Consider the following 102423-nt stretch of genomic DNA (forward strand, 5'->3'; position numbering starts at 1 on the left):
CCATTAGGGCAGTTTCCAATTCTCTGAGACTGGCTGGAGGAGGCAAACGTTCAGAAACAGCATGCCCGAGGGCATTCCAAACATTTTCAATGGAATTAAGGTCGGGGGAATATGCTGGCCACTCCTCACTTTCCAGGTACTCGTCAACAATGCTGGCTCGATGGGGACGGGAATTATAGTCTATAAGGAGGAAATCAGGACCAACTGCTGCAGCGTAGAGTCTCACAATAGGGTCTAGGGATTCATCCCGATAGCATGTAGCCATCACAGAATGGCCTTTTAAAGATGTGCAGCTCGGTGCGATATCCCATTGAAATTCCAGCCCACACCATAACGCTACCAGCTCTGAATGCATGGTGTATGATGATGTTCTTAGCCTGATTGTGTGTGCCTCGTTCTCTCCAGACCCTTACACCCTTATCATCTGATTCTATTGCAAATCTGCTTGGACTGCAACACAAACACATGGTACTCGGGCATACAATTCCTTCATGTGGAGCCTTTGGCACACAGTACTGGCAGATATTGTCTTACCAAGTGCCGCTGCAACAATGGATGTAACGGTTGTGGAGGTCGCTCGTAGATTCCGCTTGGCTACTATAGCAATATATCGATCATCAGAGGGGGTGGTAAACCTTGGACGACCGGGCACAGGTCTCCGGACAACTGTTTGACTTGTTTGGAATTGTTTCCATAATCGAGAAATTACCGAATGATCAACGTCAAAGAAAATAGCGACATCTTTGATTGACTGTCCTGTTTCAATGCGTCCGACAGCATGACAGCCCTCACTATCTGTTATTCATCTTCTTTCAGCCATAGAACATGAATATTATCAAAAATGATCCTACAAAAGTTATATACAGTTTGTATCCACTTTTAAATGCACCTCAAACCCTTCAGAATGCTGGCATCTTCAACGAAAGTGTGATGATTCTTGCACGAAATCCTCGCTTTTATGCTATTTCAAGAGCACAGATTAAGCACCTAGGTACAGATGATTTACTCTCTACATTCAAATTCAAATACGCTTTTGAAAATTTGCATTACGTGCTTAATTTTTGGAAGGCAGTGTATATAAAAATAAAAATCACACGAAAAATTCAGTACAGTCTTTCATTTCACATAACTTTGAAGTTCTCAATTAAAAATGCATACAAAAATATTATGCAAATGACTAAGTGAGATTCACACTAGAACGTAAGTTAGTTAATTCATTGGTACAGGTGTCCTCTTTTCTTGATTGTTTCATGGAAAAATACATGTACAAAAATATCAGTCCTGATATTACAGACATCCCCACCGACATGAAAAAGCAAGTTCCAGGATATGTTGAAATTGTTGCTGCAAAAACCCATGAGTAGATTGGACGAAATATGATACGAACCAAAGCTTCTATCACATTGTGGATAGCACTCACCTTTCCTGGAAGTAAAGCAGTTCTTCATTAATATATAGTGGAACTCTGATTTTACATTTTCTCACATTAATACATTCAATCTTGATGGTCCAACACACCAAAATGTTATAAAATGTTAAAAGATTTTACATTATTTCAGCTTGGTCTCCTGAAAAACATTAAATCAAGGAAAGTTTATCATGAAAAATGCAACTAGTTTCAATACTGTTTCTTCTCTACAAAAAGGAGCCCTTGGAGAGCTACACAAATAAATGCAACGCTTCACGCCAAAGTATGTATGCACAATGAATGCATTCTTAGAGACTCCTCTTCCCTGCTATCGTTCTTGTCCACCTTCTGCCAGCTAGCGACCTGCAGAATATGTTTTGTGGTTGCCTTCTTGACACTTGACAGGAAAAGTGGGATGCGGTAACGGGAAACAAGCTTCACGCTAGATTTATTTATTCTAATTTTCCAAGCCAGCCCCCTGGCAACGTCAGGGTTCTGGGTTTGAATCCTAGCCTGGGCATGGATGTTTGTGAGTGTTCATTCATCAACTTTATCATATCATCCATCACTCATCCCATCACAAATTAGCCAAAAAGTGGCACAAAAGCGAAGTAAAATAAAGCAAATCAATCAATTTAATTTTCTAATGTTATCTTGAAAAAAAAAAAGCCAAAAAAACACAAAATTAAATTTATTTAATTTAAATTTGAATCACACATCATCTTACCTATTTCATCAAATGAAACCATCTTTGAAACTAGAGATCTTGTGAGAGGGAACATGCCAGCATGCATGATATCCAGAGTTGCACCTGGAAAAAAATGTATGATACGGTATATTCTTTTCTTAAGAACTGAAATATGCATTTTGGGTACAATCTTCCCAAATATTGAGCTAGAATTATGAAAAAGTACCTAAAAATACAATATTTGTTTTTCAAATAGCTTCAATTCCTGTGCAAATGAGAGAAATAAAAAATACAATATTTATTAATTATGAATATATAATATGTCTGTCTGACTGTATTTATATGAAAACTAACATTACTCTTATTATCCAAGACATCATAACCTTTAAGCAGCATTTTATATATTAATCCATGTGTGAACTAGGCATAGCCTGTTAGTTTTGAAAGAACTGGCAATTAATAGATGTCATAGAAACGAAGAATATTGGTGATGAGAAGACACACTCACTGTAAGACTGACAACATCTAAAGGCTTATTTAGAAGACGTAAGCGAGTACTAGAAAGATTTCCGCGAAACTTACTTGTAAATGTTCTATTAATTTTGGTGGCCTCTGCCACCATCATCCACTTGGGATACTCGATGCTTCACTGTTGGGTTGACTTCCGGGTCCTGTTGTTTCCTCGCTTGCTGCTAGGCTAGTAACAAGTACGTTTCGCGAAATTTTTTTTAGTACTCGCTTACGTCTTCTAATTTTCAACCGCGTTTTTTATTCCTTCTAACATGAATTACCTACATACATGTGATTTGGAAATGTTTGTCTCCTGAGCTATACTTTTTTGTTTTAGGTAGGGTGACTAACCATACTAATTTATCTGAGACTGTCACACATTTCAATTGTTTGAATTGTTGTTTCTTATCTCCACTTGATACAAAGATAGGCTAATTGGGACTGAACCTACAGTTAAAAGTGAGTTCCAAACCACTGTGCAATGTGACTCCTAGATTACAAGGCAATGTCAAACATTTGACTGTAAGTCTTTGGTCCAGCCTACACCCTTACAGAAATTTTGACATCCAGAGAGTTTCTCTGCAGTTATGCATTGTAAACCAATAGGTGTTACAGACATCTTAATTTTTGATGCAGCACTTATTTTAGATGAATTTTACAAAATTATGGATTGACACAATTAGTCTGATTTATCTTTTGATAAACTGGACTAAAAGTCAAATTTAGAGTTAAAAATCTATATTTCGAGGTCAAAGAATGTAAAAAAAAAAAGCCTTTTAATTTGAATCACAATACATACAATATGTTTAACTTAAATTTTGACCAAGCTGGTTTCGCAATTTGCCAAAAGTGGAAGAAAAGCAAAGTAAAATACACCAAATAATAATAAAAAGATCCAGCTGTGAATGTCTTCAATTTTCAAAATGAAGCTTTATGGAACATTAGCAATTTAATGTTGGATTGGTAAAAATATTGATTCAGTAGGGGTACATTTTATGTTTTCACCAGTACCAGCAAAAGATAAAGGGGTGTGGAAGTAGGGTATATATTTATAAGTAGTAGCAGTACAAAAAAACAGACTTACCAACATACATAAGCCACGGCCAATGGCTTGAACCATAAGTAAATGCAGCCAAAATGCGGCTTCCAGCTCCCAAGGCACCAAGAATTTCATCCCTCACCTTGCAGAACTTTGCCAACACCACAAAACAGAGAAGTGCACCTATGAAAAAGAAAGGTTGAAGTACAAAATAATGTCAAATATGACTAAATTAATACAAGAATGTGACAAAAATCAAGAATAATAAAGTGAAAGGGAAAACATTAATAAATATTATGTACTGGCTAAGGTTGAGTGAAATTTCCACTTGGGGAATTTTCAGCTGCAGGAAAAAAGGAAGGTGTGGAGAAGTAAATATCACAGGCCTCCAAGGTTTGATTTAAGGTTGAGCCACAATTTTCAACAACTTTTCAATAAGCTACTTATAATTCTCCATGCATCAGTACACTATTCTTATAGCTTTTCCAAATAGATTTGATTTCATTTTAGATTTAGCGTTGTTTTTCTGCCAGTTTTGGCTAACTGCGACGACAAGGTGTAATGATATGATGAAATTGATGAAGGGACACTCACAAAGACCACCCATGACCAGGCAGGGAATTAAACCTGGGATCCCAGACTCAATAGAGGTTGATAATTCACTGAATATAACAGAAAACAACAGTATTTAAACTTTAGATACCGGAGGGTTGATTAAGAGGCCAGCACTGCATGACTGACCATGCCATTTCTCCGAACCATTATGTGCCTCCACTGGGTGTCGTACCCTATTTTCAGTCAACAAATAGCATTCAAAACACTTCTACTATTGCTTCTTTTTTGTGTGTTTTTGAGTATGCTTGTAACAACCGTAGACTACAAGAGGAATAATTCTAATATTGTGTCAAAGGGTTCACAAACATCATGTATATATCACCAGAGTCTAGAAAATAACATATTTTTTTCCAATTGCAAGTTTCTCACCTAATAAAATCACTATTTCCTTGATGGTCAGAAAATATAAATGTGATTCAGATTTCCACTTGAAAGAATGTGACGTATACAGATAAAGGATAGCCCACTCTCCTGTAAGAGAAAGCAAATATTTTGTGACAAAGAAAGAAATGTTTCCTCAATTATATTGAGGTGTACACAAGATTAGCAGTATAGAAAAAATATCACATTGTGATAGAATGAAAGGAGTCGAGTGATCACTAAAACACTGATATCAGAAGTGTATGTGTGATTGAAATCATGATAGTGTCCAACATATATTGACCTTGCAATCTTATTAGCCCAAGTTCCAATTGTGTAATTCCAATATCACTACTACATGCACAAACTATTTTCTACATGAATATAAAATTTTATACTTCTCTCTATGCACAATCTGAACAGACTTCCTGTTTGATTACTGCCTTTTGTGAAGAACAATGTTTAAATCCCACTCCAATATTCTTATATGAGGAAGTGAAGTCAGATTTTGCACTCTTAGCATTATAATTAAACTTCTATGAATATACTGTTGCTATTTATATGTTCCAAGTAGGTAAGGATGATTACACACATAGCATAATGGTTCAAGCCTTTAGCACAAGAAGTTCTAAGATCAATCCCTGCTAAACTTCAGTAATGACCGACTAGTGTGGGGCAATTGAGAAGCTACTTCAAAGGAAACATTAGTGAGCTGAAGTCCAAAAATTCACAAAATAGCAGTGATGGGAGACCATATGTTGACCATGAATTAATCAATAAAAAGTCACTGGGCAACTCTTAGCCTAATGGATGTTGTAGTCATGGAGATTAGTTTTAGTTTACAGTAGCTACATTAGGAATGTTAAGTTTGATTAGCTTGACATTTCTGCACACTCTCTGGCATATGTATATAGTATTATATTTTCCATCAAGAAGAAAAAATGATGCTTACAACAGGGACAACTTACAAATAATGTGATTTGTGCAGCCTAGTTTTCATGGCTTTAAAAAGAACAAATTGCTTTCCCCCAAACTCCCTATTTTACATCATTTTTCTGCCAATTATATATGATTACATAATAATAATTACTACATGAAATTGAGGAAGGGACACTCTCCCAAATGAACACCCATGTCCATGCCAGGATTAGAACCTGAAACCTTTGTAGTGGTATCATGAGCCTAACCTACTCAGCCTCCAAGATGCATATCTCCAAGCTTCAAACTTCCTTCCATAATAATTTCCAAGATTCTACATGCCTCTCCTCCTACTCATGTAGAACTAATAAAAAATCATTACACAATAGAAACTCAGGCTACCTTCTTTAATTCTGAAACAACAATATGTGGCAAAAGTGGCAAAACTGAATTTTTCAACTAACAGGTATTTTAGTAATCTGACCCATGAATATTTTGGTAAAACTATCAAAGCTGGGAATCGGCTGTAACTCGTTTATTCTGTAATTTTTGACATTCGTACTTACTTATTCTGCATTGCAAAAGATTGTTTAACAAGGGATTTCGCTTTTTATAACGAAATTAGTATCTATTGTCGACATATCAAGTAATTATTATTAGTTCTTTTCTCGCTTCCTGAACATGCAAAATGGTGGGCAAATCTTGACTAGCATTGTGTTTCAAATGGCAAAGCAGTGTTTCAAGCTTCTTAACAGAAAAATTCCTGCATAGCCTCGAAAATCATGCCCGCATAGCCCCAAAAACCATTCACGCATAGCCCCAAAAACCATTCGGGATAATATGACCATCCACGAATAGCCCCAAAAACTATTCACGATAGCCCCACACACCATCATGGTAAGGTTAGGTTAGGTTGCTTTAGGTTGGGCAATATAGTGAAAAAACTATGTTTGGAAATACTTACCGGGGATTACGTCATCAGATGCTCACAACATTCGGTTCAAGTTATGGATGGAAATGCAAGCAACAGCTTTCGTGCATCGGACGGACATTATTATAGAAAAATACATGGTTTAGTGGCCAAATACATTGAAAAATGCGAGAAAACACTTCTACGACCTTCCGAAATTACATATAAACTCAATTCCATAAGTAATTTCTCCTGTAAATTTGAAGAAATCCGATTCCTGGCTTTGATAGTTTTACCAATATTTTAAATCAATGCTATAATTGATTATGTGGAGTAGTTGCAATCCAATAATTGAATCATTCATACAAACAATGTTGTAATCACCTGTTTTGCCCAGGGACGTCAAATTAGAGAGAAATTATTTTTTGGCTTCTAGATTATAGTAGTGACATATTTTATGAACATATGGAAGAGTTTTCTGCAACCTGGAACTTCCTGTTTGAGTAGAGTTACCAGATGACAAATTTTAAAGAGGACAATTTTAGATTTCACAAAAGATTTTACAGAAGTGTTATACTACATATACATAAATATTATATTTTTGAATTTTGATGTCACGAAACTCAAATCAAAGGAAGATGCATATATATATGCACTTCAGATATTCTTACCTATTGTTAAGAAACTTTCTGCTTACCATGAACCACAGTAGATGTTGCACATGCTTTGAAATCAAAACCTCACGCAGAGCAAGCGATGGTGACAATGAAAGAGACTCAAACGTCCAACCATTTTCCTATTTTGAAAGAAATGTTTATTGTCTTTGCTCTTGCAGCTCATAGTATTGTTTATCCTTACTTTGAAATTGAACACTGAACCTATATTACAATAAGAACCATTTACAAATATAAAATTTTGTTATGAGTCTTGAAGTACAAGCTGTTGTCTATACCCCAAAAAAGAGGACATTTCCCCATTTTCCTGAAAACCGACCCGGACCATTTTTAGAACTCGAAAAAGAGCACATGTCCAGGTAAAAGAGGATGACTAGTAACCCTATGTTTGAGGGAAAATATATAAGAGAAAGCAACGAGGCTGACTGTTGTGCTCTTTCTGTGGCATTTGGTTTTTTTGTTGGATACAATGTTGTTTGTGTGACCGACTCCATTATATTCCAAGCAATTTAAAATCAACCACACACACAAACAGAAAGAAATATTATTATGAAAACTTACCAGCTGCTTGTCCTTTTTGCAGAAAGCACACGATCAATATTAACAGCAAGTATTTTCTCTTGTTTCCCTCTCTTCTTTTAAAAACAGAAGAGAATGAATGCCAGATGTGTCGCACATTACACAAAGCTCCACACACTGATTTGTTGCCTTCCTTTGGCTTTTCTCTAACTCTCCACCAGATGTACAGAAATGAGGCACCATAGAAAAAAGCAGCAATGGAGAAAATGCCTGCAAGTCCTACAAAGCTATAAATTGAAGCAAACAATAACAGAGTAAAAAAGGAACCGACACGACCAGCAGTGGAGCCAAATCCAATCCGATAAGTTCTTGCATTTAATGAAGTAATGTCAGCCAAATATGAATACAGAGAGAGATTCAGGAGTAGAAATGAACCTGTAACGGATAACGGTGCAAAAAATGATACTGCAGCCACTTCTGCAGGCCAGGTGGTTAGCACAACGTTACCTAATAGAAAAACAGCTTGCATAAAAAATCCAAACATGGAAAATAAAATACATCCCTTTCGGCCATATTTATCACTCCACGATCCAGCAAAGAGAACATATATAATTGGCAGTATCGGTTCTATTATGGATGACCATGCCACTGTATGTGCAGTGAATTTGTGTATCTCATCCTTTTCTGCAGACAAATTTGTATAATTCTTTTGCATCAAGGTCTCGCAAACTTCATCAGAGTACTGTAAGTTGATCTTACATGACTTTAATAGTAGTAAGTCCTGATAAGCCTGGTACACAAGAACCGAAGCAGCAGCTTTCAAAATGAAAACTGGTTCTACAGTTATCTCACTGCCTACATTCTTTATTTGTTTGAGGATTCTTGTCTCCTTAACTTCTGGTTCTTCCACTTTACGTAAAAGGAATGGCTCTGCTGAAGAACTCTTGTTCATCTTTAGGTCTGCATCCATGTTGAGGGAGTTTATCTACAGAAGTAATCCAATATGCTACGAGGATCTGAAAGTAAAATAAATGTACATGCTTTTAAGCATAATACTATAGTAATATAAATTATTACCACAAATTTTTTCCAAATATTTAAAGTAAAGGCCTCATCAAATTTTCTGGCTTTTCCAGATTTAAAATAGTTTCCTTGCATTTAAAATTCTAGAGTAATACTGTTCATTGTAGCCAATATTAATACCATGAAAAACGATATTTTAAAATATTATCCTGCAGCAAAATACTCTGTCCTTTCTATGGTATATGTTCACCTGGTACAAAATTTATTAACCCTAGAATACTAGTGTACGTGAATTTACCTGTGGTTTGCCTTTAATTCCCTTCCCTACCTCCCACCTGTCACCTACTCTCCCCTCCACCTAGCAGTTTTTCAAGCAGTCTGTGGGACGTAAAGCAGAACTGTAGTAATGAGGGTGCAATCGCTGATCATCTTGATTTTGTTTGTTTTATTGTGCACTGTACGTCACTTTTACGTAGTTCTAGTAAAACAAGGAAAATCATTAATTATGTAGTATCGGCCGAACACCTCTCACTCATTTATTTCGTTAATTTTAGCATTGATACTTACCTATTCTGCATTGCGGAAGTATCTTTAAGGTGTAGTTATGCCTTTTTCCATAAAATAGTGTCAACTTTTCATATTACGAATCATTATTTGTCTTCCTTGTTTCACTTGCGTAACAGACTATATGGCGTGCACACGTCATGCTTGTGTTTTGTGTTTTGTCAATTTGCAGTGCGCAAGCACTGATTCAAACCTTAATGACCGAAAATTACGTATGTAATATTACGATTTTTTTACATGTTTCCATGATTCTTGCATGATTGTTTAAAAAAAATAAAAAGGGTTTACAACATAAACAGCCAAATTACGTAATATTATGATTTTTTTTACATGTTTCCATGAACCACGAACCATGTACGATAAGGTTAGGTTAGGCAAACACAGTTAAAAAAAATAAAAAGGGTTTACGACATAAACAGCCACTACATGTTGAACAGATGGTTTTCGATTTCAGGAAACAAAAAGCGTGTTTGGAAACACTGACATGGGGTTATGTCATCGAACGCAGGCAAATAGCAAGGAAATGGCAGCAAATGCCTCTGCATGTTGGAAATATTTCTCAGGAAAGTAAAAGGAATTCCGGGTCAGAAAGCTGAAACGATCAAAGAAAACACCTTCACGAACCTCCACAACGTCACAGAAATTGATTAAAGTAAGTAGTTTCTTTTGTAAAAATGAAGAAATCTGTTTGGGCGATACTACATATTTACCAAAAAATCTTCTACGTAATTTTGACGTGCCTCTAGTAATAGTGTCGTGTGTGTCCACAGAAGAATTGCATGTTATTTACGTGCAGAATACTCTTTTTTAAAGGAAGCACATCACAAAATCACAAACAATAAATGAAAGCTAAAATACAGAAAGTGTAATGTAACTAAACCTAACCTAGTCTAAGCTAACATAGACTAAGAAAACCTAACGTAACCAAATCTAATCTAATCTAACCTACTATCCTAACGAAACGCACTATGAGGTAATGAGGGCTAACCTAAGATAAAAGAAGCAAAAGTAACATAACATAACTGAACTTAATGTATCATAAAAATAACACGTTACAAGAGACTTCCAAATTTGGCTGAACAGGAACTTTACTGTTGGATACTGGATATGCAGGAGATGGGCAAAAATATGGAAACACCTGTGAAGAATAGCTGGAATGCTGTAGCTAATAAGGTGCAGGGCCACCTCAGCTTCCAAAACGGCCTGCAGTCTCCGAGGAATGGACAAATACAAGTCCTGGATGGTGGATAATGGGATCTTGCACCATCCTTCATGCAAAACATGGTCACAATCCTCCCCAGTGTCCTTCTGTCTCTGTCACTCAGTGTACATTTTCATCCACACAGGTGTTTATCTGATGATGTCTTTCCGGACACACTATTATGCCATCATGATCTTGCATAGAGTCCCTCTCGATACGCCAAATAACATGGCTACTTTGGTAACAGAGGCACCTGCAAGGTTGGCACTAACAATTTGCCTTCTTTGAAACACCGTCAGCTTGGACATGATTCAGTATCAACTGCACTACATGCTATCTGCAGTGCAATTGTCGACTCCTACCAGTCCGACCTGGTCCTATCTCACGGTGCAAAACAAGAGGATGTTGCACCGCGCCCGATTTCAAGTGGAAAAATCGTGTCGATATCACCCGTTCAGATGTCATGATGTTTCCATATTCTTGTCCATCCCCCGTAGGTTCCTCAGAATAAAACCCATAAATACGGATGAAAACGTGAAATAAGGAAAATTGATTCCTCATGCAAATTCGCATATATACATCGACGTTAAAAACAACAGACTGGAAGTGATGCTTTTTTTTTTTTTGTTTGAAGCTGCTCATCTTGGTTCACAGTTAGCACATCATGCTACGATGCCAGTGGTCCTGGGTTCGAATCCCAGCCCGGACATGGATGTTTGTGAGTGTGCATCAATTTTCATCTCATCACTCATCCCCATCTTTGCAAATTAGCCAAAAGTGACACAAAAAGCGAAATAAAATAAAGCAAATCATCATTATCATCTTGATACGCTTATAGCACAAGGAGATAGAAATATGGCGGAGATGCATATTTTGATTAGAGCCTTGAAAATGAATGATTGTAGGTTTCATCATGAAAACCTAATGTAGAGTTATATACTTTTTTAGTAAATTTAAAAATTGCAATCTTATGTGTGGTGCAAGAACTCACAATCTTCAAGATAGTTGTTACAAGTGGAAATATGAAGGTACTCTTGCCTTCATGATAGTATCCCCCCCCCCCCCCCCGCTTCGAAATTTTTGGCCTTAAGTTGACCTATGTTAAAAGTTCTACGATTCTGGTCTGGTACCTGGATGTCTGGGTGCATGTTTACAACATGGCTTCGATACAGGAAAGCAGCTATGATAGGTAATGAAAGAAAACTTATGTTATTTCACTGAACGGGAACTTCTATATGAAAAATGCACAGTGGCAACTCGAAGCATAAATTTAGTACTATTAGCAAGCATAAATTATGTTAACAACGAATCAAAAAAACACAAGGGTCATTTGTGCAGTATACCCAGAAGATCAGCTGCAGAAACAGAGTGTAGAAGATATTTTAGAAGTTGAGGAACACGACATCAGTGGTTACAATAGAGACAAGGACCCAGAGTATGCTCCTTATGAAACTGACTTAGTGAAAGAAATATGTGAAGAGCAGTGACGGAGCCAGCCTGAAATGAGTTGGGGGCTACAGATTTCAGAGTCAAATTCTCAGGGGGCTAGCTAATGCCAGCTAAAAGGTATTAACCTTTAGTACGCCGCGCGGTATGACGAAAGTAAGCCCAATGTCGCCGAGGCTTTGAGCGCGAAATTTGAATTCGTATAGATAATGGAGAAAAATCGTAATAACTCTGGCACTATGGGACCAATCTACTTCGGATAACTTTTGTTTTGCAGGTAATACATCGGTGCATGCAACCATGTAAAATTTGGATGCCCCAACCATGGGGGGGGGGGGTTACGGGCGGGGGCTGCATCCCCCGAATTTCAATGAAAAAAACATAAAAATGAGGAGTTTGCCCCCTCTTCTCCAGCTGCTTTGGGGAGAAAACCGGAACTTTTGCTTTTTTTTTTAAAAGAATGGACCTTTCGCAACAGAATGAAACTTGATTCATGTTCGTGGGTGCAATACAATTTGAATAATAAAGCAAAGCGTAAAACTCTGTTTTTTCCCCTCAAAACAGCGAATTTTGGTAAGAATTTACAATATACAGAAAGTCTCCAATTTCGTTAATTTTCGGTATACTAACTAATTTTGGCCTCCTAATCACGAATCTGTTGTCAAAAACCGGGGGTCACGTCTGGAAATTGTATATTATGATGAAAAATTGTTTGTAAGCGCCAAAAACCATCCACGGGTAGCCCTACAAACCATTGACGTTAGCCCCAAAAACCATCCACGGGTAGCCCCACGAACCATTCACACGAGATTAGGTTAGGTTCCATTAGCACTCATTTCACCCCTAAATTCATCGAAAAAATAGGGATCATACTAGAATTGAACATCATAAATCATTTTCTTGTAAAACAACGGCGTGGTTGGACACAATGACAGGAGATTACATTTTTGTTCGTAAAACTACGCATATACCTATATATAAAAATCAATTGGCTTTTTTTCAAATTTTCAAACGTGACCCCGGTTTTTTTCAACAGATTCGTGATTAGGAGGTCAAAATTAGTTAGTATACTGAAAATTAACAAAATTGGAGACTTTCTCTATATTGTAAATTCGCTCCCGAATTTTAGCCAATTTGCATATTATTCATAAAATTGTTACAACTCTGACACTATGGGATCAATCTATTTCCGATAACTTTTGTTTTGCAGGTAGAACATCAGTGCATGAAACCATGTAAAATTTGGATGCCCCAACCACGGGGGGGGTTACGGGCGGGGGTTGCATCCCCCGAATTTCAATGAAAAAAACATAAAATGTGGAGTTTGCCCCCTCTTCTCCAGCTACTTTGGGGAAAAACCGGAACTTTTGCTTTTTTTTTTTTTTTTTTTTTTTTTCAAAGAATGGACCTTTCGCAACAGAATGAAACTTGATTCATGTTCGTGGGTGGAATACAATTTGAATAATAAGGCAAAACGTAAAACACTGTTCCCTCAAAAAAGCGAATTTGCATATTATTCATAAAATTGTTATAACTCGGACACTATGGGACCAATCTAGTTCGGATAACTTTTGTTTTGCAGGTAGATCATCAGTGCATGCAACCATGTAAAATTTGGATGCCCCAACCACGGGGGGGTTACGGGCGGGGGCTGCATCCCCCGAATTTCAATGAAAAAACATAAAATTTGTAGTTTGCCCCCTCTTCTCCAGCTACTTTGGGGAGAAAACCCGAACTTTAGCTTTTTTTCCAAGAATGGACCTTTCGCAACATAATGAAACTTGTTTCATGTTCCTAGCTGCCATACAAAGTGAAATAAGTCTCATTATGTGGAACAATGCAATGACTAAAATATTATGTTGGGTTACAATATTTGGCAAACTGTTCGAAAAAGGGACAGGATCGAGGGCTAGTTAGTTATATATAACACAGCAAAATAATTAGGGTTATATAAATAGGTACTCACCATCTATTGTACTGTGTGATACTTCTCAAAACAGGGATCAAGGACAGAAAAACAAGACACTTCTTGCACTGAATAAACGTGCGGCGGAAAACTTTTTTCTTGTTGCACACTTTGCATCTCATGCGCTTGCTGGTCTTTCTAGGCCAATGCTTGCTAGCAGCAACTCCCAATCTTACCATCTCAGGGGGAGGTGGATGATCAACAATCAAAGGTCTAGAAGGACCAGCCTGCTCCATAGATCACCGCCGAACCAACTCTTCATACAAAGCTATCCGGAAGTCTCGATGTCTGCGAGTCCGGGAGACCTGGCTGAGGAGGATGTATGCATTGAGGATGCTTTGGTTTATAAGGTAGAAAAACAGTTTATTGGTCCACTTTATCGTCCTTCTGTCAGTCAGGTATGTACATGTCTGCCTTATCCACGTAACCCATATTCCTATTATAGTCTAGTATGATCTGGAGCTTCAAAGGGTTGCCGTGGTCGTCAGTGAAGTTTCCTTTCACAGTTGTGAAAATTTGTCAACACACGGACGTCACGTTTGTCCTTCCAACGTATAGCTGTCAGGTCCCCCTTTGTATACACGTCCAGGTCACCACGTTTGGTCTTCCCCGTTTTCAAGTAAGTGGGCATAAAACGCCGATTCTTATTGACAGTTCCCCAACATTGGGTGCCCTTTGTTGCGAGATCATCAAAAAGTTCGGGAGAGGTAAAGTAATTGTCCATAAAAAGTTTATGACCAATTCCTTGTACTCTCTTACTTAGTTCCATGACCAGGGCATGGGTGGCTGTCACAGTTGTGGAGTTTGTCTGGCACTGTCCTTTCCAAGGTAAACTAACATATCAACAGTATATCCCAAAGAATCACAAAGCAAGTACAGCTTTATGCCAAAATGCTTGTGCTTCTTTGGGATATATTGCTTGAAAAGCACCTTTCCCTTGTAAAGAACAATAGCCTCGTCAATGGCTACGTGTTCCGTCGGGTGATACAAGTCGAAGTAACGTTGTCTCAGATGTTCTAGAACCTGTCGTAGTTTCCAAAGTCGATCGGTGTTGTCTTGAGGAGGGGAAGAGTTGTCGGCAAAGTGAAGTGCAGGAAAGCTAGGATGTGTCGGAAACGGTTGCGTGACATAACATGCCGGACCCAAGGTGTGTGGAAGGAATTTTGTCTGCCAGTAAGAGTCCATGTAGTCGTGCTTGTTATGTCCAAAATAGATCCAGAGGGCAAAGAAAAGGAATAATTCTCCAAGGGTGATGGGGGGTTCTACCCTGGATGGATTATTCTCATCGACAAATTGCTGGTAGTATCGGTTAGATTCTACCAGAATAATGTCAAGAAGAGCATCCGTCCAGAATAGGCGGAAAGAATCGAAAGGTGAAGAATCAGGAGTCTAATCTGAGGTCCTGGGTCCGGGCCGGCCAGTAAAAGGTAAAGGAGTTGGACCCTTTGGAGAGGTGCACGGGCCCCAGGTTGACGAACTTGATGACGTCGATGATGATGCTGTTGGGAGAGGGGAGTCATTTTCATCCGAAGAAGAATCAGATATCCCCCCCACATCAACATCATCATCAAAGTCATCATCTTGATTAACATCTGATCCCATGCTCTCACATTAATTGTCCGTATCATATAAAAGCTCATCGATCTCCCTAACGCATAATCGTTTCCTTCCGGACATATTTCCACAAAAGAACCGAGTCAACAGGGAACAAATGGATTCACAGTAGCTACACAAGATGCAAGTGCGAACGAAAAAATCAGAAGCACATATCACAAAAAAATTTACCCAACACAAGTTCAACACAGCTCAGGGGGCACACAATCGGAAAGCACAAAACACGGTCTTTCACAGCCCAAAGTTTAAAGATACATCAAAATAAATGTTACCAATAGTACTTACGGAACTGAGTTTCTGTAGACTTTTGAAAGGTCGTGGAAGTGTTTTCTCCCTTCGTTCAATTCGGCCAGTAAAACATGTATTTTTCGACATTAATGTTTCTGCGATGCACAAAAGCTCTTGCCTCCATTACCTTCGACTACGTGAACCAAATGTTCCATGCGTTAGATGACGTAACCCCCAGTCAGTGTTTCCAACGACAACATTGTTTTCCCATAACACAACAATTTTAACTATTCTTGCCTAACCTAACCTCGCAGTGAATGGTTCCTGGGGCTATCCGTGCATGGTTTGTGGGGTTTTGGAACCCCGAAAAAAAAAAAATCTGTAACACGAAAGTAGGAATTTTTCAGTTAAGATGGTTTGAAACACTGCATACCCACAGATGATAGACAATGCTAGTCAAAATTTGCCCGCCATATTGCATGTAACAGAAGAGAAAAAGCAATGAACAATAAATACTCGTAATGTGAAAAATTACAATTATTTCAGTGAAAAAAGAAAATCCCACCTTAAATAATGTTTCGCAATGCATAATAGGTAAGTAAGAATGTAAAAAAAGAGTAAATGGACGAGTGAAATGTGTTTTGGCTATATCACTCTGTGGTAAATTTCTTATGTCCGGAAAACGGCTGAAATTTGCTAGTTCATTTAATTTGAATATTACTTACATATTCTGCATTGTTGAAGGTGGCATTTTGTTTATTTAACGGAAACAAGCTCTATTTGCGACATATCAAGTAAGTTTACTTCGTTTCTTTTTGCCTTCTATAACATGCAAAATGGTGGTTATCACATATTCACTACCGTACACGGCATGCAGTGTTTCCACCCCACTCCACCCAAAAATACCTACGTAGCCCCACAAACCATTGACGCATAACCCCATGAACCATTCCCAGTAAGGTTAGGTTAGGTCACGTTAAGGTTAGAATAGTTAAAAATTGGTTGAGAAAAAAATGCATAGCCCCACACACCATTCTCGCATAGCCCCACAAATCATTTGTGGAAATGTACCTTCTTCAGTTACAAAACCACGTGTTTGGAAACACTGACCGGCATTGACATCCAGCTGGAAGGAAATGGATGCCACAGCTTTCATGCATCGGTCACACATTTATATCGAAAAAATATATGATTCACCGGCAAAATTCAATGAACGATGCGAGAAAACACTTCCCCGAACTTCCACAACTATAAAGAAACTGTATTTGGTACGTAATTTCTCCTGTAAATTAGAAGAAATACGTTTTCCGGATATAAGAAATTCACCCGGAAACTCATTTCTTCATTTTTACAGAAGAAACTACTTACAGCAATGAGTTTGTCTAAGGTTTACAACGTTCGTCGAGGTATTTTCTTTCATCGTGGAATATATTTCAATGGGAAATCATGTATTTTTCAAAAGAAATATCTCACCGATGCACAATTGCCATTGTTTTCATTTGCCTCCCGTACCTAAACCGAATGCAGTGTACGTTTCATTACGTAACCCCCTGTCTGTGTTTCCAACCCCTTTTTTTATCACTATGCTTGCCTAACCTAAACGTATCAGAAAAGGTTCATGGGGTTACCCGTGCATAATGTACAATTTCCACCGGTGACGAATGATAGTAGGTATTTTTTTGGTGAAGAAGGTTGGGTAACCATTTGGGTAAGTTGGAAACACTGACAGGGGGTTACATAATGAAAGGTATGCTGCATTCGGTTTAGGTACGGGAGGCAAATGAAAACAATGGCAATTTTACGTCAGTGAGATATTTCGGTAACTATCCGATAACACCCAAACAGATTTCTTCAAATTTACAGGAGAAACTACTTACTGAAATCAGTTTCTGTAGTATTGTTGAAGTTCTTGGAGGTATTTTCTTTCGCGGAAACTGAAAACTTAACCATAGAATGCTGCAGAACAAGACATAATCATCTGTTAAGTAAGGAACTTGCATCTTCTGTAACATTAGGCCGATGTTTCCATTATGTACGTGCGTCAAAAATTACGCGGTCTCGCCAGTGATTCCAAGCGTGCCTTTTTTTTAACGATAATTTTTTTTTTTAACTATGCTTACCTAACCTAACCGGAAATGGTCCGTGGGGCTTTCGTGAATGGTTTTGGGGCTATCCGTCAATGGTTTGTGATGACTTAATGAACATGAAAGTAGGTATTTTTCGGGGTACTTGTCCGATAAGGCCCGAACACCTATCACTCGTTTTTGTCCTTAATTTTAGCATTGATACTTTCCTATTCTGCATTGCGGAAAATTCTTTAAGGTGTAGTTATGCCCTTTTCCATAAAATAATGTCAACTTTTCATATTACGAGTCATTATTTGTCTTCCTTGTTAAGCTTGGGTAACGGACAATATGGCGTACACTCGTCATGTATCATCGCACGTCGTGCTTGTGTTTTGTCGATTTTGAGTGGGTATGCAGTGTTTCAACCTTTTTAACCGAAATTTTAATAAATAAAAATACTCGATATTTCGAAAATTGAGACTATTTGCCTGCAAAAAACGAAACGCGAAGAATCCTTACGAATGCAGAATATGTGAGTATCAATGTGAAAAATACGAAAATAAGGGAATTAGAGACGTTTGGTGGTTACCGAAATTTTAATGGTTAGGTGATCAACCATATCATTACCATACGTAATTAAGGGAAACTATCATATATCTCCGTTATCGAAAGCTGGAAAACATGGGAGCGACTAACTATCATATATCTCCGTTATCGAAAGCTGGAAAACATGGGAGCGACTTATTAAAATTAACAAGTCATCTAGATTTGAACTCTATAAATAATATTACAGTTATTTTTGATACTTACGAAACAAATAACAATCAAAAAACCAAATTTCTTCTTAGAAGCATGTTTGCTGAAACTTCATTTCCTATAACTAAAATATGATATTTAGTTTGTCATTACATTTTACCCTTACGGAAGGTTTTACCGTACCACCACCCACAAGGGATTCCCCTTGTCCAAGACTCGCAACACGTTGCTTTTTTGTCTTTACGGAAGAAGAATTATGTCACGTCCGTTGTACGTTGTGTCTGCTGCTGTCTATGACCGTACCGTATGATGTTGATGGCGGTGTGTGATGAATAAGTAATAAGTAAGTATGAAGCTTAATAAAACCATTACTATGTTTTGGAAGCGACTGAAAATTGTGCCAGATTAGGGAGCTTCTTTCATGCTCATTGAAAACAAAGATATCGTTTGTTCAGATGTGCATCACGAAGGTTCAGGTTGGAGAAGTTAAAAAAAGGGTTGATTCAGTAAGTCAAAATACGATACGATAATCAAACCCACGGTACGTTAAAAATTTGCAGTAAATTTATAATGCATGTACGCACATTTTGCCACAGAATGCATCTTTTCAACCTAAGGAGATTTACAAGTGATAGCATTTACCAGAAAAATGTTTGAGATTTTAAAGTACGCATAATCTCTTGTTGGTATTTTCCCTCTTTTCTCAGATAACATAGTCCTGTTGTAAAATAACTCTATCGTGAGTAGTAAGACAATACACACGTAAACTGCGGCGAATTTCGCCGTCAAATGAATAATAAATGGAGTTTTTATGTGTTAATTTGAAGTTGGTCTACCTGGTTATGTCCTCAAATTAATTGTAAGCTTTGAAAATCATATTTTTCCTCGATAATTTAATTAGATGCTTTTGCGAAATAATCAACGTATCGTCAATATAATCACATGCTTGAAACACAAGGGTAACAGTTTCATACATCGGAGATATATTTCGTCAATTTTACCCAAGAAACTACTTACGGAAATGAGTTTCTCCAAGGTTTAGAACGTTCATCGAGGTATTTTCTTTCATCGTGCAATATATTTGACCGGGAAATCATGTATTTTTCAAGAGAAATATCTCACCGACGCAAAATTGCCATTGCTTTCATTTGCTTGCCTTACGACAACCGGATGCTGCTTACGTTTAATGACGTAAGTCCCTGTCAGTGTTTCAACCCCCCCTTTTTTTTACTATGCTTGCCTAACGTAACCAAACCTAACCTTTTCGGGAAATGGTTCGTGGGGCTATCCATGTATGGTTTGGGGATCTATCCGTCAGCTACCCGTGCATAATGTATAATTTCCACTAACTAACATGATAGTAGGTATTTTTCAGTGCAGAAGGTTGAAACACTGCATACCCACAACATGAGTCAAGATGTGCCCGCCAAATTGTATGTTTCGGAAGCAAAGAAAGGAAGGCTCCGTGGTCATCTAACTAACTCACCCTCGATTTTGCTAGGAATTTTTTTTCCTTATGAAGATTATGTGTTGCTAAGTGTGAAGAAAGAAATTCTGGAGCGCGGATAGTAATTTTTGGAGTTCTACGTGCTACGAAACTTACATTTTTTTAATATTTAAATTCCTTACCTACGTATTGTTCATACAATTTTCCAGGGCTTCCATCATGGCTGTGTATCATGGATTCACGTCACAGGCGCACGTCTACATATTCTCTTTTTTCTTCTTATGATTGACATGTGGAATGGGATAATTTGCAATATGTTATTGTGATGTATTGGCGGGTTGGACATTTCAGACATTACAATTGATTTGTGTGACTGCAGACATTAGAATAAATTTGTGAGACATCCAATTAACAAATATGGACTAAAGATGAGATTGACAGACGTTGAATGGATGAAGGACATAGAGGACTTTGTAAAACGAGACTTACAGGGAAATGGTCTGCTGGCTGCTGCAAGGAAATGTGGACTGTGTTCCAGAAGGTACCATAGGAATGTGTTCATGGGATTAAGGTATGGCACAGGTGATTCTGAGTTGGCTTGGTGGCATTGTGGGAAGTGTAGGAAGGATTGTTCTATAACATCAGGAACATTCTTCGAAAATATGAGGTTGTCTCGGCATGACATATTCTCGTTGATGTTTCTCTGGTGTTGGTTCGGCATGTGATATTTGTGGTTTGGGGAAGAAGAGAGTTGTTCAGTTTTACCAGTATCTGCGAGATATTTGTTCCTGGAAGAAAGCACTTTTCATATAATAAACTTGTATTTTGTGCAAAGCGACAACATTATGCCGTTGTTTCCATTATGTAACTGCAGAAGGCGCGAGCGTCGAAAGTCTTATTTGCAATATGTTATTGCTTATGTATATGTATATGCTTACCTAACCCAACCTAACCTAACCTTGCCGGAAATGGTCCGTGGGGCTTTGTGAATGGTTTTTGTGGCTATCGTGAATTGTTTTTGGGGCTATCCGTCAATGGTTCGTGGGGCTATCGTGAATGGTTTTTGGTTCTATCCGTTAATGGTTTGTGATGACATAATGAACACGAAATTAGATATTTTTCGGTTGGTTAAGAAGGTTGAAACATTGCCTACCCACTTCAAATCGACAAAACATAAGCATGACGCGCGATATCCACAGCTGTGCGTGCCATATTGTATGTTACGCAATGGAAGAAAGGACCCAAAAGAATTATTTGTAATGTGAAAAATCGAAGTTATTTTTGTGTAAAAAGCATAATGGTACCTTCAACTATGTTCCGCAATACACAATTGGTAAGTAGGAATCATTTGAAACAAAATATCCAATAGAAATGTGTCTCCGATATAACACATTTACCAAAGCAACCTAACCTTACCGTGATGGTGCGTGGGGCTATTCGTGGATGGTCGTACTATCCCGAATGGGTTTTGGGGCTATGCGGGAATTTTTCTGTTAAGAACGTTGAAACACTGCTTTGCCGTTTGAACCACAACGCTGGTCAAGATTTGCCCACTATTTTGCGTGTTCAGGAAGCGAGAAAAGAACAAACAATAATCACTAGATATGTTGACAATAGATACTAATTTCGTTCAAAAAGCAAAATCCCTTGTTAAACAATGTTTCGCAATGCAGAATAGGTAAGTACGAGTGTAAAAAAGTAGAGAATGAACGAGTTAGAGCGATTTCCCGCATATGATAGTTTTACCCAAATTTTAACTAAGCTTGCCTGACCTAACCTTACCGGAAATGTTTCGTGGGGCTATCCGTGAAAGGTTTGTGGGGCTACTGAGCATGGTTCGTGGGGCAACCTGTGCATAGATGCCATTTTTTTAGAAGAACGCTCTAACACCGTTGCCAAACTTACCTGTAATCAAAGTCTGCATTCCACATGCTCTTCTACCCCGTCGTTCTCACTGTCGTCATCTTCCTCATTCTCCTCGTAGGTTGTGGGATTGTTCCACCATGCTTCAACGATTAATGATCTTCAAGTAATGAAGCAACAATTAATGCTCTGCTAGTAACGAAGGAACAGTGTGGAAATGTTGTAGACAGAACAACGAATACCGAACGTCACTTGTTCATATCATCAAACATGGTTCCTATGTTTCTGTATGGAGAATGATCGCGGTAATGAAGAACATAATTTTGTAACATATATATAGACGTAAGTGTACAATTTTTTCACGTGATACCCAAATCTTAACTTCAGATATGTTACCAGGACTTCATATTTAGTGAGTATAAGAAGTAGGAGGGAAATTGGAGACATTCTCTGTATTCTTTATTATTCCCAAGATAAGTTTCCAGGGATCATATACCAGATCCCAAACTATCGTTCCATGAGGTTTTACTTAGTTTTTAATTTTTGCCTCAAGCTTACAGAGACAGTAGGCTATGTCGCTCATTCTGAAGGTAGAAGAATTACTATATTGATAGATATAATTTTTGAACCTGTGCTTGCAGTTCTTACATAGAGGCCTGATCGAAATATATACCTGAAAGTTACACTTAACAGGTTACCAAATGCTAAGCTTGATTAAACGGGTGCGGGGATTTTGCGTTAAGTGTTGCCAACCCCATTCTACTCATTTTATTCTACAAATAGAATGGGGTAAGCCAATAGAAAAACACCTGTCACTTTTCCATATAAATAGAATGGAGCTACACCTTTCACTTCCCCTGCGAATAGAGATACACCTTTCACTATTCCTACGAATAGAAATACAAACAGGACAATGTATATAAAGACCAGACTTGGAAGTACTTCAATACTTCTATCGTCTCAAGAGGAGAAACAAGGGATCAGTGCTATGGGTAAGTTTCTTTAAAAATTGTAATAATAATAATCTCTCTCTTGTTTTATTGCAATTAGTAGAAACCATACACCATATAACCATATTTTTTATGTTATTTCAGGCCTGCCTGGATATTGTCCGGCGACAATATCGACAAATGGATAAACAATTATTTCGCAGAAGGACCATACCTGTGTACCAAATATAACCAGCAGCTGAAGTGAGGAAGGCACTGACTGTTTGTAGGAAGAGAGTACGGGAAGATGTAGGAGTATCTGTTCCTGAAGTGTCCTCACAAGAGATGAAAGCTGTACAGGATAACAGTTACAAAATGGTTACCAAATTTCCCCTGTATTTGTTGGAAAAGTCGGGCTTGAACAAGCTACGGAAAGCCTCTCTTGGTGTCAGGCAAGAACCCGAGAAGGCAGAGGACATATCATATCATCATCCCGGAGGAACAAATGAGGTTTTTTTAACGGGAAAAGTTTTCTGCAGGTTGATTCGACTGATGGTTTCAGAATTCTCATGTTTGCTATGGAGGAAGTAAGGCATTTTATGGAAAATATCAATTGTGCCTTTGCCGATGGAACTTTTGATAGTTGTCCAAAACAGTTCACTCAGTTGTACACTATTCACGTAGATGCAGGGAGTACTGACGAGGTGACTTGTGTTATACCAGCAGTGTACACTCTTCTTCCAGATACGACTTTTTAATCTAGTCAAAGGGTGGTGTCCGGGGTTTAACCCCAAGATCATAATAATGGACTTCGAATCTGCAGCATTTTCCGCAGCACAGGATGCTTGGCCTGCAGTGGATATAAAGGGATGTAATTTCCACTTCAACCAAGCGCTGTCGATGGCAGTTCAGAGAGTGGGTCTAAGCAGAGTGTACACCGAGAACAAAGATATTAGACGTCATGTCGAGATGTGTGCTTGCTGCGTTGGTACATCTCCCAATTACTGATGTCGAAGCTGGGTTCCTTGCATTCATGGAGGTTTCTCCACAAAGCGACAAGATTAAACAGTTCAACGATTATTTAGATGATACATGGCTTGACAAACATAAAATTCCTCTGTGTTGGCAAATATTGCAAAATTGTTCCAGTAAATTTTTGCTTATAGTTTGAAACACTGCTCCCAAATTTCCCGCGGCATGAATGCCAAAGCAAGACTTGTACTAATTTTTCTACTTCTTACCTGTCGAAAACAGATGCAACGCAGTAGCTGCCGTTAATGATTTTAATAGCCCGTCCCGTTAAGGGAATTCGGAGGTCTTTTGAAAATGTACTTTTCATCCCTGTCAGGTCAAAATTCGGCCGATTGACTGGTATGCGGTAACAAATGTCCCTCGGGATCGACGTTACTCCTTCCAGAGCTCTTTGGAAACAATTTTCATTCCTGTCTCAGATTACGGAGACAGTCATAGTGCTGTGCGTGATAGACGTTGCAAGATAAAACTTCAGGGGGAGGGTGGTTGCCGTAAAACATGGCTATAATGGAGAATAAGCCACCCCTCATTTATGGAAGATAACGAGGCATGTACTAAATTATTAACCATGATCTACACACTTTACATACATTAGCTTTTCAAATTCTAAAGCATTTTCTGTTATCATTTGTATAATTACTCAAGGAAGATGGCGGAGTGGTTAGAACATCGCGCTACGATGCCAGGGGTCCTGCGTTCGAATCCTGGCCTGAGCATGGATGTTTGCCGAGTGTTCATTCATCAATTTAATCATATCATCACTCATCCTCATCTTCGCAAATTAGCCGAAAGTGGCACAAAAAGCAAAGAAATAAAGCACATCAATGAATCATTACTCACAGAAGCAGTTATTTTCTTCCCATGGGGTAGTGTACTCAACTTGTGCAATTTCGAGAGAACGTTTTCTAATTCCATTTCTAGGTTGGTTATTTTTCGTTGCTTTTCGTTAATCGCGGTGGTGAGGATGAATGATGAACTGGAGAAATGATGATGGGACAAGCATAGTACACCCATGCCTGACCAGAGTTAGAGCCTGGGGCATCTGGTTTCATAACGTATTATGCTTCATGTAAGAAGCGGAATTTTGTAAAAACTGTAGAAGTGGGCTGAAGGAAAGTAGCATCCCTGGGTGCATAAAAAAAACCAAGTTCGGCTCACGCAAAAAAATAAAATTAGCCAATAACTGTGCGAAATCTGTTATATCCAGTGCCATCAAATATTTAGTTCTGCAGTCACAAACAAGATTATTTTTTTAAGAAATTATGCCATAAAGATATGTAAAATTTATTATCCAGCATCATCATTCTTGAAGTTCACAACCAGTTGGAAAACAGACAGGGACCTCCCCGAAAGTAGTGGGTAACACGATCACCTCGAAATTAAAGGTGCTAGGTTCGGTTCTGGTATAAACTATAGCTATACATGAGATGTCAAGCTGAGGATTTATTGGAGTTATATTCCCATATTACAGATCCATCACCGCATTTGAAATCCTAGCATACAAGTGTCAGGGTGAAAGAAAGAGGAAGGGAAGTCTGTAGTTCCGATGTTTCAGTTATCTTGGTGCAAGTATACACCGCTAAAGGATTATGTCGGTGTCTATGTTACATTATGAAAACTGAAATAACAGACAAGACAACATCCACTTCTATAAAATTCTACTCTCAAAACCAACGTGGTTATTAATATTGCGTAATGATTTTTTTTTTTGTTACACGCACACACACATAAACACACACGTGCGCTTGTGGTATCCCAGTAAACACCAATATTATTTATAATAGGGAGTGATGTTTACGGAGGGCGCTCAAGTATCAACCTTTCTTCCACGTGGTATACTGTGGACTACATTGTTGCAGATTAATGAGGCTCTGGTATGTGTAATCTTATGACGGGTTCTGTTTTGTCTTGTCAATGTTCCTTCGTGATTGTCCTTTCATCTTATCATCATTCGTCCTCAACGTCGCGATTAAAGCCAGTTTTTGAGAACTAGATATTATCGTAGGAATAAAAGGGGAGGATAACAATGAAGCAAAACAGTAAATGTATCCACAATTTCCAAGTTCTTCCCTCCAATGTGCTCAAATTCACATTTCTTCTTCTTAATATTATTGTTTCCTTTGAATGAAGCATTATCCCTATCATCAAAATCATCTAGCTACTATTCATCATATTCGTTGCGATTAACCGACTGTAAATAAAGTGTCGAAAATATAAGAAAAATACAAAAAATACCAAAACAATCAAGTCAACACTTGTGCCATCAAGTGCATACGTGTATTTTCATCATGTTGGGTTCCTATTTGCCTGCTGTTGTAAAAGTTTTTAGCATCTATAAATCTGCACCCCTGCTCATTTATCTAAGAAACAACAGCACTACGTGCTTTGTAGTACTGAAGTATGAGATACTCGGAAGGCAGTTTTATCTTGACGTCAGAGAAACCCTCCCGCGGTTGTAAACACAAGAGAGTGGAAAAGAGCCCAGTGGACCTTCTGGCTTCTGGCCTTGAATGCCGACGACAAAGAGAATTCTCCTTGGCCGACAGTATGTCCGTTCCTTTTTATCCTTCCTCAATTTGGTCACCCTAAATGCAAGTGTGCGGGGCAGTACCCTCAAATTTGTCTCTGCCAGCTTGAACACAATAGAATCACGAATGTACTTTTTCCAGAATTAGTTTATGACTGGAAATCAGTAGAAACTTTGTTTCACAAATAAAATAAATATGCCGCTGTTCGGTGTCGGTCTGTCGGAGAATTTGGACTGGTGACCTAAGAAACAAAAAAAAAGTGGCAAATGCAAACCCCCATTAGCCGCCCCCGTGACGGAGCGGTTAGCACATCGTGCTATGACGCCAAGGGTCCCGCGTTCGAATTCCAGTCTCAGCATGGGTGTTTGTTAGTGTTCATTCATCAATTTCATCATATCAATACTCATCCTGATCTTAGCAATTAGCCAAAAGTGGCAGAAAAGCAAAGTAAAATCAATCAATCAATGAAGCAAGCGAACCGCCATTACTGGCCTCCCAATGGCGTAGTGGTAGCTTCGGCGCTTGTAATCAAGGGTTCCCGGTTTCGGATCCCAGCAGAGGCACACAGTGGTTCAGATCCCACCTTAAACTGTAGGTCCAGTTCCGATTAACCTTCCTGTGCATAAAGTGGTCTTAAAACGCCAACTCAATCAAGCTCACCCGCATTAAAATTAGCCACGATTATTATTTTTTCTTAGTATAATTTTAACCCCCGAGAGTGTATTATTCACTTTTACAATTCTACCCCCCCCCCCCCCCTTTGCCAGAAATACATCCTGCGTACGATGGTGAGTGGCATGTGTGTGTACTATATGAGAGTTGATTTTAATTTAACAATGTCTGTCTGTCTCTCATTCTCTGTATCTCACTCTCTCTCATATATATATATATATATAATCAGGGTGGCGACACCTGGAAAACCGGGAAAAGTCAGGGAATTTGAGGTGTCAAAAAAAGTCAGGGAATTTCGTCGTCTTGACTTTTTTTTAAAAAAAATTATTTACTTATTTAAAGATATCGTTATGGAACTCTGCACGGGAACAGGAAATCTCGTTCGTAAGTTTCGGCCTCAACTTTTAGGCCCCTTTTATGCGCAACATAACCACGGCGCCAGAAACCAGTGATGGCAGGAGGAGAGAGAGAGAGAGAGAAAGAGAAAGAGAAATTTCTCTCGCCTGGGCTTCTCGGCGGGAATTTTAAATTCGGACATTCTTTGGAGGAAAATTGCTATAACTCTGGCACTATGGGAGCAATCTACTTCGGATAACTTTTGTTTTGCAGCTAAAACATCAGCGCATGCAACCGTGTACAATTCAGAACACCGGACCGAGGAAGAGGTGCTTGGGGGGTGGGACCCCCGAATTTCAATGAAAAAAACAACAACATAAACATCTGGAGTTTGCCCCCTCGTCTCCCGCTATTTTGGGGAGAAGGCGCAAACCTTAGTATTCTCTTCAAAGAATGGACGTTTCCAAAGAGAATGAAACATGTTTCATGTTTTTGGGTGCCACACAAGTTGAATAATAAGCCAAAATGTGAAACTCTGTTTTTTTCGAAAAATAGGTAATTTGCATATTGCTCAGAAAATTGTTATAACTCGGGCACAATGGGAGCAATCTCCTTCGGATAAGTTTTGTTTTGCAGCTAAAACACCAGAGCATGCAACCGTGTACAATTAAGAACGCCAATCCGAGGAAGGGGGGGAGGTTGGGGGGCGCAACCCCCGAATTTCAATGAAAAAACATAAAAATCTGGAGTTTGCCCCCTCTTCTCCCGCTATTTGGGAAGAATGCGCGAACTTTAGTGTTCTTTTCGAAGAATTTACATTTCTCAAGAGAACGTAACATGTTTCATGTTCTGGGGTGCCATACAAGTTGAATAATAAGCCAAAATGTAATAATTTTTTTTTTACGAAAAATATGTAATTTGCATTTTTGGAGGAAAATTGTTATAACTCGGGCACTGTGGGAGCAATCTACTTTGGATAACTTTTGTTTTTCAGCTAAAACATCATAGTATGCAACTGTGTATATTTCAGAACGCCGAACCGAGGAAGGGGGGTTTCGACCACCGAATTTCAATAAAAAAACAACATAAAAATCTGGAGTTTGCCCTCCCCTCTTCTCCCGCTATTTTGGGAAGAAGGCGCAAAACTTAGTATTCTCTTCAAAGAATGGACGTTCCCAAAGAGAATGAAAAATGTTTCATGTTCCTGGGTGTCAAACAAGTTGAATAATGAGCCAAAATGTGAAACTCTGTTCAGAAATGTGGCATGGATATTTTGTGGAGAGGGGCAAGGTTGGTCATCAATATGATTTTCCCAGGCTTGCTCCAGGCCTGTGTCAGAGTTTCCACTCAAACATAAGAGTATGAAGGTCCGAAAAGCACATTCATTTCGTAATCAGCACCATGGTACCATATGGTTACATCGGGCCAGTACGACCTTACTCTGATGATACCATATGGTATCATCGGGGGAGTAAAGGTTAAGCCTCTAAATATTACATGGAAAATGCATTGAAATATCATTTTTTCTTGTCTGTATGGGAGTACTAAGGGGACTTGTCAATGATGGAGGGGATAAGAGCGGCTGGCGCCATCCGATAGTTGTAGGATGTCGTAGTAAGGCATTTTGTTGGGCAAACTGAAGGAACATGGAAACAAATAGGTTCCATTGATACATATGATTTTTGTCGACAAAGTATCTCACTACAACATGTGAAAGAATTTGCATGGACTGCAACATTCAACAAAATTCGAATGCATAATCAAGAAGAGCTTTAGACTGCAAATATGCTGCTGGAATTTTATTACTTTTCAGGCTCACTTCATCTTATTTAATGTAGCAGTGCTTACGAAGGTTTTCTTTCATCATCCTGACGTATTACTGGTTTCGCACAAGTTAACATACGTTTACAATGACATTGCACTATTCTTAGATATCAAGAAGAATCCAACCAAATGGGATATATATTGAATAATATCAGGAAAAAGTGAAACATAAATCTGCATTGGTGAACGTTATAAAAATTGGCAAGTGCATGCTCCCAACCTCAAATTTACTGCAACACTAGTATTGCAATGAAATTAACGCCACTCTCTGTCCTGTCTGTTTAAACTCATGAGAGATGGTCATTAATCTCTCACTGAGTAAGTTAATGTCCAATATTATGAAATAAAATACTAATAATAAATACGTAAATATTTTAATATCATATTTAGTCGAATTATTCAATCATAAAAGCAAATCACTTTCTTCAAGAATTGACTTCTCTCTGCCAGCTCTGCTAAATTTTCACTTTCCATCTATTGATTTATACGTGGGGTGGCCAGAAAGTAATTTCCAATTAGTAGGGACATTGATTTTTCGCAGACGCGAAAACCGTGAAAAATTGTAATTGCTACGAAGTTATGTTTAGGAATGTGAAGTGATGTCTGGACACATTTTTTGCCTGTTCGAAACATCGAAAAAATACGAATTTGTCATAAAATGGAAATTGTTGGCGTTTTTAGCGATTTTTTAAAAAGAAATGTCCTAAAAGAACGAAAAATTCCATGAAAACCAACATTCTTGTCTTTTCTAGGCCATGTTTGTGTACATAGAACATGCAGGTTTTCCAACATTTTACTCAAGAGTAAACTATAGAGTTATACGTACATGGAATAATTCAGACAGCCACATTAAATCATGTATTTCCCACGATTTTTTCAACTTCTATCAAAACCATTTGCATCCCAGAGCAAAGTGGCAGGGTTCTAACAGGAGATCGAGTGCGTATCTACCGTCACACGGGAGCCACATCTTCGTATTTGTCGCACGAGATATGTTTTGAATTACCAAGCTAAGTGCGCACCATCGGCATTTGTCGAGCGAGTAATAAATGAGCTCAGTCGTTAGGGCGTCTGACTACTATGTGAGAGACCCGGGGTCGATCCCCTGCGGTAGAGAACCGGGATGTTTTCCTTCTATTCAAAGTGCTCCAGCACCCACCCAGCATCATATGAAGCTGGTACCTTGAGGAATCTTTGAGGGATAAAGGTAGCTAGGAGCGAGGTGCTGATCACATCACCCTCACCTTCAGCTGTGATAAAAAAAGTGTGGTGCCGTAACTCCACATCCCTACTATACACCTTCATGGAAAAGTGCAGGGGAGCAATTTACTTTTACTTCCTCAAAAATCTGTTCCAACATATCAAATGTCACGAAAATACGTAGACCTTGTGACCTACAATTTAAAATAATAGTTTAGAAGCACAATGGAGTATTATGTTTCAGTATATTTGGCAGATAAATGTTCTAAAACAAAAACGCAAATTTTGGGAAATTTAACACTAACAAGTCAAAAAAAGATAATGCCAATGTTTGGTGCCATAATATATCGGTATCTGTCACGTGAGATTGAATGATTTTAATTTTTTGGGTGCATCGCCACTTATGGTCATTATGCACCCTTCAGTATATACGGGGAAAATTCCATTATCTAAAATCCTTACCTTAAAATTAAAAAAGGGTATGGAAAATAACGTTCCCAAAATAACTTTCAAGATATCAAACTCTCACGAAGAGGCGTAAGCCATGTGACTTACAATTTGAAACAGTAGTTTAAAAACACCATGAAGGTATAATTTCAGATATTTGCCAGAAAATGTGCTAAAATGAAAATGTGAATTTTGGGGAAAACAACACCGTATAGTAAAAAATAAAATATAAGAAAATACACCATTTTGAAAAAAAAAAAAAAAAAAAAATATCATGGTCTCTACCGATTAGGCATAAATAAAAAATGAATATCAACTGTAATTTATTGCATTAGTAACAGTGAGTCCTAACCTAATTTTCGGCATAATCACCACCGTTGTTCTGGCATTTGTCGTAACATGGCACTAAATTTTGTATGCCCATGGCATATGTGTCTGACAGCAAAGACTGGAACTATCTCTACCGCAGTGTAGCTGTCAAATCCTTGCCCTGCCAGAAACCTCTTCAGTTAAACAAAGAGATGAAAGTCTGTACATTCAAGGCCAGGGCTGTACAGGGAGTGGTACAAGACCTCTCACCTGAAGTGATGCAAGGGGCCCACGTGTACTCAGCTGTATGGGGTTGTGCACATTCGTTTGGCCTTCCGTGAATTGTCTGCGCCATCGTCTGACCTTACTATCACTCACGACGTCCGGTCTGCACACCTCACATGATTGCTGGTGGCTCTGTGCCAAATTCTGAGCTTGCAATGTAGGCTACATCGCAGTCGGAGGGAGACTGTATGAGAGCTGCAATCTTTAACCTAGAACTATTCTAAAACGGCTGCATTGCAACTGTACCAGATTACAGCTACATGCCACTTCTTCCTGTCTGCATGTGTGTGTGTCGCTCTCCGACCACTAGTGCTGCGTATAGGTACCATTGGAGCTTTTTTCAGGATGCCCCTCGTATATGAACTTTCAGAAGCTTTTATTATTAGTGTTCCTGTTTTAATGTGTGGTTAGCTAAATCAGGTACTTATACAATGCAATTCTATAAATTCCTTGCATTAAATTTCTAATACCTACATACCCTTTTCTTCAGCATTAATAGTATAACTGCATGTTGTCTGTTTCACAGTACTTCACTTGGATATACTGTACTGAAGCAGAAATCCCATTAATAATATAAGGCCATATGACACTTTATTTTGTTCGATTCAATTGTTTCACTTATATGCAAGAGTTAAGTTGTTTGCTTTACAGTGAAGAGAGAAGTAGCTTTATGCATGGAAAAATGAGTCCGCACTCATGGTTCTTGCAACCAGAGGGTTCCAAACCTCAGTGGAAATATCAACATATAATACCGAGAATGTATAAGGAGATTGATAAATTTACAAATTGTATTTCTTAATCAATCACTCTTCACTTTTATCTCATTTAGTCGTAACTTTAAAAATAATCAAGCATTTTATTTTAAACTTACTGCTTATGATAAAATTCCGTAATCCTTCCCTAGCTTGTGAAATGTAATAATTTTCCAAATTCACTATTTTGCAGTTTGAGAATAGAGAATAGAGAAATTAAGTCAATTTCATAGAAGATAATATTGGTACTTTAAAAAACCATACGTGGATCTGTGTGAGTTTATTATTTCTATTTGCAAAAACATCGATTTAATTTAGTTTGTAATTGTCAGGGAAAAATGTAAATTTTGTCCTGGAAAACCTCGAAAAGTCAGGGAATTTCATTTCTGCTTGTTTGTAGCCACCCTGATAATGATTTATTTTATTTTACTTCGCGTTTTGTGCCTCTTGGGTAATTTGCGAAGATGGGGATGAGTGATGAAATGATGAAATTGATGAATGGACATTCACAAACAACCATGTCCGAGCGGGATTCGAAAGAGGGACCCTTGGCGTCGCAGCGCGATGTGCTAACCACTCTGCCACACACATACATACATTCATATATACCCTCATACATACATAATGTTGGTTGTTGTAAAATTTCTTAATGGTTTGATCGATAAATTTCTGACATTTGGGCCCCCCCAAACTGATGAACCTAGCTACGTCCCTGTTCCTATGTAAGTTGAAAGAAGATGCATGCCATCAGACGACTGTACTGAAGGACATTGAGGAGTTTGTGGAAAGCGACGAAAGTGTGCCGTCAGTTTGGATCAAAGGATAAGGAACATTCTACAGGATTATGAAAAATCGGGGGACTTGAGGAGATGTCTTTGAAGCTTGGGGTATGTTCAGAGACTTGGATAATGTTTGTCATGTGTTTCATAATGTACTTTTTGTACAAAGTAGAATGTAATGTACTTTCTGTAATTGTAGAATGACCACAGTCTTCAGCGCAACTTACCCATTCGTCACGGTTTTTCTTGTCTGCCAATTAAACATTGTTTTCTAATGCAAAGAATCTCATTCCATTTATTTAACACCTGGTGTAATGACAGAAACTTGAAGCTTTCAATGACTTATAGTTTAAAGTGAGATCCGACCCACTATATGTCTCTCAGATTTTTTGCTGGAGAATTTGGAAATCTTGCAGAATAGTGGAAATGATTGTGAAAATAAATTTGAACCTTCAAGAAAGTAATCAGCATAGTCTAGAGTTTTGAAAGGTATTATGTATCAACAAATAAAAGATCTAAAAATTAACTTAAGGGTAACGGTTCAGATTGTTTTATATTATATTTTATCTAATTATCGTAGAATTTTGGCAATCATTGTCACACGAAATTTGATCCTTCCGTAATGAGCACTCTCTGGCTTTCGAAAAATCTATTAATGTTTGAAAAAACAACTTAAAAATTACTTCCCATGGATAATGTATTTTCTGTTGACGAGCGACTGTAAGTATCGTACACTAGTGAGAATTAATGTAGAAGTAAATCGGAACCTTAGTAGAATGCATTTAGGGACTTTATTTTAATGCTAAGAGAACCAAACCTGTCCTGTCTAACCTAACTATGAAAGCATATATTGAACAAAATCTTAAGTAATTGCTAAACTCTGCAGAATGTGTCAACAGAACTAAATCGAAATCAAGCCAAGTTAAAATCACAATAAAACAAAAGGAACTTTGGCCTAACTTATGTAAGCATCCGTGCTTCTCATGTAGCAGCCATTCTTCGTTTACTGTCAAATTGGACACAGGCTAGTGTTGTATTTTTATGCTGCTGCATGTTCCCTTAAGGCTCAAAGGGAGAAAAATCATTCCCCCAGAAAACATGCAGTAAGTAATCACAAAACTGAAGAAATATGTGTGTCCCGACTTAATTAGATTTTTTTTTCATTGGGTGACACATCAGTACATGGAGTCCTATCATTGCTGTTTTTTGGTTTTTGAGACCAGAGCCTGCTACTGCTTCTTCGTTTCAAGTAGCTCCCCAATTGTCCTCATGAATGAAATGAAGAAATCAAATAAAAGAACCTAGTACCTAGGTGACTTGACAATCTTTATTGTACTTGAAACTGTCGTTTGTACTTCAAATACTGTTCAAACTGCCCCCCCCCCCCCCAAGTGTTCAATGCACAAGGTACATCTCTTCAGCACTGATTTGCAAATATCATGACACAATTGAGGATTGTCATCCAATCTCTTGAATGATTGTTTGATTAGCTGTTGCAAGTGAACCAAACCCTGCAGTTTCTCGGAAAACACTTCGTCTTTGACAATACCCCACATGGAGAAGTCGCATGGTGTGAGGTCACATGAACGTGGTGGCCAGTCTGTCGTACCACAACGACCAATCGATCCATCGAAATGTTCATCCAAGAACTCCCTCACAACAACACTACAATGAGGCGGTGCTCCATCATGTTGCAGTGAACGGAATGTTTTCATAATGAGGTTACTACCTCATACAGTGACGCCAGGGACGTTTATCTCTTCCGTCATAATTTTGTGTGGATTGGTATCACTCCAATAAACAATTGTGTCTGTTTACGCGACCGTTCATCTTGAATGAGGCCTCATCTGTCCAGAAAATTTGTGATACGGTCCAGGTATTATGATATGGCTACAAAGTATGGTCTTCACGGCCAGAAGAAGATAAATAATAAGCAGATGTATTCTGTGTAATTCTTGCTTTCTCATGGTTCAATGTATTTGAATGTTTCGAACATAACGTCCAGTTTCTATTAAATATGTTAATTGTTAACCGTCTGGTTTTTATCTTGTGCAACGTATATTAATCCACATTACCATGTCCTTCACTCCGAACCTATCAATTTGGCGCTGTGGACAGTGAACAGAAGATTTGAAGGATTCTAATCATATCAGCACGGGATAGTGACAAGTACGATTTCATGTAGCAAATCAACAAGACTGTGTTTTACAGGTAACATTCAGTTTGCTAATTTTGTTCACGCTTAAGCAAAAGCAAGTTTCAGTTACACATCGTAACTTTTATATTTTCCAGTTATTTCCATCAGTTAACGTAATTTGACGTTTCAACAACATGGCTCTCAACATTACATTTGCTGAAGAAAATGAAGATATCGAGAGTTATTTCATGCATTTTGATCAACTGTGTCTCGCCCAGAATGTGGCAAATGAAAGAAAAGCAGCAGTTCTATTAGCAGTCATTGGTCCTAAGGCTTTCCAAGTACTTCACAATATTACGGCTCCTGAAATGCCATGTAATCTAACATATGCTGTCATTCATGACAAAATGGTTCAGCACTTGAGGCCCAAAACCAACAAGTTTACAGAGAGGTTCAAGTTTCGAAAATGTATTCAGTCTCAAGGAGAATCAGTTACTCAATTCGTAGTGAGAATCAAACAACAAGCAGCCAAATGTGCATATGAACAGTATTTAGATGAGGCACTTGTTCAACAATTCCTTGTTGGTATACTTTCAGATTCTGCTCAGAAAAGATTATTGTCCGAAAGTGATCTTTCCTTTGCTAAATGTCAAGAAATTGCTTTGCATTGTGAGTTATTAGAGCGAGAAGTTAAAATATTCTCGAATAAGTACAATACAGGTTCTGTGACTTTTGCCACCAACTCAAGAAATTTGACATGGATGAATCCAGATCGTCAAACAGACCCTTCAACGAGTTCACGCTCGGACGAAACGAGGCAGAAGAGCTACAATCAACCTCAGAACTCAACTGCTACCAAGCAAAATCTTCACTCCCAGTGCGGCAACTGCACAAAGAATCACCCACAAGGTCTATGTCCGGCAAGAAATGCAATCTGTAGCTACTGCAAACGACAAGGCCATTTGAATATACGATGCAGAAAGAAGCAGAAAGATAGAGCCGGGCATAGAACGTCCAGTTCAACCTCACGGAGCACTACATCCGATGAGTTGTCTACGTTCACCTTCAACCATCTCAACACTGATGCACTCAGTCATCATTCCACACTGGTTACTTCTACTCAACACATTTTGGAGCAACAATTCAGTTCGGATAGCTTCATAATAAATCTCGAAATCAATAAGTGTATTGTTAAATGTGAAGTAGATACTGGGTCTGCTGTTACTCTTTTCAACGAGAAGTATTTTGATCAGTTGTTTCCACACTATGTTAAATGTAATTCTAACCTACGATTACGAGGTGTATACGAAGGATATGTACGTGTTACAGCACAAACATCCGTCAAACTATACTTAGACAATAGAGATTATACTTTACCTGTCTTTCTCTGTCAGGAGAAACTTTTATATCCATTGATCAGTCGTACGTGGTTGGACATTATTCAACCATCTTGGAGGCAATAATAAGTTGCAGCCAGTGTTCTTTCAACTAACACAGTACAAGGTACTATTACTAACGCTGGTGGCGACGACCTAAGGCGAGAAATTTCTTCTAGATACGAGAAAATCTTTGATGCTGATTTGTCCAAGCCCGTTGCACCTTATTTGGTCGATATACCACTGAGATCCAACTCTGCACCGATATTTCGTAGACATTACGAAGTTCCTTACGGTATTCGAGACTGTGTTCAGGATTCTATTCAAAATCTAGTGAAAGTAGGGTTATGGGAACCGGTCGAATATTCTGATTGGGCCTCACCACTTGTCGATGTTACCAAAAAAGATGGCTCACTTCATCTCTGCACTGACTTCTCAGAAACGGTGAATAAAATGACTGAAAACGTCAAGTTTCCCATTGCTAGAGTCGAGGATATTTTCTCTAAGTTGGCCAGGTGTAAATACTTTACGGTAATTGACCTTCAAATGGCTTACAGACAGTTGGAACTTTCTGAAGGTGCCAAAGGCATCACTGTCGTCAACACACCTTGGGGCTTATATAAACCTCACAGACTACCTTTTGGCATAAACATAAGTGGAGATCTGTTTCAAATGGTCCTAGCGAAGATTCTAGATGACATTCCCGGAGTTTCTTTCTACTTTGATGACGTCATCATCGGAGGTGAAACATTGCAACAATGCTTCACACGCACGTGTGATGTCCTGAATTGTCTGGCCAAACACAATGTCAAAGCGAGCGCCAGCAAAAGCCAATTCCTAACCTCATCTATCGAGTACCTAGGATACAAGATTGACGTCACTGGTATACGGCCGTCAGACAAGAACTTGGAGGCCATCCTAAATTCTTCACCACCTCAAGACAAATCACAATTACGTTCCTTCATCGGGATGATCAACTTTCATCGAACGTTTGTACCCAATGTAGCTTCGAAACTTCACTTTTTACTTTCTTTACTCAAGAAAAACGTCTCTCGGAACTGGGACGATAACTGTCAACACGAGTTCGACAGCATCATTAAGGGCGAACTTCGACAGGTAAATCCTATTGTGCCTTTCGACCCAACAAAGCCAGTAGTACTTATCACTGATGGCTCTCCTTTCGGCTGTGGCGCACAATTGTGTCATCGAGTTGAAAGCGGTTTACAGACTATCGCCTGCTCTTCTACCACCTTCAGTGAGACGGAGCGGAGATACTCCCAGGTAGAGAGAGAAGCGCTAGCCATAGTTCACGGTATCAAGCGATTTCACAAATTTTTACTCGGATCCAAGTTCGAGATTGTTACAGTCGCACGTGCTGTAAAGTTTATATTTTCTCCAGATCGAGCCATTTCAAAACATTCATCCAATAGATTGATGAGATGGGCTCTACTTTTATCTTCATACCTATATAATATAATTCATTCCAGCAAGGTATAAGTAGCTGACATGCTAAGCAGGTTGCCTACGCAAACACGTGACACAATACCAGCTGGAGAAGAAGAACTTCATGCATATTTCGGGTCCATTGAAGATGCTGTAATTCCTCTTTCTTGAGACGCAATACAGAATGCCACTTCAGAAGACCCACTGCTCTCATTAGTTGTCTCCTGTGTAGTAAATGGTTGGCCAGATCAACACGACACGTCTACCGAACGGAAGAAGCTTGCACCTTTCTTCGAAAGAAGAGCTCACCTTACGTACGAGCAGGGAACGCTCATGTGGTCGGGTAGACTTATCATTCCCACAGTTAAACGGAATGAAGTTCTTAGAGTTTTACACGATGGACACATAGGTTCGACTCGTATGAAAGAGTTGTGTCTATCCAGATTTTGGTGGCCGGGCATGTCAGCAGAGATTACGGATTTTGTGGCGAGCTGCAATACATGCCGAGCTAATGCTCCTAAGGTCCGCAACGGACCCGATTCTTCATGGCCTCTCGCTTTGTACGTGAACGAGAGATGGCATATAGACCACTTTTTCTTGGCAGGGCGTAAGTTCCTACTGATAGTAGACCCCTTCAGCAAGTGGACAGAAGTATGGCCTGTACACACATTGGACACAAAGGAAACGATCCGCTGGCTTATGCAATCTTGCGACACGCTAGCGATACCAATTACTATCGTATCCGACAACGGCCTAACGTTCACTTCTCTCGAATTTCGTAACTTCTGTCTTAAGAATGGCATCAAACATGTTACTTCACCGCCTTATCACAGCCCTAGCAACGGCTTAGCCGAACGATACGTTCGTACTGTCAAAACCGCTCTTGTCAAGCTTATAACTGACAAACCCAATCTGAGCATGCTTGAACTTGATATGGGGATCGCCAACCGTCTTTTCATCCTTCGGAACACGCGACTGGGAGGAAAAGGAAGCCTACCGAACTTTCGGTCTTGAAACACCGACCCAGATTTTGGTGGGAACCAAACAATGTGCCTCTGTCGAGTGAATCTCCGTTCAAGCCGAGGAAGTCAGCAAATATGGTACTTTCGCCGTCAACTCAGCAGTTTGGGTTCCATCACCTAGGCACGGTACTCCAAATTACATCCCAGGAGTTGTCATTCGTCGAATTGGGGATAGCATCCTCTACGAGATAATGTTGGAAGATGGAATCAAACGAGTGGTACATCCCATGTGGTTGAAGAGACGTGTTTCACGTGACACTGCAGATGACGACGACTTCAACGTTACAATACCAAATAGAAATTCAGCCAACCCCGGTGGAGCAATACCAGAACCTACCCCAGGCAGAGCCAGATACCCAGGACCAGGTCCTAGCACACCTCACTCATCTCCGAGAAGGTCTACCAGGATTCGCCGCCTGCCAGATCGATACGGTCAACAGCATACCTGATTTTTTTTAATGGAACACCTGGAGGGATGATACGGTCCAGGTATTATGATATGGCTACAAGTTATGGTCTTCACGGCCAGAAGAAGATAAACAATAAGCAGATGTATTCTGTGTAATTCTTGCTTTTTCATGGTTCAATGTATTTGAATGTTTCGGACATAACGTCCAGTTTCTATTAAATATGTTAATTGTTAACCGTCTGGTTTTTATCTTGTGCAACGTATATTAATCCACATTACCATGTCCTTCACTCTGAACCTATCAATTTGTTTCCAGAAGTCTCTGTGAGCTTCGTTCCAAATGAGACACCACTCACAGAACTCAACACATCGGTCCAGATCACTTTCATGTAACGCGTGCAGAAGCTTTGGCCGGTAAGGATTCATCTATAAATCCGTTAACATGTTCCTTACAGAGGTACGTGACATTATCAGGTCCCCTGCGCACCTTCTGGTAGACTTCTTCGAGCTGGATACACAACTCTGAGCAACGTGCAGTGTTTTCTTCATTTCGTACACTTCGGGGTCATCCGCTTTGCTGTAGATCATGCACAGAACCTGTAGCCTTGAATCGTTGGTTCAGGTTTCTCATGGCTTGACGTGATGGTGGTTCCACACCTGGAAATCTTCTCCTGAATTTTGCTGTCACCACATTTGTGTTTTTGTTGTGTTTCCACCAAGCTTGTAGCACAAAAACACGTTCCTTTGTTCAGATTCATCTCGAGACCTGCAATGCAAGATAACAACTTCACTCAGTAAACAACTGTCTTCAACAAACAGTAAACAAGACACGTACAAAAAGATGGTTACCCATCCTAGAGGCATAGTAGTGCCAGTCCTAGTACAAAGAAAATGCTCGCTTATTTCTTTTCTTTCCTTACTTGTTTTGGGGAAAGCAACTTTGTGCCCACCCTGTATATATTCCTGTATGAAGCCTATGTTTTTGTCTCCTATTTCCTATCTTATTCACCACTCTGTTACCAGGTCACCTTTGTTTACAGATTAAAAAATATAGCTTGGTGTTCAATTAAAAGGTGTGCCATGACTGACTAAGGTGATGTTGGAAGGCAGATAATATACGGTATATGTATGTATTTTAACAGAATCTGAGTTTCAATTTTAAGATGCTAATTTAATGATAAGGTTGTAATTAAAAGTTGAATCAGTAATTTGGACCCTTTGACTAGTTTCCACCCCTGAGTGTGTAAATATTAGGCTAATCAACCACGCAAGATGTATATAATCAAACTCGAAACACACAAATGGTGAAGCTGCATACATAGAGTTTAATTATAGAACTAAGAGCATGAAAGCTGTTTAACATAATCTAGACATGTAATTATACAGGAATATTACACAATAACTTGAACTTCATTGGCGTCATTTATGTATGCTACAATTTTACTTTTTTATTTTTTAATACTGAATTTAGGTGATATTAATTTCATATTTATTTTCAGGTTAAGGAATGAATAATGGGAACAGGTAGCAGCAGCCCAAGCGATTTAGCATCGAATGAATATCTTCAGAAGTTTGGAGGAAAAGAAGCAATTTCCCCAAATGATCCTTTTTGGAATCGTTTTCTCTCCTTTACCTTTGTGCCACCAGTGTCAAGGTAGGTCAAAAACATGATTTGTATTTATATGTATCAATAATGTACAACGGTTGTTCAAGTTTGTAAGAGACAAGTATCTACTATTATTGAACTTGTCCGGAAAGTAAAGATACAAACACATTTGCACGTTAGGGGGAAAATGTGTACCAAAGTTGGCAACACTGGCAGTAACCGTGATCCATACGATGAGGATTGGGAGTGAGTCGTCACTGCTGCGCTGAGTCATGTGCGAGGAACACGCGTTGGAAATGACAGCGACGATACCGAATCCCGCCAAGTGCTTAGTGCACGCTGTGATCAGGTTTTTGCAGGCACATGGAAAGCATCCTATGGATATCCACCGAGAAATTGTGTACGGGAACGTAATGAATAGTCAAAATGTGGCGAAATGGTGCCGGGCCTTCGCAGAAGGTCAACGTGATGTTCATGATGAAGAGAGAAGTGGGAGGCCATCTGTGATCACTGACGACCTTCGCAATCGTATTGAAGCAGAGGTGCGTGGGAATAGGCGGGTGACAATTCGAGAATTGTGTGTGATGTTTCCTGACAGTTCGAAAACCACTATTCATGAAGTTGTGAGTGGGTTAGGGTACAGAAAGTTGTGTATCAAAATGGGCTAGAATTTCACCAGGAAAACAACTGTGACATTTGTTTTCACCTAACTTTAATTGTTGCAGAGTTAACAATACCACAAAGTTATGGCTCAATATGTCACTTAACACCCCCAGTACAAGACCACTGCGGCATGGAACATAAAAATGGTGATGACCAATCGTTGCCTGGCCAAGGGGGAATCACATTGACGTCACCCGCATGGTAGGCAACCATCTTGATGTCCGCCATCTTGAAATCAACTTCAGAAATGTAAATGGGAAGGGGTCGTGCGACATATCAAAATGGGTTGGAATTTCACCAGGAAAACAACTGTGACATTTGTTTTCACCTAGCTTTAAATTGAAGGACGATTCCCGCATGGGAGAGTGACACGGCCTTTCCTTTTTGCTTAAATGTTTATTGTTCAAATTATCATTAGTATGTGATTATGTGGTATTTATTGTTTAGACCAATCACTGAAATTGTCCGGATATTGACTTACCGGTATGTATATATCTTGTAGTATTGGTTGACATGGGAATTATGATTGTGTTTTGTCTTTACATAAAAGTGTAAAAGTGTGATGATGTGAATTGATCGTGTCAAGAGTAGCACATTTCCTTTTTCACTGATCTGAACGAAAATGCCACTAACACGTGAGGAACGGATTGCCATCATATTGATGTCAGGGGAGAGAAGTACGCCTGACATTGCCACAGACTTCAATAACCTCAATCCTGCAAGACAACCGGTGTCACATGTGGCCGTCAGCCAGTTGCTGGCAAAGTTTCAAGATACTGGATCTGTGGACGACAAGCCGTGACATGGACGTCCGAAAACAGCCACAGATGACGGTACTGCTGTAGCGGTGTTGGCATCATTTGCAAGGTCGCCAACCCGAAGCACACGGAGACTGGCGCTGGAAAGCGGTGTCAGCAAGGGTTCAATTCAAAGGTTTGTACGTGACCGACCACCACTGGCATCCATATAAGATACAGCTGCAGCAGCACCTTAGTGAGGACGATCCAGACAGGCGTTTGCAGTTTTGTGAGTGGGCTATAGCACAACTGCAACGTGACCCTGCCGTCGGTAGCAAGATTCTGTTCAGTGATGAGGCTAATTTTTATGTGTCGGGGGAGGTGAATAAGCAAAATCTGCGGTACTGGTCACCCGAAAATCCACATTGGACAGATCCCAGCAAGGTGACGGGAGGCGGGAAGCTAATGGTGTGGTGTGGTACTTGGGGTTTTCGACTTGTAGGTCCATTTTTCATTGAGGGCAACTTAAATGCAGAGGGCTACTTGATTCTGCTACGGGAGCAGATCTTACCATCCCTACTGTCCGAGGATGGGAGTTATCCTGAATGGTTCCATCAAGATGGTGCTCCACCGCATTATGGGATGATAGTCCGTCAGTACCTGGATCAACAATTCCCTCACCACTGGATTTCTCACCGAGGGACTGTGGAATAGCCTGCATGCTCACATGACCAGTCACCATTGGACTTTTACCTCTGTGGACACCTGAAAGCCATCATGTAAGCTACGAAAATCAGGGATGTGGCCCATTTGCGCACACGCATTGTGCATTCCTGTACTGCAATAACTCCTGAGGTTCTTCAGAATGTGGTAAGGTTATGGGAGAGACGATTACACGTGTGTGTTGCGCAAGAGGTACGTCATATTGAGCATGTGTTATACCTTTGTGGTATTGTTAACTCTGCAACAATTAAAGTTAGGTGAAAACAAATTTCACAGTTGTTTTCCTGGTGAAATTCCAGCCCATTTTGATATGTCGCACGACCCCCTTCCCATTTAAATTTCTGAAGTTGATTTCAAGATGGCTGCCGACCATGCGGGTGACGTCAATGTGATTCCCCTTGGCCAGGCAACGATTGGTCATCACCATTTTTACGTTCCATGCCGCAGTGACCTTGTACTGGGGGGTGTTAAGTGACTTATTGAGCCACCCTGTATATCTGGAACAGCATGTGGTAATTCAGTTTCAATGAAGGGCTAAAACCAAGTGAAATTCACAGAAGACTAAACAGTGCAGTGATGAGGCTGCCATACGTAAATGCAAGATTGTCCCAGCTGATGTGCCTCAGATCCTAGGAGTGAGCTCCCTTTTATAATCTTAGGCTTCAAAAGGTTGTTAAACCTTTCGAACGCGCTAGATCTTGTTTAGATCCACGTGTTTGCCTTTCAGTTCCTTGTTTAACGGAAGTTACTAAGTTAGCGCATTCTTGGGATCGCCCGCTGGTCGGACAATTCCAGGAAATAAACAAGCGTGAATATTACCATGACGAGGTTTTCTCGGTTTAATAATCTCCATATCTCTACATTCCCCTTGTTGAGTTAATCGATCCACTCTTGGATGGTCGACTAGCTCCGGAGGAGGTTATATTTAAAAATTATCACTTATTAAAAATTTCAAAATCCATAGAAAACCAATATATCAATCCATTCACCATAAGATTCATATCACCACCAAAAAAAAATATTGATATAATCAAAACACCGTTGAGAGAAAAAATGAAAACACGTAGAAAAAAAAAATTAAAACTGTAGGTCAAAGCCTCTTGTGTACTCACAGAGTACGAGCACCAATAACGAAGTCTTGAGGCATATAGAAAAATAATCGCATAGTTTTGATACTCAATGAGCGTTGATGTAAACATGACAACACGATAACAGAAAAACACATGTCATTACACAGCGAAAGAGCGCCGCACAACGCAGGTGGTTTTGTTGACTGTTTGCGGAGTTCAAAGTACACACTGAATAACACACACGCGGTCGGGCGGGGCATTGAGGTAATGTTACCATGGCAACGCCGTAGACTGCACGGCGCTATTGGCAGAGTGGAGTCTGTAGCAGACGAGAAAACACAAAACAAAGACTCTTATCGCACACAGGGCATGAAAATGTAGATCCACTAAAATATAAATCATCATCCGTGGTCACAAAGTTTGGTGCTGTAAACGACATATATGTGTACTAAATATGCGCGCCTGACGGTATTTGATGGAGGCTGAACACTGGAACACACTTTCAGCCGATGAAAAACGACAATGCGTATCACGTGATGGCAGATAAACAAGGGCAACACAACACGCTCTGAGTGGGAGGGGCTTTGCTGATGTAGGTCGCCGTGACATCATGGGAAGGGCAGTCTGGAATTCAAGTTGACGGTGTCGCTTCGGGTCGGTAGACGTCCTGAGTAAAGTGCTCCACAGCTGGATCGCGGCCGGGAAGATGGAAAATCAGCCAATTGGTCCAGACAGGATTGGGTCGTTTGGTGCTGGAAGTCCACAAGATCATCGTCATTCTCTGCAATGAGCCTAGGACTCTCTCACGGAGGCACAAGCAGGAGGTCGTCATGATGAATCCATCCGGTAGCATTCATGGCGATGAGAATGAAACAAGCACAAAAAAAAGGAAAAATTAGGAAAAATGTAAAAGGTAGTGGAGCAGAGTTATAATAAATTATGGCGGGTGATAAAGTCGACAGAAAAAGGACTTTCAGATAAAACTTGGGAATTATTGCGGGGGGGAGGGGAGGTAATATCTGATCGTAGTGATGGCGAAGGGGCATTGTTGCTTATATGATGCAGAGTTTTTAAGGGGACCTGTTTATGAGTGACAGGTTTACATGAGGAAAGTTCGCTGGGGTGCAATGGGGGGGTGGAATAGGTGGAATAACCGGACTAGCCGGAATAGGGGCCGGGGCCGGAGGTGGCTTCACTTAAGGGAACGGGAGTCGACGTCCTTTCGGAAGAGTGGTGGTACATTGACTTGGAGTATTTATTTGTTTCGTACCAGAGGTGAAAGGAGTGGGGGGGAAGAGGGGGTGGTGTGTGAATGACTGTTTTCTCCGGGGCATGCGAAATTGATTGTAAAGCAATCGGGTCACTGATGGAAGGTTTCTCTAATCGTTTTTGGGATGTTGTGACACGTCATTTGGGGGAACAACAGCAAGATATAATTAATAATACCAATAAAATAAGTATGCCGAGAAGAGCTATCACGAAGAATGCGATAATAGCATAATGAGCGGGAGACATCTTGTGGGAGAAGTCTGAAATGAGAAAAGAAAGGGGAGTTCAGCGATAATAGAATGAACTAAGTGATTACGAGACATTTCCGTCTGTAATATGTGTAAATGTCGTATATAAAAATAATTGCAAGAATTTTACGTGTATTGTGGGCAAAGGATTAAGCACCTTCGATTCGCTGCTAACCAAAAAAAAATTGAAAAAGAGTAAGTAATATGTTTATAGAAAGTTCATGGAAAAAGAAAGTATGTTTTAATTTCATGGGAAATGAGCTATACCATGTTGTATGCTATCAATAATTGAACTATAAAATTAAAGGAGAGAGTGGGAACATTTGCCTATATTTATTATATGCTTTGTTAACATATTTAGTGCATTGCAGCTTTCAAAGAAGCAATTCGCGTTACACCTGAGTGTAAATAAAAAATTGCTATGGCCAGAAAGCCAATAGTTCAGCAAGTTCTACGCAGTTCATTTGTTCTTTAAATCATTCATCTTGTTCTATCTTAGTTCTTTCTTTCTTTATTTCTTTGTACTTTTTTTTTTCATTTGAGCGTATATGTACCAGCAATTGGGAAAAAAAATGTTTGCTAGTTAGAAGCATAAATGCGCTAAGTACTTATAAGTCAAATCAGGTAAGTGATATGTTCTGACTATTACTATGCGTATAATCGCAAATTCTAAAATAACTTTAAAATATCAGTAGAAATTAATTATTAGGCAAGAGATTTATTATAAATGTTCCGACGATTAAGATAGCATTCATGGTGGTTGCGGTAAACGCGGTTTAAAATTACTTACGTGAAATTTAAAAGATTTCGTAATTCCGCGTTGCACAATTTAATGGTTCAATCCTATTAATTTCGAAGATCCACTGTCTTCATTCACAAAAGGGTACGGCTCATCAAACAAGATTTTAGAACCAAACAGCCAATGAGAAACGAGGACAGAAACCAGAGCCAACGAAAGAAAGAAAGGAATGGTACTGTGACCAGAGCTCCACCGGTGAATGTTTGGATCTACGGCGTACCCTTTTGTGAATGAAGACAGTGGATCTTCGAAATTAATAGGATTGAACCATTAAATTGTGCAACGCGGAATTACGAAATCTTTTAAATTTCACGTAAGTAAGATTGAGATAGCATTCTGTAATCCTCGTCTTGTTAAAAATAAAAATGCGTACGTTCTAACGCAGAAGTGCAGTGCGAGCACGGGATGTGAAGAAAGGGGGGTGGGTGGATGAGCGTGAGAAAATGCTGGATCATGGGATGTTAGCATGTGCAATGTACGTAGCGAGGAGGCTAAAGAGAGTGATAGCGGAGTGGAGTGTTAATGAATGTTAGCGTATATGTTAGTGGGGTTTTTATGGCACTAGTCGTAGCAGGCTTTGAGTCTAGAAACAGTAATAGTATCGGTCTTTTGTTTGCTCCTTCCGTCGATGAAAGTGACTTCATAGGAATTCTCGTTAACTTTGCGAAGAATAGTTCCTTTATACTTATAAGAGGACGCAAAAGCTTTTGACACGCCTGGAGTCGGAGTGGCATCTAGAATCCATACATGTTGGCCTGGTGAGTACTGTATTTGCCTAGAAGTGCGGTCTGTGTACTGTTTCTGCTATTCGTAATGTTTATGTAAGTTGTTGTGAGCGGTCTTACGTATGGATGTCAGGAGTTCAAGTCTCTGTGCGTTCGTCTGGGAGATATTGTCGGGGTTCGAAGGAAGGACTGTGTCTGCTAAGATCCTTGGGTTGTAGCCAAACAAAGTAAAATACGGGCTCTGGAGGGATCCAGAATGGATTGTAATGTTGTGGCTGAACGTTGCACTAGCTAAATAGTCACACCACGAAACCTTCTTCTCTAACACAAAAACTCTCATGACTTTCTTTAAGTAACTAAATGAACTCTCAACTAACCCATTCGTGAAATGTGCACAATTATCTACATATTTTAGTTGTACGCCTGTAATATCAGCTAACTCCCGTAAGAGTAAACTTGAACTGGGTGTTGAGCGATCTAAATAGATCGTTTCCGGGAGGCCATGGACTAGAAAGACTTTCTCAACTAAAGCTGTTGCTATGTTTTGTGCATCATGATTAGCCAAAGGAGCTGTAATGACGTATCTTGTACAACTATCGACTACTGATAGAAAATATTTGTATTTGTGCGTTTTAGAAGAGACTAATGGTCCACATACGTCAATATGAATTCATTGGAAAGGAATTTGGGCAGGTTGAAATGTTTGCAGCGTATGTGGTTTAGAACCTTGTGGTTTCTTTGAGATCCGGCAAGGGATGCAATGTCGAACCTTATCGTACACAAATTTCTTCATATTAGGGAAAAAGTAGCGCATAAGCATTAAATTATATGACTTTTGTGCACCTTGGTGACTTCCATTCATTTTGTGTACATGAATAAGATCGAAAACTTGATTTCTTAATGCATGGGGAATACAAAGTCTATCCCGATAACCAGTTTTGATTTTATTAGTCCTGTATAAGACTCCATTTTTGAGTACATAAGAATACGAAAGTTTTTCTAGTTTAGGATTACTAGCTTTATCTTTGTTTTCTAAAACGTCAATAATGTCTCTTAAATAGGGGTCTTTACGTTGTTCTGAACTGATATCAAAATCTGCTGCTTGTGCATGAAATACTTGATGAAAGAATAGTGCATCATCATCATCTTTCTTGTCAGGATTAGTCTTTTCTAGCGGTAAGCTTGCACGGGAAAGTGCATCCGCAAGTTCATTTTTACTGGCGCTGACATGCCTTATTTCGAAATCAAAATTCTGAAAATAAAGAGCTCTTCTTCCTAGAATAGAACTATGGTGTTTAGTTGAACGAAGATAGGATAAGGCCTTGTTGTCTGTGAGAACCACAAAATGTTGATTCATAAGGAAAAATTTGAAAGTTTTCAAAACATAATATGCACCTGCAATTTCGAGGGAAAATGTGTCAGCTTTTTTCTCTGTTTCTGTTAAGGCTCGTGAACAATAAGCACAAGGATGTAAATTTCCTTCTTCATCAGACTGTAACAACACTCCGCCGATCCCAACTCCGCTTGCATCAATGTATACATATGAGGGGCGCTTAGGGTCATAGGGGCGGAAGTGATCATTTTTTCAGTGTTTCGAAACTTTTCTGGTGTTCATCAGTCCATTGAAACTTGACATTCTTTTTGAGAAGCTTGAATAAACATTCTGTGGGTCCTGCAAATCCTTGCACAAATCGTCGAATGAAATTTACAAGTCCTAGAAAACTACGAAGCTTGCGTTTGGTGGTAGGGGTGGGATATTCCAAAATGGCTTTCAGAATATGTTCTGAAATTTTAATTCCCTTTTGAGATACCAAGTTACCGAGGACTTTTACTTCGGTAAAAGCTAGCCTACACTTAGAGGGTGATAATTTAAGGGATGCTTTTCGTAACTTTTGAAACACACTATCCAGTATGTTAATCATGTGTGGGAGATTTGAACTGTAAATAATAATGTCATCAGTGTAAACAGAAAGTTCTGAACTGTCTATTCCACTAAGGGCAAGTTCGCTTACGTGGTTCATTACACCGGGGGATGTTTTCAATCCCTGGCATAACCTAGCATATCTAAAACTACCAAGATTGTTAATGGAAAAGGCGGTAATGTCCTGAGAACGCTCTGTTAATGGAACCTGAAAGAATGCACTAGACATGTCCAAAATTGAGTAGTATTTCTTACCAGCCATCTCTGTCATGATGGTTTTTATGTCTGGGGATTGCAATGAAATCGGAGCGATTACTTTGTTTAAGTCACGAAGGTCAGAAATAAAACGATAAGTCCCATTGGGTTTCTTGACTAATAGGACTGGGTGTCGATAGGGACTCCCTTCACAGCGCTCTATAACACCTTGGTCTAATAATTTCTGAATTTCCTGTTTCATAGGCTCTCTGTTATGAAAGGGTATAGGGTAGGTCTTGGCATACACTGGGGTGTCATCTGTCAGCTTGATGTCATATTCCAAAACATTAGTTTTAGTTAATTTATCCCCTGTCCAGAGAAAAATATCTGCATACGTGTATGCGAGCTTTAGGATTTTTTCTCTTTCTTCTCGAGGAATATCAGGGTTAACTGTGATGAGGGAGGGGTCAAATTTCTGTTGACTTTCACTTATTTGATGTTTTACTGTGCTATTTTCATTACAAGAGTATGAAAATGCAACATCTTCGCTTTTATTTTCCCAAACGGAAGTAACGTCACTTAAAATTTCACAGGTCGATATTTCACCTAATATTGTGTCACTTTCCAAAGTGATTGTGGTTTCCGTAGGGTTGTGTATGTGAATGACAGGTGACTGAGGGTTTACTGTAGCATTGGGAAGGACTACTGCATGCTGGGTCATAAGGGAAGCAGATGGGGTAAAAAGTACAGGCTTATGGGTATTAGGTGTCGTAGTGGTAATGTTCAAATTGATATAAGTTTTTGATCGTGGACTTAACTGAATTGTGTTTGAAAGGGTAGCTTTTCCCTCATACACATTTACATTTTCAATTTGGTTGAATATGTCATGTGACACCTGGTGAGTCTTGTACTTTGACCTCAAAATACTATAATTTGGAGTACGTCCTAAATGATGAAGAGTTATTGTGTTGTCTTTTAACGACATTTCGCACCTCTGCTTTCGCAAAAAATCATTTCCTAAATGGGGAGGGACATTTGTTAAATCTACAATTCTAAACGGGTGCGAATATTTATGCTTTCCAATTATGATAGGAAGAACTACAATTTCAGACACACTCAGTTTTGATCCGGACACACCTTGGATTGTGGACTTCACGTTGTAAGTTTTTCTTTCAGAAGGAAGGAGGTGGGAGGGATAAATTGATATTTGGGAACCCACGTCAATAAGTAAATCTACTTCTTTCCCTTGTAAGCTACTATTGATAAAATATAGGCCATTTCTCTCAATGATAGGAACTTTGTCTAATCTACTATTATCTTCGATTTCGTTCCTGCAAGTCGAAGATGATTTTAGTTTAAACTACTGTCTCTTTGTGGCTTGTAAAAGCATTTATCGCTCACGTGATTATAGCGACCACATAACGTACAGGCCGATGTATTTGCATCGTCGCGATTACCCATATTTCGAGTCTGATCTCGACGTTGAAACCTATTATTACTATTACCTCTGAATTGGCCTCTAGAGTTTGATCTAAAGTTTCCTCTATGATTAGCTCTATTATTACCCCTGTAGGAAGGGTAGTTATTATTCCCCTTGTTATGAGCTCTATTCCCTCTGTTCTGTGTGTCCTGATTAGCCTTTTTCGCAAATTCCAGAACATTTGAGCAGAAATTAAAAAGAGAGGCTGTGTTCATTAGTTCCTGTGAATAGAGGGCTATGTTCGACATTTGTGACGAAAGTTTATTTATCTCATCACTAGAGGTAGCACTTTGAGCGTGTTCCATAGTGGCTACAGCTGGTGGCGCCGTGCAGGGAGCAACGTCAGAACTCGGTACATGATACATTCCTTGATACATTGCGTGGGAGTTATTGACGGGAGCGGGATTTGATTGCAGACTTTGGACTTGATGAGCAGGGGATGGGAGAAAGGATTGACTCTGGTTATATGGTACAAACTGCTGATTCGGGTTCGGTGGATTACTTGGGAGGGGGGAGTAGACCTGTGCATGAGAACAGCTGTGAAGTGGCATCTGGGTCAATGTCTGGTGCTGCAAGCTTGTTTGTGCTATTGCCTGGTCAATTTCAAACTTCTCCTCCATCATACGGGAATTAATCAATAATTGCTGGCGTTCGAAATTTTGTAGGTGGGCAATTAATTCCTCTGTTTTGGCAAAGTGCTTATTAGTTAAACAGCCAATGTATTTGGCTCGCAGTCCCGTGATTATATAAGATAGAGTTTGTTCTTCAGTGCCGTTCGGGAAGTATTGCTGGACTAATGCTTTCTTAGCAATAACATAGGTATGAATTGGTTCTGTAATCATTTGCTTCCTGGCTAGAATGATCTGAACGGGATCCGCTGATAGGTACGAGCCTCTAAATAAAGTACTTAGCTCATTTTTGATATGGGTGTATGTCAGGTCTACAAAGGTAGGTCGTTTCTGTTTGTCATGAAAATAGGTTATAGTCGTGTCAGTCAAAAATAAAGGCAACATCTCTTTACGCTTAGCTTCCGACCATCCCGCGGCGTGTGCTACATTTTGAAACTTGAGGAAAAATGGGTCAATGTCTTTTGGGTCATTCCCGCTAAATGGCGCCGGGTATAACACAGTTGGAATTGGGGTGGCCATGTTAGTGGTGGAAATTTCTACAGTAACGTTATCAGGGCTATTAGTATTGTTAGAGGGAGTAGGAACGTCAGCTGGAGTGCTTGCTAAGGGCTGAGGTCAGTTTTTGTTGGGAGTTTCTAGTCCTAGGACAAATTGAGGGTAGTTTCTATTAGCAGACCTTAACCGTGTTAGCGGAGAGGAGGGACTGAAGATAAAGGTCGTGAATTTATTGGGTTTGCCGTGATTGCAGTAGCTAACTCTATGATTTGGTCGAGGGATTAATCTAGGTGTTCGTGTAATGCTATCTGGGACGTATTCATAGACTAAAGTTCGTCGTGCTGACCAAAGAACAAATGAAAGTGTGGGTATGCAGTTATTTATGTCGTCAATATATCGCTTGTCAAATAAATATAAGCAAGTGTTCTCTTTCCTGTGTGAATTATGCTCAAATACGTCCAGAGTGAATGTTATGCAGAAGAACTAGATTTTGTGGGGGGGGGGAAGAAAAAGAGGGGTTGTGTTCCATATAGTAATATACAAAATTGTCACTGGGTCTGACTCATCTTAAGCGTACTGTGGGAGTATGAATTGGAATTACTAAAAATGTATTTTCAAAAATGCTCCTAAAGTGTGGGGGGAGACTAATTTAATTTAAAGCAATTCGTACAGAAGGGTACTCGATTGCAAAAAGGGCCTGAAGCACCTCCACCATGTTGTAATCCCGTTTTACCTGGGATCTGAGGTCACAGGGAAGTTTCAATTATACATTTAGGTAGAGCTTAATTGTATCTGTTGGCTGAACCTGCTCCGATTAAGAGGGTAGAGATATGGAATGTGAATGTAAAGGTTATTTACGCTTGTTCATACCTGGTAGATGTGTGATGTTCTTGTCCAGATGCTTCTTGCAGACCGAATTGTGACAGGTGCCAAGGTTCTATCCTGCGACCCTTGGCTCACCAAACCGAGCAATCCCGTGCGACTCGTTGCATGCTAGGCAGCCGTAACTCCGTGTTCCGTCGTCGTAGTTCTGTAGTGTTAATGTGTTGTAGAGTAAAATGTAATCAGATACTAACTATCCATGTGAGTGTCGAATGAGCGTCAAAATCCAAAAGAAGAGCGTCGATGATAAGCGTAGTTCAATTGAGAGCGAGCTCAGGGAGTGAGCTCCCTTTTATAATCTTAGACTTCGAAAGGTTGTTAAAACTTTCGAATGCGCTAGATCTTGTTTAGATCCACGCGTTTGCCTTTCAGTTCCTTGTTTAACGGAAGTTACTAAGTTAGCGCATTCTTGGGATCGCCCGCTGGTCGGACAATTCCAGGAAATAAACAAGCGTGAATATTGCCATGACTGGGTTTTCTCGGTTTAATAGTCTCCATATCTCTACAATATATACTCTTAAAGTTGACATCTGCAGTGATGATATTACAAAATTCTATAGACTTTGTCCTAAAAATTTATAAATACACAGAGAAACCTTCATTGTACATTTTTTAGAGGAATGTGGCTAATAGAACTTAAAATGCAGGAAAATGTTTCATTGGGAGCAGAGATGTAAAATGTTTAGAGTGGAAAATGTAAAATCAGGCTTTCACTGCATGACCATTACTATTTTTTGTATTAGATAACATGTTAGTACTTAACAGCCTAGTCCAAGTGTGATCAAATTTTAATAACTCCTTGACTGCACCACAGATCTATGTGGTAATGCCAAATATCTATGAATGTCTTCTTTTTTATTAAATACTTGTCTGGGAATGGTGTATTGTGCCATATGGCGCCGAAGCCTGATGTACGCCCATTTAGTGCTCCAAAATTTAAAATGTTTTCGGGTTGTTTCTGTGCTATTGTGTTTGTGTTATTCGTGACGTGGTAAAAAAAGGTAAAGTGCTCCCATGTGCTTAGCACCATGCCATGAAGGCGTATAGGCGGTGTGGGTGTAACGCCCCACACTTTCTTGATCCGGTCGTGAGTGTGGGTGATGTGATCAGCATCATGACCCTGACCACCTTTACCCCCAAGGGTTTCCCCCAGTTACCCATGTTATTCGACGCTGGGTGGGCGCTGGGGCTGCTTCCATCATTAGAAAACTTCCCGGATTTGAACTGCCCGGGGATCGAACCCGGGACCTTTAGCATGGTAGTCAGACACCGTACCAACTGAGCCACCGCGGCCACGTTGATTCGTAGTATTGCGAGACATGAAATGCCGGATAATTACAAGTGTGTGGAGGACTGGTCGTTTAGTTACAGGCGATTTTCTTTCTCGGCCTTGGGTTCGGATCGGAGCCTTGTTTGGACAGTTTCAGGAAGCCGCAAGAACAACGCTTCCCGTCAGCCACATGGTTCGGCCCAGCACAGCCTCTTCATGTCTGCGTTCACCCTTCTGCTAGCAGGCGACATTCATGTCAACCCTGGTCCCCAGGTGGCTTCCCGTGATGAGTCTGGTTTGAAAATATACTATCAAAATGTGCAAAGCCTAACTAAAAGATATCAACTCTACAAATGTTCTTTAGAGTGTTTAACGAGGACGATGTGATTGGTTTCAGTGAAGTATGGTTCAGTGAAATATCGGCGATAATGAAATACCCCTGATGGAATTTCAGGTATTCCGTAATGATAGAGGTTTACGTGGAGGCGGAGTTACAAGGCACGTCCAGAAAGTAAGTTCCTTTTCAATTTATCTCCGCTGCAGTGCTGCGATCGCAGTTCCGCACATGCGCGGTAGACGCTCTGTATCAAGGAGAAGAAACGTGAGCCATTTGGAGATCGCTGTCAGTCACGTACGCTTTGTTGTGCTTCTTTACAATGTCAGTGTTGATTGAAAATCCCGCCGCTTATGAAATCAGATCTGTGATTCGTTTTCTGAATGCGAGGAAAGTGAAACCAAGTGAAATTTATCGGCAAATTTGCGATGTTTACGGACCAAATGCGATGAGTGATTCAATGGTGAGAAGATGGGTCCGACAGTTTAATGAAGGACGTAGTGATGTGCACGATGAAGAACGAAGTGGGCGTCCATCTTTGGTTACAGAAGAACTGGTTCACGCGACTGGAAAGGCATCTTACTCATTGATTTCTTACCGCGTGGTCAAACAATCACAGCAGATGCTTATTGCGAGACACTTCGGAAATTGCGCCGCACAATACAGAATAAGCGCCGAGGATTGCTGTCAAAAGGTGTTGTTTTTCTTCACGACAACGCATGACCACACACTGCAAATGTGACGAAAAACCTCCTACAGGGATTTGGCTGGGACGTGTTTGACCATCCTCCGTACAGCCCTGACCTCGCTCCTAGCGACTTTCATCTGTTCTTACATCTCAAGTCTTTCCTTGGCGGTCAACACTTCAACAATGACGACGAGCTGAAAGAAACTGTTTCCAACTGGTTGAAGACACAGGCGGCAAATTTCTATGAAGAAGGTATACAAAAACTTGTGCCACGCTATGACAAATGCCTGCAAAATTTCGGCAGTTATGTGGAAAAGTAGTTTAAGAGTTGTAGAATTTTGTGCAATGAATAACTTTTCTGTATCTGTACACAATTTAATTTTATTACCAAACGGAACTTACTTTCTGGATGTGCCTTGTATGTTACTCGTAAACAACAAGTGGCCCTGCATCAGACGTCTGGATCTGGAAATGTCATGCGAGTTAATATGGACTTGGGTAAATATAGGCACAAATAAACTTTTAATCGGCTGCTTTTATAAACCCCCTAAATCTGGGACTGCAACCTTGTCAACATTATTGTTCTCTGTGCTAAATGCTATAAAGGAAACGGACATTATTCTTATAGGTGATTTTAACCTTCATATAAAATGGTCATCATCGAACTCTGGCCTCTGCACAGACAATGATGACAGGTGGTTTCTCGACCATTACATCAAGGCGATCGGACTTCAATAATTTGTAGATTTCCCCACAAGATGCACAGAAACTCTCGACCTGTTGCTGTCCTCGCATACAAAGGTCAAGGCCACTCCCGGTGAGCAATTCATCGCCTCGGATCACACCCCCGTGCATGCCGAATTCCAAGTCCCTGGAAAAGCCCCCAGGCCCTCTCCCTCCTCCAGACCAGTCTACAACTGGAAAAAAGTCAACTGGAGCAACTTTCTAGTTTCACCAACCTCATTCCTGGGACAATGAGGGACCCCCTCCCCACGGAAGAAGCAGTGGAGTTCCTCGTGGACAGTGTGCATGCTGTAATTAAAGATCACGTGCCTCTAAGGAAAACAAGAACATCCCGATTCCCTGTGTGGTATACTGAAGAGACTAAGCTTACGCTGAAGAATAAAAAAAAAATGCATGGATCCTGTGGAAACAAATTCCGAACGTTCATACACTGAACACTTTACTTACTTAAGGAAGCATAGCAAAAACTTAATTCAAAGGGACTATAATAATTATATTCAAAGTGTAACAGAAAGTGCTGCTAAAAACCCTAAAACATTCTGGATGCTAATTAACTCACGCCGGCAACATGACCGTATTCCCCTTCAAGTCTCCTGGAATGGTAAGTCTGCTACAAAGGATGAGAGTCCATCGCTTTTTAACTCTTACTTTCATAGTAACTTTACAAAGAATGCTGCTGCCACACTACCGGAAGTCAGATCCATTATTCCTTACACACTCTCTCAAATCTCAAGTAATTGCAATGAAGTCCAAGAATCATTAAATCTGTTTCAAGTTCCAAAGCTACCACTCCTAACGATATTCCTGCGATATTTCTGAAACATTTAGCCCATATTCTATCCAAACCAATAAGCACAATCTTTAATAAAAGCTTTGCCCGACCCTGTGGCCGAGTGGTTAGCACATCGCGCTGCGACGCCAAGGGTCCCGGGTTCGAATCCCGGTCGGGCTTGGTTGTTTGTGAATGTCCATTCATCAATTTCATCATTTCATCACTCATCCCCATCTTCGCAAATTAGCCAAGAGGCACAAAACGCGAAGTAAAATAAACTAAATCAATCAATCAATCAATCAAATTTAATAAAAGCTTCTCCGAAGGTGTGTTTCCTCGTACATGGAAGCAAGCAAATATAGTTCCTATTCTCAAACACGGAAACAAAGCTCATGTTACTTCCTGCACTTGCACTGCTAGCCGAAAAAATCATTTCTAATTGTATCCTTGCACATGTTTCTCCGTTCCTCTCTCCCACTCTACACTGATTTCGCTCTCATGCTTCCTGTGACACAAACCTTGCTTACTTGCTTACCAAAGCGGTCAATTGCCTGAATGCCAAGCAAGACATGGATGTCGTATACTTAGACTTTTCCAAAAACTTAGACTCTATCTTTCACACGCAACTCATCCACAAATTATCGAATAGATTCAATATTCACGGAGCTCTTCTGAAACTACTTTCATCTTACTTGCACAATAGAAAGCAAAAGGTTATCATATCTGGTTGCTCTTCGTCGTGGCTTCCTGTATTTTCCGCTGTGCCGGAAGGAAGTTCTCTGGGGCCCCTGTGTTTCCCTCTCTTCATGGATGACATTCACGAATATATTTCTTCCGAATGTTCAATATTATTGTATGCTGATGACTGCAAATTATTTCGAAACATTACCTCATTTCAGGACACATGCTATATCCAAGACAATCTCAAACACATTGAACGCTGGTGTCTAGACTGGAATCTGAAATTAAGTCCGGAAAAATCTGTTGTCATGAGGTTTACCCTAAAATCCAATAGCACAGCACCATCCTACAAGTTATGCAACCAGGTTATTCTGTTTGTACGACAGCACAAGGATCTTGGTGTCATTTTTGATAGCAAACTGACTTTCAACCATCACATAGACTACATAACTTCGAAAGCTATAAAAACACTTGGACTAATTTACAGATTTACAGACATAAAACACGTTTCTGTCCTCAAAACCTACTTTACAATGTGTGTTGTTCCTATTCTTGAATATGGCTCCTGTATTTGGTCAATGGCATGTGAAAGCAATTTAAAGAAAACAAACAAAGTAGTAAGTATCTTCGTCAGAATAGTCAAACACAAATGCCCAACCCTTGCAAACTTCTCCAAACAAGAAATTCTATCACTCTACAAATGCATGATCTTTCTCTTCGCCCTCAACTCTCAGATTTAACACTAATCTTCAGAATCATTAGTGGACAACTTTTCACCAGCGAACTCTTGCCACTTCTTAATATCAGAATCTCACGTCCCAACAGTAAATGCAACAACTTCTTTTACATTAAATCTTCAAGGCTCTTCTCTATAGGCTACAAACCACTTACAACTCGCTAAGAAACGCTCCGGACTTCCATTTATCAAAGCAGACTTACAGAATGGCATGCATAAAGCAGCTGAAGTGTAAATAATATAATTTTTGCCCGAGTTGTTATTATTCTTGTTATATAACAGTTGGGCTGAAAAATTCGTAGGCTAGCATAGTAAAAAATATTTTTTTGACAAATTTCGATTTTATTATTCAATATAGTTGCCTTCGAGGGCGATACAACGATTATAGCGGTCATACAATTTTTCGATGCCATTTTTATAGTACGATTTCTCTTTAGCCTCAAAATAGGCCTCAGTTTCAGCGATTACCTCTTCATCAGTGCTAAATTTCTCTCCAGGGAGCATTCTTTTAAGGTCTGCAAACAGGAAAAAGTCACTGGGGGCCAGATCTGGAGAATATGGTGGATGGGGAAGCAATTCGTAGTCTAATTCATATAATTTTGCCATCGTTTTCATTGATTTGTGACACGGTGAATTGTCTTGATGAAACAGCACTTTTTTCTTCTTCAAATGGGGCCGTTTTTTCGTGATTTCATCCTTTAAACGCTCCAACAACGCTATGTAATAATCTCAGCTATCTCGATCAACTTCACTTTACGATCATTTAAAATTATTTTGTGGACTTTTTTGATGTTTTCGTCGGTAACAGCCTCTTCAAATGGGGCCGTTTTTTCGTGATTTCATCCTTTAAACGCTCCAACAACGCTATGTAATAATCTCAGCTATCTCGATCAACTTCACTTTACGATCATTTAAAATTATTTTGTGGACTTTTTTGATGTTTTCGTCGGTAACAGCCTCTTTGGGGCGTCCACTGCGTGCATCGTCTTCGATGCTCATTTCCCCTCGTTTAAATTTAGCAAATAACTTCTCAACGGTTGATTTTCCTGGTGCAGAGTCCGAATAATGTTTATCAAGCCAAGCCTTGGCTTCAACAGTAATTTTTTTCGCCAAAAAGCAATGCTTTATTAACACACGAAATTCTTTTTTATCCATTTTTTCACAATAACAAAAGCTGCTTCACTCACAATGCTATATCTCACGAACTAATTATCCGGCAGCTGTGAAATTATACACGTATCTTTTGAAGGTTAGTACTAAGTAAAAATCACATGGATTTAATTCTAGTAACGCCATCTATGAGTCAGCCTACGAACTTTTCAGCCCAACTGTTATGTATGTGTGTGTGTATTTGTCCATCTTATTATTTTGTTTATTTCTTTTCCGGTTGATATCCTGATGTAAAATGGATTTTTCTGTATTCAGGACTTTTCAAATAAATAAATAAACAAAATATCTGCAATAGCAGTTAACTAATCTAAAGTATTTTCACAGATGTTTTCATAATTTGAAATTTCAGTTTCATTAGATAATTATTAGTCCCGCACCATGGCCATGCAGTCTAAGGCATCATGCTTTGGGCTCAGGCTACAGGAAGCGTGCAGATTTGAGTCTCCTGTGGGGGTAGGGGAGTGGAACAACTTTTCTCCTGAGATTTTGGCCTGTGTATGGAACCGATGGCTCCCCCACCATCGTGAGGAAATCCGGGAGCTACAAATGAGTAGCGTAACCTGGTCATGGAAACCTACGACGACGACTGGGGGTTCGTCCTGCTGACCACACTGGTTGGATGATCTGCTGCCTTTGGCCCTCGCAGGCTTTTGTGCCATGGGTTATGTTATGAGATAATTATTAATTGAAGTGTGTAACCTATTTGCTGTTAATTAATTCTATTTATCTTACAGTGATGGATATCGCTTATTGGATGAAAATGTTCAATCTGTGTTCCAGAGTCTGTTAGTAAATAATCTCCATACTGGCAATGTAGGGGCATTGCTACATGTCTTCCTTACACGTGCTGCTGAGCTTAGGATCTCGGCACAGACCGAAAAGTAAGTGTATATTATTTTCATTACTCACACTTTGTGTTATAGTTGCTAGCATAATTAATATAGATATAACTATTGCCTTTCTAAATTCCCAGTGCACACTGACAAACTATTTAGAATTTTATGTTTTAAAAACACAAATTGCTCAAATTCAATTACAGTAGTCAGTATTTCTTCTTTGGATCACATTCTTTGACCAGTCAATTTTTAACTTCACTGGTTAATTGTGGGGTTGAGTGTAGAAGAATACTTAATATTCATGACAAGGAAGAAAAAGTGAATTTACATGACCAAGAAAAATAAATACAGGGTGAGTCATAAGTCTCCATACAAATGGTGAAAACTGTGACTAACGTTTATTTTTCCTTTTCAGGCAGGTGAACCAATGAAAAAGAGATGCCACTAACGAAGGAAGAATGGATTGACATCATTCTGTTGGCTGGGAGTGGTACCACCTATCATGTAGCATGTACATTCAATGCAACCCACAGAACGCAGATAACCCATGACACTGTGGCCAAACTTATCAAGAAATTCAGAAGGACAGGTTCCGTCGCCAACGAAAGCAGGCCTGAAAGATCAAAGACAGCAACAGATGAAAGGAGGGTAACAACGCATGTTCCACGGTGTCATGGGTTATCTGTGTTCTGTGGGTTGCATTGAATGTACGTGCTACATGACTGGTGGTACACTCCCAGCCAACAGAATGGTGTCAATCTGTTCTTCGTTCGTTAGTGGCATCTCGTTTTCATTGGTTCACCTGCCTGAAAAGGAAAAATAAACATTAGTCACAGTTTTCACCATTTGTATGGAGACATATGACACCCTGTAGAAATAGTTTTCAAAATTTTATCCTGACTAAAAGGTTTCAGCTTACAAGACAAATTTCAATTCAGAAATAAAATAACAGTTTAATTAAATTTAAGTTAAACATATTATATGTATTGTGATTCAAATTAAAAGCAAGTTAAATAAACCAAATAATAATAAAAAGATCCAGATTCAGATTGCATTATTTTTTTCCCTTGTGGTCTATTCTAGAAAGTGCAGAAATGTATATTTCTTGTAAACACTAGTTCTGGTATCTGACTTTAATGGTACTGTAACACGTAGTAACTAAGTTGTCAGATTTGGTACCTAAATGTTCTACACTTGTTGCCAAATGGCAGCTTCATTAGCTATAGGATTACAAAGAGGAGGTAAGGTGTATATGTGTGGTATTGGAAAAAGATTGGATGCTCACTGTCCTTGAAAAGATGGAAAGGTGTAGGAATATTAAATATAATTATTGTTTATGCAGTGATTTTTTTCACATATTTGTAGTTTTGCTAGAGCGATCAGGTGTTTCATATTTTCAAACAAAGCCAAATGTATCATACTTTCATTCACTAATATTATAGTAATCCATGATACTTTAACACACTGGGGGGAACATTCTCTTTGGAGAGATGTTAGTAGAAGTCAAAGGTTCCAGGTTCAAATCGTGAGTAATTTTCATTGTCATGACTTACATAGTAAGGCAGAAGAGTGATAAAAAATAGTGAGATGAAAATATTGAGGAAAAGTGAAAGAGGGATGGGAGAAAGGTGTGCGTCAAGAGATTTCCTGGGTCATAAATGGGTATAAACAATTTCAAATTACAGTAATAAGTAGAAATGTAGCTTTAGTCTCGAATGCTATGTAGTGTAAGTATTGTGCCTACAGATATTACATTTTCAAATTATCAAGAACAGAAAGCACTTTACTGTCTTGCCAAAATTAATTGTTGAGTTACACAGAAAATTGGACTGTCATGTGAATTTAGTGTATTATCTGTGTCTCTTTTTTATTTTTCAGTAATAGTAACTGGTTAAGCTGGCAAACCTACAATGCTCTTTTTATTTTGCGAACTATTACGAAGTACTTTGTAGAAAACATAAAAGAGGATGATGTAGTGCGTCAGTTTGAAGCAAGGCCAGAAACGGCTAGTAGTAAGTATTAAGATGAACTTATAGCACACATGTTCTTTTTCTTAAGAATTACAGAAATGCTCTTCTTTATTTATAATGCACAATATCCTCTGTTAATTTATTCAAATATTATTTTTGTGGGATCTGAACCCAAATTTTACATTCCATGATTTTACATGTTCCTGCATTATAAATTCAATTTATTTCTTCAATCAATGGTCCTAATGAAGTAAAATTTTATATAATCTTCCAGATATTATTATTCTTATTATTTTTTTCACATTTTAAAGTTTCCTCACCTTGGTTATTCGAAAAATGTAAAATGGATGCTTCACTGTAATTAGCCCCATCTAGTTGGTTGCATGATGCAACACCAATTTGTCCATTCCGTTGATTTAGTGTCAAGTAGTGCATTTGGTGTCTGCACCGTTTGGACTATGCACCGTTTGCACTATGTTCTGGAGCGGTATAATTTGTGGTGTATGGTCACATGGTTAGTGCACTAATCATATGAATGTTTAAAGCAGCAGATAAGCATTTGTTGAATCTTCTGAACTTTAACATCTCTTATCGTCTACTTGGTTGAATGTCATTTCCTTGCACCAGCCTGACACCAGGATACACCTGCACTACCTACTATCAAGGAAAAAAGTGCAACAAACTAGACGCATGTCTCAGTATGCTTGAAGCAAATTGTTATAATATGTATCAATTACACATTAACCAAATGATTTTTGAAGTGCACATATTTTTTCCCACCCTTCCTGTACAAAATTGCTGTTTTTCTATAATTATTAAAAGTAATCCTCAATTTCTATAATTTATATTCCTATTTGGCTGACAAGTTACACAATGGTAAAAACCAGCATGCATGACATGGTGTGTTTTCAGGATAGGGTGAAAGTTGTATGAATTTTACCATAATTTTGAGCAGGTGTCGAACAAAAGCGATTTACTCTTAACAGTACAATTTATATAATTACCTGTTGTGAACATCTTCAACATAATTTTTTTTTCATTGCAGGAAGCCAAGAAGATGACCAGGGGAATAGACTTGAATTATTTCTGAATTCATTGGTGGAGCTCATTGTGGATCTTCCTGTGAAGTATGTGGATTCATTTATTTTTCTGTTGACATGCACATTTCATATTGGGGATTTTGGGTAGAGATTATGTGCAAAACCTGCAGGTTCATGTATTTTTTTAAAATTATCAAATTGATTGAATCATATTGAAATCCCATGTTGTACTCCAATAAGCAAGTGAGAGTGTACTCACATGTTAAGAATGGGACAAATTAGTTCATAGTCTATCCTTAACAGCCAATGTAGCCTATTGGTTTAGCCGTAAAATTACTGAGAATGATTCCGATCTGATATTTACATAAATAGCCTCTAACTTTCTACAAAATGCAATCAGTTTTGTTACTCATATGACTTTAAAGGTATAATTCATGTCCTCTGAATTTCAAAAGTAAATATCTAAATACAAAATTTCTTTTTCTAATTAAAACTTATTTCGGTCATGTGGTTACATACGTTAATTAAGTAGATAATGAACATTTGTAATTTTATATTGGATTGGTAGAATATTGATTATCAGTAAGTTTTATATTGTGTGTATGAAATAAAGAAATAAACCATTTGTTGTTAATTGTATGTGATATGTAATGCATGTGGTGAAAATATGCAGATGTTGGATTAATTTTAACGGCTTTAAAGTCCTGTGGCGCTTATGCAGTTTTTACCTCTGTCCCAGGCCATTTAAACGAGTTTTGTAAGGTTTAGCAAAAATCATTATAGCTTCCTTCTTATGGCAGATAATCTAGTGAAACAAGAAACATTTTACTAAGAATAAAATATACTTTGACATAGAAAAGATGAAGTGTTTCTATCCATATGTATTTGTTATTATTCGTGGCTTCAAATGTGAAAATTGAAAAAAAAGAAAAGACAAAATTTGCCCCTCCCTGTTGAGATATGGGACAGGAACAAATTCTATGTCCTATTTGCATCTATGTGTCTACATTATAATTCAATATTTATTTTGTTCCCAATGCCTTTTGCCATCTGAAGGAAAAAATGAAAAAGAAACTAAGTGCATGATTTATTTTCGACAAGGGTTGGCAACATGCACAATGAAGTGCCAGAGTTATTTTCGACAAGGGTTGGCAATACGCACATTTTTTTTAAAAAAAAAAAGAAGCCTGGCCACTGCCATGTCTCTGGAAGAACTTCTTCACCCTCTGAATCGCTTGATTCACTTTCACTAGAATCACTAACACGTTCACCTCGATCATGTACAATTTCCCTGCAACTCCTCGTCTGTTTCCAATTCCCCATCGGTATCAAAACCGTCTAGTATATTGTTTACCTCCCGCTCCAAATCCTCTAGCCATATAGTCGAACTCATGTTCACACAACACAAGCACACAAAAAAAGTAAAAAATACCTCTCACTACACCCCCACGACGATCAAAACACGAAAAAATATCTCTCTCCATTCGAAAACATTGTGAAAACTATATGCACGACATTACTACAACGCCTCTGTGAACTCAAATGAAGCATCCTTTTCAAAATAAAAGGGATAGAGCTGGAAAAATTACACGAGTTATTTTTAGCCCTGATCCTACTTCTTACTCCCCCCCCCCTTTCATTTTCCTTCCGAAGGAGGAGTGGTTGTCTTCTGAAGCAAGCATGGTGCAAAGTCCATTTCACCCGCTGAAAAGTTATTGCCGCAAACACTTTTGACAACAATGTCCCCTCCCCCTCCGACCATGACCTACTTCGGCATGTTGAGAAGGAAAAAAAAAAAACTGTTTCCTCATACGTCGCTTTCCTGCTAGACATGAGATTGTAAACAAGCATTTACAACAGCGCCAACTCACTTCTGTGAGCTTTGTCATTTGATGCCTCTTTTACTGTGTCGACAAAGAGGTGGTGTAAATTTAGCAGCTGCTGCTGACGTTATTAGGGAGTTGAAGAGCACCAGCATCGCTGTTCATGCATATGAATTCTTGGTTTCAAGTTCATGCACTTTGAGTCACGAGCATAGAAAATAAACAGGGTTGCAAGGCGACGAAAAAAGGTTCTGTTCCATCGATCAAGGTATGACCGGCTGGGACTGTGGCCAGAAAATGCCATCGGTCAGCACATGACTGATTGGAACTTAAAAGGTTAACGTATATTACATGTAAGATAGAAGGTAACCAAAAAAGACCACATGCGTTGGATGACGAGGCCCTGAAAGCAGTCATCGAGGAGGACAGTGGTCTAACTTGTGATGAACTTGCAGAAAGGTTCCATGTTTCCGCTGGAACAGTCAAACTGCACCTGCATGGAATAGGGAAGTCATACAAGTTAAGCAAGTGGGTACCCCACACATTGTCGGTAGCCAACAAGGAACAACGAGTGACAGCTTGTTTGTCCTTGCTCATTCGGCACCTGAACACACCCATATTTGATCGCTTGCTCACTGGTGACTAAAAGTGCACCCACAAAAGGTTATGCTCTCTGTATGGTGGAATTGTCAGCAAGTGGTGGGTGCATTACGAACTCCTTCCACCTGGTCAGACAATCACTGCTGATCTCTACTCTCATCAGTTGCAAAGGGTGCAGCATGCATTGCAGCAGAAGGAGCCGCCATTGGTGAATTGCAAGGGTGTGCTGTTCCTGCACGACAATGCCAAGCCACATGTGGCAAAGAGGACCCGAGAGACCCTTCAGCAACTTGGCTGGGAGACACTGTACCATCCATCATATTCACCGGACCTTGCACCAACAGATTACCACCTGTTCATTCCCTCGACAACCACCTCCATGGGAGATCCTTCGCAAATGAGGGAGACCTGCGGAACGCACTCACGGACTTCTTTGCATCCAAGCCCGCCGAGTTTTATCACCAGGGTCTTATGCAGCTGCAGGAACGCTGGCAAAAGGTGTTGGATGCTGATGGAGATTACTTCGAAACGTAAAGGTACGTAGTACCATCCACTGTATTGCTCTTTGTTTATCACTGCTCTAGAACGGCAAGAACTTTTTTGGTTACCTTGTATATGTACAAAAACTAAATCTGAGCCGATACCACTTTGAACCGATACTCTCACCGATACCGATACTGGTATAATTCCAATTTAAAATAACAAAGGCTATATTATATGTGTGTGCCGTGTGTGATTATTATTATTACATTTTATACGTATACCTTTCTAACAAGGAGCTATGAATAAATTAACCCACCAAAGGATGCTGCTCTGTTGCAACGATGCATTTCAACATTTACAGTATTTTTTAGATCAGATGTTTCAGATATGAGAGAAATATGAAGAGAAGCTGAGAGGGAGGCAATCATGTCGTCGTCCTTCCCCCTCTCAATGTTGAAAAATGAGATCATGCCTCTTCACCCTCCTCTAAAACTAAGAGATCACTCTTCCCAAACTAACATTAAATCATCCATGAACACAAGAATAATTGGCGATTTACCAACCCCAGATGCGGTGTCTAAAATTGATTGATTGAGTTGGTGTTATAAGCCCACTATTATGCACAGAAAGGCTAAAGGGGACTGGACCTACAGTTTATAGTGGGATCCGAACCACTATGTTCCTTCACCAGGTATCAAACCCGGGACCCCTTGATTACAAGGCGATGACATTACACTGTCTAAAACTAACATTAAAGCTGTAATGTAAAATCAATCTCGTCTCTTTTTGTACTTTAACAAAGAGAATGAAACTTACCAGTCTCTTGCTTTTATATCAGGCGATTGACTTCAGTACAGTGATATTCCGACGTGACTTTGCTTTCGATGTATATACTTTTGGCAAATGATTTTAAATAATAATAATAATAATAAATGGATCAAACCCATCACTACACTTTCCAGAAAGTAACTGCCATCATCTATCGTTCAAAGAAAATTATTACCCTGCCACGTTCCCTCTGCCGAAACATGCCTGCTGAAACCCAGTTATCCAGGTCGGGACAACAAAAGTCTAAAGTTGGAAAGGAAAGGGGGGATTAGCCAGGGTATTCGAATTTCCAGGAAAAATGCTATGTACTATGTCTGAGACATGTCCACCACTTTCATGGGCAATGACCTTTTTGTGCGGGAAGTCTAAAGAGAGAGAGAGGTCTGCAAACCCCAAAGAAAGTAGAAGGATTACCTTCCACAGGTGCATCATTGGCTTTCAGGACCTCATTGGGGTTATTGTTACATGAGACCACATCTGTACGAACAAGGGCTGGACTTCAAAGAGAACTAAACAGAAACAGCAAACTCCTATGGGAATAATTTCACGTTATGCTTCATTTGCACGTGAGTTTGATCTGCGTATGGATCTTTGTGTCATGTAGTTGCTGTTCACGGAAACAGTACATGTTCATTTAACAAATGCACAACTATTTTTCTTTTTTCAAAACCAAAGGTAAGTTAGAAAAGGTGAACGAACTTTTGAAAAGGAACAAATTTTGGTTTTTGCCGTGCTTCTAGCGACTCAAAAACAATGGCATCTGTGCAAAAATATCTGCCGATACTTCGGTATCAGTATGGGCTCAGCCCTAACAAAAACATTGAAGGGAATCTCCTTATCTTTTATAAGTATAATTGGTAAGTAAAGATATCCTTTTTCTTTTATTTTGCAGAGATTTCACCTATCCTCTTCATTTGGAGGCTGTGAACTGCCTGCTTGTTCTGTTGTCTGTGCAGATGTATTCACAAAAACCAGCATCAAAATCTCCTATTTATAGGTATGATAGAATTAAATATTAGCATATAACTATAGCCACATAGTTGTGGTGAATAAAAAATCAGGATTTCGGTACAAAAACTAGGCACATTTCAGAATCAAAAACAAAATGTACATGCCTCTACTGATAACTTAAATAATTGAAAAAATAATTTGTAAGTGCAATATAAGTATGCCAGTTTGCCTATTTATCCAGTGCTGTTCTAAGTGTAAGTGTTTCCATACAAATAGGTGCATATTATTTTTCTAGTTCTTGTCTTCTTCAGCTCTGTCCCTTGAAAAACAACATTCATCCTCCCCATATAATGTATTTCTTCAGTCCTTATTCTCTAGCTTCATTCTTTTACCTACACTAGATGTTTGATGCAAGGGAGATGTTCAATTCATGCCTGTCTGCTAATGAGGATTCTCCTTCAACATTTCATCAAGCAAGAGAAAGCTCCACCCTCACTACAGAGGAATTCTGCAGGTGGCAGTATTGTGCTAGGAATAGCATGTAAGTACATTTCTCTTTGAAAGTCTGTACTTTGGAGTTCTGGGAGTTAATGGCAATGGTAATAGTGTTACAATAATGTACTTCAGGACAACACAATACAGTGAACGTGCCAATGAACTTTCTCGAAGTGTTGATCATGTAAACAAAGCAGTAGGAAATTACTACTCAGAATTCAAATGATTTGTGATGTACTCCTCTACCAATTTGATTTTAAACTTGAATTTGTGGCAGTATTCCTCTAGACATGCTGAACTATTCAAATATGATCTCCTGAATGTTTAAAGCATGTAAAAATACTGTGAATATTTATAAATGAAAGCACCTCTTTCATGTCTGTCTAAAAATTCTGTGTAAAGAGCATATATATTTATCTTTATATTAGGGAGGTTTTGCACCAAAATGACAAGCCAACCGAGCAGCATGTCATGTCACCTGGTACTGACGTGACGTGTCACTTGAAAACATCTTAAGAACTGAATGCAATCTTTCGCACTAGAGTAGTGTGATATGCTGCACTTGTTGCTCGTGTGTCCTCTGTGCAGGTCAATTTTCTATGGCCAGTGACTTGGAAACTTGATTGCAATCAGTAGGATGGACCAACTGTCACCCACCTTTGAAACGTCAATATGTACAGTTAAAATTGATGATCTACAGTCGAGACACTATTCTGTGACCTTTCATGGTTCCCGCAGAAAGGGTCTTTATTTATTTCAAAGGGGTTGTTTTGGGACTCCCATAACGGAGCACCAGAAAACGACACTGTGCATCAATCAGCCTAATTTAATATTAAAAATTATAAATTCTTCACAAATAAAACTTTATTTTTTAACAATGTACATCCTCCAGATTATAATCATTGTTCATAAGGGCAGTTATGACCACTGATTACTGTCAGCATTTTCAAAAACAAGATGTTGCATCAGTCTAACATCGCACTGCAGCAAATGACGACATGCCTAGACACACCCAAGTTAGTGCAACAAACAGATTTTGTCATGGTTCCTGGGAAAAGGGTCGTTGCTTCGAGAGGGATGCTATTCTTGGGGTCGTTGTAGAGTGAGTTGACTGTACACAACATGTTTTCCCTGGTTTCATTATTGCAAAAAGTATCTTGAGGCATGTGGTAATATATCTTAAATATATCCGATTTTATTTGAAATACATGTTCATTGTGAGTTTCAACACTGTTCCTCTGATATGTATGGATCCACTGTCTCTTCTTGCATGTTCTTGTGATTGCAAACCAATGAGTCAGTTAAATTGGCCTATTTGATCATGACATCTTGAGTACAGAAAGCAGAGACAAGTATCATTTTTGTGTAAAATGTCCATATTGTATGTCATATTCCATGTGTCTCCTGTGGCTTGTCACTTCAGTGTGAATCCTCCTTTAACTTCAATGTTGCAACATTGATAATTTTTAACAAGTTTTTAGCCACTACAAGAACGTCATTTGTTACCTTATTTGCTATAAATTTATTTTTCCTAGAGAACGATAGCATAAAATCAATCCAAAATCCCTCTTTTACGTACCACACAGAGTATTCTGGATTGCAGAACACTATGGGCCAACATCTGTAATTAAGTGTTGAATTGAGCCATAATTTCCACAGCTTTTTGTGTTATTTTGTCGAACTGTAATTGTTGTCATTTGCAGCAGAGTTATGGAACATTTTAACATTTGGAATGAGCCGAAGTACAGAAGGTGAGGAGCAGTTACCAGAGGTTCCACTAGCCAATCAATCGCTGATGCTCATCCTGGTGTTGGCCAATCATTGCACATCAGATAAAAGCCTCCATAATCCTTATCGGCAAGCACTGTTTTCATGCACAAATTCACAAGGTGAGTAAGTGAAAATCCCTGCTTCAGGGCATTCAGTAATAGCTAAGTTCTTCTTGATGAATATTCAAATTAAATTTTTGCATACATAGAAAAAATTCAAATATTGGACCTTTGAGCATTTTTCATTGATATGCAATTACTAGTGCATAGCTTCAGTTGTTTGCATAATTAACACTAGAAACTGCAGTATTTGTTTTCTTTTTCTTTCAAAATTATGAATATGCCTACTTCTTCAGATATCAATTTCACCCTGGAAGAACAGGGTATTTACTTGCCCCAGAGGAAGGAAAAGGGTTAATTCAACTTTCTTCAGAGGCTACATTACAGAAAAGTATCATTATTTCTACATTATGTACAGAAATCCATCTGCATTTGTATTTCATTTTCCAACGAGTATGGTGGAATGGTTAGGATAACACACTATGCAGACAGGTGTCCCGGGGATCACTCATCCTTATTTTCGCAGTTAGCCAAAAATGGCAGAGATGCAAAGTAAAATAAACTAAATCATCAGTCAGTCAAACAATGAAAGCGTATAGAAGGTTTCCATATTACTTGGGTAGAACAACAAACATTTTCTTCTTTTTCTCCACATGCCCTTCCACAATATTTCCTTCAATCACCCACACGTTAACTTCACTCCTACAGTACAGCCAACCATCTAGGTAAAACAAAAACACACAGCATGTCTAAATACACAGTTTCTTTCTCCGTAGCAAATCTCGCTGTAATCACCTGTTACTTAGATTTATTAATGATGTGAATAAACCATTCAGATTCTTCGTGCAACATTAGGAATTTTAAATGAGACCAGTAGAATATTAGTAACGGTTAATTTCATACCAAACCATACTAATTCTTGACCTTTATATGCTTTGCAAGCACAAAGAAATGAAATTAGTAAGCTCCAGTTTGCGGATGACATAGCATTCCTAAGTGAGGATGATGCAGTTCTTAACAAAATAATAAATGAAATGGAAAAAGTCCTTCAGAGTGGTTATGAACTATGAAGAAAACAATGTTAACAGTATGTAGCAGAAAACCTTGGCCCTTATCAACAAATGGGGTCTGGATCCCACCCCCGTCGTTGCGAGCCATATATGGCCGTTAGGGGTAACCACACCCCATATTAACCTTTTTGTTGTTGTTGAGGAAGTGATATTCAGATTTTAATATTTTTTGCATGTGTCTCTTTGCAATATAAAACAATTGCTACAGTAGTTTCATGTATTCTACTCTATTGTCCATTTTGTTGAATTTGTACTATGTTTTGTGTAGGGATGTGACGAAGCTGAAAATTTACCGATGCTGATGTACTCACCGATAATTTTTCGAACCGATTCCAATACATAAGATTATTCAACAGAAATGGGATGTTTTTTTCAGCATGACAAGAATAAATTTGCTATGTACATTTCTATTGCATATCATATGTATACGAGGGTTGCTATTTATGTATCCGGAATAACAAAAAAATATGTATAATTGAAAATGGTTTTATTGTTTTTCAAAATATTCTCCATGATGATCAAGGTTTTTTTGCATATGTTTGAACCAGTTCTCATAGCACTTTGTCCATTCCGATTTAGGTATCTCGAAAACATGCATTTTGAACGCATCAATCGCTTCTTCTGGCGTCGAAAATTGTTGACCACGTAGCTTATTCTTCATGTATGGGAACAAAAAGAAATCATTGGGTGCTAAATCAGGGCTATACGGCGGATGACCCATCAATTCAATGTTTTCACCAGTCAAATACTGAGTTGTTTGGACTGATGTGTGAGAACTTGCATTGTCGTGCTGAAGAATGATCCTGCGTCGCTGTTTGTTTTTTCTGATTTCCCCAAAGACTTCTGGAAAACAAATGGTTGTGTACCATTCAGAATTGACGGTTCTACGATTCTCTAGTGGCACTGTAGCCACATGTCCATTTTTCCCAAAAAAACAGGCGACCATTTGCTTCGAAGTGCTTCTTGCACCAACAACTTTTGTTGGGTTTGGCTCATCTTGGAACATACCACACCGTCGACTGCTGTTTGCTTTCGGGCTCATATGCATAGATCCAAGATTCGTCACCTGTGTAGATGTTATACACAGCTTTTGAAGCACCACAATTGTATTTAGTGAATATTTGTTTGCACCAAATGACACGTGCCTTTTTTGAGTGATTGTCAAATTATGCGGAATCCAACGCAAACCAATCTTCTTCACGGCTAAATGTTCATGCAATATCTTATGTATGCTAGTCATACTAATGCCCAGGGATGCCTCAATCTCACGATATGTCACATGACGATCTTGCATTATCAGTTCTCGCACAGCATCAATGTTTTCTGGCACAACAACCGATTTTGGACGGCCTTCTTTAGATTCGTCCGTGAGCGAACGACGGCCACGATTGAATTCACTAAACCAGTGAAATACAGTGCTTTTAGATGGTGCTTCATCGCCAAAAGTCGAAGTGAGTTGATCGATGCACTGTTGTTGAGATAATCCACATCGAAAGTCGTAGAAAATCATTGCTCGAAAATGTTCTCGAGTTAATTCCATTGTTGGCCTCCGATGAAATTTTCAGGTCCCTGCAACAAACAAAAATAGCATCCGTAAGCACAACATTCTGGGTACATATACCATAGAAATGTCCAACATTAGTGTTGCCAGTTCCGGATACATAAATAGCAACCCTCGTATACATATATACCGTATTCTCGCGTCTATAAGCCGCACTTTTTTCCCCCGAAAAGTGGACCAAAAAATGGGGTGCGGCTTATACACGCGAATGATAAGAAAAGCATGTGTGGATTATACACAAGAATGAGAAAACATTTGGGGCTTCTACACGTGAATGATAAGAAAAGCATTTGCGGATTATACACACGAATGAGGAAACATTTGTGGCTCGTACACGCGAATGAAAGAAAGCGCAGCTACTGCTAGGATACTAAAATACGTATGTTGATTTGTCATCTTGATCACATAATGGATTCGTTAACAGCAAATCCAACAACAATGCATCTGTAGCAGGCTTTGCAACAATATGATATCTTATCTTTAAACTTTTTTTTTTCTTTGCAACAATATGAAAATATCTTATCTTTGAACACGAATCATCCTTACTGTCGTATTGATGTCGAAACCATTCAGTAAAGTGAAGCTGTTAAAGAAGGTTGTGGGCCTGAGGTCAAGGTTGGTACTATCAAAGGGCAGAAGAATCGGCTACGATGCTCATTTTAAACTTCAAGCGATACGATATGCTGAAGGAAACGGCAAAAGATCTGCAGCCCGATATTACGATGTGGACGAGTCTAACAATCGTCGATGGAGAAATCAGAAGGAACAACTTGCTGCAACAAGTGGCAAGAAAAAGACATTTCGTGGAAAAGGAGCCAAATTTCCACATATAGAAGAAGAAGTTTTGGCCTTTGTAAATGAGAGAAGAAGTGCTGGCTATGCTGTAACTGTAGACATGATACGTTTTCAAGCTCGTGAAGTAGCTTCAAAGTTTGACATCAGTCGCCATGCTTTCCAAGCTAGTACGGGATGGTGTTCACGTTTTATGCGTAGGAAAAGTTTAAGTTTATCGCTTCGCCGTAGGACAACAATTGCGCAACGTTTCCCTGCAGACTTTGATCAGAAAATTGTTAAATTTCACAAATATGTGATTCGAATGCGAAAGTCCAATGATTATAGCTTGTCTCAGATCGGCAACGTGAATGAAACACCTATTTACTGGGACATGCCTATGTCCAGCACAGTTGCACCGAGAGGCTCGCACACCATATCGATCAAGACCACAGTCACCTAACAGACAGAATACAGACAAAATTCCAACAGTTGAAAACAGATGTAGCTGTGATTCCTGGAGGTGTAACGTCTATACTGCAGCCCCTAGATGTTTGTGTAATTCGCTCGTTTAAGGCTGTGTTACGGCATCTGTATAATGACTGGATTAGTGCAGGAAACCACGAGCTTACAGCAACAGGAAAGATCAAACGTCCGACTGTCAAGCAAGTGCGTGAATGGATTCTGGCAGCATGGGAAAGTGTAAAGTCGAAGACAATTGTGAAGGGTTTTCTGAAGTGCGGAATATCCAATGCCCTATATGGTGCCCAGGATGAAATGTTGTGGGATGATGATGCTAGTGATGAAGATGACAATACCTCTTGTGCAGAAAATATTTCAACGAGTAGCACCAACGACAGTGAATAAGGGCTTTGAAGACTCAAACTGAATGATATGGTATTAATATGTAGATCATTGCGCTAAAATAAAGGTTAAAATACTTTTAAAATACTTGCTTGAAATTGGCTACCTACCACAAGAAAAAAAAGTCAATCGTACGGCTTATATACGATGTGCGGCTTATACACAAGAAATTTTATTTTCCTGAAATCTAAGGCCAAGAAAGAGGGTGCGGCTTATACACACGTGTGGCTAATAGACGCGAGAATACGGTATTCTCAAGAGATGCAAATGTACATTTGCATCTAAAAAAAAGTGGTTATGTGAATCTTTAAGAAGAACATAGATTCTCAAGAGATTTGACATTAGTCCACAAGCAGTTCTTTGAAATGCAAAATTAATTTCTGTTCTGAATGTTGTAAATTTAATGCTGGCAGATTCAACTTCAGAAACACGAGTTTTGGAAGTACTTCTGGAGAGTAACCTTCTTCTTCTCGTATTGCAAATCTGTCCAGCAAATACTCATTCACTGAATACTGATGCAGCAGGTATACCGAAGTATTTTCTCACCACTTGCTTCAAGTTTGGATACTCATTTTTGAATTTCCAATACAACAGCGGATTCTGGTCACGAGGAATAGTTGGTTCAGCAATGTACTGTTTTACTTCTGATTTTGAGGTAGGTTGATCCTCTGAATGAGTGTTTGCAATAATTGTATTACAAAAACTCTACAAATGATGAAGAATCACAACCTAATTTTCAATAAATCTTACAAAATTAAAATATAAAACTTATTAGAAGGTAAACTCGAGTATTATCTGTACCGGTTTAAATATCAGATTTTTGCTGATACCGATATATCAATTTCTGCCGATTTTCATACATCTGTAATTGGCTTCGGCACATCCCTAGTTTGGTGCAGTTCTGACACTTCATTACTAAAATATTTTCTCATCTTTTAGTTATGCTCAGCTGTTGAACACTAGTATACATTGTGCTATAAACATGTATATATTTCTTCATATTTGTTTCAGACTCATCAGAGAGTGCTCCAACGAACGCTGCGGCAACTTTCAAATTGGACTTTGCACAACTTTACTATACATTGTGTAAAGTGCTCACTAATGACCAAACAACTTTACTACTTTACCTCCTTCTGCACAGAAACCAAAATATTAAAACCTACATTATGGCCAGATCAGATATCGAGCAGCTGGTAAGCATGTGTTTTTTGAAGGATATAGCTGTAGAATTTTTGTGAATGTTCTAAGGAAGTAATACAGCTTTTTTGAGGAATATTTGCTATTTAATATTGGATCCATAGAATACAGAATATAAGTAAAATACCATAACACAGAATTTGGATGCATCCGGATTTTTATATGTGTTGTTACTTTTAAAAAATTCATATTGCAACATCCTGTATTCTGGTGTAAAAAAGGTGCTTCCTCATATACAATTATAGCATTTGTATTACATCAGAAGTGCATTAGAAAGAGGGAAACTGTCCCTTTTAATTATTGTAACATTATTCATTACTTTTAAAGGAAATTATATATATATTGGAGATGTATTGTTCTAGAAATATTTTTGAATATTTAAGTTTAACAGTTTATATTTGTTTGGCAAGTTTAGATTTGATATGTTCCTGTGCTTGCCTATATTTTCATTGTGTTTATGTTTGACCATCACATAATTAAAGTTCCTTGTTTTAAAATTATGTTTGTATTTGAATTTCAGGTGATACCTATCTTAAAGACATTGTATCATGCACCAGACAGTAATTCCCATCATATATATATGTCACTGATTATTTTGCTGATTCTGAGTGAGGATGATTTGTTCAACAAGACTATTCATGAAACAGTAAGTGCACTGGTGACTTGTGACCCATTGATAGATTTTATTATAGTTTTTATCATCAATATACACATGTGCATTAAAGGTAGATTCGTAAACCATAAGTCGAATAAAATTGAATTGTTACGTTGTACACAATTAAATAGTTTACTTGTGAAATTATTGTGTGCAACATGGGGATAATGTAAAATAACATTAGTTTTTAATTGTTTTATGGATGATGGTTGAAAGAGGATTAAAACTGATGCCAATAGTTAATTAGTCCTGCCAAACATCACTTCCAGTGCATTGTGTAGTGTAAGGGGCAATATTTTGAAATCTGTCGTCATTGTACGTATGTGTTTGTTTTATGTAGACTGTTTCTTACTGTTGAAATATTCCAAAAGGAAATTATAAGATGTACTTCAGAAGTTTTACTCAATGTATGAAAATTTAGAACTCATTTCACAATAAATAAATTAATTTGAGAAAAATGCACATAACTTCTTTATGATGCATATTTCATGGTGTACATTTCCATTATTATAGTCCATATGTTTCTTTTTCTTTTCAAAGGGCTTGAAAGGTGTTGTGTGGTACACGGAGCGGTCCATTTCAGAAATTTCACTTGGTGGCCTCCTCATCCTAGTTGTCATTCGAACAATACAGTACAATATGTTGAAAATGAGGGTAAGTACTGTTCACTATATTTTCAAATGTAAAACACCATGTGGTGGCTGCTTGACTCACAAATTAAGTTACAGAGGTGCTTGTTTTGTGTTTGTCCCTACATCATTCATTCTCATTGTTATAATACAAATGTAAACATTCTGAAGAGTAGAAATAAATAACAATATAAATAAATGGAAATAATATGATGAAGTGCTAACCATCTGAATAAGATCATTCCAAGCTTGTGACTTTCTGCTCGCTACATTTAGATTGTTGGAAGTTACCATAAAAGAGGGAGGTTGGGATAATAATAATAATAATAATAATAATAAGTAGCAGAACATACAAATTGCTTCTGTTGAGGTTAGTGACACGTTGTTCGTAGCACCTCAAAGTTCACCAGGAACTTCAATGTGTGTGGGCCACAATTTTCCAGTAATCGTGAAGATGCAGGAAAAGATATATGTAAATGCACAAAGATTAATTACATCAATCACAACACGTGAACAATCACGATAACGTTGAAGGCAATACACCTTTTAAATGTTTAAGAACCATTCCACGATGCACTACGCAACACCAACTACTCGCTATTCTACTCTACAATCACCAACAGCATGTATCATACAAAATGTACCTTTTGACAGATTCCAAAATTTAGGTTGTAAATGAGCAGTCAAAATTTCATAACAAGAACAACAATATGCATTTATTATTATTATTATTTTGTAGCTAAGTGTACACAATCCAAAAATGCTTCTTTAACAAGAGAAAAAGTTCGTATCAACGTCCTTTTCGACTAGCAATAATGCTTTCTCAACAATAGCAAAAACTTGGAACAATAATAAGAATTGCATAAATAATCTTGCGTTGAGTTACAATGTACAAATGTTCATCATTAATCACATTAACAATTTCTGTGGTTACGATCGTTAATTTGTAAACATGACGCGTAAGACTTTTTATTATCAAAAATTAGATTGGAATAAATAAGTTACGTTGCATCTTGAATTAGCTCAAACCATGCAACCGTTACGTTGCATTAATCAAAATTGCATTCCATTCCATACGTAAGTTTCGTCCAGCGAAACTACCACAATTAAACATACATTTATGTACAAGTTATTCACCAGCTTGGTATTTTCAAAAATTAGGTAATAAAATTGTGCTGTTAAAAATACTTTGCTTTCAAAATTGATGTTACAAATAAGATACATTAATCTACCCTAGATGCTCGCAAGGTGGGGGGGGGGGGGGGATTTGAGTTTGAAAGTACCATTACCATTGTTATAACTGTATCTTTAGTCAAAATGAAAATAAATGTCTGGTGAAGGGAGTGTGTGTTCTCCTGAAACGTCACAAAGAAAAACTGTTTTCTTATGCTTGTAATAACCGTAAACTACAGGAAAATAATTTTATTAATTTTGTACATTTGCATTGCATCACACAATTGATGAAATTGAGAGAAAAGAGAATGTTGAAATACAAAACTGAATTGTGTGAGCTTGACTTGGGTGAAATTTACCCAGGCAGTTTTTCTTTGGCCCTGTGAGCAGAACTAACTAACTAAGCCAATTCAAGGTTCTGACAGAAGGTTCACTAGAAAGGTAGTAATTTTATCAACTCTGTATATCTATAGCTGGACTGCAATTGAATATAAAATTGTCATTTGTTTAAAAATCATAGCAACAACTAAGTTTAATTCACTTTGCAAAGATATAACTCTGTGCAACTTTTGAAAAAAAAAAACAACTTTAATTAGTTCACCTACGATTGGATATCATAAAGTAATTGAGTAAATTTTTTACAGCCAAACTGAAATCTATTCACAAAAAATGAAATATAAATTTTGAAGATTGAACATTACTCTACTTTTCCATATAACATCCATTCACATTTATACATTTGTCCCACCGTGACACCAATTTTTAAATGCCCATGCAGTAGAATTCGTTCGGCTGGACGTGTAACCGACGACGCATGGCTGTCACAACTTCCGGGTCACAGCTGAAGTGTTTTCTGGCAAGGTGTTCCTTTAGTGGGCTGAACCGGTGAAAGTCTGATGGGGCCAGGTCTGGACTCTATGCTGGATGCTTGAGAATTTCCCACTGCCAGGAATTGACTTTTTGCATCACTGATGCAGCCACATGGGGACGAGCATTGTCATGGAGAATGATGACCTCCTCCAGAGATTTTGTTGGATGTTTACAGTGCAGAGCAGCTCATAGACAATCCAGTGTGGCACAATATGCAGCAGCATTTACAATTGCTCCATTTGCCCCAAATTCAGCAAGAATGACACCCTGGCTGTCCCAGAAAACTGGAAGGAAAACCTTTCCTGCAAATGGGGTTGTCCTGAATTTTTTGGGTTGGGGGCGAGATTATGTGTTTCCATACCATACTCTGTCACTTTCGTTCAGGGGTGTAATGAAACCCCCACAATTCGTCCCTAGCAACAATGCGGTCAAGGAATTCATCTCCAGCCCTATGGTACCGGAGCAAATGGTCAAGACTCTATCCTATATGGTCCTCCATATGCTGTGTTGTGAGCTGTCTTGGAACCCATCTTGAGTTGAGGTGAGTTGGCTAATTGGGACTGGACCTATAGTTTAAAGTTAGATCCGAACCACTATGTGCCTCCATCGGGTTGTCATGGGACCCATCTCACTGACAATTTGTGATCCCCAAGTTCTTCATGGATGATGGTGTATGCACTGCCATATGAAATGCCCACTGCATCAGCTGCTGTTGGGATTGTTAACCGCCGGTCCTCCTGAATGAATTCCTCCACAGCGTCAACATTGCTTTGTGTGTGGGATGTGCGAGGCCGTCCAAAACGGGGTTCATCGAAGACGTTTACATGCCCTGAGTAGAACTTTGCACACCAGTTACAGACATTTGTGAATGTCATGCACGTGTCACCACACACTGCACACAACTCACGATAGATTTCATGTGGTTTCTGTCCCTTTGACCACAGAAACTGAATCACACTACGCAGCTGAATTGTGTCGAAAGTCTCAAGTGTAGCTGCAATTTTGAAACAACTGCCTCTCGGCATGTGTGAGGTACACACACCTACCATGTCGTGGAAAGGTGGTGAAATACATGTACTTCCAAATTATATTTCAGTTTTTGTGAATACATTAACGTTTAACTGTAAAAAATTTACTCAATTACTTTTTGATATCCCCTCGTATAAATTTTGGTGCTCCTTTGTCAGCTATTGATTGACAATCTTAATGATTTTATAATAGATGAAGTTCAACAAAATTTGTTACATAGTTTGTTGTACTTGGTCTATTATAATGGCAATCAACAGCCTTCTTTGATTGCTGAGAGTGGGTTACCAAAATCTGTTGGCAAATAAAGTTTTCTGAAAAAATACACAGAATTATTATATATTTGTGTAGAAGTGTACATCATTTTCTTAATTGTATGAATACAAAAGTACAATTCATATATCCTGATTTTATAAAGTCATTATCTAAATAGTACTTTTCTTTTCTAAGGCAAATGAACCCAATATCTGTTTACATACATTCAGTAAAGAAGGTAATGAACTGTTCTTGTTATTTAAAGAACATTTGCAATTTTATATTGGATCAGTGTAAGATCAGTTCAATGTTAGTTCTGGTCCATCTCTACTGTTTCTTTCATATTAGATGAGAGAATACAAGTTTCTGAGTACAAGGTCAAATTAGAGTTGACATAAATGGTTAACATTTACCTAGATAAGTTTTGGTGCTCACATAGTGCATTTACATATTTTTCCTTCTATCACCATTAGGATAAATACTTGCACACAAATTGCCTAGCAGCACTAGCGAACATGTCCAGCCAATTCCGTTCTCTCCATCCATATGTTTGTCAAAGGCTAGTAAGTTTGTTTGAAACGCTAGCACGGAAACATTTGAGACTAGTGGAGCAGATACGACAATCTGGGCCCATGGAAAATAGTGCAGAGGATGACCAGCACTCAGACTTGGTGAGTAGATGTTGGGAGGGGGTTGGAGTGTTTTGTGTGTGTGCAAGTTTAGTGTGTCCAAGTGGACAGACATATGGTGGGAATTCTTTGAATTTCACGAATTCTGTGTGAATTATTGACTCCAGGAATTATAGGTGAATTTTTCTCCATAGGCATGATAAATTGCAACTTTTATTAATCTAAATCCCATTGAATTTATATACAGGGTGTTTCTGTGACCATGTTACAGACTTGCAGGGATGATGGAAGGGAACAAACACTACAAAATGAGATGGGGAACCCTGGTCCGGAAATGCCCCAGTCAAAAGTTTCAAGCCAAAATCTTCAAAGGGCAGGCAATCATGCACAACGCGGAGGGGAACCATAAAAGAAAGTGTAAAGAATCCACCGTGCATGCCCTGCATAAAAGAAAGTGTAAAGAATCCACCGTGCATGCCCTGGAGGAGGCATAACGTCAAACTCAACGTGTGTAATCTAGAAGCACAAGTGTTGCGGCTGCTATCAGTGGAATGGAGTTGTACGCTAGAGGAACTGGCTAATATGGTGTTTATGTGTGGACGAACAAATGGGAACTGTAGGGAAGCAGAAAGGTAGTACCAGACCACGTATCCATCGTGCAGACATCTAGCACACACCATGCCTTTGACTTTTCCAACGATTACGGGAAACTGGGCAAGTGTGACCTCAATTCCACAAGCAAGGACGACGAAGAACTGCAAGGACATCACACCTTAAAGAAGCAGTGCTGGATCTGGTGGAATGACAACCATCCATTAGTACACGGGCTGTGACACATGAAATTTGTGTGGCCCATAGTACTGTTTGGAAAGTTCTGAAGAAGAAGCAGCTGCACCTTTACCATCCACAGCGTGTCCATGCCTTGGGCCCAGCTGATTTCGCACCCCGCATTGTGTTTTGTGAATGGTTACTGCAGGACTGTATGGTTGACCCCCAGTTCCATGCCTGTGTGCTTTTCACTGATGAGGTCTGTTTCACGAGAAACAGAATGCTGAATAATCTCAATAGCCATGTATGGGCCGATGAAAATCCCCGTGCCACAATCGTGAAGAGCCATCAAGATAATTTGCTGTAAACATGTTGGCGGGCATTGTCAGCGAACATTTAATATGTCCATATCTTTTAACGCCATGATTAACTAGACCAGTGTACACTGGTTTCTGAGATACATCCTCCCCGAGTTATTGGAAAATGTCCCACTTGAAAGATGGTGTTTGTTCTGGCACAGACCTTACCTCAGCAGTGGATAGGGAGAGGTCGACCTGTTGCTTGGCCTGCCCATTCACCTGATCAGAACACCTTTTTTTTTTTTTTTTTTTTTTTTTGTCATGTCAAAAGTGTTTGGTACGAGACACCTGTGAGTAATGTAGAGGAACTCTTGACAAGAATTCTTGCAGCCTGTGATCTGGTCCGAACGACTCCTGGGATATTAGAGCAAATGCAACAGAGCTTATTGCGATGCTGTCATGTATGTGTCGAGGCAGGGGATCATCACTTTGAACAATTGCTGTAATAATGGCTGCAGTTACTACTCATTAAAGCCATATAGTGATTCTTCTGTGTTTGTTTTCCACTTCCCCAGACATCTTTTATGCTTCCCCTCTGCATTGTGCATGGTTGCCTGCCCTTCAACGGTTTTGGCTTGTAACTTTTGACTGGGGCAATTTCCGGACCAAGGTTCCCTATCTCATTTTGTAGCGTTTGTTCCCTTCCACCATCCCTGCAAGTCTATCAAGTGAATTTTATCATGAACCTAGAGTAGCCACCTTGCATATCTGTTTGAAGTATTTTAGTCAGTTTTAAGGGCCTCGCTGATAGCATAGTGGTAACATCGTCACCTTGTAACCAAGGAGTCTGAGATTTAATACCCGATGCAGGCACAAATTGGTTTAGATCCTACGTTAAACTGTGGGTCCAGTCCCAAATAGCCTCTCAGTCCATAAAGTTAACGTAGAATAAAAACTCACTCATCTTGCTACTTCAGTTTTTGACATATAATAAAATATGGTCTAGTGGCTTTTATGGGAACAATTTAATGCTAATAACTGAGTAATACTATATTCTGCATTCTAGGAGTCATCTGAGACATGCAAATATGCCAGTTTCCATTATTTTCGTGGAATAAACTGATGTGATTATTGCAAGTGTTGCTTAAATGAACATGGTCAAGTTTCCTGTGCAAAATGTTAGTGGATCTGGCTCTTTCAGGCACTCATTTGGCGTGAACTCCCTCCCGTGCCCTACTACGATGCTATCACTGTCTCCGGCCCATATAGACCACCTTTTGCCATGAGTATACATTTTGCAAGTGACATGATATTGTTATCTTGGCAGCATCACCCCACCCCCTCTTACCTCCCCAGCTACTTTTTTGTAGTGCCGTGGAATTGTAGGTTGAATTATATAAGGACTATAATTTTGCTTCAATTTTGTTTACAGGTTCAAGATTTGGCTGTGTTGGAAGAAGTGCTTCGAATGGTGTTAGAAATCCTCAACTCTTGTCTGAGCAATCAGCTGGCTCATAATCATAATTTAGTGTACACACTGCTCTACAAGAAAGAAGTTTTCGAACCCTTTCATGGTCATCCAGCTTTCCAGGATGTAGTGCAAAACATAGAAGCTGTAAGTATTAATATCAGGGATGAACTGAAATTAAATGTTTGCCAATAGTGATAAATATTGATATAAAATTTGCCAATGCTGTTAAGAGCATGAGGATCAGTTTCGACGATGCTCCTCTGCCAGTGGCATCTGGGATTACTGGTGCCAACTTAGGGTTTTTGGAGCCAGATCTGGCTCTTTCAGGCACTCATTTGGCGTGAACTCCCTCCCGTGCCCCACTACGATGCTATCACTGTCTCCGGCCCATATAGACCAACTTTTGCCATGAGTATACATTTTGTAAGTGACATGATATTGTTATCTTGGCTGCATCACCCCACCCCCTCTTACCTCCCCAGCTACTTTTTTGTAGTGCGGTGGCTGACATGAAGATGACATAATATTTTTGTCTGGGAACACTTTATTTTCGATTTCATAAGACCATCTGTGGATTATTCAGATGGGTGATGCCGCAGGATCTAGATGGTGAAAACTTAAGAATAAATTGTCATTACTTTAAAGTTAATAACAGTGCCCCCCACCCCATTGACACCTAAAATTACCTTAGGAGACATTTTATCCAGCCTTCATAAATCAGTTTGTCTTAACTCCATTTAAGGTAAAATTTAGCTCTTTTATACACATCAGGTTTGGCAACACTGCCTGGATGGCCATAGGAGGCAAGGAGAAATGTATTGTGCTTATAAGAGTATTATTTTATTTGTTCTCTTGGGAATATGAAACTTCTGATGGCACATAAAAATATATCAAAGGAAAGAGGACAGATTGATGATTTAATTCACAGGCGGAAAAGTAGAAACTTCCATTTGATTAGCCTTAACTTGAAGTTGATTCCCGATAGGAATACATGGGATTCTGAAAATTCTTATTCAACATATTTTTCAAATATTGTGTCTACCTTAATAATCAACATTAAAAAAAATGCTTCCATTCGCAACATGGGGAGAAATGCATACTCTTACATACACCCATTTTTTTTTAGTAGCAGTGCTCAATCAGACAATGCACAACTGGTGCGAAACTGTAACTCTTCCCCTTAACTGGAATCCTACCAATTCAATGTAAAGTTGTAAAATGTTCCTTGAAGAACATAAATGATTCATTAACCTCTTTATTGAGTGGTTAGGGAGTAAAACTTGATAACCCACAAAAGTATGAAACTGAGAAAATTGCAGGTGAAAGTTCATCCATTCCATTGTGGCTAATTTCTTACGCAAATGTTCGTGCGTGGTTTGTCAATTGTCGGCTAATGAATAGACCTTGTTCAGTAATGTATGGGCAACAGGAGACTGTCCAGCAACTAACCATATTATTATCTTAAATTTTTAATGGAGTGGGTTATCAAATTTTACTCCTGAGCCATTAAATTAATGTTTGGGTGACTGCATTGAGTTTTACATTTGAAAGAAAGTGAATTTACAAAATTTAAGCGAATAGGACACATAAGTTATAGGTTAATAAACATAAAAATAGACAGTATTTTGCAATAAATTACAGTGTGTGTGTGTGTGTGTGTGTGTGTGTGTGAGTGAGAGTGAGAGAGAGAGAGAGAGTAATAGAGCAATAATTTTAGTGATAAACCAACACACCTTATGACCAATCAAGGATTGGCCATACATTCCCAAATACAAATAAAACACCACACTATTCCATTCAAGTGCAAGACTCAATGCTACCATGCTAAAATGACAAGGGAAGCCATTTTGTGTAGTATCAATATTAGCGGAAATTAAGAGTAATGCCTAAAAACCCTAATAAACAGCTTAAAATCATGTTAAAGCCACAATAAGTTGGTAGCAACATACCCAAGCCATTTTGCATACAAAGCACCATATGCTATAACTTGTTTATCATACAAAATTTTTATTTACTTACGTATTTTCAACCAAACATTTGTGTAGGTTCAGAATAACCCCCTTTCCTTGACAATACCATTCATTTACCCCAGTTATAATAACTGTGCTTAAGAAACCCCAAAAATCGATGTTTATTTGGAATAAAACAATCAAACAGTTGAAAAACTCCATCCTAGTCTGACACCTGGTGGCCAGACTTGGAACTGCTTGAACCAAGCTACCCATGACTTGAGTCAGCCAATGGGAGCCTTCCTAGGCATGACGTCATGGACAGGATGGAAAACTTCCTTTATTATGAGTGTAGGAAGCCATCTTAGATTCTATTCTGTACTAGTGATGGGAAAAATCGTTCCTTTTGTGGATTCATTTCCTTTCGTTCCGCTCACCTAAAGGAATCGATTCCCCCAACCATCGTTCACTTGTTCCTTTTCGGAATCATGATTCCTGGAATTATTTCCTCTCGTTCCGAGAAACGAGGCTCATCTTTCGTTCCTCCTTGCCAGGAGAGGCGGGCGGGGGGAGAAATTGAAAATAATGTAGGATGGAGTTTTGTGCTGACGATGGCCTGGTAATATATATGTGTGTGTGTTAATTACACACAGATAAAGGGTGGGCCCATTCAATGTTGTTTTGCAGCGTTTTACACTTTGCGGCTGCACTGCTCAACAATGTGAAATTATACTTTACTTTGAAAGGAGAAAATTATCATCATGCATATTATTCCCGTTTATTATTGATATTAGCTATAACAAATAGTAATCACACTAAAAGCGATGGAAATAAAGCTAAGAAAAATATGTCATGTGCTAAAACAAAATCTCTCAATGAGGCCGATTGCGTGCGTGTAATTGATTCGTCGACGTAAATATATCAATACCAGGTTTTTAAAAATATACGTTTCTTTTATGTCGACAACAAGAATGGTTCATAATTCATATTTTCTTTTTACCTTGTATCTATTCTTGATAAAGGTTGTGTAATGAGAGGGAAAAGGGGGAGAATAATGAAAAATGTAACCGTCGAATGTCATTAATAAATTAAATTGTTATGTATGCCAAATTATTACTGCGCTCTTCTTTCAATGTAAATGTATTTTTATCAACTTCAAATACGTAGTTACGTCCATTTCTTTTTAGAATTCGATGTTCTTATGATTCAGATTTCAGCGAACATTTGATTTTACGAAGTGCAGGTGCATTTCAAACACACCCGCACCCTCGACTCTCTCCAGGCTGTTTGGTCGGAAAGAAACCTCAGAATGATTCGTTCAGACTCCAAACTCTCGTTCCGATTCCAAAAACTCATACCAAGGCTCGCTGACTAGTCCTTCAAATGTACAGCTACCCTATTGGGGAGCTTGGAGCGAGTTAAAAACTGTAGTAACGCCCTCTATTATCATTGGCTTCTTGGTTGGTTCCTTCTGACCTCAATAGCGGGGAGAGGAAGTTTAACCGCGATGGTCCCAGCAGGAAACTTTTCCAGAAAAGGGAAATTTGGGGCCCAAGGAAGGGAAAAGGCCTAAACATCTAAAATGTGCAAGAAATGGTGAAATTAGACGTCATGCATTAAATAATACTTACCTTTTTCCTTTGGTGTCGTATAAACACCTGAAATGTATTTTCTTTCAGTTTGAACTTAGTTGATCGTGATTGAGTTAAAAAGTGTAACAACATTGAAGTTAAAACATTAATTAAGAATAACGACTCAAATAAAGCAGATTTTGTCCAACGTGAAGAAAATAAATTAACTACATACTCAATGATTTATCCACCTCTAAATAACACGGCTATATTTTTTTCGCAACAGACTCCCTTTAAATTTATTCACAGTCATCTAATTTGGGGGTTAGCACATCGCGCTGCAATGCCGAAGGTCCCGGGTTCGAATCCCGCTCTGGTTTGCTTCTTTGTAAATGTCCATTCATCAATTTCATCCTTTCATCACTTACCCCCATCTTCGCAAATTAGCCAAGAGGCACAAAACGCGAAGTAAAATACACTAAATCAAAATAAAAAAAAATCATCTCCATCTTCGCAAATTAGCCAAAAGTGGCACAAAAAGCGAAGTAAAATAAAACAAATCAATCAGTCAGTGTGATTTGGTGCTAAATTTACCTTTACATCATTTACACCCTCTTAGATTAGAAGTTCTGGATAAATCCTGAAAGTAAGAATAATTTATTTTCTATCTTATTGTTGTATTTCTTGGTTGTGGAAGACCAGAAATTTTCAAGTCGAAAGGGAATTTTTTTACTGCACAGGAGGGAAATTTTTCTCTGAGCCAGGGCAGAATTTTGCAGAATTCACATTGACCCTGCTGTTTAGCCCAGACCACTCGGAATGGGCAAAATACAACTTTCCTCCTACTACTCCCCCACCTTCTTCCCTCTCCTCGGAATGCCTTTTCAATGCTGAGGCAGATAATGGGAAAGTAAGGGAACAATAGGACAAGAGAAGCCGCTTGTAGAAGTTTCTCGCATGTGTTGACAACGGCGCAGTCGCAGTAGCTCCACTCACAACCGGAATCTATTCCAGCTAACTTCCGGAATCGGAACGATTCGTTCACTTGCCAGTTTCGTTCCTTTGGAACAACCCATCACTATTCTGTACCAGCTTTCATGGAGTAAAGATCGTGTCCAAGTAGCGTGTTATATAGAAGCATAGTGAGTGAGCACAACGGCCCTGAAATCACTGGGAACTACCGACATAGTGATTCAGAGTCCCTCAAAAGCCTGGTATGGGCTCACATGGCAGATAACAGCCAGAAAAGTTATCCATGTCAATAGTCGGGACTCGGGCATGCTAAAAAGTGGTAAAAACGGAAAATGTGGATTTTCCTTGCCACGAACATTTCACGTGTGGCCATGTGGCTGTATAAGATGAACAATCAGATACATAGAGACAGGAATCCATCTCAATCGGAGAGTGGAACAACCATCCATCATCACCAGTACCCCCAATAGCTTTGAGAGGCTACAGGAAGCATGGGATTGTGTGTTTTTGTGCCAGCAAATTAGGTTTTCCCCCAAGAAATTGAGCCATTGTAGTTCAAAAGTGTGTTTGAAACAAAGGGCCCCAAGTCTGGTAAAACGGGCTTGTGTCCATGCCAAAGATGAGTTCCAGATATTGTAAGTAGAATGTTATCTTATCTAAGTGCTGTGTGTGTAAACATATACATAAATGTTTGTTTTTGCCTGTGATAATTCAAGATACTTGTCCTAAGTCCTAAATAGCCAATAAATTTGTCATTCCAACGAGTTGTATCTAATTTTCGTCCCTGAGTGTGTAATACTGCGAGTGCTCCACTAGTACCGTTTCAATTTAGGCTGAAAGTTCCTATAGATACCAACGAGTCTTCTTCCGAACACTCGCTGCTAACTGGGAACACCACACATCGCACATGGGAGATGTGTGGCTGCGTAGAGTAGCTTAGGAGATATATTTCTAGGTTCATTTGTACCCTTCTGGCTATTGAAGATAAGTAGAGAACCAAACCAACTTCAAAAACCTAGAAGTACAGCTCCCGACCCATCGCAACCAATACACTTTATTATTGCCTGATGCTAAGAGTAACAATCAATCTGCCCCATTTCTCATATAAGTATACATGTGTCTGTATTGTAATGGACTTCACAGCCATTTAAAACGATGGAAACACCTTGACTACTTTCATTGTATTAACTTTTAATGTGTTTTCCATTGCTTAACAAGATTTCTTGCTGGAAAATGTTCTAAAGGTTATAAAATTCATCGGATAAAGGTAGGTACAAAGTTGTTAAATGTTGTAATTGTTTTAAGATTCCTTTAACCTCATAACAATAGCAGTAGGTTGTTAATAAGGATGTAAATTGAAAAACATATTGAATTAATTTTATACTTTAACTGTGTCAACTTTAAGAACCACTCTGTTGAATCATATACAATAATTTTCTCATTTCTGTTTCTTTAACAGGTTATAATGTACTTTTCAAGTAAATTAGAACAAGTGCAGAAGGATCTTAGTGTGAATGAAGTCCTTGCAACCATTCAGCATGGAGCGTTACAGTGGCCAAGGGAAAGGCTAAAGGTAAGACCACATTTTTTTGTTGTGAATGAAGCAGTCACATTCCAAAAGTAAAGCCCAGATGTTCAAACAATTATTCTTGGCTAAATTAGGCCAGCCCCACCAGATCTGACACGACAAGTCATGAACGTGATGCAACACGACAGGACACAAAGCGACGTGACACGAAGAGTCACCTTGCTTCTGACAAAACAAAACAAGTTTTTATTATTGTTTGCATCTTAAACGAATAGCACTCACTGCAATATATTATTGTTTCTAAATTTTCTGCCCGCCCACCAACAGGAGACAAATTTAGTACAAGAACATTATTTTATCCCTTTCATCTATTCTTTACAAGAATTAATGTAACAAAGAATGGACATTTGTATGGTGCATTAAATAAATAAAATGGATGTACAATGTTGCAGCAGGAACAGAGTTTTGCCAAAATGGAGTTCCGGTGCATTCCGCTCACTTTAAGCATTGCCCCCCCCCCCCTCCTTCCTCCAAAAAAGCAAAATGTTTAATTCGCGTAATGCAACCACATAGTTATTCGAGCAATAAATATTAAACTGGCCTGAAGATTGTTTTTTTTTTGTACAATTTATGATATGTTTTGTACATTACAAGATAATTTGTAATAAGCCAATTTTTTTCACGTAATGGAATTGTAATGTAATTCATTCCATACCACATCAATTTTGTCCTTATGATACTCAGTCGATGAATAATCGTACAGCGCAGGCCTCACTTGCACAAGAAGGATTAGCTGCTCTGGATCAAAGTCTATTTTTAATCTTGACTGCACTGTCAAACTTACATATATACGTATGTGCTGTCAAACAATACAGTGATGAGTGTCATGCAGGTGGTGCGCTAAGAAGAAAGGATTCGCACATGCGCAGAGCATTTTGTCTCATCGTGCTTCACTGTTTTGTCGCAATGTGACTTGAGTCAAATGTTTCGTCCGGTGTGCATCAGCTCATAAGAGCCCCATGTTAAACGTTCCCCGAGTTGGTTTGCAACAAAAATGGATCCGGTGTGAGGCTGGCCTTAAGGCCAATGAAATTAAGACAGGTAATAAATAAATAAATAAATTAGGGCCAGACCGATACTTTTCCGGCATTTTAATGCTTCAGCACAATTGCTGCACAACACTTTCACGGAGCCTAATTATTGTGAAAATGACACAAAATTTGAAGTGTCTATTTATTTTGCACAAGTTTTGTGAGAAAAAAGTGATTTTTGTGATAACATGTAATTTAATATTCTGATGTATTGTTTAAATATTTTAAAGCAAAAATCTTGGTAAAATTATGCATATAATTAGAGTGGAATACTTACACACTAATGTTAATCAATATTCTGAACAATTTTTATTATTATGGTATTGGTAGAATCGGTGAGAGTATCGGTATCAGTTGAAAGTGGTAACAGGTCAGCCCTCAAATAAATAAAAATAACCATTAAAGACTAAAAAATTGGAAAATAAACCAACCCTTTTCTACATCATCATCATCCTTCATAAAACATTATAATACTGACCAAGGCAGAATTTATAGTATAAAAAATATATACACTTTTGGTAACATTTCCACCCTCTAACAGGGTCTTCTTCAGACGAAATTCTCAATACATTCTATTTAGTGTAGTGTATATATTTTTTTATACTATAAATTAGGGATGGGCCGATATAAAATTTTGGCCGATACAAATACAGTTTCGATATAAAATTTACTGATACCGATAACCGATATTCTACCGATCCGATATAAAATTAGAAATGGTCCTTGAAGACCCTGAAATTTTCATTGATCTCCGTAATAAATGTGGCTTTCGAGCTGATTGCAATGCAAAAGAAGTTTAATATTTAGACATTTACTTTTTCAGAAAGTAGGGCATGGAGATTATCCATAAAAATTACAAAAAATTGCCGAATTTTGCACTAAATTATAAGATACTTATCGATATATCGGATTGGTAAAATAATCGGTAATTTTACCGATAAACCGGTGCAGATATGATATGCCTATATCTGCCCATACCGATAGAGTACCGATTAATGGGTCCCATCCCTACTATAAATTCTGCCTTGGTCAGTATTTTAATGTTTTATTAATAGGGACATTGAATTTTCGCGACACGCGAAATCGCGAAATGTGAAAAAAATATGCAATTTTGAAAATTCTACACGTAACTACACCCCCAATCATGAAATATGCATGAGTTTTATTCGCGAAGTAATGCGAAATGTGTGCTTTTCCACGAAATGAACGCTTTTTCGTGAAATAACCATGAAATATCATCAAATTGTGTAGAAAACAAGCAAAAACCGTCAATCGAGGTTGTGCGCGCAAACTGTCGATTTGTAACGAAACGTTTGCCTAAAGTTTCCTACCACTTGCAGCTGAAAAACGTTTTATCTTCTATCACAGCAGGAAGACGCTGCAAATTGGGATTTCCCATGTACATAATCTCAGTTCGAAATCTTCGCTCCCTGTCAAGCTTCATTCCTTTCTTCCCCCGAATTTCCACTCAACTTCGTTTCATTGAACTTGCTAGCTGTAGCAGCGATAAGATTAGTCTGTTCCCGCACATCAAGGGAAACAATGGTGTCATTTGTGTTCAGTCATGAATGAATTTTGTTTATCATCATGTGATTTTCAACATGTGTTTGTGTATGTGCAGTAGTGATTATTTTATTTGATGGACAGCAAGGATATCCTTTAAATACATACAATGAATAAATCAAGTGAGATATGCAATTTAGAAATGAAGTGATTTTGTGTTGATGTTTTCTTTTTGGTTGGACAGCTAAGTACTTGTGTATGTGTACAGTATATAAAAATGAAGTAGTTTATCAATTTATAGCTCTTTTGTATGATGTTTCCTCTCATGATGAAAAAGTGTGTGCCAATTTTTTTTTTCCACCGCTGGTATATACCGCTGATATAACATTTTATTTACCGCTCTCCTCAGTTTTTATTTACCATAAATTTGTCTCCCTAATAATGACCAACCAGAGATAAAATTTAAAACCATGCAATGCAGAGGTTATGTTAAGTGTACACTTTAACTGATAAAAGGTAGGTGCAGACTACTTAACTTTGACTTTTATTTACCGCTTTTCCAACGAAATGATCTTTTTTCACCGCTTTTATATACCGAAATTGTAACTTTTTAAATGCGAAATTCATGAATTTTATTTACCATAAATCAGTGTCCCTATTTATTAACATGGAAGCAAGGCTTAACAGTGTTACCATCATCCTTCACAGTTCCGTGCCTCTGGCTGGGTTGGCATAGATGTCAAGCCTGTCCATTTTTTCCTGGTCTTCCACTATCTGCTCTTTTGGCCTTATTCCCACTCTTTGTGAATTGTAAGCTCTTACTGGTAGCCTTTCTACATCCATCCTCTTCATGTGTTCGAACTATCTCATCTGTCCTGAAGCTTCACCACACCCACTGTCTGTCAGATCACCTCATTACTTATTGTATCCCTTCTAGTCTTCCCCAATACACTCCTTAAAATTTCAACTCCACTGCCTGCATGTTTGTTTTCTCTCTCTGCCATTGTCCAAGTCTCTGCTCCGTACGTAATTATTGGCACATAGTATGTGTTGTATATTACCTTCTAGCATTTCATAGGTACATCCCTGTTCCATATTAATCTTCCAATGCTTTGATATAGTGTACCACCCATTTGTCCTCTTTTGTTTACCTCCTCCTCTTTTCTTCCACTTCTCTCAATTATTATATTTGAAGCACTCCATAATATAATACCATATGTACATAATTTCATTTAAAGTATCAGAAAATGGCTAAATTTAAAAACAGTCAATGAGAGATGAAATAGGCGTAAATGGAAAACTTTTAACAACATGACAGCAGGTTGGTTCTGAAAGTAAAAGAACACTAATAACATGCAGTTCAAGTTTAAACTTGCTTCAGACAAATATTTATTTGCTCTTTCTACTGACTTCGTAAGAGTGCCAGAACCTTTCTTCCGAGGCTGCATCCAAAAAGGAAAATAATGTTACGTGTACTTTGTGAAAAACATATTTGCAGATGTTTTACTGCATTTTGTGAACTGTAATGAACGTAATATTCTCATTGTCATTCATCAGGTCTATTACATAAATATCAGTTGATTGTGTGTCTGGGTACTTCTTCGTATATTATGATAAATTTTTGTGTGCTGTGATTTGTGCAAGGTTTGTTTCTCTTGTAGAAATTTCCAGACTTGAAATTCAAGTATGTAGAGGAAGACCAACCAGAGGACTTCTTCATACCATACATTTGGTCACTGATTTGCCAGCACTCAGGTTTGTATTGGAACGAAATGAAAATTAAGCTGTTTGTGCCTGAGAAATTGGAGGGATGAGGACTTGGTGAGTGTCAAAGAGAGAGAGTTCAACCCCTAAACACACACCCAAAGAAGACAATAAGAAGATCATGTAATGTATGTTCTTGGGTGTACAAGTGAAGAGTGAGAGCAATCTGCATTGTAAGGTTAACAAATATTCTGTTGGTTGTTTGTACTAGAGCAATATATTGAAAGAGCATTGTTATATAACCATTATAACCAACAGGAAGCAACCTGCACTTCTCATGTGAGAGGGGAGAGGAAATTTCAGCTTTGCATACTTGAGTTTTATAAAACTATATTTATAAGAGTTATGTCTTTATTTATTCATGCTGCTGTTACAGAACGGATGTCTGTATTTTATTTAAAGATTTTTTTCCCTTTATAACTTCATACATCATTGTAGTTATCAGCATGATTTCTCTCCTTATGGTGTTCTTTATATAAATAGTGACCAAAGAATCAGTCTGTCCAATGTGTATTTGTAGAAATGATTTGTACAGAAACTGGTATTACTAAAAAAATATGAAAATAAAATTTAAAAAATATTTTTACATATGAAGCTAGTCGTTCCATACTTTAAATTTTTGTGAAAAGGATCTATATAAGATGTAAGCAAGTTACTAAAGATATATCTGCGAAACTTACCATCTAGTTCCCTAGTGGATGGTGGCAGAAGCGACCGAAATTAATAGAACATTTACAAGTAAGTTTCGCAGATATATCTTTAGTAACTCTCTTACATCTTATATTATAAACCACGTTGTTTATTCCCCTCAACATGAAAAAAGTATCTAGTTAAAACTGACTGTAGGATGCGTCAAAAATTTGCATCACCATTGTTAATTCTGCCTGTATTTATATATTGCTTGCAGTAACTTTTTTATTTATCTATGATACAGACAAGCAAAAGACTTACTTATGTGGGCATATTTCAAATGTTTTTGTCAATCCTTTATTCTTTTTTTTAAAAAAAAAACATGAAATATATGCTAAACAAGGTTATATATATAGTAACTAACTAACTCTCTAGCTTTCTTGAACCCGAAGGTTCATGGCTGCAACACTGGCCTTCCATCTGTCCCTATCCTGAACAAGATCAATTACTCTTTTCCATCCCTACAAATTTCCTTTAGGTCCATCTCAACATTATCCCTCCATCTTCGTCTTCCTACTGGTCTCTTACCATCAGGTTTCCCAACAAGAATCCTGTAAACTCTTCTTTCCTCTCCCATTTGTGCCACATGGCCTGCCCACCTAAGTCTTCTTGATTTAATTATTCTAATAATATCTGGACATGAATACAAATTATGTAGTTCCAAATTATGTAACCTTCTCCACTCACCTGTCTCCCTATCCCCTTTTAGGCCCAAATATTTTCCTAAGGATCTTATTTTTATTTTCAAATACTCTCAATTTATGTTCTTCTTTCAATGTAAGGGACCAAGTTTCGCATCCATATAATATTACAGGCAAAATTACTGTTTTGTATATTTTAACTTTTAGTTTCTTAGATATTAAAGGAGAAGTCAAAAGTTTATGAAGAGAAAAGTAACATGCATTTCCTGAATTAAGCCTCCTTTTTATTTCCTCCTTGATATCATTTTCATTTCTTAGTAGTACTCCTAAGTACTTGAATTTGGAAACTGGTTCAAACAAGTTGTTATCAATAATTAGATTTTGATTATTACCTAACACTTGGTTTCGGCCTGTAAGCGTATATTTAGTTTTCTCTTTGCTAACTTCCAAACCTATCTCTTTAGCTGGTTTGAAAAATATTTTAGCATTATTCTTAATTGTATTTACATCATCCCCCAGTAAGTCTACATCATCTGCATATGCTAACAGCTGAGTCACACCATTTAATTTTAGTCCTTCTTTAGTTTCTTTTACCTTCCTAACAGCGTATTCTAAGGAAAAATTAAAGAGCAATGGAGATAATGCATCTCCTTGTTTTAACACTAGAAGGACATGACCCGTCATTTTGACAGGTGACCCTATTTTTATTGTAATTTTGACAATGTTAATTTTGCTCCACAGCTTCCATGTTCTGTGACTTTTAACAAATACTAGTGTTCTACTCTTGTGTAAAAAGTTTAACTTTTATCTTACGTGTGAAGATTACTACTATAAATACGATCACCCGTCATACGATCATACGTCTAAGTGACGTATTTTCAAGTTGAATGTTACTTCAGGTAGGTCAACGAATTAGCTTACAGTAAAAAATTGGCAAACTCTATTTGGTTCAGTGCAGTGTCCTATGTGGTCCGAACGTGGCGTACTGGATCGTGATTATCTCATTATCTCCGTGATTTGTCAGATATCAAATCTGAGGGAGAGGACAATATTTATGAATATGATGAGTGCAGAGTAGGTAATGACAATGCCGGAATAGATGTTCGTTACATACTACTTACGAACTTGTCTACATTTATTCTTCAGATGAAGATGTGCAAGATGATGACAATTGATGTTTCCTCCTTTATTGATGTTTATTGTTTTTTTTTACTTCACTTTTGTGCAACTTTGGGCGAATTGCAAAGATGGAGACGAGTGATCATATGATGAAATTGATGAACGAACACTCGCAAACATCCATGCCCAGGCTGGGATTCGAACCTGGAACCCTTGGCGTCGTAGCGCAATGTGCTAACCACTACGTCACGGGGGCCGGCGTTTTCTCCTTTCCAAGTGAGTGTTCGTGTATTTCTAATTTTTCTGATAGAATAGCGTAATTATATTTTTGAAAAGCTCCCACCAATGAAAAAGGCATACCTAGTTTAAATAGTAATAAAAAAATGTTTCTACAAATACAAGAACTTAAAAATAAATAAAAATACACCATAAGTAAATAAATAAAATACACTCATAAATAACTAAATGGAATAAATACAAGAAATACACATACACACCATGATGTTGACAGGTGATTTATTTATATATTTTTGTACATAACATATTTAATTATAATTTTGACAACGTTAAGTTAACTTCACGTCTTCCATGATTTAAATGAATATGAATGACATGGTCCTTCTGACTAGACAATTTGGTTAGATGCTGCAGGAGGCAGAATTTGTAATGACTGTTTATAATGATGTGAAAATAAAAGAAATAGAGAAACACAGGTGTTGTTTCACTTTCAGAATTAAATCAGTGAATAATATTGCATATAAAAACTGTACCCGCCAAATTGACGGGTTTGTCATAATAGGTAGTTAGGAAATAACCGTCCTTCTAGTGTTAATCCATCATGAATTATAAATTTGTCAGACATAATAATATCCACACGAATTTTACTTTGTTTCACTGGTGCACACTTTTATCATATTAAGTTTCTTAGGAGTCATTCCATATGAAATCAACACAGCCCACAACCTGACCAACTCCGATTTTCATGAAATTTGGAGAGTTGAAACTATGCATGGAACTTAGTAACTATGAACATTTTGAGTCTCGTACGTCTTGTAATTGTTAAATTATTGAAGGCCAAATTTTTCGTGAAATTCTAGCCTGATTTTCTTGAAATGTTTGTGTTGAATTCAACATGGCGGTCAACAATATGCCAGACCTGCGCTTGACACACACAGATAGGGATCTCCCTGTGCCTAACTTATTTCTTTCATGACCAGGATAACTCCTTTACATTTTGTAGGGGGTGTTAAGGGACATTTGGCTCATCATAGTTCATGTAATGAGGCTTTTATCAGTCACATAGTTACACATATTATTTTGTATCTTCTGATCCCATTGCAGTCCCAGATTGATTTTTTTATATGTTTTAGAGTATGGCATGACGGACCAAATATATTTTTTCACGATTTTTGGTGATGACATGTTTTGAGATATTCAAGGTCAAATGTCAAGGTCACGTGACAAAATTATATTTTTATCCAAAGGTAGACTTGTTATATGTCGCTGGAAAGCTTGTTCAATTCGCTGTAAAATAAGCTTTATTTGAGCTTTGTAGGTGAAATAGGGGCGGAGTTACAGCACCTTTAGTATAGCTAAGCGGGCTCAAAAAGGGCAATTTATGCGAAACTTGACCTTGAATAATTTAACAATTACAAAACGCACGAGACTCAAAATTGTCATAGTTACTAAGTTCCATGCATAGTTTCAAATCCCCAAATTTCATGAAAATCGGAGATGGTCAGGTTGGAAATTGCACATATCTGTGTATCTGTGTTGATTTGGCATGGAATGACTCTTGGGTATTCCAAACTCGACTAATAGAGTGTGTCCGAACAGTCACGCAACCCGGTGTTTACGACTGTATAACGGAATAGCGAAACTGAATAAGAAGAAACTCTTTCTGCCAAGAGAATGCCCTGTATATTGGGAAAATTTAGAGAGACAAACATATGTAAGAACATGCATGTTTTAATAACAAATAAGCAAAGTGTTGCCAAAGGTGGAAATTTTTTTTTTGCAAATCGTGTGTATTGATGCCCAGAACTCACTCAGGTAAATTATTGCAACATTTCACAATACCAACGAACAATTTGGATGGCCATCTATTGAATTTGACAGAAAAAGAACTTTGACGAAGTTTCAAAAACATTGCACAAGGGAATAAATGGACTGTTCCAAAAATCGATGTTTTCACAATATTACGAGGGACACTGGCAACACTGTTGCTGTCACGTGTCACTAACAGACATGTTTCACCTCAAGCTATCACACTAATGCACTTTTAACGACAAAGAAGAAAGTTGGTTATTCTCGAACATATGCAATAAATTACATACAGCTTGCAACCCTGAAATGTGGGTACAGAAGAACGTGTATCAATTGTTATGTTTTCTGTACCTTGGGTGGTTGGTGTTTGCCAGGAAAGGCATTCCAGATTGTGTCTACTTATGCTGATGTCGTGTGTGTGTTTTCAAAATGCCATATTCTAGACAGGAAAGTGTGTTTAATGTTGAAGACTATATCGGAACATCGTCATTTTCTAGCATAAGAGAAGCATTTAGTGCCAAGTTTCCGACTACTCCCTCTCCAGATAAGTTGTCAATTTTTTGTCTTGCGCAACGGTTTCGCCAAACTGGGTCAAAACATGACAGGCAACGTTCAGGGTGCCCTTCTGTGTTAGGAGCTGATGTTCTGCAGCGTGTTGAACAAAGAATGGTGACGTCGCCACAAGAGTCTGTTCGGAAGCTCGCCTCAGAATTGGACTTACGCAAGTCAACTGCTCACAAGGCTATACGGAAATTGAAATTTTACCCGTATAGAGTTCTTGTTGTTCATGAATTGAAAGCCGTGGATGTCCTGGCACGGTTGCTTTACTGTCATTGGTTTCAATCATTCATTCGACAAAATGGTGTCAATGTACTGAATAAAGTTTTTCTTTAGCGACAAAGCCTGGTTTCAATTGGATGGGTATGTCAACAGCCAAAATTCCAGGCATTGGCGACAGAAAACCCACGTCAGTTGCATGAACTACCCTTGCACTCTCCGAAAATCTGTGTATGGTGTGGAATATCACGACGTCATATTGTGGGACCGTTATTCTTTGAGACAACAGTGGATACTGCTGTGTACGGGGATCTCATAATGCAATTCGTTGCTCTTCTGGAAGAAGACGAACGTGATGCTTGGCTACAACAAGATGGAGCAGCATGCCATGCTTCGTATGATGAGAGAATTTTTTGGTGATCGTCTAATATCCAAGGATTTATGGACTAGTCACTTGCCCGATTTAATATCTGCAGATTTTTTTCTGTGGTGTTACTTAAAGGGTAAAGTATACCAAACGAGACCCAGAACATTGGAGGAGCTGAAACGAAAAATTACACAGGAAATTGATATCGGTGCTACAACCCTCAGGAAGGTATCTGAGAACATGATCAACTTATGTATCCAAGAAAATGGTGGACACTTCGAACATTTGTTTTAATTTGTAGGGATACCCACATTTCAGGGTTGCAAGGTGTATGTAATTTATTGCATATGCTCGAGAATAACCAACTTTCTTCTTTGTCCTTAAAAGTGCCTTAGTGTGATAGCCTGAGGTGAAACACGTCTCTTAGTGACACGTGACAGCAACAGTGTTGCCAGTGTCTCTCGTAATATTGTGAAAACATAGATTTTTGGAACAGCCCATTTATTCCCTTGTGCAATGTTTTTGAAACTTCGTCAAGTTCTTTTTCTGTCAAATTCAATAGATGGCCATCCAAATTGTTCATTGGTATTGTGAAATGTTGCAATAATTTACCTCGGTGAGTTCTGGGCATCAATACACACGATTTGCAAAAAAAAATTCCACCTTTGGCAACACTTTGCTTGTTAGTTATTAAAACATGCATGTTCTTACATATGTTTGTCTCTCTAAATTTTCCCAATATACAGGGCATTTTCTTGGCAGAAAGCGTTTCTTCTCATTCCGTTTCGCTATTCCGTTATACGGTCGTAAACACCGGGTTGCGTGACTTTTCAGACACTCTGTATATTATATAATTTATCTCTCTCAACTGAATCATATGCTTTTTTAAAATCAATGAATAGCTGATGGACATTTTGATTATATTCCCACTTTTTCTCTAGTGTCTGTCTGATGTGATAAATTTGATCTGTTGTTGGTCTGTTATGTTTAAATCCACACTGATAATCACCTATAATTTCATTAGCATATGGGGTTAGTCTTGCTAGAAGAATGTTAGATAATATTTTATATGTTGTTGAGAGTAGAGAAATTCCAAGGTAATTATTGCAGTTCATTTTATCACCTTTTTTAAACACTGGAACAATTATGGATTCTTTCCACTGTTGAGGGATTTCTTCTTTAATCCATATTAAACAAATTAATTTATGAATTTGACATATTAACGAATTCCCACCATATTTAATTAACTCAGCAGGTGTTAAATCAATGCCAGGTGCTTTGTTATTCTTTATCCTTTTAATAGCATCTTTAACTTCAGTCAAGTTAGGTTCTGGAACTAAATGTCCTGCTGTGTGTACTTCATTTATTTGTGATATATCTCCTACATGAACATTTGCAAGGTCAAAGTAGTTCTTCCATCTATTTAAAATATTGCTTGTGTCAGACAAGAAAATGCCATTTTTATCTTTTATCAAGTTTAGTTTAGGGTGCGACCCCTTTCTAAATTCATTTACACCTTTTTATTTTTGCTGTTTGATTCAATTTCGTTAATTTTACTTTTCAAGTAATCTCTTTTCTTACTTCACAACGTGCAATTAACTTCTCACTTTATTCTATTATAATTGCTTAAAATTGTATCATCAGAGTTATTTAACCACCTAATTCTTATTTCTATTAGGTTATGGCATTCATCATCAAACCATGGCTTACTTTTTCTTGGTTTATGGTATCCTATACTTTCTTTAGCTGCTGATTCTATTCCATTATGTATGTGCTCCCAATTCTTATTTACATCTGTTTCATTTATATTTTCATCATCATTTAAATCCTGTAAAATATTGAATCTGTTTGACAGTTTAATTTGGTAATCTTTCTTCATTCTATAATCAGCAAATTTTCCTGTATTAAATTTTAGAACTTTTAGATTTTGTTGCTTATGATTTATTACCGAAAGTCTTTCTCTTAGTTTAGCAATTACTAAATAATGGTCACTGGCACAGTCAGCACCTCTATGTGAACAAACGTCAATTATACTAGTATGTCTTCTCTTATCAATGAGAATATGATCTATCTGATTATGAGTTTTACCATCTGGAGAAGACCAGGTATATTTATGGATATCTTTATGTTTAAAAGTGGTACTTTTCACAAATTCTTTGAGGTTGCAAAAGTAATTAATCTGATACCATTATCATTACTTAATTCATGAAGACTTTCTTTACCAATAGTAGGTTTAAATGCCTCTTTTTTGCCAATGTGTGCATTACACTCACCTAACAGAATTTTCATATCATACTGGGAGAATTTATCAAACACCCTTTTCTAGCTCTACATAAAAATCATCTTTAATATTATCATGTTTATCTTCCGTTGGTGCATGAATCTTTATTAAAATAATTTTGCACCACCTACCTTCTAAAACTGCATATAATATCCTATCATTAATAAATTCTACTGTTTTAAGGGCCGAGATAATTCTATTATTTATGAAGAAGCCTGTTCCAAAATTATGATTTTCAGTACCACCATAGAAATTAGTATTATAATTTTTAGTTTTACAATTCCCTTCTCCTGGCCACCTAACTTCCTGGACAGCTACTACATCTAATTTATACTTAACTATCTCATTAACTGTACACTGAAATGCCCCAGGCTGGTAAAGGCTCAGAACATTCCAGGTGCCTAATTTAATATCCTTATTCCTAATGTAGATCTTATCCTTAGTCCAGGGATTTCCCAAAGTAGTCCCCACCCGGAGATCCGAATGGGAGACTATTTTACCTCCGGAATATTTTACCTTGGGAACATCCATGGCCTCATATTGCTGATTACGGACATGTCTTTTTACAGTGCAGAGTTTCAGCTCTACGTCTAACCCCCAATATGAATGGAGGAGCGCACCTGTCGTTGGTCAGTGGATCCTTCGGATCTAGCTGGGAGGATCACATTGTAGTCCACCAACTATACCCCACTTCTGCCTGTTGGTTGACTAACTGCAGTGAACAAGCCACTGGGTGATGGGGTCGTCACATTCCTACGCCAATAGGTTATAAATATACATGTAAGTAAATATGTGAATTGCCAGAATATATGAGAGCAAAATATAGTTCAACAAACCTATAAAGAGAGAATGTTCTGAAGAACAATGAATTGGAAATACTCACCAGACTATATACGAAC

At 38.5% G+C, this 102423-nt stretch overlaps 2 protein-coding genes across 3 annotated transcripts; one reads left to right on the top strand and one right to left on the bottom strand.

The window, feature by feature from the left end:
• Nucleotides 1-1175: 1175 nt before the first annotated feature.
• On the bottom strand, nucleotides 1176-18725 carry LOC145999946 (putative peptidoglycan muropeptide transporter SLC46). Of its 2 annotated transcripts, XM_083137236.1 has the most exons (6): nucleotides 18560-18722; nucleotides 7684-8657; nucleotides 4630-4731; nucleotides 3691-3828; nucleotides 2136-2219; nucleotides 1176-1425 (listed from the first exon to the last, which is right to left on the bottom strand). In XM_083137236.1, the coding sequence occupies exons 2-6, from the start codon at nucleotides 8609-8611 to the stop codon at nucleotides 1178-1180; spliced, it is 1500 nt and encodes a 499-aa protein (XP_082993362.1). In that variant the 5' UTR covers nucleotides 8612-8657; nucleotides 18560-18722; the 3' UTR covers nucleotides 1176-1177. The 2 variants fall into 2 exon arrangements, with proteins under 2 accessions (XP_082993362.1, XP_082993370.1); XM_083137244.1 differs by lacking the exon at nucleotides 2136-2219 and having other exon boundaries at nucleotides 18560-18725.
• Nucleotides 18726-18782: 57 nt separating this feature from the next.
• LOC145999936 (dymeclin) lies at nucleotides 18783-94191 on the top strand. The gene is made up of 15 exons (XM_083137224.1): nucleotides 18783-18848; nucleotides 40795-40949; nucleotides 59867-60013; nucleotides 61847-61980; nucleotides 62984-63065; nucleotides 67605-67709; nucleotides 68065-68204; nucleotides 69862-70047; nucleotides 75265-75446; nucleotides 75971-76096; nucleotides 76646-76759; nucleotides 80532-80729; nucleotides 83187-83369; nucleotides 89177-89290; nucleotides 93501-94191. Exons 2-15 carry the CDS (start codon nucleotides 40810-40812, stop codon nucleotides 93651-93653), a joined length of 2004 nt encoding a protein of 667 aa, XP_082993350.1. The 5' UTR covers nucleotides 18783-18848; nucleotides 40795-40809; the 3' UTR covers nucleotides 93654-94191.
• Nucleotides 94192-102423: the final 8232 nt, after the last annotated feature.

Source organism: Lepisma saccharinum, chromosome 1, assembly GCF_977018435.1.
Source record: "Lepisma saccharinum chromosome 1, izLepSacc3.1, whole genome shotgun sequence".
Lineage (NCBI taxonomy): Eukaryota > Metazoa > Arthropoda > Insecta > Zygentoma > Lepismatidae > Lepisma > Lepisma saccharinum.

Coding starts and splice junctions, on each gene's coding strand:
- LOC145999946 (XM_083137236.1), bottom strand. CDS start 8,611: ATGGATGCAGACCTAAAGATGAACAAGAGTTCTTCAGCAGAGCCATTC. Junction 4,732..7,683: donor GCAAAAAGGACAAGCAGCTG/GTAAGTTTTCAT, acceptor TTTCTCTTACAG/GAGAGTGGGCTATCCTTTAT. Junction 1,426..2,135: donor GGTTTCATTTGATGAAATAG/GTAAGATGATGT, acceptor CTTTACTTCCAG/GAAAGGTGAGTGCTATCCAC.
- LOC145999936 (XM_083137224.1), top strand. CDS start 40,810: ATGGGAACAGGTAGCAGCAGCCCAAGCGATTTAGCATCGAATGAATAT. Junction 40,950..59,866: donor TTTGTGCCACCAGTGTCAAG/GTAGGTCAAAAA, acceptor TTTATCTTACAG/TGATGGATATCGCTTATTGG. Junction 63,066..67,604: donor ATTGTGGATCTTCCTGTGAA/GTATGTGGATTC, acceptor TTTATTTTGCAG/AGATTTCACCTATCCTCTTC.